This window comes from Lacerta agilis, chromosome 6, assembly GCF_009819535.1.
Source record: "Lacerta agilis isolate rLacAgi1 chromosome 6, rLacAgi1.pri, whole genome shotgun sequence".
Lineage (NCBI taxonomy): Eukaryota > Metazoa > Chordata > Lepidosauria > Squamata > Lacertidae > Lacerta > Lacerta agilis.
Genome location: NC_046317.1, coordinates 78,358 through 221,744, shown reverse-complemented (window position 1 = coordinate 221,744; position 143,387 = coordinate 78,358). Strand labels below are relative to the sequence as shown.

At 45.0% G+C, this 143,387-nt stretch overlaps 4 protein-coding genes, 3 non-coding genes and 1 pseudogene across 8 annotated transcripts; 4 read left to right on the top strand and 4 right to left on the bottom strand.

Annotated features, from left to right (window-relative positions):
* Positions 1-2,793: 2,793 nt before the first annotated feature.
* PDIA4 (protein disulfide isomerase family A member 4) lies at positions 2,794-22,921 on the bottom strand. Its single transcript, XM_033151133.1, has 10 exons — positions 22,800-22,921; positions 18,414-18,591; positions 16,838-17,043; positions 13,970-14,108; positions 13,167-13,372; positions 11,302-11,460; positions 8,861-9,012; positions 8,004-8,160; positions 6,490-6,723; positions 2,794-3,396 (listed from the first exon to the last, which is right to left on the bottom strand). The coding sequence occupies exons 1-10, from the start codon at positions 22,903-22,905 to the stop codon at positions 2,981-2,983; spliced, it is 1,953 nt and encodes a 650-aa protein (XP_033007024.1). The 5' UTR covers positions 22,906-22,921; the 3' UTR covers positions 2,794-2,980.
* Positions 22,922-24,179: 1,258 nt separating this feature from the next.
* Positions 24,180-24,251, top strand: TRNAA-CGC. Its single transcript has one exon. It is a non-coding gene; the product is annotated as a tRNA-Ala (tRNA).
* Positions 24,252-24,512: 261 nt separating this feature from the next.
* TRNAG-GCC lies at positions 24,513-24,583 on the bottom strand. Its single transcript has one exon. It is a non-coding gene; the product is annotated as a tRNA-Gly (tRNA).
* Positions 24,584-35,082: 10,499 nt separating this feature from the next.
* LOC117049328 lies at positions 35,083-35,356 on the bottom strand. The gene has a single exon (XR_004426956.1).
* A 2,955-nt stretch (positions 35,357-38,311) lies between these two features.
* Positions 38,312-43,714, top strand: GLRX5 (glutaredoxin 5). Its single transcript, XM_033151132.1, has 2 exons — positions 38,312-38,676; positions 43,500-43,714. The coding sequence occupies exons 1-2, from the start codon at positions 38,364-38,366 to the stop codon at positions 43,676-43,678; spliced, it is 492 nt and encodes a 163-aa protein (XP_033007023.1). The 5' UTR covers positions 38,312-38,363; the 3' UTR covers positions 43,679-43,714.
* Positions 43,715-48,855: 5,141 nt separating this feature from the next.
* LOC117047747 lies at positions 48,856-49,963 on the bottom strand (annotated as a pseudogene).
* Positions 49,964-54,222: 4,259 nt separating this feature from the next.
* On the top strand, positions 54,223-61,743 carry PIGA (phosphatidylinositol glycan anchor biosynthesis class A). Of its 2 annotated transcripts, XM_033151130.1 has the most exons (6): positions 54,225-55,020; positions 56,333-56,465; positions 58,455-58,587; positions 59,492-59,698; positions 60,762-61,021; positions 61,634-61,743. In XM_033151130.1, the coding sequence occupies exons 1-5, from the start codon at positions 54,300-54,302 to the stop codon at positions 61,017-61,019; spliced, it is 1,452 nt and encodes a 483-aa protein (XP_033007021.1). In that variant the 5' UTR covers positions 54,225-54,299; the 3' UTR covers positions 61,020-61,021; positions 61,634-61,743. The 2 variants fall into 2 exon arrangements, with proteins under 2 accessions (XP_033007022.1, XP_033007021.1); XM_033151131.1 differs by lacking the exon at positions 60,762-61,021 and having other exon boundaries at positions 54,223-55,020.
* A 22,827-nt stretch (positions 61,744-84,570) lies between these two features.
* On the top strand, positions 84,571-141,604 carry RAMP3 (receptor activity modifying protein 3). Its single transcript, XM_033151128.1, has 4 exons — positions 84,571-85,089; positions 97,359-97,388; positions 102,857-102,986; positions 141,261-141,604. Exons 1-4 carry the CDS (start codon positions 85,038-85,040, stop codon positions 141,514-141,516), a joined length of 468 nt encoding a protein of 155 aa, XP_033007019.1. The 5' UTR covers positions 84,571-85,037; the 3' UTR covers positions 141,517-141,604.
* The last annotated feature ends 1,783 nt before the right edge of the window (positions 141,605-143,387 follow it).

Below are 143,387 nucleotides of genomic sequence, written 5' to 3'. Positions count from 1 at the left end.
AGGAAATACTGTACAGCCATACCTCGTGTTGCGTCCGCTTCATGTTGCATCTTTTCGCATTACGTCCCGTGGCAACCCAGAAGTACTGGAACGGGTTACTTGTGGGTTTCGGCGCTCATGCATATGCAGAAGCACTGAATCGCGCCACGAGCATGGGCAAACACGGCACTTCTGGATGTGAATGCTTTGAGTTGCGGATGTGCCTCCTGGACGGATTACGTCCACAAATCAAGGTTCCACTGTATGCTCCTTCCCTCTCAGGAGGGATGGGGAAATGATATTGAACAGAACCTTCTCTACCAATCGGCTATAAAGCTCTATGGTCTTAACACTTTCATGTGCTAACAAGCAAGAATATGCGTTGTTAGTTTGACTGCAAAATCTGCCACATATAGTGCATAGGATGGGTGGTCACTTAAGGGGGTGCCAAAACAAAGTTGCAGAATGGAGCATGAGAGGTGAGCGGTGCTGAATTTTAGCACTGCACATGGCACCACTGAAATTTGAGAACCCAAAGTCTGCCACTGGGCAAATGCAAGGCAGAACCAACAGCTCCATGGTCATGCACACACAGGTTTTAGCAAAGGCTTTTGCTCCCTGCTCGCTCCTCCATCCGCATGCAACAGTCCTGGAAAAAATGGTCCAAAGGAACAGCAATATGTGGGAGATCGCCTGCTCTTGATGGGGTTACACTTCCCCTGAAGGAGCAGGTTCGTAGCTTGGGGGTACTCCTGGAGCCTTTGCCTCAGTGGCCCAGAGTGCCTTCCATCAGCTTCGGTTGGTAGCCCAGCTACGACACTTTCTGGACAGGAATAACCTAACTACTGTTGTCTCTGCTCTGGTAACCCCTGACCATTAGCTCCAGTTGCGAACGACTCTGGGGTTGCATTGCTCATCTCACTTTACTGGCCAAGGGAGCCGGTGTGCAGCTTCCAGGTCATGTGGCCAGCATGACTAAGCCGCTTCTGGCGAAGCAGAGCAGCGCACGGAAACACCATTTACCTTCCCGCTGGAGCGGTACCTATTTATCTACTTGCACTTTGACGTGCTTTTGAACTGCTAGGGTTGGCAGGAGCAGGGACCGAGCAATGGGAGCTCACCCCGTCACAGGGATTTGAACTGCCGACCTTCTGATTGACAAGCCCTAGGATCTGTGGTTTAACCTTATTTAATGCCTTATTTTCTATTGGATCCCCCCACCCCCAACGTTGAATTTCAAGGGAAATATTCATTGTTCCCTTTGTATTAATACAAACATGGGGGTGGGCATGAGAGTCTACAAGGATTCCACTTAAAACTGCTGATTGTGACTTTTAACATGTTCAAACAATAGGAATCTGTAGCCCTCCAGATGTGGTGAGTCTACAACTTCCATCCCCCCTGACCATTGGGCTGGAAGGTCAGATTGTTCCCCTTGGCCTGGCCTAAATGGTTTGAACAAGGTCAATAGCATCACAGACTCCTGTCTGCCTGTTGGGGGAAATAAGGAGGGTTTTTTTTGGTTTAAAAATGTTTTAAAGATTTTCTTGGGTAACAAGAGTACATGCAGCACCTCTTTCTGTTTGCAGAGTCCTTTCTACAAGGGGGACCTTCTAGTTCTCGTGCGCTGGCTTTGGACCTTATCACATGCTTTCCCCTAACATTTAAGTAGCTTCTTAGTAAGGCACAGCTTAACATCCTCCTAACTAAGGTGAAGGACAAGATTTAATTTTATTAATTAAATTTATATACTGCCCTTCATCTAAAGACCACGGGGCAGTTTACAATATAATGGTGCAGTTCCTAAGTTGTATTACCATTCAAAGTACAAAAGCCGGTTGGATGGGCAGCTGAATCTTACTTCCAACCAGGATGGACAACAAGCATTCTGCCCTGAACTTGGGTGCAGTGGCCTCTCTTAGGAAGTGCAGGACAGACTGGCACAATACCTCCCTGGCACTCTCCAGCAGCATCATTAGGTCAGGGTGGGCACTTGCTTGGTCTCCATCCTCCCTGTGAGGCCAACTGGGCCAGCCCTCCTGCCTGTGGCTTCTAACCTCACCCGTGAGCTGTGGGGCTGCCTTTCACAGGGGCACCAGCAACCTTGCAGCATGCTATTCTGGGGGGCTTGTAGCAGCAGCATCCAGGGTTGTAGGCAGGGGACAGCTGATCCCCTAAAACAAGTAAATAAATAAAAAAAACTTAAAAGGTAGAAATAATCAGAATATTTGGAATTGAAATGCTCGCTGAGGTCAAAAGCAATTTGAAACATTTTATTCCCAATCTGCTAGACTGAGCCAGACAGAGGATGACGACAGGTAGATGTCCTGTCCCCGCACCATAAATCCTGGTGACGCTCATGGCAGCCTCCCTCCCCACTTGCTTCGCACTCACTGTGGCCGCTCCTCTGCCAAGCTTTGGAACCTTTTGTTCTTTTGGAAGTTTCCTTTTATTATTTTGGACACTGCATAATTTGAGCACAAAGGAAAAGCAGTATGTCTTGCGGGGAAAGGCAAGAGCAGCCACATGACCAGGACTAGGAGGCAGCTGGAGGCAAGATTCAAGCTCCCAACTTCAGAACCCAGTTGGTGTTCTGGGGCGGCCAGAGCAGCAGCACTGAGTCCCAGGCCTGGTGCGTGTGCTTCTCTTGTTGAGGGGGAAGAAGGAGAAAGGCAATCTTGAAGGGACAACAGCTCTAGAAGTGATTTTATTACAAGGATCTGGAAAAAAGTATTATAGCTTTGCTTTCATTTGGGGGGGGGGAGGAAGCTCAAGTTAGTGACAAAAAATAATGTATTTTTCTTAGATCAAAACTGTTGAAACTAATAAAAACCATTTACATCAAAAAGTTCAGTGTTCAGATTTCTTTTGTAATACAAAAATCTCATACAGCATTGTTTAGCCACCCCCAAATCCTCTTTGCTCCAGGTGCTAAGTTGTTTTCCACAATCAATATTTCAGTAAGTTTGCATTAACTCTTCACAAATGATTGTTGTTCCATCTAAAGTTCTTCTTTTGTCCTACTTAGTTTGGTGGCATATTCTTCTACAAATTTGCTCAAGCTTTCCAGATCTCTTTCTCCACTTTCAAATTTAATTGGATCCCTTTTCTTATTGCTAGGAGCAAAATAGATGGTTGGGAATCCTTCTACTTTGTAATTTTCACTGGTGACATCATTGGCAGTAGCATCCATTTTGGCAATGACCAGGTTTTTCTGAGTTTTGTATTTTTTACCCAGCTCAGTATAAATGGGCTCAAGCTTCTTGCAGTGTCCACACCAGGGAGCATAGAACTCTATGAGAACATCAGTCTTTGGATCCATCACTATAGATTCAAATGTTTTGCCAACTACAATCTTCACAGGACCCTTGTTATTTTTTGGTATTGGTTGGGACTTCACAATGGGTTTCAGTTTACCTAGGAAAGAAAACAGGAAAACTGTCATAAAATACCATGTCCCTTGCAGAGTTAGTTCACAGAAGTTGGCAACAACACTGCTAACATAGATGAGTTACTGCCAACCCCCCCCCCCCAAATCCACAGCTCCATTTTTTCTGTAAATAGCTCCTTGAATGATCACTTGTGAAAAGTCTAGATCACAAAATACAGTTTGACGAAAATTGCCTTTCACAGCATTTGGCACACACAGCATATTGGTCAATAGGGAAGAACAAAACTAAAATATTTCCTTTTTGGTTATTTAAGATACAGAATTCAGCAGCCAGGTTGCTCACTGAGGCAAGATTGGCCTGACTGCAAATCAGTTTCAGGGCCCAATTTAAAGTGCTGGGTTTTTACCTATAAAGCCTTAAATGGCTCAGGACCAAAATACCTCTCTGCATATGAACTGACCCTCTCTGCAGTCATCATCTTAGGCCCTTTGTGTGCTCCCTCCAAAGAAGGTCCAGAGGGCGGCAATAATAATAATAATAATAATAATAATTTATTATTTATACCCCGCCCATCTGGCCGGGTCTCCCCAGCCACTCTGGGCGGCCTCCAACAAATATCAAAATACAATACAGAGTCACAAATTAAAAACTTCCCTAAACAGGGCTGCCTTTAGGTGTTTTCTGAATGTCAGGTAGTTGTTTATTCCCTTGACTTCTGACGGGAGGGCGTTCCACAGGGCGGGCGCCACTACCGAGAAGGCCCTCTGCCTGGTTCCCTGTAGTTTTGCTTCTCGCAGTGAGGGAACCGCCAGAAGGCCCTCGGCGCTGGATCTCAGTGTCCGGGCTGAATGATGGGGGTGGAGACGCTCCTTCAGGTATACAGGACCGAGGCCGTTTAGGGCTTTAAAGGTCAACACCAACACTTTGAATTGTGCTCGGAAACGTACTGGGAGCCAATGCAGATCTCTCAGGACCGGTGTTATGTGGTCCCGGCGGCCACTCCCAGTCACCAGTCTAGCTGCCGCATTCTGGATTAATTGCAGTTTCCGGGTCACCTTCAAAGGTAGCCCCACGTAGAGCGCATTGCAGTAGTCCAAGCGGGAGATAACCAGAGCATGCACCACTCTGACAAGACAGTCTGCGGGCAGGTAGGGTCTCAGCCTGCGTACCAGATGGAGCTGGTAGACAGCCGCCCTGGACACAGAATTAACCTGCGCTTCCATGGACAGCTGTGAGTCCAAAATGACTCCCAGGCTGCGCACCTGGTCCTTCAGGGGCACAGTTACCCCATTCAGGACCAGGGAGTCCCCCACACCCGCCCGCCTCCTGTCCCCCAAAAACAGTACTTCTGTCTTGTCAGGATTCAACCTCAATCTGTTAGCCGCCATCCATCCTCCAACAGCCTCCAGGCACTCACATAGGACCTTCACCGCCTTCACTGGTTCTGATTTAAAAGAGAGGTAGAGCTGGGTGTCATCTGCATATTGATGAACACCCAACCCAAACCCCCTGATGATCTCTCCCAGCGGCTTCATATAGATATTAAAAAGCATGGGGGAGAGGACAGAACCCTGAGGCACCCCACAAGTGAGAGCCCAGGGGTCTGAACACTCATCCCCCACCACCACTTTCTGAACACGGCCCAGGAGGAAAGAGCGGAACCACTGTATAACAGTGCCCCCAGCTCCCAACCCCTCTAGCCGGTCCAGAAGGATGTTATGGTCGATGGTGTCAAAGGCCGCTGAGAGATCCAGCAGAACCAGGAAACAGCTCTCACCTTTGTCCCTAGCCCGCCGGAGATCATCAACCAGCGCGACCAAGGCAGTTTCAGTCCCATGAACATGAGAACGGGCCTTTTTGAAGTGGCTGTCCATCAGGAAGGCTTGCCTGGCACCTTTGTTACATATCTTTAGAGGCAAGGCAAGCAGTACTTTCCTCTATAACCAGGTCTTTGGCTAATTAAACAGTCTGTGGCCTTTTAGAAGTGCGTGGGATGATTTTAATGTATTGCCCCCCCCTTTCTGGTTTTAATATATCTATGTGGGGTTTTTGTTCCCTTGTGTTGCCCTGCGCAAGCTAAAGCCACTAACCAATTTAATAAATAACAACAACAACCTGGTGAAGAGCTGAAAAGCTGGCTCACTATTTGTGACATTTTGGGTGTGGGATGTAAGCACAGAGCAGCCAAACACAACACTCCTAGAGAGGACATGAAGGTAACTCAGTCCTCCAGGCTTAACTTCCTGTTTACCTGGACTGAGTTACAGGAACCAGAAGTAGGTGTGGTCTTACCTGGGAACAACATCCCAAAGATCACTCTCCATTTTGCCTCATCCTTTGAAGAAGCAGCATGCTCTCTCTCAGCCTGCAGCTGAGAGAAGCAGAGGTGAAGCCTGTTCCCTCATGGAAGCAGCTTCACTGCATGTAAATACATTTATCTAAGTTTGTCTGCCTCCTTGAAGCATGTACTGTAACTCATGGATGTCTGTAAGTAAACTCCTTTTATATCTTATAATCAGTATTGTGTCTTTCTACTTTTAAGAGGGAACAAGGGGAATATACCAGGAATATAGCTGGCTTAAGCAAGCCTATGCAAACGTTTTTCTGCTGTGTTTTAAAAGGGAATGTAAACTCTGCTAAGTTTGGAGCTTGCTCACACAAGCTGGGATTGAGATATATAAATAATATATACTCATCCACACTCCTAAACATTCCCACATTGGGTGGTTCATCTTAAGACAATTTTCCTATGATAAAATAGTAATATCAAGTATGCAGAGGGTAGGACTAGATATTTCAAACTATTTTTGCTGGCATTTGAAGGGGAAAAGGCTCAGTATTCTCTTTAAATGGTGCTACATCCAGGTTTATACAGCTTCTGGGAAAGTGAGAGAGAACTACGCTCATGAATTACACAGGGGGCTGGTGAAGCTACACACAAATTTAAGGAAGCATAATAAAAATAATAATGTGCCGCCCATCTGGCTGGGTTTCCCCAGCCACTCTGGGCGGCTCCCAACAGAATATTAAACAGAATAAAACTTCAAACATTAAAAACTTCCCTAGACAGGGCTGCCTTCAGGAAGCATGGATTGTCCACAATCCTACTACAGTTTACCTTTTTTGAATGAGACAACAAATTCCCTCAGCACAGCAGAATCAAACTCTTCTGGTTCCATGGCATACTTTTTACCACCTTCATCAAAGATAGCAGCATTGACATCCTCTCCACTGTCAACAAGTCCCAGGTCCTTTATCTCAGAAGAATAGTCTTCTTCATCCGCAATTGCGAAAGTATATTCTGGGAAGTCCTTAGCCACTTCCAAGACTTTGTTTCGCCAGTACTGAGTAGCTGAAGACAACAAACACACAATGAAGTTAGAGACATCTGGTTTATTCTGGAGCAGGTATATTCAACCCACTTATACTTAGCTGGTTGCAGATTCTTGGAGCTCATGACCAGGACTTGGAAATAGGGGTGTTTGTGAGAGATTGGTGGAGGAGACAAAGAGGGTGAGCTTGTCTCTTTTGGATTAATGCTGGTTGCTTGTCTGAACTGTTTGATCAGAAAACTAGGCCCAAATTAACAAAATGAAGTTCAATAGGGACAAATATAAGGTTCTGCACTTAGGCAGGAATGAGCTGCACCAATATAAGATGAGGGACACCTGGCTTGCTAGTAGCACATGTGAAAAGGACCTTGGGGTCTTGGTGGACTACAAGCTTAACATGAGTCAACACTGTGATGCAGCAGCAAGAAAGATAATGCTCTTCTAGGCTGCATCCACAGAAGTCAAGTGTCCAGATTAAGGGAAGTAATATTCCCACTCTATTCTGCCTTGGTCAGACCACAACTGGAATACTCCACAATTTAAGAAGGATATTGACAAGCTGGGACATGTGCAGAGAAGGGCAACCAAGATAATCAAGGGTCTGGAAACCAAGCCGTATGAGGAACAGTTAAGAGAGTTGAGTATGTTTACCCTGGAGAACAGCCTGAGAGGAAATATTTCAAAGGGTGTCACATGGAAGATGGAGCAAGCTTGTTTTCTCCTGCAATAAACCAATGGATTAAGAATAATAGAATTGTAGAGTTGGAATGGACCACGAGGGCCATCTAGTCCAATCCCCTTGCAATGCAAGGATGCTTTGCCCAACATGGAGCTCGAACCCACAACCCCAAAATTAGGAATCTCATGCTCTACTGACTGAGCTCTCTTCCAGTTAACTTTGACAGTAAGAGCTGTTACAGTGGAACCATCTCCCTTGGGAGGCTGCAGGCTTTCCTTCCTTGGAGGCTTTTAAGCAGACGTTGGATGGCTCTCTCGCACGGATGCTTTAGCTGAGATTACTGCATTGCTGGCAGTTGGATGGGATGACCCTTGGGGTCCCTTCCAACTCTACAATTCTATGATTGTAGGACGAGATGATTGGACAGTGTTCTCGAAGCTACCAACATGAGTCTGACCAAACTGTGGGAGGCAGTGGAAGACAGGAGTGCCTGGCGTGCTCTGGTCCATGGGGTCACAAAGAATCGGACACGACTAAGCGATTAAACAACAACATCATGACTTCATTGGGGCCACTCCAAGTATGATACTGGGTAAAACACTAACTAAAAGTAATACTTACCAACACGATAATCAAAGCTGAAGTCCACTGTATAATAAACTACTACTAGAGGCTTCTTGGTGTATCTCTTAGCATCATTGGCAGATTTGCGATGACCCACAAGAGGCAAGGCATGCTTCACCACGTGGTCTTTCACTTCAGTGGCATCAGTGGAATCCTGTTTACAAAAAATCAGTGGGATGTGACCGTTGGAGGAGTTTACATCACAGAAGGCACTGATCCTAACCTTTTCTTAAAAAAACAACCACCACCACCCAGAAGAAACAACAGTTTAGGTCGAGGAGGTATGTTGAAAATATTTCAGTTTTCAGACTCAGGAAATAGGATTAGCTACAGAATTCAGGATTTCCTGCTATCTCACAAAAAGCCTGGCTACCATGATTACAAGACAGGTTGGGTGACAAGCTCTGGCGATGTGCAGCTTACTTCCAAGTGTCTGCTAAGTGAAACAGCTTATTCCATGACATGTTGCCTGGCTAGATTTCTTTCTCTCCACCCCTGCCACCACTATACACCCCCCCCCCAAAGTCTAGATTTCTGTGCTCTACTCTCCACCAAGATTTTTCATTTCTGAAGCCTCCCTAAGAGCCCATTTCCATTTTCTCTTAGCTTAGTCTCTCCTGCAAGTGACAGTTCAGATTTTGCACATCTATCACTTTGGAACTTGCCGGGGTTTGCTTCAACTGGGCACACTCAGAATTCTCATATGCTCATTTCAGTAGTCACAGCTCTAGCTATATTGGGTCTGCAGCACTAGATTTAAGATGTAAGCTGGAGCCCCCAAAAATAAGAGATACAAATGAATGAAAGAAAACCAACTTGTTTGTACCCAGTATAGTCTTGATAGAAGTACTCACTTTAATGTCTAAAACATGTATTTTAGGCTCATATTTTGAGTGAAATTTTTCAGGTTGCATCACCACCAGTTTTCCTGGGTCCACTTTCAAAAAGCTTGAAATTTCATTGCTGAAGGTATGATGGAACTTGAATTCTTCTCTTAGGTTATTAGCTGAAAAAAATATATAGGGTTTGGAGGAATACCAAAGAGGAGAAAAGAAATTGCTGGGTCAGAAATGCACAAGTATTGACACTTGCAGTGAGGGTTTGTAAATTGCTGAGTTCCCAGATCTCCTCTTGGAAGGATTTACTGCCCAGACAACTCTGGTCTTAAGTTCTGTTGCTATTAGAGATCTTATGTAATGAAATGATTTCTTACAGAGACTGAATGGATATACATCTGGTTGTTGTTTTTCTTTTTTTCCCTTCTGTATTTATTTTATGCATTTTATGTTGAGCTTGAAAACTCAAATAAATGCAGAACAATCTGAATATTTTGCATAGCATTACTATCCTTTAGTTCTGGAACAATTTACGTGACAAAGCTTCAAACAGTCACACAAATACAATAATGAACCACTACCAACCTCCACATGGATCTGGAAGCTCACAAAGGGCATGAAGGCAATGCTCATCTCTAGTTTGTCCCCGGCAATGAGAATTAAGAGGCACACTCTCTCTTGATCAAGTGCTTCCATGTAGCTATGAAGGCTAATATGACTGTTGTCAGACCTCTTCCATGAACGTGTCTAATCCTTTTTTTTTTTTAAAAAAAGGCCTGTTCGCTAGTGGCCTCACCCCCATCTTGTGGTTTTGCATTCTGTAAATTAATTACACATTGGCATGGTTTGGACATCAGTATTTGCCATCATGAGGCCTATTGTATTTTTTGCTTCATAAGACGCACTTTTCCCCTTCTAAAAAGGGAAAATGTTGGTGCGTCTTATGGAGCGAAGGCTTTGCTCCCCGCTGCCTCCCCCCACCCTCGCCGTGTTCAGCGGGGGGCGGCAGCGGAGATGTTGCTGGATACTCCCTGCACCTCCATTTGCAGAAACAGGCTTGTTTCTGCGAACGGAGGCTGCGGGGAGGATCCGTAAGTTCCTCCTCCGTGCTGCCTATGGGGTGGTGGAGGAAGCGGCAGAATCCCAGCTGCTTCCTCCACCACTCCGCGCCCCGCACGCCGATCCCAAAAGATGGTGGAGAAAGAAGTGTTCACCCCTCATCCCCAGCTCCCTTTAAAGCAAGCGGGGATGAGCTGCTCTGAAGGGGGCTCATCTCTGCTTGCTTTAAAGGGAGCTGGGGACAAGGGGTGAACCGGAGCGTTCACCCCTTCTCCCCAGCTGTCTTTAAATCTTTAAACCTCCCCCGACACCAGCCAAAGTGGGGGGGGGAGGACCTCCGCCCCACTTTCGCCAGTGTTGGCAGGGCGGGGGAGGCCCGTAGCATGTTCCTTTCCCAGTCCCTCCACTGCTGCTGCCTCCTCCGCTCCCCTCCCAGCCTTTTAGAGGAAAACCAGAAAAAAAAATCTGGTTTCCCCCCTTTAAAACATAGGTGCGCCCTATGGTCCTTGCGTCTTATGGACTGAAAAATACGGTAGTTGGGGGAAATATGAGGCTCATGGGCTCCCTTGCTCTTCCAAGGGAAGGTGAACTGCAACTAATTCAAAACTGGATGTGGGAGTTTTCAAAACTCCTGTCTTGCATGAAGGAATCTTGCTGGGCTTGTTCTTGTAACATTACATCTGAACCAAACCAATGTGTACAGTAGAAACTAGTATTTTCTGTCCTGAAGCTACTACAAATCTATTTCAGTGGATGACCAAGAAAGTTACACTTGCCAATTTCTCAATATTATTCTGAATTTTAAGAACCTTTCATGTATCCCCCATAGCCATCCCCAACTCAAAGAGTCTCAATTGCATTTGCCTCTCTTTATAGGGAAAGAGTGCTAACCACCTAACACATTTAGTAGTTCTCGCTAGTACTCTGTTTGGAGAATGCCCTTTCTGAGCTGGGATGACTAGAACAGGACTGAAGTCTTCAAGTTCAAGCCCCAGATAATAAAATAATTTTTTCCTGCTTTAGCTCTTTTCTGTTGCTCTGCACATGCTCAATTACATCAAGAAACACAGATGCTGCTTCCACTTGCTTAAATTTCATTTTCAAGGGTTCATGTGTTTTTATACCTACTTTTCATGTTCCCTATAAATTCCAAATTTTATTTTTTGCCTCCATTCTTGAGACAGTCACCCCAGAAAACATCAAGGGGGAAAGCCAGAAAATGGATGTGGGCAACATTTTGAGAACTGACAAGCCACTGAAGCTACAAGAAAATAGACTAATATTTCTAAGATGCAAGTTTGTCTCCTAGTCTGCACTATCAGAAATGTCTGCAAAGGACTTTCCAAGTGTAGGAATTGAGCAAATGTTGACACACTATGGACAAGAGAGGAAGGGCTTACCAGCATCTTGATACAGCTGGTAGGCTGGGTCCTGGTCTCCTTTGAAAACCCCAATAATAATGACATCGTCTCCATCTTTCACAAATTCTTGTACCTGTTTGACAGCCTGTATCTGTTTGGATGGAGGGCCAGCCTGTTCTATCATGTAATCAACAATGCCTGGTTAACAAAAAGAAAAACACAAACTTGTGTTATTGCTTGACAAAAAGCATTTTATTTTTTAAAGTGAAAACTGGTTATATTTTGCAAGTACCGGTACTCTCTTCTCTGAAAGAGGCACTAGGTGAAATTACAAAATGTTCCGAAGACTTGTTTTCCCCAAGGCTTTTTAAAAATAAAATCTGTTGATAAGTTTTATTATTGCTAGTAATTTTATTCTATTATGTTGCTGCTACCTATTGCCTTATTAGTGTTAAAGTACAGTAGCAAATAAAACATCAGATGAACCATGTTGCAAGTTTTCAAACTGAAAGCAGTAATACATATTAAAAAATAAAGAAAGTTTATACAGTGGTACATCAGGTTACATACACTTCAGGTTACAGACTCCACTAACCCAGAAATAACGCTTCAGGTTAAGACAAAATAAAATAAAAAATTTATTCCAGTAGCACCTTAGAGACCAACTAAGTTTGTTCTTGGTATGAGCTTTCTTCAAGTGTGCATGCACACGAAATCTCATGCCAAGAACAAACTTAGTTGGTCTCTATGGTGCTACTGGAAGGAATTTTTTATTTTATTTTGTTTTGACTATGGCAGACCAACACGGCTACCTACCTGTAACTGCTTCACGTTAAGAACTTTGCTTCAGGATAAGAACAGAAATTGTGCTCTGGTGGCGCAGCGGCAGGCCCCTTTAGCTAAAGTGGTGTTTCAGGTTAAGAACAGTTTCAGGTTAAGAACAGACCTCCAGAACGAATTAAGTTCTTAACCCGAGGTACCACTGTATATGACCAAACACAATAAGCAGTGCCAAGATTCAAAACAACTTTAAAAGTGCTGTCATCATACACAACGGAGTTTATCCTGGTTCAAAATGATATCCTTGTGCTACAGTTACTGCTTGTCTGATTATGGTTCCCTGGTACTTTATCAATGAGAAAATAGTGAAGCTCAAAAATCCTAGCAATCTTCAGAATACATTGAGGTTCTGTGTCACATCTTCAGGAGTTCCTCAGTTGGTGTGGAACGAGCTCTCAGGCTGGAAGCTTAAACCCACAGAAGAAACAAGATTCCACTCTCTCCCTCCATTGATAAGTTTATGCCTTAGCCATGAAAAATGTTGGGGCACATCCCATCCTAATGCCCACGGAGTGTGCCAAAGCAACAGAGAAACCCCAAGCAGTTCTAGGAAGAGTCAGTTGCTTTACTGAAAGCATAATGCACTTTCAGTTACATACAGTTGGAGCTCCATATTACCCAGCAGCACAGACAGACTAGGCTCTGGCCAAGTGCAAACTTGCCTTAAACACAGTATTTATACTATAGATTGTGCTGAGTTATTCCCACTTGCTTGAGTAGCTGCAGGTGCAGGACAAAACACACCCAAACAAAACACTGAAATTAACCATTTTGTCCTTTTTCTCTGCATGCGAAAAACCCTTATACATTAACAAAAACTTTCTATAACATTTCAAAAGAAGGTGCAGGCAATTACCAATCACAGACCAACTGTACAAATAGCATTGATAGAAACAAGCAATGCTGCACCAAAATAAATGCAGCTCCAATACCTAAGTCCAGGGCAGTTTCAACATCATCTTACATACATATAAAATGTAATTCTTAGCTCAGTGTCTATGAAACACAAACAAGACCAAACTCACATATTTACTGTGAAGAAAAAGAAAGTGCTTTACCCATACCGTATTTTTCTCTTGGACCATTGTATTCAAAAGCTTTGCCTTTGCGGAAGATCTTGAGTAATGGATATCCGGAAATGTCAAATCTCTTAGCAAGATCGGTTTCAGCAGTAGCATCAACTTTAGCAAGGGGAATTGGAGGCATTCGCTTGCTCAACTCCTTAGCTGCTTTCTCATATTCTGGAGCCAACCGCTTGCAGTGTCCACACCTCAATAGGGAACAAGAATGGGTAACTTGGTAGCCAACAACTCTCAAAGATGACAGAAATCTATTTTCACTGCTTGAAAAGAGAGTTCTGCCCCCCCCCCCCGTACTTAAACTTCCTGTCTTTTCTGAAGTGCCAATACTTTGATTGGGTAAGATCTTGCCAATCCTCATCTCAAGACAAGTTTCATTTCATCCGAATGCATGCCACAAAACTAATAAGACTACAGGTCTACTCCAAGTATTACCTAGAAGCAACCTATATCAAAAACTGAATATACTATACATACAGCTATCATTTTTGTTGCCCAGCCTTTTAAACAAATCAAGCTCTTTGAAAAGATATACCATGATGTAATGTTTTTGCACATACCAGATAAAAGTGTGCACTGGAGATTACGGAAATACAGCCAGTCCCCTCCCACTAGCTCCAAAGGTCTAAATGCAGCAGGAATATTGACTCCATAAAGCCAAACTGAACATGCCCTATAATTTTGTACCTGGGGCAGGGCACACAAAGTCTGCTTGCGGTTCTGTATCAAATGAAGGAATATATAAACACTGTGGAAGCTAAAAGGCAAAAAACTCTCTTTTCCTTTACCATGGAGCATAGAATTCAACCAGGATTATGTCAGCCTCGTTCACGACTAAATCAAAGTTTTCGCTGGTCAACACTAATGTGACTTCAGGTGGTGCGACCCAATCAGGCTGCGAAACTTCTTTCACTTTAGCCAAAATTTCTACAAAAAGAATATGAAGAGAAAAATGAGCAATGACAGGTGGAAGGGGCAGCTTGTCTACTGCAAAGACCTTGCATGTGCACAGGGAAGCAGGTCACCTTCGTCTTAGCCATGACAATGTTCTCGAACGACAACTATCCCTTTATGTGGAAAGAACCTTGGCAGAATACTGTCTGCCAACTAATTCTCTTCCCTGCCTATTCCTATCTACATATGCTCACCTTGAATTCTAAGTCTTAGGCTCTTCCGGCTGAGCTATCCAAAAAGCTCAAGACCCTTAAATCTCAGGATTGTGGCTTTGAGCCCCACATTTGGCAAAAGATTCCTGCATTGCAGGGGGTTGGACTAGATTACCCTCATGGTCCCTTCCAGCTCTATGATTCTACTTCACATCCCACAGGAATTAAAATGCACGAAAACAAGCCCTTCTTAACTGACTTTGCTCTGAAATTCTATGTTTCAGTTCTACAATTGCACAGAAAAAGGAATTTGCTACTACAGTACTGCTGATTACAAAAACCACCTACAGATTTGCTGCTAGCTCACGTAGCTTGGAGCTGGGGGCAGGAGGCATGGTTCCTAGAAAATCCTTCAGTTAACACAGCTAATTTTTCTGGTGATACTGCAATATGTTTAAGCCATTTTAAAAGCTTTTAATGCAAAATACTCTGCACTAGGATTATTTTCATATTACAGTGCTGTGATAAGAATCCCATGCATCCCTTTTCTGGAGCTTCTGCCCCAAGTAGAGATGAAGAGGCCCCTGGTGTGGGGACAGCTAGCACAACTCCCTGTGGAGGGAATTACACAATTCCTTTGCATGATATCCAGAAACATGGATGTCAATTGTACACGAGTATTATTGTGGGAAGTCAACTGTACATCCTCTATCAATGCAAGCTTGTAACAGGCCCTACGAACCACAGATAGGACCCTCAGACCTCACTGACTCTACTTCACAACTTGGGTGGCGTCCCTAAACTCTGAAAATACCTCTGCCTTGCCTGGATGGAAGACAGAGGGGTGTCTAGGTGTGGGTGTAGAAGCTAGTTTACTGCATAAAGGCATAGGTCTTGTTCTGCTCACTTTTGCCTCTGGCCCTTCTGCCACCACGGGCATGTGGTTTTTGGAAAAAGGATCTTCACTCGCTTTAAGCCTCGGAAACGTACTGGGAGCCAATGTAGATCTCTCAGGACTGGTGTTATGTAGTCCCGGCGGCCACTCCCAGTCCCCAGTCTAGCTGCTGCATTCTGGATTAGTTGTAGTCTCTGGGTCACCTTCAAAGGTAGCCCCACATAGAGTGCATTGCAGTAGTCCAAACGGGAGATAACCAGAGCATGCACCACTCTGGCGAGACAGTCTGCGGGCAGGTAGGGTCTCAGCCTGCGTACCAGATGGAGCTGGTAGAGAGCTGCCCTGGACACAGAATTAACCTGCGCCTCTATGGACAGAAATGACGGAACCCTGAGGCACCCCACAAGTGAGAGCCCAGGGCTCTGAACACTCATCCCCCACCACCACTTTCTGAACACGGCCCCGGAGGAAGGAACGGAACCACTGTATAACAGTGCCCCCAGCTCCCAACCCCTCTAGCCGGTCCAGAGTGATGTTATGATCAATGGTTTCAAAGGCCGCTAAGAGATCCAGCAGAACTAGGCTGTCCCTGAATAAATTTGGCCCACCAGGGAACCAGCTGAAAGGCCATCAACATGGGATAAAGCATACCCTACCACCCTCTGGAAACCATTTGGATCCATTAAGTGGTGGGGGCAGACCATCCGAATTGGTCCCACCTCCCTGCAGAGGGGAAGGGTCGCGGAGAAGTCCACTTGCACCAGGAAGTGATCTGACCATGGTACTTCTTTTGTTTCAATTTTACTTAGTGTCAGATCCCCCACATCACTAGAGGTGAACACCAGGTCTAAGGCATGTCCGTGACTATGAGGTGGGCCAAACCTATTCAGGGACAGCCCCATGGAGGCCATGCTTTCCACGAAGTCCCAAGCAGCCCCTTGTAAGGTTGTGTCGGCATGGATATCAAAATCCCCTAGGAGAACCAAACTAGGTGTCTTCAGGAGAACATCCGCCACGAGCTGAAGCAGCTCGGGCAGGGAATCCTTGGTGCAGTGGGGAGGTCAGTACACCAAGAGGAATCCTGTACTGCCCCTATTGCCCAACTTCCAGAACATGCACTCAGAGAACTGGGTCTTCCCAATAGGACGCCTGGTGCAAACTAATGACTTCCCAAAAATCACTGCAACCTGGTGGACAAGCAGCGGCAAGGACAGGCCCATCTGCTTCATCCAACCAAGTCTCTGTTACACATGCCAGGTCAAGTCCTCCATCCAAAATCAGGTTGTGGATGGCAGTGGTCTTATTCATCATTGACCTGGCATTGCACAGCAGCACCTTCAGGTCATGTGGGTATCACCTGCTGATTCCAGTATCCGTCCGGTCAGGACAAGACCCGGAGGCAGCGACAGTCCTCAAACAATGACTAAACCTGCCTCCTTGGCAATGAAATGGTCTGGTCTTAGCATAGCCCCTCCTCCTGGCCATGATCACTGAGATTGGTTGTCCCATTTAATGCTGTATTGTTTTTAATACTCAATTGGAAGCTGCCCAGAGTGGCTGGGGAAACTCAGCCAGATGGGTGGGGTATAAATAAATTATTATTGTTATTAGAACCTAAGAAAAGCTTGCAGGATGAGAAGTGCGCTGCTACTCACCTGCTTCTGTTCTTGAGCCCTCATAATCCACAGGCTGCCCCTTCTTCAGAATTTTGATGGTTGGGTAGCCACTCACGTCAAACCGCCCTGACACCGTGGAGGCTGCTGTAGCATCTATTTTGGCAACTGGGATGGGAGGGTCGTTTTCTTTCAATGCTTGGGCTATTTTTTCATATTCTGGTGCAAACTGCTTACAATGCCCACACCTGAAGAAAAACGAATTAATTCTGCAAGTGTTTAACTTTAGCACTCAATTTCTACAGCACAACTCTAGAGAAATGATAGGACTGATTTTACAACACAGCACTCAGGTACGTCACATGTCTGGGTAGCTTGAACAGGCTGGCTCACATTCTGGGAAGAAACAAAGTCACTGCCCAGAAGGGCAAAGCCCAACAGGAAATAAATTCCAGGGTCACTCCAACACTGGGGCTATGCTGGCTGCAAGCATTACTGAAGCTGTGTCCACCCAAGTGCTTCTGGTCTGCTCACACTGCTCCATTCCTCTATTCAGCCATGTATGCAGCCGCACAGTCGTGCTAAGAAAGGAGTTTGACTAGCAGATTTTAGGTGTTCTTCAAAATGACTATGGACTACACTGTGCAAGAGCAGAGCTATAAGCCATCCCCGTAGCTGCGGGAAACAGCACAGCGGATTCATGGAAACTCTCCAGTACTTTTTTTAAAAGCAGTACCAAGTAAGTCAAACCTGAGCAGAGAAGATTTAGAATTGACCCACACATTCTGAAAAGTCATAGGGAGCAGAATTCCCAAGACTGTGCGACTTCCGGCAACAGATGTGAAAGCTCCTTGCTTGTGAGATGTTCATGTGAGGGCTCAGTGGAAGGGAGCAGCTGCCAGGATCATAGCACAGTGGTCTTAAAGGATCTACATTGGCTCCCAGGATGTTTCCGCGCACAATTCAGTGATGGTGCTGTCATTTAAAGCCCTAAATGGCCTCAGCCCAATATACCTGAAGTAGTGTCTCCACCCCCATCATCCAGCCCAGACAGTGAGGTCCTCCTCGGTAGTTGAGCCCCCACTGTGGAACACCCTCCCATCAGATGTTGAGGAAATAAACAATTATATGACTTTTGGAAGACATCTGAGGGCAGCCATGCTCAATGAAGTTTTTAATGCTTGATGTGCTATTGTTTTAATTTGTTGGGAGCTGCCCAGAGTGACTGGGAGAACCCAGTCAGATGGGCGGCATATAAATTATTATTATCATTATCAGTGCAGACATCACACACACTTTTTGCAATTGGATGCAAGTGCACCATGAGATTGTGCACTCCCACTCCAGCATGCACATTTCAACAGCACCAACCATGTTTTTTCTTCTGAACACTTTAATTCCCTCCCATCAACAATTGTGGTAAAGTACAGAAAAGGGAATTTAATATATAGCACACTGATTTAAAATAAATACAAAGAGCACTAAGTAGCTTTCATCCTGTTTTATGGGAACTCACAGCGGGAAGAAGACACCTCCTACTGCAAGTGCAGCATGGCAGACATGAAATATAAATTAACTTCAAGGAGGAGGATGGAAACACTGGAACCATCAGACTTACCATGGGGCATAGAACTCCAAAAGCACAGTGTCCTTGCCTTCAACAAAAGTATCAAAGTTTGCATCATTCAATACGACAACACCATTTTCCTCTTTTATTTCTGAACTATCATCTTCATCATAATCATCAATGTCCTCGTCATCATCATCAACACTGGTCTCCCCTGGGGCAACAAAGTCTAATTAAGGGGGAGGGGAAAATATAATATTGTTGTCACTTTTTTCATAATGTAAAAACCCCCAGAACATTAAAATCAGCTATAAGAATAATAAAATAAGAACCTAAAATGCTCATACATAAATATATATTAAATGACAGATCTAAACCACCCCAAAAAAGATGAGCACAGCAAGAGGCCACAAATGTACCCAAGTACCCTCTAAATTCATGACCCAAAATCTGGTATCTAAAAACAGAGGTGGTGTCAGTTGCCCCTCCCTGGGCAAATGGGGAGCCACCGAGAAGACCTTTAAATGAAGAGCACAGGGTTTGGGTTGGTTCACATGGGAAGAGGCAGCCCTCGAAATATTGGGGTGCTGAACTGCGTAGGTAAAAAAGGTAAAGGATCCCTGGATGGCTAAGTGCAGTCAATGGTGACTATGGGGTGCGGCACTCATCTGCTTTCAGGCCGAGGGAGCGGGCGTTTGTCCACAGACAACTTTCTGGGTCATGTGGCCATCAGGACTAAACCGCTTCTGGTGCAATGGAACACCGTGATGGAAACCAGAGCGCACGGAAACACCGTTACCTTCCCGTCACAGCGGTTCCTATTTATGTACTTGCACCGGCATGCTTTTGAAATGCTAGGTAAGCAGGAGCTGGGACAGAGCAACAGGAGCTCACTCCATTGTGCAGAGTCGAACCGCCAGCCTTCTGACTGGCAAGCCCAAGAGGCATAGTGGTAAGGCTTTATAAGTCCAAAGCACCACTCTGAACTAAGCCCCAAACCTAGTTTGTAGCCAATGCAGTCATGCCAAGGTTTATACTCAGACCATCTTGCTCCAGCCAGCAATACTGGCCACTGAATTCTGCATCTGCCACAGTTCCCAAGCTGTTCAAAAGGCAGCCTGATGCATAGCACATTGCACTTGGTTTGTCTTTGCAAGCCACTTTAAATCTATCAATGCATGTCTTTTTTTGAAGCGCTACCCCACAGCACCGTGGCAGCAAACGATGCACCTTTTTCTGCTGCCACGTGAATCAGGTGTTTGGCAGGGTAGAGCGGTAGCAAAAGAAATAAATAAAAGAAACCAGAATATGGTAGATAACTCAGCTGCCCTGCCTCTTGGTTCTTGGGCCTTTGTGGTCCAGTGTCTTTTACCCAGAATCAGGAGAGTCGCTCTCTCTTCCATTTATTGTGCTTATTACAGGCCCACCCTAATCCAACCAACCTCCCAAAGAATACAGTGGTACCTCAGGTTACATAAGTTTCAGGTTACAGACTCCGCTAACTCAGAAATAACACTTCAGGTTAAGAACTTTGCTTCGGGATAATAACAGAAATTGTGTTCTGGCAGCGCAGCAGCAGCGGGAGGTCCCATTAGCTAAAGTAGTGCTTCAGGTTAAGAACAGTTTCAGGTTAAGAACGAACCTCCAGAATGAATTAAGCACATAACCAGAGGTACCACTGTAGTGGGTTTCATTTGGCTTGGTAGGCTAGCTTCAGAAAGAAACAAAAGGAATAATTGTTAATGAACAGGCCTTACAGTTCATCAAACAACAAACATCAATGTGGAAAAGATAAGTCATTCTCTGAGCAAGAAACATGCTGCTATTATATTTGATCATAGAAAAATGGGCATAACATTCACTAGTATTATCAGGCCACCTGTACAGCTTCTCCAACGTCATAGAATCATAGAGTTGGAAGAGCCCACAAGGGCCATCCAGTCCAACCCCCTGCCAAGCAGGAAACACCATCAAAGCATTCTTGACAGATGGCTGTCAAGCCTCCGCTTAAAGACCTCCAAAGAAGGAGACTCCACCACACTCCTTGGTAGCAAATTCCACTACCGAACAGCTCTCACTGTCAGGAAGTTCTTCCTAATGTTTAGGTGGAATCTTCTTTCTTGTAGTTTGAATCCATTGCCCCGTGTCTGCTTCTCCGGAGCAGCAGAAAACAACCTTTCACCCTCCTCTATATGACATCCTTTGATATATTTGAACATGGCTATCATATCACCCCTTAACCTTCTCTTCTCCAGGCTAAACATACCCAGCTCCCTAAGCCGTTCCTCATAAGGCATCGTTTCCAGGCCTTTGACCATTTTGGTTGCCCTCTTCTGGACACGTTCCAACTTGTCAGTATCCTTCTTGAACTGTGGTGCCCAGAACTGGACACAGTATTCCAGGCGAGGTCTGACCAGAGCAGAATATAGTGGTACTATTACCTCCCTTGATCTAGACGCTATACTCCTATTGATGCAGCTCAGAATTGCATTGGCTTTTTAGCTGCTGCATCACACTGTTGACTCATGTCAAGTTTGTGGTCTACCAAGACTCCTAGATCCTTTTCACACGTACTGCTCTCAAGCCAGGTGTCACCCATCCTGTATTTGTGCCTTTCATTTTTTTTTTGCCCGAGTGTAGTACTTTACATTTCTCCTTGTTAAAATTCATCTTGTTTGCTTTGGCCCAGTTGTCTAATCTGTTAAGGTCATTTTGAAGTGTGATCCTGTCCTCTGGGGTATAGCCACCCATCCCAATTTGGTGTCATCTGCAAACTTGATCAGGATGCCCTCAAGCCCATCATCTAAGTCATTGATGAAGATGTTGAATAAGACTGGGCCCAAGACAGAACCCTGTGGCACCCCACTAGTCACTTCTCTCCAGGATGAAGAGGAGCCATTGATGAGCACCCTTTGGGTTCGGTCAGTCAGCCAGTTACAAATCCACTGAATGGTAGCATTCCCACATTTTACCAGCTTCTTTACAAGAATATCATGGGGCACCTTGTCAAAGGCCTTGCTGAAATCAAGATAGGCTATATCCACAGCATTCCCTTCATCTACCAGGCTTGTAATTCTGTCAAAAAATGAGATCAGGTTACTCTGACATGACTTATTTTTCAGAAACCCATGCTGACTTTTATTTATCACAGCGTTCCTTTCTAGGTGCTCACAGACCGTTTGCTTAATGATCTGCTCTAGAATCAACAAACCTAAATTCAAAACAAAATAAAAAATTCTTTCCAGTAGCACCTTAGAGACCAACTAAGTTTGTTCTTGGTATGAGCTTTCGTGTGCATGCACACTTCTTCAGATACCAACTTATTTCTTCCAACAAGATGAAATGAAAAAGAATGCTGGGATAACAGCAAATTGTGTGAGGGAAAAATGATAGTTTCATGCCCAGTATATAAATGAAGAGCTTTTATCCTGAATGTTGCCATTAGCCCCAATTTACACATGCAAGCTGAACTGACAATAAGGTTTAGGCAGATTTAATTACATGTTTTTAAATCAGTATGGTTAAAATTGCAAACAGAGTGTGTCCAGAGAACTCATTTGTATAACATTTTCTGTGGAAGAGGATGTAAGTAAAAAAAAAACCAAAGTTGTGCAAACAGGAAGCTGCCTCACAATGTCAGAACATACTTTTTGCTTTGTCTTCAATACTGAATAGCAGCTGCAGCTTTCCAGGGTTTCTGGAAGGCGTCTTCCCAGTCCTACCAGGAGATGCCATGGAGTGAACCTGGGACCATTTGCATTTGAAGCATGTGCTCTGCCATTGTGTTACACAACTCCCTCCCCAAAGCTCACTCAAGTCAGAAACAGATCTGGCAATTAATAGAAACAGAACTTGTGTTCCATTATTTCATTTCCTGCCTTTTAGTGCTCCTTGTGCCTAGATGTACGTTCATAAGGAGGCAAGAATCATCTTTCCAGATCAGACAAAGGGGTTCATCACTCTTTTCTACATCTTCCTGAGGAGCATCCAGGTTAGTTGCTGCAGGAAGGACCACCACCCCAGACAGAGTATTTGTGGCACCTTAAAGGACTAACCAATTTACCACGGCATGAGCTTCCCTAGACTGCAGACCCCCTTCCTCCGATGCCGGATATTCCCAGCAGTGGAAGTTGCAGCTCTGTCCCGTTGCTGCAGCTGCCCTGAAACCTGAGGCAGAGAAAGAGGCAACCACTGAAGGGAACAAACCGGCAAACAGACATTTGGGCCGTTCTTAATTTTGGAAGCAACGGAAGGCTTCCAGTCTCGAAACAAATGTCAGCCCCGCCGGGAACTCGCATTCTGAAAGTCGCTGCTTGTTTCCGCAAGCCTTTTAACAGGCAGCCTTGCCCCGGCTCCCGTCGGGCGAGAGGGGAGCCTGACTGGAAAAGAGGCCCAGAAGCCTTTCCCTTCCTTCCGCGACCCCCGCTCCGCGCTCACCGTCTGCTGGGCCCTCGTGCTCCGCCTGGGCGCTGGCGGGCGGGGCGAGGCGGGCCACGGCCAGCAGCAGCGCCAGCACGAGCACCTTCGCCGCGCTCATCTCCATCTCTTCCCGGCTCCGGCTCTCCGCCAGGCGGCCTCTGACCAAGCGCTCCGCGGACTCGGCCCCTTCCCGCCTCCCTTATAGCCGCGAGGCGCGCTCGCCTTCACGCGCAGCCGCCGCTCCGCCGAGAGGGGGCGGGGCAGGTGCGCGCGCAGCGGGCGAGTCTTTCCCCTTCCACAGGCGCACACACACGCACTCACACACGTACAAGCTCTGCGAGCATGCCCTGAGGTGCCTTTCTCGGATTGGGTAAGCCTGGAAGACCACCAATCGCGGCCTGCCACTCGTGTGGAAGCGCCGGCAAATCCTGATGGGCGGGGCGTGGAAACGAGAGCCACTTCTCGCGCCGGGATTGGCTCGAGGGTGGCGACGTCACAAGGGAGGCCCTCGCGCTGGGACGGGTCGTGAGGAAGGCGGGAGCCGCTGAGGCGCCTCCACGTCAGCCGGCAGGCAGGCAGGCAGGGAGGGCGGGATCGGCGGGCGCCTGGGCCGCTGCGAGAGCTTCGTCGAGGGGCGTGAGACTGAGGGTCCCCCCCCCGGGACGGAGGATTGCTGCGGGAGAGGGGGGGCTCCCTCGGACCTGGATCCGGCCCCGGGGGCTCCACCAGGCGCCCCCTGGGAAGCCCGCAAGTGCGACGACGTTGGCGCAGCCGCCGCTCTGCCAGCTTGCGAATCCCTCCGCGGGCCTCTTGCCTCCCAAAGAGGCAGCAGAGCACAGTTAGGAGCCCTTTATCTCCAATAAAGACAATGAGTCAGGTGGGTGTGAGGAACTGGGGAGCTGCCAAGGTCTGCTGCTCATTTATGGCTTTCACATTGGTTTGAAAGGTAAACTCGGTATTCTTAAATATGTCTACTGATAAAATAGTAAAGGAAAGCAACAATTGCAAATGAGACGAGGAAGTAAGGGATAATCTCCTGGGTCCCCCCTCCACCTAAGCATCTTGGGCAGCTTTTTCCTTTTGTGTGTTTTTCAGACAAGATAGGCAGCGGTCAAGGTCTCTGGCTTCATTTCAGCACAATGAGATGATCCTCCTCTCAGAGCCTGCCAGCTTGTCAGAGGAGGAGTTTTGCAAAATGCAATTTGACACTTGAGGGAACTTTCAGTGAGCGATCTTTTGTATCTTTTTGTGTAGCATTGTGGTGGTTGTGGCTTGGCTCTGCTCTTTTGATTGTCCTTTCATGCTGAGACAGGTACACAACCATTATTAAAGGGTTAATATTTTTCTGAAGGTTAAGTGTAGAATGCTTATACTTCACTGAGCAGACATAGGGAGCTGGGGGATGTAGCTCAGTGGTAGAGCGCGCGCTTCGCATGTGTGAGGTCCCGGGTTCAATCCCCGGCATCTCCAGTGTTTTTTATTCTCTTGTGCATATTTTCCAATTTCAATCCCCTCTGTCTGCCAGTACATATAAAACATGTATACTTTTATTTATTGGTTTTATGTGTTTCTAAGACTGCTTGAAATTCATTACTTAGAACACTGAAAATACAGGCTTATACGTGAGTTTTCTTCCTCATTTTAAGTAACACAGTTCTTGTGGATTTTCTAGATTGTAAAAAAAACACTTGTTACAATATTTTATGACTATGTAATGTAAAACAAGTAAGTTGCATTGGCCGGGAATCGAACCCGGGCCTCCCGCGTGGCAGGCGAGAATTCTACCACTGAACCACCAATGCACATGCTTGAATCTATTCCTCAGATGCTCCTTCTGGGAAAAGTTTTTCTGCCTTACTGACCTAATTCACTGACTAGAACAGTGTTTTTCAACCTTTTTTGGGCAAAGGCACACTTGTTTCATGAAAAAAATCACGAGGCACACCACCATTAGAAAATGTTAAAAAATTTAACTCTGTGCCTATATTGACTATATATAAAGTAATTCTCTTGAATAGGAATCAAATAAACAAATTTTTCCCACAGCACACCAGGCAACATCTCGCGGCACACTAGTGTGCCGCGGAACAGTGGTTGAAAAACACTGAACTAGAAGCTATTTCATCAGTTCCATGAAGTGTTATATTCAATTGGTAGGTGTCTGTATACATGTTTGTGGGGGGGGGGAATGTAAACAATGAAGTCAAATGGAGTAATAATAATAGTAATAAAAATAAAAATAAAATATTTATTTATAGCCTACCCAACTGGCTGGGTTTCCATAGCCACTCTGGGCGGCTTACAGCATATAAAAAACATAATAAAACACCAAACATAAAAAAACTTCCTGATACAGGGTTAGAAATGAAATGGGGGGAAAATACAGTTGGACAAATTTGTTCAAATTTACATGATTGCCAAATAAACACAGTAATTTGCAACACTAGCATTTGATAACTCAAACACCCCCAAATTACTGTTCAATCCAGAAATTATAGATGAGATTCTGTGGCTTCATGCTGGTGTCACCCTTAAAAAAAAAGGTTTCTTTGTTAAAGACTGGCCACTTACAAGTCCACATGAGAGTGTCAAGAGACGCTGCAATTTCTTTTCTGGTTTATGAATATTTCCCTTTGTCATAACAGTGTCATAGAGGACGTTGAGCACAATGAATTAGAAGTCTTTAGGCAGATCTCTAATTTAGCAAAAGAATGGAAACCATCAGTACAACCTTTCCCATCCTTTCTGCAAGATTTTATATCCAGGAAAAAGCCTTCTCCCATTTACTGCCAGCATTAGCACCCCAATCCTTTCCCAAATGGTGGCAGCTGCTGTCAGGAGGGGCTTCTGGCCTTCTCTCGGCTGGCTTGGTCTCACAGTGGCTCAGACGTCCTGGCTAGGTTTACTGGCAGGGAATGACCCCCATCCTCTTTTCTCCTTTTGTTTCTTATAAGGTCCTGGAACACCTCTTGCACCCGTCATGGGGTGCTGCAGAAGCTGTGTGGCCTCTCCCTCCTTTACTCTGGTTGAATGAAAAGGAATATTCCATTAAAGTGGGTATTAAAAAGAAAGTAGCTGTAGTGTAGGGAAAAGGATGATGAGATTAGCAGTGCCAGCTGAAATGGTCCCTGCCTTGTGCATTTACACAGGTAGATGGACCTGTGTTTTAGAACTCAGAATGAGCTCCTGGATGATGATAGCATAGGATCAACTCCTCAACAGGTAGGAGACCCTATTGGTAGCAATGCTTGACAAACTGCAGACCTCTACAAGACCCAGCCATCAGAATGGCTATGGCTGGACTTCCGGCGAGGGCGCCATTGCCGGCGGTCGAGGGTTGTCTGGCCCCATTGCGCCGACCCTTTCTCCGGTTCCCCTTGTAAAAGGGGCGCAGGAGTGAAAGGGCAACGGCGCGGGGCTGTGGAGGTTTTGCCCCAGCCGGGGAAGCTAAGTGGCGGCTGCCGCCGGCGATGAGCGTATCGTTCTTACCTAATTGAAGCAAAAAGCAAAAAAAGAAGAACCCCGTAAGCTGTAAGTACGGAGTTTAATTGGCCTTAAAATTTCTTTAATTGGCTTTTAGGGAGGAATGTCAAAAGGAAGTCCGTTCCTCTCCCTGCCGAATTGGAAGAAGTAACAATGTATCTGGCTGTTGCTGCATTTGGCTGATACAATGTTTCTATTGGAGTTTCTCTGACAAGTATGATCTGTCAAAACCCCTGCTAGGGGAGGATTGAGACTTTTAAAGCATTTCTTCTCAAAGTTGGTGGAATATAATTTTCGCACCCTGATTAGGGGGAAATGGCGGCTGAAACTTGAGACTTAAAGATGGAAAAGTACTGAACTTTGTTATTTCCTGCCTGCTTCTGCCATTTTTGGTTTCGCTTTTAAAATGACTTTAGATCCGGGAATGACCCAAGGACAAAGGATAATTCTTTTGAAACTAGAACTTTTGAACCAGAAATTAGAACTGCTGAATCAGAATGTCGACGAAAAGTTTTTTGGAATTGGTAAGGTTTCTGAGAACTTTGCTAATGAACTTGAGGAGAACCTTGCTAAGGAACTTGAGGAAATATCTGGAGAACAAGACACAGTGACTACGCAACTCCAAGAAGAAGAAAAACCCTGTTGGTGTGAGAGGCCCAGGGTTGAATTTAGACATATATCCGATTTCTGGGGTGGGAGCCCAGAAATGAAGGAACAACGATCTTGGGAATTACAATTAAAAGTTGATTGGAAGTTTGAAATGGAGATGCCGGATGGTGACGTATTATATTTCCTGAAGAGCTTTGCAAGGATGCTTCTGGACAAGGCTTTGGCCTTTAGATACAAGGAAAAAGAGGACATTCTGGACAATGGCTTTGGAAAGGGGTGGAGGGAAGTCTGGTGGGTGATTCCGAGGTGGGGAGAAAAAATGGTAAGAAGAGGGGTAGGGTGAAAATTTTAGATGTGTAATCAGGAAGGCATATCATGGTACCCCGAAGTCAGAGTGTTAAAATTTTTGATTTGGAATAGAGAAGAGATACTTGGACTGTTTTTAAAGAAGGATAGTTTAATATTATATAAGGTTTGAATTAGAAATACCAGCAGCAGTTTTAGTGGAATAAGAGATAGATAAGGTAATAAGAAGTTAAGATTTGTATTAAGAAGTTGTATTTTGATATCTTGATGTTAAATGACTTAAATTTTAGAGATGAAGATTATGAATTTAGGTGAATGAACTGTTGAAATAGATAGAAAGTTACTAAAGTAAATTAGAATTGGAAGCAGAGGAGAGAACGGGGGAAGTCCCCTTAATTAGATTTGAAATAAGATTTTAATTAAATGTATGGAGTGTTGGTGTTCCGGTGTAGGTATGTATTTTCTTTTATTTCTGTTTTTCTTGTTGTATTTGTTGTTGTTGTTGTTTTCTATTGTATTTGTATTTGTTTTGATGTGGAAAACCAATAAATTCTTGTTAAAAAACAAAACAAAAACAGAATGGCTATGGCTAAGGGTCAAACATCATGACCCTGGAGGGCTAGGGCATAAAGTAACCCTCAGGACAGCTCTTAGGAAGAAGGGAGATAAGATAGAGCACTCGTGCTGCATATGTGGTTGGTGCCAGCAGACAGGAACACAACAATATGCATGGACCATCCAGCATCACAGGTAAGGGAGTCTAACTGGTCAAATGGGTCCATGGTTATGTCCATGCTTTGCCTCTTCAGAAGACTCAGATGTACAACAACATAGCAAGGTGGTTCTTGGCACAGGTACTTTCCTCCAGAGGGGACTGTGTGGGAGCCAATGAGCTCTTAGAATAATTGGTCGTTAGGTTCAGGTTATTTATGGGAGACTGCACCTCATGAGAAGAGAAGACTCCCTAGAAAAGACCCTGATGTTGGGAAAGATGGAGGGCACAAGGAGAAGGGGACAACAGGATGAGATGGTTGGACAGTGTTCTCAAAGCGACTAGCCTGAGTTTGGCCAAACTGCGGGAGGCAGTGAAAGATAGGCGTGCCTGGTGTGCTCTGGTCCATGGGGTCACAAGGAGTTGGACACAACTGAACGACAGAACAACAAAAGCCCCCCCCTTACTCCACTCACCAACACTTTGCCATTTCCCCCACGTTAACCCCCTAGGGCTTCCCCATAATAATAATTTATTATTTATACCCTGCCCATCAGTCTGGGTTTCCCCAGCCACTCTGGGCGGCTTCCAGCCGAATATGAAAAACAGTATAGCATCAAACATTAAAAACTTCCCTAAAGAGGGAAGTTGTCTTTTAAAAGTAAAATGGTTGCTTATTGCCTTGACATCTGACGGGAGGGCGTTCCACAGGGCGGGCGCCACTACCGAGAAGGCCCTCTGCCTGGTTCCCGGTAACTTTGCTTTTTACAGTGAGGGAACTGCCAGAAGGCCCTCGGTGCTGCATCTCAGTATCTGGGCAGAACGATGGGGGTGGAGACATTCCTTTAGGTATACTGGACCAAAGCCGTTTAGGGCTTTAAAAGTCAGCACCAACACTTTGAATTGTGCTCAAAAACGTATTGGGAGCAAATGTAGGTCTTTCAAGACCGGTGTTATGTTGTCTTGGTGGTGGCTCCCAGTCACCAGTCTAGCTGCCGCATTCTGGATTAGTTGTAGTCTCTGGGTCACCTTCAAAGGTAGCCCCACATAGAGTGCATTGCAGTAGTCCAAGCAGGAGATAACTAGAGCATGCACCACTCTGGTGAGACAGTCTGCGGGCAGATAGGGTCACAGCCTGCGTACCAGATGGTAGACAGCTGAATTGACCTGCGCCTCCATGGACAGCTGTGAGTCCAAAATGACTCCCAGGCTGTGCACCTGGTCCTTCAGAGGCAGTTATCCCATTCAGGACCAGGGAGTCCTCCACACCTGCCTGCCTCCTGTCCCCACAAAACAGTACTTCTGTCTTGTAAGGATTCAACATGTTAGCCACCACCCATCCTCCAACCACCTCGACACTCAACCATTACACTTTACAACTACTTTACACTTTCATCTTCCTAACCCCACTTCTGAAGATGCTTCTGTCTTCTGTTCTGCATACCTGCTTTACACCCTTTTTAACGTTCCTCCGCATGTCCATGCCACCTCCCCTTCCTTTTGTGCACCCCAATGTCAGGGCCTGGCTGGATGAGTGGTGCGTGTCACCCACCCAAGAATGCGCCCCCCCCCCGATGACACAGAAGAGGAAGACTTGGATCCAGGGCAGTGATGGTGGGACACAGACCAGTCAGAGGAGGGGACAAGCTAGGAGGTGGTAGAAGCAGGAGGCAAGAGAGAACATGGGGTCAGAACAAGAAAACCCTTTAAGGATAGGACTGGGCACTGAGCGTCTCAGTTTGAGCGCAGACGCTGAAAGAGAAAATGGAGGAGCCAGACAATGCTGCAGTTTCACAGCAGCTGGCTGGTCCCTCTATAGTGAGTGAGCTCTCCTTCACTGACACCAATGTCATGAAAAGCCTTGTGTGTAGCTGAGCAATGGGCTGGACAGGCCAGAGGGGTTCCTCCTCCTCGTAGTTTATGGCTGCTTATTAGTCCAGAGGAAGAGGACTAGAAAGGGAAGGAGGGGCCAGACAACAGTCTCAGCAATGTATTCACCCAGGGCAGTTTAGCTTAAAACTGCTGTTTTGACTTTTCTGAATAAAAAAGCTGATTGCACTTCCACTTCTGACCTGTGGATGAACCTGCCTTCCTGATAGCCCTTGCACACAAAACTACCCCATGGTAACCTGCAGCTTCTTCCTCCCGCATCCTTTTCTCCTAATTATGAAGCCACCATGCCCTTCTACTCTGTGGACCCTTTTATGCCACCCCTATTTTGATGCCTCTTACACAGATGTATGGGGTATACGGAGAGGGGTAGCACCTCTGCTGGTGGACATGCCATGTCCCTCCAGGGGTAGTTTGCCAACCTTCAGTCTCCATCATGCACTCAGCTCTCACCTTTGGCTCCTAGAAGCTGTCAGTATGCGACAGCAGCCAACCCCCAGGAATGGATTTGTCTGGCCAGCTAAACCAGGTGAGGGGAGCTGATGGACCCTTGGTGAGTTAGGGACTTCTGCATGGAAAGGCAGGCTCCAGCAGATTGAGTGGATGAGAGCAAGAGTGGGTCCAACGATCAAGAAGGCAGTTTCTGCACTTGTTGCTGAGGTATGTGAGGGGCAGATGGGGCTCATCCACCTGGGAAGGTAGCCCATCTAGAAGGAAAACTGATGCTAAACCTCTGCTGCCTTGTGGGATATCTTCAGGAGAAGAGAAGACTCAGAAGTAAACCCTACACGAATCCGAAGTGGAGTCCCTAAAATGGTTAGATGATGCCTTGTACGTATCCGATAGCACCTGCAGCTGAGCTAGTGCCAAATGTATTGCTCTGCATTCCTTTGGACCATATCAGCAAGGCCAAGGGGTGGTGTCTTGTCTGGACAGCACAGGACCTCCATACACAGTCCAGGTTTGTGTCACAGGGAGCTTCGATGCTGCTAACACAACTTCGATGCTGCTAACACAGTGGTTTGACTTCACCCCCAGAGGTGCAATCCATTATTTCTTGAGAGAAGTTGGATGCCAACAATACTTGCACAGATCACCCCCATATCCATGCCTTAGCTTTTCTCCTATTCTGCATCCCCCTTTGCATGCACCCATGATATGTTACTCAATCTTTAAGATGAATGGAATCTTAAGAGCAAGCCTCCCAGTTAGCTTCTTCAGTTAAGATCAGTTGCACACATATGGGTGGTTTGCCTGCTGACAAAATATCTCTTATAAATTACTACATTGAATCTTGCACTTCATGTTGAGCACAACACATTGTACTCGAAGTGAAATACATTGTAGGAAGGTATTATGGAATATTTGCGGGCTCTGCATCCTTTATCTCACACAAGACAACTGAGCAATGGCAGAGAGAGATGTTTGAGTACAGCAAGAAGGGTAGTATGCTGAAAGGGGGGAGGTGGTTGTTTTAAACAATGGTAGAAGTTTGAATAAAGCAGTAATGGCTATACATACAGAATTTTCTTTGTATTCCACCTTTTCCTAGTTCAAATCATGTTTAAGGCGGCTTACAACATGAAAAAATATAAATTGCAAACATAACATAAGTGGTCATAAATAAAACATCAAAAAGTACGCAACCAAATCAAACCATTTCCACAAAATCATGTAGTAACACTGAAAGGAGAAATGGCAGTTTTAAACAGCAGTAAAGTGGAACACTGAGGGATTTTAAAAAAAGGTTTTAACAAGAAATTAAAGAGATGGGTTCAACACAGGCTCTAACGCCAAAAAGCTAACAATCCTAACTTGCTTCTTGTATTCAAACCTTACTTTAAACTGTCCCTTCCTCTCCTCAGTGTCACGCTTGCTTGCTCTACTTAGACTTCTGCCACTGTTTAAAATGTTCCCTTTTTATGTCTCAGTGCTCCCACCCTCCCCTGCCATGACTTTATGCAAATCCAGGATTGCAATGTGGCAAAGCAAATCCTCCAATGCAATGATTCTTACATTTCTATTATATACAATGTTTGCATATAAAAAGATAACAAATGTATCAAATGTGCTTTTGTTTTCCAAATATAAAATGCATGTAAACAAATTTTAAGTACAATTTACACTGTCTTCTGCCTTTTAAATAACTTGTGACTGCATATTCATATTTCACTCTCTCATTCAGATAGTAGTAGTAATAACTTATTGGCATCCTCAAGTGTCTTGCATTATCCGATTCTAAGCATCATAATATAAATTACAAAAACAAACCATAGTTTGCTTTCCAATGGCTCCCAAAGAGGATGGTATTTTGGAGATCAAAGTCCAATCCCCAGAAATTCTGCTCTGGAAACAACATTTGAGCAGCAGCAGCAGGAACATATTATCCTTTATACTGTCTTGCTAAATATGTACTTCCAATGCTTTTATACAGTACTAGCTGACCCGGCCACGCGTTGCTGTGGCTCATTTTGTGAAATGGAAAAGGAAGATAGAAAAAAGAAAGTGCACGTTTGTAATAGGATTAATTTCACTATGCTTTTGGGTATATAATATTTTTGGTTGTTCCCTACTGGTAGGAGACCCTGTTTTCGCCTGGCTCCCCACAGCTTCTCCCGTTGAACTCCCGCCTGCCTCCACTCCCAACGTAGAGGCTCCTTCCCCTTCTTTCCCACCTTCCCCTCCGTGTTCCACCCTCAGAAATGGTGTTCCTGTAAAAGTGCTGCCCCCCCCCCGCGCACACGACTCTGCTTTTGTCTGCCTCCCCACAGCTTCTCCCGTTGAATTTCCACCTGCCTCCTCTTCCAGCAGAGGCTACATGGTCTTCCTATCTCAGTAACGGCCAATAGCCCGTTGGCGGGGGTGGGGCGCGACGTGGCATGAATTGCTCCCTGCTCACCGCACTTTGTGGCTCACTGTTGTTAAATGAGAAATGGCCCTGTCTGTGGCATGGAGTTGTCGTGGAGGAGGTTGATGCTTGATGCGTCCCCTTGCCCACCAACAGCCTATTGGCGGAGCTGACCTCAAGTCTGATGTTCTATAGCATGTGTTGCTTTGACGTCCTGCAGATGGTGCTGTTTTTACCTGTCTCAGGTGTCAAAACAAAATAAAAAATTCCTTCCAGTAGGATAAAACAGCTGGTACCAGAATCTGAAATGTAGAAACTGATTTGGAACTTTCATACCATTTACATTCATCAGGTTCCTTTGCTATAACTGTTTTCAACACCAGTTAAATACATGTGTTTAGATGAACCTATCCAATTATGTAAAATTAGTGTGTATTTTAATGTGAAATTTTATGATGTACAGTGGTACCTCGCAAGACGAAATTAATTCGTTCCACGAGTAGTTTCGTTTTGCGATAATTTCGTCTTGCGAAGCGCTGTTTCCCATAGGAATGCATTGAAATTTAATTAATGCGTTCCTATGGGCAAAAAAAGTCGGGGCCTGTTGCTGGCAGCAGCAGCAGCAGCAGCGACTGCCCGGCACTGTCAACGGCGTCTTTGCCCTGCTTCTCCCGCCTCAGCCACCGCCGCATCCCCCTCAGGCAGCGGGGCGGGAAAGGGGCTGCCGCGTCCTGGCCGGGCTCAGGCTCCGTCTCCAGCCTGGGAAGGGGGAGCCTCCAGCGCTTGCTCGCGCTTTGTGCTGCTGCAACCATGGTGAGGAGATGGAAAGAGGGAGCAGCGCCCGGCCACAACGGCAGCGGCAAAGATGAGGAGCCGCTCCGTTTCAGGTTCCCACCCCTGGAGCCCTGCTGGTCTCCTCAGCCACAATGCAATGCAAAGCTCCGCCGCTGCCACTCTCCTCGCAGCAGGGTTCAGGCCGCGCAGCCACAAAAGACTCCGGAATGCCTCACTCCCTCCGAGAGCTGCGCTTCTTCTTATCCCTCTTCCTCGCCTTTTTGTGGTGTTTGGTTTTCATTGCGCCATGCCTAGTTTTCGTGTTGCGAGTCATGGCCATAGAAAAAATTCGTCTTGCGGGCCCCTTAAAAAAATCGAAAAACGCTTTTGTCTAGCGAGTTTTTCGTTGTGCGAGGCATTCGTCTTGCAAGGTACCACTGTATATTTTAAACTGCTTATTTTATTTATATTTTGACTTTACGGTAAACTTACTTTAAACTGTATCTGAAGAAGTGTGCATGCACACGAAAGCTCATACCAAGAACAAACTTAGTTGGTCTCTAAGGTGCTACTGGAAGGAATTTTTTATTTTTTATTTTGTTTTTACTTTAAACTTGACTTTTATTGTTGATTTTTGTGTACATTTTAGATTCTACATAAACCCAACTTAGCAGTTTTTACAATTAAGGAGCAAACAAATTATGTTCAAATAAAATTCAATTTTCAATTTGATATTACTGCTCACAGTCATCAGGTTACTGGCCAACTTATAATTGGAACAATGCATAAACCAGTAGCTAAAGCAAGAGTAGGCAAACTTTTTGCATCCAATGGCTATATCCAGTCCAGTGGGGGGGCAGTTGGGGTCTAAGTGCCAATGGTGTAGTTCAGGTATGTGCAAGTGTACACACAGGAGAGCATAGTCTTTTCAGCCTGCTAAACAAGGCTTTGGTCTGCTAAGAGGCATGTGGGTTTCATGAGGAGAAAGGCACAGGATGGCGACTTTCAACATGTGTCACCACCACCACCTAAATAGACTGTATACCATCCTTCATGTGAAGATCTCAGGGTGGTTCACAGCATAAAAACACATAAAACAAGAACAAAAAAATAAAACCTATTGCCTTTCAGCAAACTTTGCAGTGATAGAGACCGGCGGGGGGGGGGGGGAGATAAATTTGGCAGGTAGGAGGACAGCTTGGGCACCCACAGCCTAAACAGAAAAGCTGCTGTTTAGTATATTTGACCATGTGGTCTCCTGTCATAGTCATTTATAAATCTGCTTGGTAGTTTATGCAGCATCTATGAGTAGTTGAGTTTGTAAAGCTACCACAAAGATGTACAGGTAGATTCTGAACACACCACCTCACCAGCAAGAGACATCAAGACTGCCATCCTCTACACACATTAGAATAAGTCCCACTGAACACTTCGTCCCCCGTAGTGCTGGATTTTGAAGGCAGGAAACGGCAACGAGCTGTAGTACATGTAAGAATTTTAACACTGTTCCTGACCAGTTGCATTTGTGGCATACAATTTTCAGGTCTGGATTGGAAGTGAAAGATTTGAGTCACTTAACCTAAAAAGCAAAACATACAAAGGGCAATTGTTAGTGATTTTGGTATTTTCAGAACATGAAACATATAGATGCTCCAATTGGTTTTAGGGAACCTACTCAAATATGTAGCAGTTTTTAGTGTTCAGCAGAAATGCTCCATTTGCTGAACAATATCATACAGCAAATTTACTCTTACTGTTGATAGATGGATAATGACACTAGGACAATCATTATCTCCGTGGCAACAGTACTGAGTATGTCAGAGGAACATTGCACATGGAGCTGATGCTACTTTTTACAGTCCTGCCTCGGCTTCCTCAGTCAGATACTCTTTCTGCAAAGCCAATATACCCAGAGTACAAGAGCAACTAAGGGCAATTCCAAGGCTGCAGATTTACTGCAATGAATGGATAAGCTTGGCATGCCATGCAAATGAGTCTTGTGATACCTTCAAGACCAACTAATTGATTGTGATGTGTTTTGGTAGGAGCCCCTACAAATGCTAATGAAGGAGGCCTGTGCCTACAAGTTTAAACTACACATGTGCTAGTCTTTAAAGAAGCACAATAGTGTTGCTTTCTCTGTGGTCAACCAACATGGGTACCTTTCTAGAATTTATTCAAAACACTTAGTAAATGTTCAGTGCTGATGGTTTTCAACAGCAGACAGCCATATGCTTTTGCACAGCTCATAGGCGAATATGAACCAGCTGTTCTCCCTACTTCTAGCAATTAGTATGCCAAATAATACCACCTCTGGTCCTGGAGGCTCCATTTAGCAATTGGAATAATCAGCAATACTGATCTTCCCAGACTAGTTTCACATTCTGTCCCAGTTCTATTAAATTCAACTGAACACATTTCCATTAATATTAACTCCTTCCCTTAGGTGGGAAGTACTTGCCTTTTTGAGAATTTGGCCATTCTTTACTACGTAACTTCCATTCCAATGAGTCAGCTCATTGACAGCTTATTGCAGTTGCATAAACGTTTCAGGCAGGAATTCTAAGTCAGTGTCAAATGTAGCCATTGATACGCTCAGTGAAGAGGTTCTTTTCTTCAATCACAAAAGCAACACCTGAAATAAAAGGCAGAACCTATAAATAAGGGCTCTTTGCAGAAGACCTAATGGTCACAGCACCAGACCCCCTAAACCAGGGGTCAGCAAACTTTTTCAGCAGGGAGCCGGTCCACTGTCCTTCAGATCTTGTGGGGGGGCCGGACTATATTTTAAAGGGGGGGAAATGAACAAATTCCTATGCCCCACATATAACCCAGAGATGCAGTTTGATTAAAGGACACATTCTACTCATGTAAAAACACGCTGATTCCCGGACTGTCTGCTGGTCGGATTTAGAAGGCGATTGGGCTGGACTCGGCCCCAGTTTGCCTACCCATGCCCTAAATGAAGAACATCCCTAATCAACATTTTCAACAGTGTTGAGCCTGATGCGAAAATGTGCCAACCAGGACCAGTTGGACACAGCAGAGTACATGCAGACCTTCAGGAAGCTTCTGGCGCAGGATGTCGATAAAACAGGATGATGCAGGCAGGGCCGGCACGTCCATTTAGGCAAACTAGGCAATTGCCTAGGGCGCCAAAATGGAGGGGGCGCTGGCCAGGCTTGAGCGGGATGGGCTAGCCAGCCCCGTCTCGTCCATTGGGGCTGGTGGCACGGCGCGCCAGGGCGCCAGCCCCCCAGGGGCACCCCCGCGAGCCTGCTGGCATACCGGGCACCCCCATGCTGCTCCCGGGCGGGCTGTGAGCCGGCTACCCAGCCCCGTCTTCAAGCGCAGCGAGCGGGGGGAGCAGCGCGGCCCTGCTGGCGGCCTCCCCAGCACCCACGGGTGGCCGGGTGCTTGCGCCGCCCGCGCTCTCCCCCGGACGCCCTGGACGTATAGGGGCGCCGGAAGGATCGCCGTGCCACGGCAGCAGTTGTGCCTGAGACGGCCCTGGGGCTAGCAGCAGCTTCTCCGCTGTAGCGGAGAGGTGCTGCTTGCCCCCTACACCACCCCCGGCTCCCGCTAAGGCAGGCTTTGGTGGGGGATGGGACGGACGAGCAGCAGCTTCTCCACTGCTGCTTGCCTCTCCACCACCCCCACCTCCCGCTAAAGCAGGCTTTGGCGGGGGGGGGGGGGCGCCAGAAGGTGGTTCGCCCAGGCCGCAAGAAGCCTTAGCGCCGGTCCTGGACGCAGGAACTCACCGCCACTGGTAACTGAATAACTATGTACAGCTTTATTGAGATAGCACAGCTCACTCAGATTACTATATAAAGACTTGGATCTTAGGAAAACAACAAACAAATACAGGAGCAAATCCTTTCCTTTCACTATCTCTCTCTTCTTACAACCTATCTCCACCATAACACTTTCGCTATCTCAACCAACACTGATATTTTTACACATTTACTACCCTTTGATTCCTAACAGTTTTTGCAGACTGAGGAAGGTGAAGGGACCAAAGGTCTGAGTCGGTAGCAGGCAGCTCATGATGTCCCGACGAACCTTGTGGGCTGCCGTAGAGGATTACGGGGCTGGGTGTCGGGCGTGAAGCGCCCTAAACAGAAAGCGCTGCACAAATACAACACTTGTACAAATATCGCCCACCTTCTTGCTGTTTCCTTAGACCAACAGGCCCCATCTCGGCCGACCTCGGGCTGCTCGGACTTCCAAATGGGTGGGGCGGAGGGATTCGGACGGGCCCTTCGGCGCAGGGCTAAGCGAAGCGGCTCGCACTCCGGCACCAACGGCGCCGGATCCCACAGAGGATGCGACGCACGCGGGCCGGGCTGCTCTACCTCCACTGCCACAGGCCGCGCGCTTCGCTGTGCCCTTCCCGAGAACCGCCATGGGGCCGGACCGCGCGGGCGATCTGTCTTGAGACAGATAGATGCTTAGCCTTGACGCCCTTTAGCTACGGAGGCCGAAAACAGAAAACAGGAAACACACAACCACTACGCCGGAAGCGGAAGTGCCGCCGCTGCTCCCGCCCTGTCGTCTCTTCAAGACTCCAACTTTCCCCGCCTCCCATGGGAAAGTGACAGAAAGCCCCATCAATCACAGCACAGCGCGCCGCGGTACTTCCTTTCCGCCGTCATAGGAGGCAGCAACAGCTCCGCTCGCAGGAGAGATTTTATTCAAAGGACCCCGTGTGGTACGATTGGCCACTGGGGACGAATAGGAAGTCGCCGGCCTGCCTAGCCTCAATAGTCATTGGTAGCTTGAGTTCGACTGACAGGAATGCCAGCCTTTCCGTCACCGCGCGTACGGGGCAGGGCTAAGGAAGCGCAGGCAGCCACGGTTAAACATTATTGGTAGCCCGAGCGTGAGTGACAGAAGCAGAACCGCGGCCTGCGTCCCTTTGGCGAGGTCGCCTGAGGGAGCCTCCGGCGAGCCCGCAGCCATGAGCGGTTCCTTCTGTCGGCTGCCCGCAGCCCTGCGGCAGTGGCGCGGCGCGCGGCCCACGATACTCTTGGCGCGGCCGCTGAGCCAGGCCGGCGGCGGAGCGGAGGGCGGTGAGGGCGTCGCTTCGGTCGCCGGGTCAAAGGAGGCGGTGGGGCGCCTGGTGCGCGCTCACCCGGTGGTGGTGTTCATGAAGGGCAGCCCCGCGCAGCCCCAGTGCGGCTTCAGCAACGCTGTGGTGCAGATCCTGCGCCTGCACGGCGTCAGCGACTACCGCGCCTACGACGTCCTGCAGGACCCCGGCCTGCGCCAAGGTAGGCGGGCCCGACGACTCCGCGGAAGAACTGGGCGGAGGGGCCTCTGCGCCGGCGACGGCCCCGCGAGGGGAAGGCTGGCTGAGGCGGGCTTGGCTTTGGCTTAGGGGGCGCCAGGGAAACCTCGTTGGCTTCCTTCTCCCTCAGGAAAGGGGGGCGGGGTGCTGCTGCTGCCCCCTGCATTTGCTAAGGCCTGAGCAGTGGTTCCTTAGAAAGGCCTGGCTTGGTTCCACGTAGTCTTCCTCGTTAAATTTCTATGCCGTGGCTTGGCGGGTGGGAAGCGTCGCTGCGGGTTGCGACGGTGTGGCCGGGCGTGGGGCGTCTTCTCTGCCGTGGTGCCCAGTTCTCGCTCCCCGCCACCCCTCGCCCAGTCTTTCCCAAGGAGAAGACCGGGGAAACGGGAAAAGTGGGTGCTGTTAGGTGCCACTGCCTGCAGGTGCCCTGAGCCTCTTTCGGCAGAAGAGCACAACCCTCCTCTCCCCTTCAGTCTGATGTTTCCCGAAAGGCTGTATGTGAAGTGTTGCGTGTACCCATGGCCGCATCCAGGCTGCCGTAGCCTCCAGCACTTCTCTACACCGGCCTTTCCTGTTCTGGAGTAATGTGAGGGGAAGCGTCCTGCCTTCCCCCCCAACTTGGGAGCTGGATGGAGATGTCCATGGAGATGTCCATGCAACTGATCGGATGATCCTTGTAGGATCGCCAGTCTCTTCTTGCAGGAGGGCCCTGGGACCAAATTCAGATTTCCAGTTGCGGGGTTTGTATAAGTTCTTAATAATATTTTATTATTTATTAAATTTACATACTGCCATTCATCCGAATATTTCAGGGTAGTTCAGAAGATAAAAATACAGGATAAAAGCACAAAATAAATACTTAAAAACAAAGCAAAACGATAACACCCACCTCCCACAAACACATTTAAAAGGCTGTAGTATATAAATCACCCAAAGGCCTGGCTGAAGAGGAACCTTTTGGCCTGGCGTCTAAAGAGTTATGAGATTCTATCATTTGTCAGAGAACTTCTAGAATATACACAAGAGCTTGCACCACTCCCTCAACTCCAAATGTCTGTCAGGAAGAGATAAAGAATTTAGACAGAGATAAAGAATTTGTATTTGCAAAACAGAGCAAATAGGTGTTGAAAAGCAGTAAAATACACTAACAAAATTTGTAATATACAAAGATATTTAAGGTTAGGTCCAAGAAGTGCTATACTGTTGTTGTTCAGTCATTCAGTTGTGGCTGACTCTTCGTGACCCCATGGACCAGGGCACGCCAGGCACGCCTATCTTTCACTGCCTCCCACAGTTTGGCCAAACTCATGCTAGTCGCTTCGAGAACACTGTCCAACCATCTCATCCTCTGTCGTCCCCTTCTCCTTGTGCCCTCCTTCTTTCCCAACATCAGGGTCTTTTTTTGGGAGTCTTCTCTTCTCATGATGTGGCCAAAGTACTAGAGCCTCAACTTCAGGATCTGTCCTTCCAGTGAGCACTCAGGGCTGATTTCTTTAAGGATGGATAAGTTTGATCTTTTTGCAGTCCATGGGACTCTCAAGAGTCTCCTCCAGCACCATAATTCAAAAGCATCAATTCTTCAGTTAACAGTCTTCTTTATGGTCCAGCTCTCACTTCCATACATTACTACTGGGAAAACCATAGCTTTAACTATACGGACCTTTGTTGGCAAGGTGTCTTTTAATTTCGTGATTGCTGTCACCATCTGCAGTGATCATGGAGCCCAAGAAAGTGAAATCTCTCACTGCCTCCATTTCTTCCCCTTCTATTTGCGAGGAGGTGATGGGACCAGTGGCCATGATCTTAGTTTTTTTGATGTTGAGCTTCAGACCATATTTTGCGCTCTCCTCTTTCACCCTCATTAAAAGGTTCTTTAATTCCTCCTCACTTTCTGCCATCAAGGTTGTGTCATCAGCATATCTGAGGTTGTTGATATTTCTTCCGGCAATCTTAATCCAGTTTGGGATTCATCCAGTCCAGCCTTTCGCATGATGAATTCTGCATATAAGTTGAATAAGCAGGGAGACAATATACAACCTTGTTGTACTCCTTTCCCAATTTTGAACCAATCAGTTGTTCCATATCCAGTTCTAACTGTAGCTTCTTGTCCCACATAGAGATTTCTCAAGAGACAAATGAGGTGATCCGGCACTCCCATTTCTTTAAGAACTTGCCATAGTTTGCTGTGGTCGACACAGTCAAATGCTTTTGCGTAGTCAATGAAGCAGAAGTAGATGTTTTTCTGGAACTCTCTAGCTTTCTCCATAATCCAGCGCATGTTTGCAATTTGGTCTCTGGTTCCTCTGCCCCTTCGAAATCCAGCTTGCCCTTCTGGGAGTTCTCGGTCCACATACTGCTTAAGCCTGCCTTGTAGAATTTTAAGCATAACCTTGCTAGCATGTGAAATGAGCGCAATTGTGCAGTAGTTGGAGCATTCTTTGGCACTGCCCTTCTTTGGGATTGGGATGTAGACTGATCTTCTCCAATCCTCTGGCCACTGCTGAGTTTTCCAAACTTGCTGGCATATTGAGTGTATCACCTTAACAGGAGCATCCTTTAAAATTTTAAATAATTCAGCTGGAATATCATCACTTCCACTGGCCTTGTTATTAGCAGTGCTTTCTAAGGACCATTTGACTTCACTCTCCAGGATGTCTGGCCAGCAACCACACTACCTGGGTTGTACAAGATATCCATATATTTCTGGTATAATTCCTCTGTGTATTCTTGCCACCTCTTCTTGATGTCTTCTGCTTCTGTTAGGTCCTTTCCACTTTTGTCCTTTATTATGGTAATCTTTCTACGAAATGTTCCTTTCATATCTCCAATTTTCTTGAACAGATCTCTGGTTTTTCCCATTCTGTTGTTTTTCTCTATTTCTTTGCATTGCTCGTTTAAGAAGGCCTTGTCTCTCCTTGTTATTTTTTGGAAATCTGCATTCAGTTTCCTGTATCTTTCATGATCTCCCTTGCATTTTGCTTGCCTTCTCTCCCCTGCTAAGGCCTCATTGGACAGCCACTTTGCTTTCTTGCATTTCCTTTTCATTGGGATGGTTTTCGTTGCTGCCTCCTGTATAATGTTATAAGCCTCCATCCATAGTTCTCTATTCACCAAATCTAAATCCTTAAACCTGTTCCTCACTTCCACTGTGTATTCATAAGGTATTTGATTTATATTGTATCTTACTGGCCCAGTGGTTTTTCCCCACTTTCTTCAGTTTAAGCTGGAATTTTGCTATAAGAAGCTGATGATCTGAGCCACAGTCAGCTCCAGGTCTTGTTTTTGCTGACTATATAGAGCTTCTCCATCTTTGTGCTATACTGTATCTTTGCTCAAAAACTTCTTTTTAATGCATTAGGAAAAAGTTCATGTAGTTTCTGTGAATCTGTTGGCCAGGGATCAGTGCTAGAATTTGAATCTTGAAGGAGTTGCAAGAAGAAAAGTTTTAACAGGAGGAAACAAGAGCCAATGCAGTGTTTTGAGTGTTAGCCTAGGACCTGGGAGACCAGGTTTCACATTTCTACTCAATCATGAAGGTGACCTTGTGTGAATCAGGCTTGGTGGAACCTTCCTCACAAGTTGGTTGTGAAAATAAATGTGGAGGTGGAGAATGATGTGCTTTACTTTGAGCTCCTTGAAGGAAATGTGGGAAATAAATGTAATAGCAAAAATAAGAATGCAGTGCTATTTGAACATACTAAGTAGCCATGGAATGTAGAGTGACAGTTGAAAGGGAAAACGGGGCAGTGAGAGCATAATCTTTTGCTTTGGGGTGAAATGGCTGGATAGAATCTGGAACCAGGAACTCTACTTTTTGGAAGAAGGATATACTGCAACATTTGTTTTGCAGGCCTCCCTTGTATACAGGCAATGATTGATTTATACACACCTAATTAATATTCACGAGAAAAGGGGGTGGACTGGGGGGGGCAGAGTGGGCTGATGCACACTCCACTGATGTGTGCAGGGGTCAGGAACGTAACTCATACACAAAATGGTTGTTGCCTGTATTGTAATTGTTTTTAAATCTAGATAGTAAAAAATTTTAATTGTGGGAATTTATCAAACTGAAGTGATGGTTCCTCATGCCAGTGTTTCTCAAATGTTATGTGATTATCCTGGATCCTCCATACCCTAATCCCAATCTTGGAAACTTGCTGTGTGTACAGGGGGTTGTGTGTGTAGGGGGTTGGACTACATGACCCTTAGGATCCCTTCCAACTCTATGACTGTATCTGTTTCTAGCACCACACTAGTTTTCTGTAAGTAGCTAAAGTAGTACTGGATTTGATTGTGGGGAAACCCCATTTCAAATTGACATGGACAAGCTTACCGTAATCTATGGGGTTGTTGGAATGAAATGCTGCTCTGCTCCCCATACAGCTTTATCAACATAATATTACTTTCCACTTGCCTGGCTCCAAAATGCCCTTGTATAGTTTTGTGTTTCCCCTTGGTACTTCTGTCTCTAATCTGAAATAATTGGCTCTGCCTCATTTTTAAAATTTGAATGCACTGATTCTATTCCATAATTCCAATGCTTGGAAACCTCAGTTCTTTAATTAGGCAGTTCTGTCATCTTAAATTGTGTTTTACACAGTAGCAAAAGGACAGGTCCCCTGCCCCAAGAGATGGAGGAGAAGAGAGAAGGTGATACAGACTTACAGCCAATAAGATTTGCAAAAAGGCTATGGGTTGTGTGCATCCTTTCTTATCTCCAGTATAGTCTTAACTGCCTTGCCTGTTCAAAAACACTGTTATAAGTTGTCTAATGTATTTGGTTTAACTTGTCTTTCTGTTTTGATTCAGGAATCAAAAACTATTCCAACTGGCCTACTATTCCCCAGGTCTTCCTGAATGGTGAATTTGTAGGGGGCTGTGATATACTTCTTCAGATGCATCAAAGTGGGGACCTAGTGGAGGAGCTTAAGAAATTAGGAATTCGCTCTGCACTTCTGGATTCGGAGAACAACCACGGAAAAAAATAAGCAAGTGACTGCTATGACTTTGACAAAGACAACTTTTGATAATTTGGTACCAGAAAAGCCTTATGGGATTTAGCTCAGAAAGGCAACTTTTTGAACTAACAATGAGGTTTATATTATATGTTACCCACTCTATTGTACAATAGACTGATATGTGGCTATTCTGTTTTGATTTTTTTTTTAAGCATAGCTCTGTTAATCAAATGTTTTACAATCAAAGTAAATAAGTAGTTCACTTCTATTTTTAACGATTTTGTGTGCATTTTGCTTGAGTCACCAAAAAGTGGAACTTCTTTTTCTGGGGTGCTTCCATACTAGCTGTTTATACTCCAGAATTTTTACTCTTACTTACTCACTTTACAGTATCATTAGGTATTTGCTGTGCTTTCACTGTGGTTTCCCCATGCTGCATAAAGTCTGACTTTAAAAGAAGAAGAAAGAGCAATGCTAGTTCCACAGGTGCAGATGGCCTAGCACTTCGCTTCCATTTTGAGATCTGTAGTGGCTATTTTTAAATTGGTGCTAATGCACTGTGGTGAAATTGCACAGATTAAAAATAAACAATAAGGAAAGGAAAAGACAAGCATTTAAGGATGGTGTGTGGGAATAAGTAACTATTTCCTGAAGCACCTGATGAGAGAATGAAACAATTTGAAGAAGTAATCAAATAAATTTAAAGTGGCTGCCTTGGGATTTACATCAGGCATAGGTTGAATTAGGCAAGTTCAAGGTCATTTGTTACCTGCCTACTGTTCTTTCACCAGCAGAAACTTACAAAGATTTCTCCCAACACATATGCCCCTGAATCCCAACAATGCTAACAACAGGAATAAACTCCATTTAAACTCAGTGGGATTTACTTCAGAGTAAATATTTGAAAGAAGGTCATTCCTGCTACTGTTTGTTTCTTCTCCCATTGCTAGGGTTGTTGAACAAAAAGCAGGGTTGTTTTTAAAAGTTCTGTAAAGGGCATCTAAGTAATCAGACAGTTGCTCTTTAAAAAGCACTATAATGCAATGAAACTGCTTTTAAAAATCCCACTGAGGGATTAATGAACAGTTGCCTGGATGTGAATTGTACTCTTCTGCACTGGTGCAGCTATGTGACACCCGAGTGTGAACATGCTTAGTGGAGCGTATATGTGGAAAAGGCACAAGAATCCCTGCATTGTGGAAAATCTCTTGCAAGTCTGCTCATAACTAACACTATGTAAAGCAGTGATTGGGTAGGTCTAGGAGCTGTGCATCTGGAAGCATCCTTGGATCATCTTCATATCTTGCAAATTGTGTTCTAGGCATGGTGCGAGTTTGCTTTGCTTCTCAGTGAAAAATGAAGGAAGTTGATGCCTTCGTTTTATTTGTGTAGGATTTAGGAACCTACTCAGCCTATATTTAGGGATACATGTTAAGAGCAAATACTTTAAAATGTTATTTCTTAGCTTGAAAACAAATACCACAGTAGTCATGATTACTGTTTCCAAAGTCAATAAGTGGGTTTGGGGGGAAAGCCAGAAGTTTGGATTAAAAGCCAGGAAGTAACTTCTGCCTCTGCCCAAAAGACTGCTTCAATTAATATAAAGTCTATAATCAGTGCTTTAATATATATAAACTTAATTTTGTGGCTCCAAATGGAAAATGTGCAGTTTTGATATCACAGACATAGTTTATTGCTAGTGTCCATTTTTATATAAGTGCACAAACCCCTTGGGATATAGTCTTGGAAGCAATAATTGGGTGTTTAACATTCTGAAATATTTTGTCAAAGTTATGTTTTCAAAACCTGCAGTGATTTGTGCTTCACTGAAATATATTTTCTATCCAGTTGAATGAGGAAATAAATCTGTTTCATGTTAGACTGAAAAATGTAGACAGCATAATATTTGTTGGAATGTGTTTTTTTAAAAAACAACAACAACAACAACAACAACAACATATACCAAGCTCCTTTAATGTTTCTGTTTCTAGGCACAAAAATATGTTCATTGAAAGCTTAAACATTGTTTTGTGCAGCTACAGTAGTAGTAAAATAAGGGCCTCACCTTTTTTAAAATAGGCGAGCAGTTTGTACCGTTGGATACAAGTAAATAATCTGAGAGATTTTTCTATTATTGATCTGTGATTATTTCAAGTTTCCTTTTGAGGTAAAGGGCCTAGAACATGAATTTTAAAATTCTGTCCCTTCACTGATTTCTTGTTATTTTTTAAGCCAGCAGTATGATGGAAAGCTCTGAAAACATGTAAGAAACAGTTTTAACAGCACAATCCTAACCATGTCTACTCAGAATTGAATAGGACTTATCAACAATATTAAGGGGCATGAAGGCTGGAGGGGATTGAGAAGGTGACATGTTGGGAGTCATGTCACTTCCACTTCTCTGTACTTTTGACTCTCTCCCCACCCATTGCAGGCATGTGACTCCCAGAAGGTTGTCCGTGATGAAGTGTTCCCTCATTCCTGATATGTAGGAACACATACTCCAGCGCTGACAGAGATGTAGATGATAATAAAGTGAATGGAAATATGTTAGACAAAGTTGGCTTTGCTAACCCAAGGCACCCAAGACTAAAAATGATGCTGTCTAGTCTGCACTTGTGCAACATCACCCATAAGTCCGGTTTCAAGTCCAATATGATGGGAGAGCTTATGCTGGTGTGCTGGAAGCATGGCTTGTGCTGCTGCTTTAGTGCAATTCCTTTTCTGGCCAGTGAAAAGCAAAGTCATCCACTGGCAGAGGAAGGGGGGTTTGGTGGGTGCGGTCCGCCCTGGGTGTCATCCCTGAAGGGGGGTGACATCACCCCCCCCCCCGGGACGCCCCACCCCTGGGTGCACAGCATGTGCGCCACTCCAGGTGCTGGAGCAGCTAGCTCTGCCTCTGAAGTCATTCAGTGTATAAATTATACTTAATTGAACAAGCTACAATTTTAGTTAGCATGCTGTAACTGAAGGCAGCTGTGTGAAGGGAAGCAGAAGATAAAAGAATCAGTTCACTTGTATTGGGGTAAAAAAAAAAGCTGCCTGCTTTTAAAAAAAATTACAAATGCTAGGTATTGCCCTGTTCTCATCTCCAAACCACATTGTAAAGAAAAAACATAATATCCAAGAAAAGTGTTATATACAAACTATTAAGATGGGCACAGAATAAACCTTCATGAGCCATCTAGTCCAGTCATTTTCACGATTAATAACCATAATGCTTAAATAGAAAGTTCTGTGGATGCATGTAGAAAATAAGAACTTAACTTGAACAAATATCCTGGAGAAATTAGGTGTTCCAGCTTCCAACAACACTGTAATATGTGAGAGATAATCTTTGAGATAATATTAGGAAAATAGTTTTAACAGCTTAACAAATAAAGCATGAAGAAAACAAAGAAAACCTAATAGCAACTGACCGAAACTACTGCACTAAGGAAAATACAAATCCTATTATCTGAACCATATGAAGAGCCAAATTATTTGAGTGTATTTTACACACTTACTGTTATCAATAGGCTTTCCCATATTTTGCACTTTGAAGGCTCCAATCCCTAAAGGTCATATAAGCTCCAGTTAGCTCAGGTAAAGAGACCCCTGACAGTTAAGTCCAATTGCGAACGATTCTGGGGTTGCAGCACTCATTTCACTTTACTGGCCGAGGGAGCCGGCGTTTGTCCGCAGACAGCTTCCAGGTCATGTGGCCAGCATGACTAAGCCGCTTCTGGCGAAACCAGAGCAGCACACAGAAACGCCGTTTACCTTCCCACCGGAGTGGTACCTATTTATCTACTTGCACTGGCATGCTTTCGAGCTGCTAGGTTGGCAGGAGCTGGGAATGAGCAACAGGAGCTCACCTTGTCGTGGGGATTCCAACCGCCGACCTTCCGATTGACAAGCCCAAGAGGCTCAGTGGTTTGGACCACAGCGCCATCCGCATCCCAATAGCTCAGTTACTTCTGAGTAAATGTGCATAGGCTTACTCTGCAAATGCTGTCTTCTACAACTTGCTGAACCAGCCAAATAGGCCACACATTATTGTCTGCATTGTTATATATTACATGTAGAAAGAAATGTAAGACGAGGCTGCTACATTTATATTACAGAAAACAATCAAGTAATATTTGACATAGCCTAATTCTATGCATGGGACCCAGGTGGCGCTGTGGGTTAAACCACAGTCTAGGGCTTGCCGATCAGAAGGTCGGCGGTTCGAATCCCTGCCACGGAGTGAGCTCCCGTTGCTCGGTCCCAGCTCCTGCCCACCTAGCAGTTCGAAAGCACGTCAAAGTGCAAGTAGATAAATAGGTACCGCTCCGGCGGGAAGGTAAACGGCGTTTCCGTGCGCTGCTCTGGTTCGCCAGAAGTGGCTTTGTTATGCTGGCCACATGACCCGGAAGCTGTCTGCGGACAAACGCCGGCTCCCTTGGCCTATAGAGCGAGATGAGCGCCGCAACCCCAGAGTCGGACACGACTGGACCTAATGGACAGGGGTCCCTTTACCTTTAATTCTATGCATGGCTCACTATTCCAGTTTCTTTTTAAAATGTGACTGTCTTGCAGCTGATAATCAGGTACAGTAATTCTTACAAAAATGCTTTGCTCCTACAATATACAAAAACACACACAATTTGAATAAAAATACTGTGCTTAAGTCAGGAGCCCATAAACATTTTGTATACAGTGGTGCCCCGCTAGACGAAAATAATTCGTTCTGCGAGTATTTTCATCTAGCAAAGCACCAATGCAAACCGCGGTTTTCGCTAGACGAAAAAAAAAATTCGTCTTGCGAGGCAGCCCCATTGACAAATTCGTCTTGCGGGGCAGCCTTCCGCTAGAAGAATGCCTTCATCTAGCGAGTTTTTCGTCTAGCGAGGTATTCATCTAGTGGGGCACCACTGTTAAAGGTAAAGCTGGTAACCTGATTCAAAAACACCCAGCCACCCCACTCTCACACAAAAACAAAAGTTCACCACAGCCAATCACAAACAAGCAACCACACCCTAGGCCAACTCCAACTTCTCTCACCACCAAAGACACACAAGCAAATAGCAAAGAGAACCTGCACAAACGATGCTGACAAAAAACCCCACACATACATTAAGTAAAATAGAAACATCACCACATGACCCCATCCCCACCCTCCAAGGCCCCCTCTACCTCTTCCTTTTCTTCCTAATGTTTTTTTTAAAACATAAAGACATTCTATAGAGCAAATCAGCAAGGCATTTGATGTGAAAAGGGGATAAAATTGGGAAATTGCATAGGACACCTATTCATAGTGGAAAACGTTCATTGTCTGCAAAATTCACTGCCAACATTTGGAAGTGGGTAAGCAAATAAAGAGTAATCCAAAATATACTTTAGTAATAACGCTTTGATAAGCCCCCTTGGAGTGTTAAAAGGTAAAGGGACCCCTGACCATTAGGTCCAGTTGCGGACGACTCTGGGGTTGCGGCGCTCATCTCGCTTTACTGGCCGAGGGAGCTGTTACACAGATAATAATTCAAAGTTTCAGGTGTCACAGGCTTATACCATGATTGCTGTTCTGGGAACTGCACAAAAGAGGACACTCAAACCCTTCCCAGCACGTAATTGGCATCCTCACTTAGTCTTTTGTAGGAGCCAATAAAATTGTCAAGGCTGGCACAGGTTGTAAATGGGCACCAAGTGCTCATTAATGCGTTCTACTTCTTCATCTAAGAGGTACTGGATGAATTCAAAGGTGATGTCATCTCTGGCGCTTCACCCAGTACCTTTTTACTATTTCCACACCATACTTAAACTGATAATTCTTTGATCTCTCTGAATTTATTCCTGTAAGCAGACAGCAGTCTCTCCATCAGGTCCCAGACAAACATGAACTTGGAAGTAGTGCTTAAGGCGATAGCGGGTGTCTCTCCAGTGGTCCATCTTCAGCTTTGTGTTCACGTTCCCCAGGGTGCCACTCAGCACCTTGAGGATGCTCTTCCAGTTGGAGCAGGCCACCTTGCGCATGTAGCAGTACAGGAAGCGGTGCTTGTCATTCACCAGGAGATGCTTGAGTGCCGTCCGTTGCTGCGCTGCTGAGAGCGCCCACATGCTGCAAGGTGTGTCTGCTTGGCCACACGCAGCACAGATGGTCCGGTTGCACATGTCATGCAGAACCTGCACAGCCATGTCCTCCACCCTGGCGTTGCCACCATGCCTAGCCCTGAACTCACTGCGGAAAGGGTGCAGCAGTGGGGGTTTCACCTCTGCCAGAATGCCCTTCTCGATCATCCGGAGCAAGCTGCTTGACGCCAGGATCACACTGAACATCAGCATGGAAGGCATGAGCAGGCGGGTGCCGCTGCTGCCACCCTGCAAGCGGGCCTGGGAGACACCCCCATGGGGGTGGAAGAACATGGAGACACAGCCTGCTGGGCAGCCTCAGGCTGGAGGGGCACGTGAGTGCCAGTGCCACTTGATGGTGAGCCTACCAACCTCAGCCCTGCTTGGCTCTGGCCACCGCTGCCTGCCTGAGCCTGCAGAGGGCGCTTGGGTAGCGGCCGGGGCGGCTGGGCAGGACCCGCCCCCTGCTGCTCTTAGCGCGTGGGGCAGGCGTCAGGGCTGATGGGAGTTGTAGTCCAACAACCGAGGCCCCGAGCTTGGGGGAAATGAGGCCCTCCAGGAGGGGCGGGAGGCAGTGAAAGATAGGCGTGCCTGGCGTGCTGTGGTCCATGGGGTGGGAGGTTGGGAAGCGGCCACGTGAACGCAGGCGGACAGGCGGGGCCATCGGGAGCGGGAGGGAGGCGCCGGGGGAGACGTCAACGCGCAGTCCAGCGTCGCTTCCCCCTTCCGAGGCGGCTTTCCCGAGAATTCGCCGCGAGCGCCCGCATTGGCTTTCGTTGCACCACGTGCCTCGGGCGCTGCCCTTCCATTGGACGCTTTCTCTCGCGCTCCGAAGGCGGCGTGTGGGCAAAGCGGTGCGCGGGTCTCGGCGCCTGCTGTTGCTTGGAGAAGGGGAAGAGCCGCGTCCCGCCTCGAGGGTCCCCGAAGAGCGGCGGCCGAGGGAGCAGCCGGGCGGCCGGAGAAGCGCCGCTCCAGTCCCTCGCTCGCGCGGTCGCCAGGTGAGCCTCAGGCCCCGCTGGGCCTCCGCCGCCCGCCCGCTCCCCCGCGGAGAGGCCTCGTTCTCCGCAGCGGCCCTGGCTCCCTCCCCCTGGCGCCCTTCTTCTCCCACGAGGGATGTCGAGGCGCCGCTCTCGCCCTTCAGCCTCTCAGGAGTGGGCCGCCTCCCTCGCCCGCATCCGTGAGGGGGAAGCAGATGTCATAAGGAATAATCATCCCATGGCGCCACGTTTCTCTTAAATACTCCCGTTCCAGTGCCTGCGGGGATCCGAAGAGCCTCGTGCCCTTGGAGCATCCCTGTGCTGAGTTTGGCTTTCGAGCAGCCGCCTCTTCGCCCTTCTCGAAGGGCCACAGCAGAGTTGGCTTTTATTTGTAATTGCTTTCCTAGTACTGTAGTCCAAAGTCTTGCAGAAAGGCATCTACCAGTGGCAGCACCAGTGTTAGTGAGGTTACAGGGAACCAGGCAGAGGGCCATCTCAGTAGTGGCCCCCCTCCCTGTGGAGCACCCTCCCATCAGATGTCAAGGAAATAAACAACTACCTGACTTTTAGAAGACATCTGAAGGCAGCCCTGTTTAGGGAAGTTGTTAATGGTTGATGTATTTATCGTGTTTTTAATATTTTATTGAGAGCTGCCCAGAGTGGCTGGAGAAACCCAGCAAGATGGGCGGGATATAATTATTTTATTTTATTTTATTTTATTTATTTATTTATTTATTATCATTATTAATAATAGCAATAACTCAGAAAAGCTAGGAGAAATAGCACTCTCAACCTAGGTTTCAGTCACCACAACAATACATACAGGCACATTTTTTTTAGACAATTACAAAAGCAAATGAGGACAAGATGGGGGATTTAGCTAAAGATGGAATAAATGCTGTGTACAAAAGACAAGTTCTTTTGAAACAAAGAATCAATCAAGCCTCCCTCACTGGAGGTTTTAAAGCAGAGGTCGAATGGTCGTTTGTTATGGATGCTTTAGTTCAGTGTTTTTCAACCACTGTTCCGCGGCACACTAGTGTGCCGCGAGATGTTGCCTGGTGTGCCGTGGGAAAAATTGTGTTTATTTGATTCCTATTCAAGAGAATTACTTTATATATAGTCAATATAGGCACAGAGTTAAATTTTTTAACATTTTCTAATGGTGGTGTGCCTCGTGATTTTTTTCATAAAACAAGTGTGCCCTTGCCCAAAAAAGGTTGAAAAACACTGCTTTAGTTGAGATTCCTGCATTGCAGGGGGTTGGTGTAGATCAGGGGTTGTCAACCTGGTCCCTACAGCCCGCTAATGGGTGTTTCAGGATTCTAGGTGGGCAGTAAGGGGTTCTACAGCACTAGCTGAATCCTCCTTCCATTGAGCACTGGTGGGCAGTAAGGAAATGTTACCATCAAGAAAGATGCATTAGTGGGTGGGTAGGTATAAAAAAGTTGACTACACATGGCCTAGATGACTTTCGGGGTCATTTCCAACTCTACAATTTTATGATTCTAAGTGGCAAAGCAGTCTAGAAGAGATGTGAATGCAGTTTCATTCCAGCAAAATAAAAACCAAACCTCTTTTACGCAATTAGAGCAGGTAGCTTACCAAAACCTTTATCTTCATAAATTTGTAGGGGAAAAAAAACACCTTTGCATAGAGAATTTATGTGGTCCTTTTTGTGGTACTTGGAGGGTACAGGTTGTACAGAGAGCAAGCACAGTGGGACTTAAGTTTAGGCATGTATGCGACAGTAACACCCATCCCTCACAAGATAAAGCAACCTATTTAACTGTGAAAGAGCTTTGTACAACAATGAAAGGGTTTTCTCTTCCTTAGCACATCAAAAGGAGTAAGTGGAAAGGGAACACTTTAGTTAGTGTCACTGCTCTCTGCTCTTCCACCCAGCCAGAGGAGATTTCGGTTGCAAACCACATGACTGGAAATCTCAACTTGGTCGCAAGGGGGGCACTCACTCCTGAATTGCATAAAGCAACTGACGACTGGTTAATTTTGAACGCTGCGCGGGACGCAGATAAATTGCATGATAATGGCTTCCCCCAAAGCCTTTATACTTTTTTTTTCAAATCATATTTATTAAGGTTTCCAATAAAACAAAATCATATGAAAGATTCCAAATTACATTCCAAATTATTTCTCCAATTATCCATAAAACAAGAAAGGTTCCAAATTAACCAAATTATTATTTTAAATTTTACTTAAGGCTTCCCGTGCTTCAAATTCCAGAGGCTCTATTATCATAACTATTGTCCTTTGCTTTCACATTCCAGTATTTTCACAGCCTCTGATATGTCCAACAGGCAAGATAAATCAAAGCAGACAGTGTCGCTGTGTGGTTTTAGGTCTGTACTTCCGAATCATTCATTCCTTCGCCCTTGCTGGTTGAATCCAAGAGTCACATATGAGCAATCGCCATCTTCTTTTTTTATATTTCATATATTTTTCCACTTTTGTTATGCCCCGTCTGCACCAACTTGCACACCTTCGGAGAATTAGCCGTCGTACTTGTAAAATCATATCGTAGAAAAAAAAGAAATGTGGCCATTTTCTCCCTCGTTATCTCACTTTGCAGTCCGGGCGAAATTCCAACTGCGTCATTTCTGGGCAGTCAACCAAATTCTTCCAATTAAAGTCAGTCAGTGTCCAAGGGGTTCATCTTTGCCAAAAAAAAAAAAAAAAACGCTCTTTCCCCCTTCCAAATGTTAACAAAACATTCATCCACTCAAAGGGACAGCGTATCTACTTTTCATAATTCACACAGTTGTAAATTTATACTTCATATATTCTCCTCCAAATTCAAATTTTCAGTCTTTCGAATCTCACTTGTTATATATAAACATTGGGTCTTCGGGGGGGGGGGTATTTGCCCACTATAGAATCATATAATCACATAGTCCAGGGCTCCTCCCCCCCTTCCGTCCCGCTTCACATACCGATACAGTAGTAAAATCTTCTCTTCTTATCAGTCAGTGGCTGAGTTCTTAAGCAAAATACTTTCTCCTCTTTCGTTTGAAGCATGCCCAAGGCTTCTCACTAATTTATATTTCATAGTGTTGGGAATCTTGGACGATCGGGCCAGCCGCAGGAGTGCCGAACCCCCGGGGGGGCTCTCTGCCCAGGCTCCCCTGCTCATTTTCCCGAAGGGTCAGAGCAGGTTTTGGAGCATCTGCGGGCAAGACAGTCCTTCCCACGCTCCTGGGAAGGTAGGGAGGCTGCATACTCCCAAAACAGCCTCGAAATTCCCCATGGGGGTCGGGAGATGATGGAATCACGACCATACCCGTCCGTGCCGGAACCGGAAGCCCCCCCAAAGCCTTTATTCTAACACTGCAATCCTGAACACACTTACTAGGGACAGGAATAAACGCTATTGAACAGAATGTGGTTTGTTTCTGACAGAAGCATGCATAGTATTGTGCTGTACAATGAAGACCTCTAAGAAGTGAGGGTTTTTTTTAGCCTTTTATGTGTAATGTGTATTTTCTTCTTTGCTCTTTTAGGTAATGGATGGAGCATTTTCTTCATGTTGAATGTCTACTTTTCGGACTGATTGCTAAACTACTATGGCCTGTCGAAGAGGAGGAAATCACATGCAGTTCCTCTCCTCCATGTGTTCTTCCATGGTGAACTGTCATAAATCTCCATCACGTTCAAGTAAAATTCATAGCATTTGCATGGTGTCGGACTTTTTTTATCCAAACATGGGAGGAGTGGAAAGCCACATCTATCAATTGTCACAGTGCCTAATTGAAAGAGGACACAAAGTTATCATTGTCACTCATGCGTATGAAGACCGTAAAGGCATTCGTTACCTCACCAATGGACTGAAAGTCTATTATTTGCCATTAAGAGTCATGTACAACCAGTCTACTGCAACAACTCTCTTCCATAGCCTGCCTCTGCTCAGGTATATATTTGTACGTGAAAGAGTCACCATTGTCCATGCCCATAGTTCGTTTTCTGCGATGGCTCATGATGCCCTGTTCCATGCCAAGACAATGCAACTTCGGACAGTTTTTACAGACCATTCCCTTTTTGGATTTGCTGATGTTAGTTCGGTGCTTACAAACAAACTCTTGACTGTATCACTATGTGATACAAACCACATCATATGTGTTTCTTACACTAGCAAGGAAAATACTGTGTTGAGAGCAGCACTGAATCCTGAAATAGTTTCTGTCATTCCTAATGCCGTTGATCCTACTGACTTCACTCCAGATGTATCTAGAAGAGATAAAAGCACAATAACTGTTGTTGTTGTGAGCAGGCTCGTATATAGAAAAGGTAATGAGATCCAAAATATACGTTGCACTTCATGTTGCTTCTTTCTAATGCTATAGAGTTGATCAGAAATTGCCTTTATGTTTGTATCTACCTTTTAAATGCACTTAAGTTTTGCTGCATGATATTATGGCTGGTTTTATTATTATTTTATTATTTACTAAATTTGTCAGTTGTTTTATCTTGCCCAGGGAAGCCCAAAGTGACTTACAGCCAAACAAAAAGGCAACAAACCCCACACACAGATGCAATAAAGCAGAGAGAAAAGAGAAATACCTGTACATTAAAAGCATCTCACCCACTTCTAAAAGGTCACATATAGTTGAACACCAAAGACCTGGTTATAGAAGAAAGTTTCTACCTGGCGCCTAAATATTTTAAGACCTGGCAAGTATAAAATCCAGTTTAGATCTGTGGCGGACCGCATGCAGTTGCATGTGGATTCACATGCTGCTTGGCAGGAACTGTGTGGGGCTGCCACTTTTAACAAGTGAAATACAGGTGAGGCTGCTGTGAATTCATGGATCATGATGACCTGAGCAAGAGCTATTGTTGCAGGTAGAGGGCCTAGAAGAAGAGTCATAATGCATACAGTTGGCTTTGTTCAAACATGCAAACACATAAAATAAAAAGGAATGTTGTGAGATATAGGGGTGCCTAAACCAAAAACCTAGGATAGGCAACAAATTCAGAGCAAAGCGTAATAAAAAGACATTTGCCCATTAACTCTTTTTAGCAGACATACCATATTTATTTATCTTCAGCACTGGCACCATGCCACCTCACGGCTTCCAGTCTTGTGTTACATGGGAGTAAGTTCTCCTGAACACAGAAGGGCTTACTTTTGAGTAAACAGGTTTTCTAGTGCAACTGCTAGAAGAAAGTAATTGTTCAAGACACTTTATCTTCTCTTGCTCTTAAGTTTTGGGTAGGCCAAAGTTTTGGGTAGGTTGTCTACTTCCCAAAAAGCAGCTTTTGCACAAAGGCTTGTAGTGTAGCAGATACTTAAAAATCAGGTAACACTGAGGTCTAACAGCAGTAATGAAATTTTTATGGAGTAAGATAGAGTTGAAGTAAATTTATAAACTTCAGAAATAAACTGTAAATCTGGTCGTAGTAAAAAAAATCATGGAACCCAATACTGTACACTATTGTTTTTTATTTGCAGTTTTGCAATTTTAAATGTAAGGAAAATATATTAACACAGGTTTTTTGTCATTTTCTTTTGATGCTGACGTATGATGGAATGCTTTGTCAGGTAGATAACTAACAAATCTACTGAAATACCAACTGCCTCTAAATATTATGTCTTCAGGTATAGATTTGCTTAGTGGTATAATTCCTGAACTTTGTCAGAAGTATCCAGATTTACATTTCTTAGTTGGAGGAGAAGGACCAAAAAGAATTGTATTAGAAGAGGTACGAGAAAGATTCCAGCTGCATGACAGGTACTTGCCTTGCTCTTGTTTTATTACTGTTTTGTTGATGAAGGGTCAAAGGAAGAATTGGGTGTGGATTGGGAGGAAGGTTGCAAGGGGGAGGTGCATATGGCTAATGAAATTTGCATATAATTTCCACCATTCTGCCACATACTGAACAGCACTTGGTAGCATGCTGTGATTTTTCTAGAACATTCTTGTTTTGGAAGAGCGCTCTTAATTCTGGCATATTATAAACTTACAAAATTTGTTCAGGTGAGTCACTCTTTTCCATGTATGCAGCTCATTGTAGATGGGGGTGGGGGTTGGCACACCAGTCTGATAATCCGCTGTGGATAATCCCCCAAATATGTAAATTTGTAATCTGGAAGGTGTTTGATGCCCAGTTATTTTCTTAAGTTACTTGTATTTCTTTATTCCTTATTGGTCCACATTGAGTTTCTTCAGTGAACTATCCACTATAGCCCCAAAGTCTTGTTCCTAGTCATTCACCACCAGTCCAGATTACATTATCATATACAGTCAAACCTCTGCTCCCAAACACCCCCATTTTGGAACACCCAGAAGTAAAAGTTTGGGTTTTTGAATGTTTTTTGGAAGCCGAATGCCCAACACGGCTTCTGCTTGAGTGCAGGAGGGTCTTGCAGCCAATCAGAAGCCGTGCCTCAGTTGTCGAACATTTTGGAAGCCAAGTGGGCTTCCAGAATGGATTACGTTTGACAACCGAGGTTTGACTGTATGTGAAGTTTGGGTTTATTTATTTTTTGCCATTTTACTATCCATTCACGCAGTTTGGAGAAATCCTTCTGGAGCTCTTCACAGTCGCTTTTTGTTTTGTCCAGCTTGAACAACTTGGTATCATTAGCAAATTTGGCTACCTCCCTGCTCATTCTTAGCCCTTGATCATTTAATGAGCAAGTTCAAAAGCAAATGTCATAACACTGATCCTTGGTGGACTCCCATTTTCTACATCACTCTTTTGAAAAAACTGTCCTTTTATTTCTACAGTCTGCTTCCTGTTTCTTAACAAAATACTGATCTGCAAGAGGACCTCTCCTCTTACCCCATTAGTCTTTGGTGAGGGACTTTATCAAAAGTCAGCTCTTAACTTGGCACAAGAGTCTTAATGTTGGCATTCATTCTCCGGGGAAGGGTGTTCCATAAGCATAATTGCTCCTTTAGGAGGAAAGGCAGGGTGCAATTTTAATTTTTTAAAAAATTAAATGAATAAAATGGCAGCTAGTTGCCCATCTCTTTAGGCAAGTGAAACTGGAAAAGGAAAAAAAGTATATACAGTCAAACCTCGGCTCCCGAATGGTTTTCGAGCGTTTTTCGGAAGCTGAACATTCATCGCGGCTTCCACTGAGTGCCGGAAACTATTGCAACCAATCAGAAGCTGCGCCTTGGTTGTTGAACATTTTGGAAGCCGAACGAGCTTCTGGAACAGATTACATTCGACAACCAAGGTTTGACTGTATTGGCAAAGAGCAATCCTCTAAGTACCTAACCTGGCGCCAATATGTTTAGGGCTTTAAAAATTACTGCCAGGACTTAAAATCAGGCCCAGAAATGACATGGAAACTAGTGCAGATAACTGCATTGCTCTGTTTTGGGCCTGCTAAGCTGTCTGCACCATTTTAAAAGTCAGCCTCACAGTAATCCATTTTGGAGACTATCATAATGGATACCCATCACAAAGCTTTCTCTATGTGGTGTCATTAAATGTTGGCTGAATTATGCCCATTATGGATTGTATCTGAAAGTGTGAACCAATGCCATTTAAAAGCATCGTGGAGCTTGTTTTGATATGCAGTCCAGCCTAAGTGAGGCACTTTTAAGACCCATCAATGTCAGTAGTGTAAATAGCTGAGAAAGTCCATAAGCCACAAAATTAGTGACAGTGACAAGTGCTTACATTTGGCTGTGATCATACACATAGTTATGAAGACTTTTGTGAAGATTACCTTTAAAAAACTTGTTTTCTCTAATTGCATGCAGAGTCCGTCTCCTGGGAGCTTTAGAACATCAGGATGTTAGAAATGTCTTGGTTCAGGGACACATTTTTCTCAACACTTCTCTCACCGAAGCATTTTGCATGGCAATTGTGGAAGCTGCCAGTTGTGGTTTACAGGTAAAAACAGTTTCCTTGTTTAGAGAGACTAGTTGGACCATTTTCTTAATAACATAATATAAAACTCTGCATTAACAAGCAGACTTTTGAATAACATATCTGACAGAAGTGTCTACACTTATAACTACAAGTTCTTTGGAAATGAAATCAGTTTGCATGGGACTTACAACTTGATTGTTGGTTCTCTGTATTCATTATGTAGAATTTTAACATAACTGGCTTGCATATTTCAGGAACTGCAAGGTGTGTTTGAACCTTGATTATTTGTCTTGTTCGCATCTTTGATTCAGAAAGCAGGATTTGGACAACTGAAGACTCAATTGTTATCCTTAAAAAAAATCATTGACAGCCTTAAACATTAGGTTGCCACATTGTGTATCTAGTGAAGGAGAGATCATTCTACAGTTTAGCAGTATAGGAGAAAGAGAAACAATATAAAATGAAAATGTTGAGGTAAAAGATTGAATTAAATCAAATTTTATTTTGGTTCATTTGGAAGAGGATCACTCACTGTTTGGATTCAATTAAAAAAATCATTTTGAGTCGCTGAATGTTTGCAAGTAAATTACAGACTTCCATGTTTTCTGAGGTGGCTGCTAGATTAAGCTATGCTATGCATATCTGTTGTGCTGCTCAGTTTTGAGGATTCTGCTGTGCTGGCCTTTTCTACTCTATTTAATATTTCCACGTATGTTCATAAAAAATTGGCTTAAGAGGTCATAGAAGCTGAGAAGGCCATTTATGCCACCTAGATGGAAGGGCAAGACAACTTGTTTATACATAAATACATTTAAAGCTGATCATTTGTAGGTGAAACATTCATTACTGTGTTGTATTATTGATATAGTATTTTTGAAACCTAAATATCCTGGTAAGTATAATATAAATTTTCCTGCTATTTTAGGTGGTGAGTACAAGGGTTGGTGGGATTCCCGAGGTGCTGCCAGATAATTTTATAATCTTATGTGAACCTTCTGTGAAATCTCTCTGTAATGGTTTGGAAAAGGCGATTCGTCAACTGAAGTCGGGATCGCTTCTACCTTCAGAAATAATACACAACAATGTTAAAACTTTCTATACTTGGAAGGATGTTGCAAAGAGAACTGAAAAAGTAGGTGCACTTCCATATTCTGAGACTCATTATCCTTTCCTGATCTTGGTTTTAGTATAGGTTAGGGAATCTGTGGCCCTCCAGGCTGCCCATCAGCCCCAAAAAGCATGCTCAGTGGTCAGGGATGATGGCAGTGGCAGCCCAGCAGCATCTGAAGGGTCAAAGGTTCAGCAGGGAGGCCGAGTATTTTTCAGAGTGGAGAGTGAGCAGCTCTACAAATACAGTCATACCTTGGGTTACGATAGCTGCGGGTTGCGTTTTTTCATGTTACGAATGCGGCAAACCCGGGAGTGTTTACTTCCGGGTTTCGCCGTGTGCGCACACGCAGAAGCGGTCTGTGCATGCGCAGAAGCATTTTGCGCAGTTTGCACATGCACAGAAGCGCAATATCGTGCATTCACGCATGTGCGATATCACCGCTCGGGTTGCAGACTTTTCGGGGTGCGAACGGCACCCCGGAACAGATTGTGTCCGCAACCCGAGGTACCACTATGTTGCTTTTATGTCATACTTTGTTGTGATATTATGTAACATAAATAAGTTCTCAAATTCATTGTGCTGGTAGCGTAATTTGCAAGCATCATTAAAATTGCTTTCACTTGGGCCCTTGCATAACATCTCCTAGCTGTTTCACTATTTATCTTGTTAGTGTGGAAATCCTTCTAACTAACAGTCTTTACTAGATACTGCTAACTTATTTCCACCAGAAACCTTCACATACTTTGTACCCTGTACTGGAGCAACCCTAGTCAGATGGGTAAATTCTCCTCCTCCTCCTCCTCCTCCGCCTCCTCCTCCTTCCCCCCTAGACGCAAAGTTATTGAGAATCAAGAGCCTCCCCTTGCAAAACAGTCTGTGGACCTGCTGCTGAGAGAGAGCTGCTACCTATGGACCGCTTTCTGAGATCTCTCCTAAGCCCCACAAGTGCTTGTGCCTATGCAGAAGTACGCCTTGTATTGGACTTAGAATATAATCAGCCTAATAAGCAGATGTCTTGCCTATTAGATGATGCAATCTAAACATTGCAAACAACTCTCACGTATTTCCCCCCTTTCTTTCTTAGGTGTATGACAGAGTGGCAGGCGAAACTGTATTACCAATGGGCAAACGACTTGACAGACTAATCTCTCACTGTGGCCCAGTGACCGGCTGCATTTTTGCTCTCTTTGCTGTGCTCAGCTTTCTTTTCCTGATCCTCTTGAGGTGGCTGACACCAGATTACCTTATTGATGTTGCAATAAATGCTACAGGAGAAAACGGGGCATGGACTCGACAATATTTCCCCAATAAAAACAAAAAAGAGAAGACTTCGTTCTGTTAAAGGTGCTAACAAACAGGACTGCATTCTCCTATGGTCTAGCATTGGCTGTTAGATTTACATTTGCCAAGCAATTTTTTATAATAAATTACTGGACAATTTTTCTTGATCTTTGGAAAGAAGATGTTCTACCTCAGATTAGGATAGTCTAAAATGGCTTAGGATAGATATGCTTGCCAAGACCTGCCACAATAGCTGATCACATTTCTTTCAACCTGAATGATTTTGTCTAAATATGGAGAATCACATTGTGGCAATTACTGAAAGACAGACTTGGGTGAATAGGTGGATTTTTACTGCTTTCCCCATTTTTAATATCCTTGCCTTCCCCCAAGCCTTAAAGATGGACCTTCTGTTCCAGCGGAAACCAAAAGGAGATCAAAATTGTAACTCTAGATGTCAGGTGTGCTTTTTAAGGGTCAGACACCAATGTGAGACACAGGTCCCATAGAGGGGATTGGACTGAATCTTTCTTTAGGTTACTTGGGCTACTAATGAACAGTATGAAAATAAGCACATTTGATATTTTTGCATGCTTTCCTGAATATACATTTTCAAATGTATTCTTTGGAAGAAGCTGCTTCTTGCTGGTGTTTACTTTTTATGGTTTTGTTCAGACACATCTGGAAACTGCTTTCATGCTGCACGGATAAGGCCAAGAGAGCCTCCCTATCTCCAGGGTGCAACAAGGAGAAGGTTGGAAGCTTCTGCTTTTATTTTAAAAAAATCCCCCAAAACCTATGGTTCCCCTTTATGGATAAACCTGGGGAACTCTTATTATGAGTTATTCAAACCATAGTTTGTTTAAATAAACCAGGATCAACCATGGTTTCAGATCCTGGTTTGTTAACTAGTGCAATTCTATCCAGTTCTGAGAAGTAAATCCAAATGGTTTACTCCCAGATCCATTTGCTAGGATTATAAAATATGGCAGAAATAAACCATTGTTTCCTAAATTCATTAATTACAGGGAACTGTGGTTTGCTTTAAAGTAGAATTGGAACCTTCCAATTTCTTCATCATGCACCTGGCTTCCCAGTTTATCTCAACTGTCCCTATATTTTGGCTATTTTGTTATTTTTAACATTCCATTACAATACTGATATGACAATTGACACTGTTCTCTGTGCTTTGGGGTCTTGGTGTTTAATTTGTCTCACTGTGGCTCCTAGCTGCCTCCTACTTTAAGGATAGCAGGCAGACACCACTGGAAGAGGTTCCCACAGGCACCGAATATGAATAAAATGCAAAGGGTTTATTACAAAGGGTTAGAACCTAGTTGCTTAGTATTTTTAATGGTGGCTCTTTTTCTTGGCTGTGAAAGTATGAATGCAAAATTAAGAGATCCTATATGAATAATGATTACTGCATGTGCTGGATATGTGCTTCTGGAGGGGGGGGGAACTGTATGGATGTTGTAAGCTACAAGTGCTGAGGTTATTAATTAATTAATTATAAGATCCTGTTTATTGTCCATGTATCTTTTCTGCCACCATCTTCAGCTTAAAGCTACATTACTGTGCATCCTTATTGGGGAATGAAAGGTAAAGGATCCCTGGATGGTTACGTCCAGTCAATGGCGACTACGGGGTACGGCACTCATCTTGCTTTCAGGCTGAGGGAGGCGGTGTTTGTCTACAGACAGCTTTCCGGGTCATGTGGCCAGCAGGACTAAACCGCTTCTGGTGCAGTGGAACACCATGACGGAAACCAGAGCGCATGGAAACGCTGCAGCGGTACCTATTTATTTACTTGCACTGATATGCTTTCAAACTGCTTGGTTGGCAGGAGCTGGCACTGAGCAACGGGAGCTCACTCCATCACAGGGATTCGAACCACCAACCTTCCAATCAGCACGCCCAAGAGGCTCAGTGGTTTAGACCACAGCGCCACCCAGGGCTCTGGTTTCCGTCATGGTGTTCCACTGTACCAGAAGCAGTTTAGTCCTGCTGCCAACCTAGCAGTTCAAAAGCATGCCAATGCAAGTAGATAAATAGGTACTGCTTCGGCGGGAAGGTAAACAGCGTTTCTGTGCACTCTGGTTTCCATCACGGTGTTCTGTTGCACCAGAAGCGGTTTAGTTCATGCTGGCCACATGTCCTGGAAAGCTGTCTGTTGACAAATGCCAGCTCCCTCAGCCTGAAAGTGAGGTGAGTGCCACACCCCAGTCGTCTGCGACTGGACTTAACTGTCCAGGGGTCCTTTACCTTTACCTATTAGGGAATAAGTTCAGTGGGACCTAGTGGCTGTGTTCACATTTAATGCTAAGCCAGAAAATATGAGTTCCTGCTTTGCTTCTCGCAGGACTCTGGTGGCGCTGTGGTCTAACCCACAGAACCTAGGACTTGCCGATCAGTAGGTCGGTGGTTCGAATCTCCACGACGGGGTGAGCTCCTGTTGCTCGATCCCTGCTCCTGCCCACCTAGCAGTTTGAAAGCACGTCAAAGTGCAAGTACCGCTGTGGCAGGAAGGTAAACAGCGTTCCTGTGCACTGCTCTGGTTCGCCAGAAGCAGCTTAGTTATGCTGGCCACATGACCCGGAAGCTGTCTGCGGACAAATGGCAGCTCCCTCGGCCTATAGAGTGAGATGAATGCCGCAACCCCAGAGTCGTCCGCAACTGGAGCTAATGGTCAGGGGTACCTTTACCTTTTGACTTTGCTTTTGCCTTCTGCAAGTGGGAAACCAAACCACAAAGTGGCTGGCTTAGTATGTCATCCAAACCTGGAATCATAGTTGTTTCCCACAAACAAACCACAGTTGCCATGACTTCAAGTTGGCTAGTGGTCATGATTTGTTTGAGTTCAAATGTCACATGAAACCAGACCCTTATTTTCCTGGAGCAGGAATGCATGGGCTGCCTGTATCAGCGCCTAGCTTGAGGTTTAATCCATAGTGGTTTAATAAACTTTATTTTCTGGCTTTGCATTACATGCAAACACATCCTATGGAACCTGATTCCAAGTAAACATGCAGAGAAGTGAGCAGCAAGTTGACAGGTTTGTAAAGACCATTGGAAATCATTAAGGAATTGAAACATACCTTCAGTTCACACAAATAGGCAAATATTTTAAGCAAAGTATTTCCCTCTATTTCAGAGTATTAGTACAAAGTTTTTGCATCCCTCAGATGCATGCATTTACTTTGTTTATGGGGTGAGGTGAAGGGGTTGGTGCTACTAGCTATAGTTCACTTGCTTAAGGTAGGATTTGGTGGCTTACAAAAAGAACTTGCACAAGTTAGACCAACTGTCAAACAAAATTGGAAGCTGAAAATTTGCATCTCTTACTGGCAATACACATTGGTGAATGCAGTGTTAATGAGACCGACCAGCTTTTATCTTGATCACCATGACTTGGCTTGATCAAATGGCGTTCCTATGTTCCTTATGTCATAGAATCACTTTAATAGCTGAAAATTCTAATTTATAATTTTCACTATTGTAAGGCACTCCACTTTCCCTGTAGTGTGAGATACTGAGTGAACAAGGTTAGATCATTTTGTAATTTTATACATTTTTTCTGTTTGGGAAACAATTTTTTTTCAATCTAGTCAATAGGCTATCAAAGGGGTGTAGAGGCTTTTTGGAAGTGATCTTGGTCCATGCTATTTTCCTTATGGCAAGTGTTCTATCATCAGTCAGGATTTTTTTAAAAAAACATTTTATTAAAGTTTGTAAAAGAATACAAAGATTAATATCAGGGTAAAATAACTAATCTAAATAAAAACAGACCAAAAAGGGGGGGGGGGAGAAGAGAACTCCTAACTTCTTAGGAGTTAGGTATCAATTTTACATCATTTTGTAATAATTCTCTTTTAAATCACAACACAGTGTGTATTTTAACCATTTAGTTCACATTTGTTCCTAACTGTTTCATCTGTATATTATAACCATTTATTTTGCCCATTTAATCATGCATTATTTAACTTGTTCTTCTTGCATTTCAAATTTCAACAAAGTTTATATATTTCTGCAATAACATGTGTTTCATCCGTCAGGAAACGGCCTACTCACAAGTAGGACCCTGGCAGAGATACATCCCTGACTCGCATGTTCCCTGTTTCCTGGGCGATCGTTCGGGAGCTTCTCAGCCTTCCTCAGCCCCCGGACATCTCAGTGATTGATGTGGGAGGACATCAACACACTCTTAGGCATCCGCAGAGGTTTGCGCAGTTGCGTAACAGACCACAGCAACCAGCATGTTGGCTAACCTACTTTATTACATATAAACACACAGACAGCTTCAACATGGCTCCCTCTCTCTCTAGCATCACACAGCAAAAAGAAAGAACAAAGGTTAGTCCTACTCAAGGAAACACAGTAAGACAAACATCCTGTCTACATCACTTCCCACTCTGTGGAATGAAAAAACATGTGATAAACAACAAACCCATGACTGCACATGGGAAATACACAATTGTATTTCAATATCTGTTTTTTTGTTCTATAACAAAAGTCTTATTTTCTGTTAATTGCAAATATTTCTGTTAATTGTAAATGGGAAAACAATTGGAGACCATAACCTTTCACTGTTTAGTGTCCCCTTGTTTTAATTGTACAGTCTCCTTGATTCCACATTTTTCTCTCAACTTCTGTCCTGTATTGGGGAGACCACTTCATTCCAGTCTCCCATAAGGCACAAATTTTCATATGAAAAGTCCATCAACCTGTCCATAAGCTCTTTATAAAATATAGATTTCTCTTCATTTGGGGCATAAATGCCTACAACCAAAGTTTTAATCCCTTAGATATTAATTTCCACCCCTTGTTCATCGGAAAATACCAATCGGAAAATACCAGGTGAAATTGGGAATGTATATATAGAACAACTCCATTTTTTCTTCAGTCCTGCAGGGATAGATTCCTCACCTAATTTCTCTTTATCAAATATTTTATATCCCTTTTCCTGATATGTGTCTCTTGTGAATAAATTAGATCCAGTTTCATTTGTTTTCAAATTAATAACTTTTTTCTCTTTTGAGGAGCATTTGCTCCATTTTTATTTCACATTAAATATTTGAAATCCACATCTGTGCAGATTATTTTGTCAAGTCTGCATTTACAGTGGTGCCTCGCAAGACGAAATTAATTCGTTCCGCAAGACTTTTCGTCTTGCGGTAATTTCGTCTTGCGAGGCACTGTTTCCCATGGGAACGCATTAAAATTTAATTAATGCGTTCCTATGGGGAAAAAAGTCTGGGGGCGCCGGCCGATCGCGCCCGCCATCTTGGGTGGACTGCGCATGTCTGTACATGCACATGTCCACCCAAGATGGCGGGCGCGATCGGCCAGTGCCCCCTCCGACCGGCACCGGACCGCATCGCATTTTAAGGCTGCAGCGGGCGAACAGCAGCGCTGCTGTTCGCTCGCTGCAGCTTTAAAACACGGCGCGGTCCGGTGCCGGCTTACAGTGGTACTGCGCAAGACGAATTCGTCTGGCGAAGCACAGCCATAGACAAATTCGTCTCGCGAGTCAACTAAAAAATCGCAAAGCCCTTTCATTTTGCGAGTTTTTTGTTGTGCGAGGCATTCGTCTTGCGGGGTACCACTGTACAGCTCCCAGTTCTGTTCCTTCAGTCTCATCCATTTGCATAACTGCCATATCTAGTTTAAATTTCTCTTGCTTTCTGTACGGAATCCAGTCAATATCTGTGTTTAAAGGTGAAAGTCACTCTCTCTGGTGTGTTCCATCTAAATTGGATTATTTTCTGCTTAAGTTTACTTGACTTGTCATTTCTTTTATGCAGTGTCTGCTGTGGGATTTCTTTCAGTACAATCACATCTATATTGTCAATTTTCAACCTAGTCTCAAATGTTGCTGCAGAACTTAGTCTCTAATTTTCATTCTAACAAATTGGACCAGAACATCTCTTGGCACCTTTCTTAGCTTTGCAAAACATGAATTAATTCTTTCTTCCTCCAAATCGTCCAGTCTTTTCCAAAAAGCATGCCAGGGAATTAATGACTTTATCCCTAATATCTTCACAGGAATTGTTCTAAATCGTAGGTAGAACTCTTTGTCTCTCAATTCTAATAATGCCAAATTATCCAAATATCTTTCCATCTCTCTGTCTGACTTTTATATCCCAGAATTTCCACTTTTATCATTTAATTGCTTCATTTCTCCAGACAGTTGCATATAAAAAGCTTCTATTTTATTAACAGCCCCTTCCTAACCATGTCAAATGTTCACCTATTTTTATAATTCAAAATGTCCGTGTCTTTTGAAATTGCCTTTATGATTTCATTTTAATTTCATTCATCTCTACTTTAAGAGATTTTGCCTGTTCCAGCACCATCTGCTGTATAATGTCTGGATGTAGAAGAGTCTGTTCCATGTCTTATCAGATGATAGTGAAATAGTGATAAATAGTGTGTATGTTGAAAATGTCGAAGAAGCGGCAACATTATTTGTTTCCAGTAGAGGTGACTCCTCACTTACATGGAGGTTGCATTCCGGGGCCCCGCACACATAAGTGAGGTGCTTGTTTTCTGTTTCCCCCACTTTCGCTTGGAGGGGAACAAGGGGCAGCCAGCGGAGACCCTCTTCCTCCCTTCTCGCCCTCAGGGCAGCTGTGCAACTCAGCCGGCTGCAAGAAACAACTTCCCTCACATCAGCAGTTGAGTGGACGAGCAGAGCGTGCTCCCGCCTGCCATTGTGGAACCAAGGACAGTGCGTGGTTGGCTCACATGGAAATCAATGGCTCAAGGACAACACACTAAGGGGGAAAGCTGCCATGAAATGAATCTGGAAAAATCCCAGAATGAAAGGACAGAAATTGTGGCATCAAGGAAACCATTTTATTTGTACAGTATGCCACTTTCCAGAGTTGAACCATGCTCAAGGTGGCTTACAACATACAGTATGCCCACAACTTACGTGCATTTAACTTGTGCGCATTCAGCTTTACATGTGGGGCCAAAAAAGGGGTGTGGTGGGGTTTGGGGAGAAATAACTTTGACATTGCAGCCCACCATTGAACCCAATGTGTTTTTGGTATACACTATTTATCCCTAATAACTTTGGCTTTAGGCGCAAGACCCTGGAATGTAACTCCCGCATAAGTTGTGGGTTTACTGTATTAAAAAAATACAGACATACCAAAAGTAGTCATAAACAATAAACAAAACAAAAATTACACAACCAAATTGAACAATTTCCACATAAATGATAAAGATACAAAATAAAGATACAAAAAATTTTAACAGAAACAAGAGAAGCATACCACCCCCAGCACCACACAGCCCACTAAGCAATACCCCAGCCCAAAAGTCTGTTCAAGGCCAGGCCAGGTGAGAAAACACCTGCAAGGCAGGAAGCAGGTCTTCCAGGGCTCTCAGCCAAGTTCCATAACCACAGGTTGGGTGAATGCACTGCATGATTCACGAGTCAGCAAGAACCAGGGCTGGAAAATGACACTAATGTTGATGCTAACCTTTCTGCCTAGCAGGGCTTTTTTGGAATCAGAACTCTCTGGAACACTGTTCTGGCATGAACTTGCACCCTGCGCCTCTGGTTCATGAGAAGACCCTCCCTGGAGTGCAAAGGGGACATCCTCTATGGACTCCAGAGAGGGTGTTCTTGTGAGCCAGAGGTGCAGTGGAGCTTTGATGAGGCTCTTCAACCCCTCTGCACATCTGCTCTGCCAAACAACCTGTCCCTCCTGCTTGTGTGTGCAAGTCAGAGAGGCAGGGCTGCTCTGTGTACTGGCAGAGCTGATGCATGTACAGGTATGGTAAATGGACAGTGCCCTGGACTCCTAGTACAAAGGTCTGTTTGCGATGAGAAAAAAGCCCTGCTGTCTAGTATGTCTGTTTCATACTAGTAGGTGGGACTTTCTCCTTGAGGAAATAGGTGTTACCCTTAGAAAGATCAGGTCCAAGGGTCGTGGCATGTATGTGGAAAATGCCCAAAGATTCCTCTGCTGCTAAGAAAGCACAAAACGAATTGGCTCCCATAGTGAACTAAACGGATGCTATAATGTGGCGACAAATAAACAAAGACCTAGAGATGGAACAACACGAATTATACTCTCTTAGACACAATAGCCATGATCAAAATGACCACCCTCCCCAAACCTATTCCAAACGCTCCCAATATGGATTCCCCAAACCAACTTTACAGATGGCAAAGAAAACCACTCCTTTATCTTCTCACACAAAAAACCAAGAATAAGCCCCAAATACCTACACCTCCCCATAATCCTGTGTATACCAGAAGATGAGACAAAACAATGGACACGCCTAGAGAGGGACACAATTGAAAATAACTGCACCACAACATACCCTCTCCTCCCAAACAAATTAAGGAAAATTCCCACAACACTTAATAGGTACACACAGACCATGCTCAAAGCATGGAAAACAGAAATAGGCAGACAATCCCCAACCCAACCCCCACTAATCCCCTTGGCGCAACACCCATTATTCCACCACGCAGCAAAAACCTCCAGATTAAAACCTGGCAAACCAGAGGTTTATATCGCCTAATAGACTTCTACAAAAATAACAAACCTTTGTCAACACAAGAAATACAAGACAAACTAGAAGACACCCAAATACCCTGGTTAACACATGCCTTCCTAAATAATCCAGGAGTAAAATCAGCAGCAATCAGGCCCCTGACAACCTTCGAAAACCTCATCCTAATGACAAAGGGACACGGCAAAGGGATGGTATCCGCAATATACAAAATACTACTCCACAATCCCACGAACCCCCTAGACGCAATAAAAAAACAGTGGGAGGATGACATAGGATATGAGATTGTTGTTGTTCAGTCGTTCAGTCGTGTCCAACTCTTCGTGACCCCATGGACCAGAGTACGCCAGGCACGCCTATCCTTCACTGCCTCTCGCAGTTTGGCCAAACTCATGTTAGTAGCTTCAAGAACACTGTCCAACCATCTCATCCTCTGTCGTCCCCTTCTCCTTGTGCCCTCCATCTTTCCCAACATCAGGGTCTGTTCTAGGGATTCTTCTCTTCTCATGAGGTGGCCAAAGTACTGGAGCCTCAACTTCAGGATCTGTCCTTCTAGTGAGTACTCAGGGCTGATTTCTTTGAGAATGGATAGGTTTGATCTTGCAGTCCACGGGACTCTCAAGAGTCTCCTCCAGCACCATAATTCAAAAACCATCAATTCTACGGCGACCAGCCTTCTTTATGGTCCAGCTCTCACTTCCGTACATTACTACTGGGAAAACCATAGCTTTAACTATACGGACTTTTGTCGGCAAGGTGATGTCTTTGCTTTTTAAGATGCTGTCTAGGTTTGTCATTGCTTTTCTCCCAAGAAGCAGGCGTCTTCTGATTTCGTGACTGCTGTCACCATCTGCAGTGATCATGGAACCCAAGAAAGTGAAATCTCTCACTGCCTCCATTTCTTCCCCTTCTATTTGCCAGGAGGTGATGGGACCAGTGGCCATGATCTTAGTTTTTTTTGATGTTGAGCTTCAGACCATATTTTGCGCTCTCCTCTTTCACCCTCATTAAAAGGTTCTTTAATTCTTCCTCACTTTCTGCCATCAAGGTAGTATCATCAGCATATCTGAGGTTGTTGATATTTTTTCCGGCAATCTTAATTCCAGTTGGGGATTCATCCAGTCCAGCCTTTCGCATGATGTATTCTGCATATAAGTTAAATAAGCAGGGAGACAATATACAGCCTTGTCGTACTCCTTTCCCAATTTTGAACCAATCAGTTGTTCCATATCCAGTTCTAACTGTAGCTTCTTGTCCCACATAGAGATTTCTCAGGAGGCAAATGAGGTGATCCGGCACTCCCATTTCTTTAAGAACTTGCCATAGTTTGCTGTGGTCGACACAGTCAAATGCTTTTGCATAATCAATGAAGCAGAAGTAGATGTTTTTCTGGAACTCTCTGGCTTTCTCCATAATCCAGCGCATGTTTGCAATTTGGTCTCTGGTTCCTCTGCCCCTTCGAAATCCAGCTTGCACTTCTGGGAGTTCTCGGTCCACATACTGCTTAAGCCTGCCTTGTAGAATTTTAAGCATAACCTTGCTAGCGTGTGAAATGAGTGCAATTGTGCGGTAGTTGGAGCATTCTTTGGCACTGCCCATCTTTGGGATTGGGATGTAGACTGATCTTCTCCAATCCTCTGGCCACTGCTGAGTTTTCCAAACTTGCTGGCATATTGAGTGCAGCACCTTAACAGCATCCTCTTTTAAAATTTTAAATAGTTCAGCTGGAATATCATCACTTCCACTGGCCTTGTTGTTAGCAAGGCTTTCTAAGGCCCATTGACTTCACTCTCCAGGATGTCTGGCTCAAGGTCAGCAACCACATTTCCTGGGGTGTATGAGACCTCCATATCTTTCTGGTATAATTCCTCTGTGTATTCTTGCCACCTCTTCTTGATGTCTTCTGCTTCTGTTAGGTCCTTTCCACTTTTGTCCTTAATTGTGGTAATCTTTGTACGAAATTTTCCTTTCATATCTCCAATTTTCTTGAATAAATCTCTGGTTTTTCCCATTCTGTTATTTTCCTCTATTTCTTTGCATTGCTCGTTTAGAAAGGCCCTCTTGTCTCTCCTTGCTATTCTTTGGAAATCTGCATTCAATTTCCTGTATCTTTCACGATCTCCTTCGCATTTTGCTTGTCTTCTCTCCCCCGCTATTTGTAAGGCCTCATTGGTCAGCCACTTTGCTTTCTTGCATTTCTTTTTCATTGGGATAGTTTTCGTTGCTGTCTCCTGTATAATGTTACGAGCCTCCATCCACAGTTCTTCAGGTACTCTATCCACCAAATCGAAATCCTTGAACCTGTTCTTCACTTCAACTGTGTATTCATAAGGAATTTGATTTAGATTGAATCTTACTGGCCCAGTGGTTTTTCCTACTTTCTTCAGTTTAAGCTGGAATTTTGCTATAAGAAGCTGATGATCTGAGCCACAGTCAGCTCCAGGTCTTGTTTTTGCTGAGTGTATAGAGCTTCTCCATCTTTGGCTGCAGAGAATATAATCAATCTGATTTCGATGTTGCCCATCTGGTGATGTCCATGTGTAGAGTCGTCTCTTGTGTTGTTGGAAAAGAGTGTTTGTGATGACCAGCTTGTTCTCTTGACAGAACTCTATTAGCCTTTGCCCTGCTTCATTTTGATCTCCAAGGCCAAACTTGCCAGTTGTTCCTTTTATCTCTTGACTTCCTACTTTAGCATTCCAATCCCCTATAATGCGAAGAACATCCTTCTTTGGTGTCATTTCTATAAGGTGTTGTAAGTCTTCATAGAATTGATCAATTTCGGTTTCTTCAGCACTGGTAGTTGGTGCATAAACTTGGATTACTGTGATGTTAAAAGGACTGCCTTGGATTCGTATCGAGATCATTCTATCATTTTTGAAGTTGCATCCCAGTACAGCTTTCGCCACTCTTTTGTTGACTATGAGGGCCACTCCATTTCTTTTACGGGATTCCTGCCCACAGTAGTAGATATGATAGTCATCCGAACTGAATTCGCCCATTCCTGTCCATTTTAGTTCACTGATGCCTAGGATGTCAATGTTTATTCTTGCCATCTCATTTTTTACCACATCCAGCTTACCAAGGTTCATGGTTCTTACATTCCAGGTTCCTATGCAATACTTTTCTTTACAGCATTGGACTTTCCTTTCGCTTCCAGGCATATCCGCAACTGAGCGTCCTTTCGGCTTTGGCCCAGCCGCTTCATCAGCTCTGGATCTACTTGTACTTGTCCTCCGCTCTTCCCCAGTAGCAAGTTGGACGCCTTCCGACCTGAGGGGCTCATCTTCCAGCGTCATATCTTTTATATGCCTGTTGTCTTTGTCCATGGAGTTTTCTTGGCAGGGATACTGGAGCGGCTTGCCAGTTCCTTCTCCAGGTGGATCACGTTTGGTCCAAACTCTCCGCTATGACCTGTCCATCTTGACCTGTCCATAGCTTGCCTGAGTAATTCAAGCCCCTTCGCCACGACAAGGCAGTGATCCATGAAGGGGGGATATGAGATTAACCGCACTCAATGGACCAGAATGTGGTCTAAACCCCCCTTTAAATCCATATCAATGAAAAGAAAAGAACTCACTCTGAAACTCACCTACAGGTGGTATCTAATGCCAAGAAAACTAGCACTAATACACCCAGGAACCTCACCAAAATGCTGGAGAGGGTGCACCTCCACAGGCACATACCTCCACATGTGGTGGGAGTGCCCCCAAATCCAACTATTCTGGACAGCAACCAAATGAGAAATATGTAAAATAACCAAGCAAGTATTAGAAACCACCCCAGAATTGGCCTTACTAAACATCTTCCAAGACAATAATGCCCACTTACACCACAAAGAACTCATAACCCACCTACTTTCAGCAACCAAAAACATCATCACTAGACACTGGAGAGACCTGTGAGGAGTAGGCATGGACCAATGGTACCAAACAGTATGGGAAACAGCCCTACTAGAAAAACTAACCAGTAAGCTGAAACTGACACGGGAATAAACAGAAGAAGACACCTTCACCCCAGTATGACTCTCCTTCATCACACACACAGCCCAACAAGACAATGACAAAAATCTACCAACAGCATACAAATCAATATGGCTAACCTGATCCAAAACACCCACCCACCCCACTCACACATGAAAACAAAGACCATCACAGCCAATCACAAATGAACAACCACACCTCTCTCATCACCAGAGGAACACAAGCGAACAAAAGAGAACCTACACAAGCAACGCTGACATCAAACTCTAAATATATTAAGTAAAATAGAAGCATCGTCACCTGACCCCACACCCACCCACCCCTTCCACCTCTCTCCCCCTCTTCTTCCCAATGTCTCAACAAATGAAACTGATTTATTAAAATGATAAATGGAAAAAATACGAGAGAGAGACATTGCACATACTTTTGTAAATCAAGTAATCTTTAATAAAAATACTTTTTTAAAAAAAAGAATAGTAGCATCTTAAATGTTGTGCTCCATGTTGGACTGAAAAATAGTTGGGTTACTATGCCCCCAATTGTTTTGGCTTCTGGGGGCTACATCTAATGGAGGGCTATTTCTTCTGCAATACTTGTATGCACAAGATGGCTAGGAACCAGAGTAGGCTCCCTTTTCCTTCCCATCCCTCAGATGTTAATCCAGGTCATGTAAACAATTGCCCTCCTATATTTAAAGGTAGAGGGACCCCTGACTATTAGGTCCAGTCGCAGACAACTCTGGGGTTGCGGCGCTCATCTCGCTTTATTGGCCGAGGCGTACAGCTTCTGGGTCATGTGGCCAGCATGAGTAAGCCGCTTCTGGCGAATCAGAGCAGCACACAGAAATGCTGTTTACCTTCCCACTGGAGCAGTACCTATTTATCTACTTGCACTTTGACGTGCTTTTGAACTGCTAGGTTGGCAGGAGCTGGGACCAAGCAACAGGAGCTCACCCCATCATGGGGATTCAAACCGTCAGCCTTCCGATTGGCAGCCCTAGGCTCTGTGGTTTAGACCACAGCACCACCCGCAACCCACAAGACATTAAAGTTTCATCAAAAGCCACAGCAGTTGGCAGTAGCAGCAGCAGCAGGAGCCACTGCCCACCGTCTGCTCGCAATGCCATTTCCTCACTGCTTTCTCCCCCACCCCTCTTTATGAGCAAGAACACAACCTGCACAGACTTGGCAGGGTGCCAGGCCTAATGAGCACAGCACCTCATCCCTGGTAGGTTTTGTCCCGTGGATCAGTTACCAAGACTGAAATCCTGGCCTCCTCACAGCCATCTAAGTTCCCTCCACTCCATGGCTTTTTGCAAGCATTCAGAGACTTTAAGAAAGCCGACTTCAGAAAACTTAGGGAAATGCTGGGTGAAATCCCATGGACAGAAATACTAAAAGGGAAGGGAGTTCATGATGGTTGGGAGCTTGTTAAAAGGGAAATATTAAAAGCACAACTTCAGGCAATACCAGTGAGACGGAAACATGGAAGGTGCCTAAAGAAGCCAGGGTGGCTATCTAAAGAACTTTTAACTGAGTTAAGATTTAAAAGGGATATGTACAAAAAATGGAAAAAGGGGGGAAACCACCAGAGAGGAATTCAAACAAATAGCCAGCACGTGTAGAGACAAAGTCAGAAAAGCTAAAGCACAGAATGAACTCAGGCTTTTTTTCTTTTTCTTTTTTGAATTTTTTATTGAGTTTTTCATAATAATAATTTATACAATACCATATAATATTTATATCTTATATAAGTATATACAAATGTATCTAGAGAAAGAAATATGTTCTTAAGCTTGTCTCATATGCATATCTTATACCCTTCCTGTATATCACATATCTACTAGTACTTATTATCTTACATTTACATAACTTGGACGTATCTTATACAAATTACAAATCACTGTAAATAAGAAATAGAAATAATAATAATAATAATAATAATAATAAACCCTCAAAAACATTTCCCCCCTTCTGCTTCCCCCCCATACTTCTACTGTTTTGTTTTGTCAACTGCTTCCACGGTTTACACTTCTTTATTGTATTTGTCATCTGCCATCTATTTATACTCTAGTGCCATAAAGTAGGTTCTTCCATTATTGGCAATTTTCCTTTATAGATAACCAAATTGAGTATTGTGATCTTGTTCTATTTGTGCCGTTAAACTTTAAAATTATTGTATGTTTTTCTTGAAATTCCAATAAAGAGTTGTATTTTCTAAACTATGATTATTGCGTTTCCTTTGTTTTCTCATATTTTGTACAACTTATTCAAATATATCCTAAATTTATCCCATTCTTTTCCAAAGTTTCCACCTCCTTGTTGCCGAATCTTTGATGTTAATTTTGCTATTTCCATGTATTCAACCATCTTTTGACACCACTCTTCTATAGTAGGGATCCTTTGCTGTCTCCAAACTTGAGCCAGCAGGATCCTTGCTCCCATCGTCACATAAAGAAATAACCTTACATCGTTTTTCTCAATATCTTCCCCTACCATTCCTAATAGGAAGGCTTCAGGTACTTTTTTAAAGTTATATTTGAAAAAAAAAATAGTTCATTATAGACATTGTCCCAATATTGTTTTACTTTCTCACAATGCCACCACATATGTATAAATTTTCCTTCTTTAACTCCACACTTCCAACACTTTTTGTCACCTGATTTATACATTTTGAACAGTTTCATTGGTGTGAGGTACCACCTGTACATCATCTTGTATATATTTTCTTTAAGTTGGACACATGCCGTAAATTTAGTTGTCACATTCCATAGTTTGTACCACTTAATATAGTCGATGTTATAGCCTAGGTCCATTGCCCACTTAATCATAGAGCTCTTAATTTCCTCGTCCTTAGTAGTCCATTCTAGTAGAAAATCATAAACTTTGGCTAGGTTTTTAGTATTGTCACTTATAACTGTTTTCTCTAATATTGACTTTGTTTGTTCGAAACCTTTCTCTTTTTTATCTTTCAAAAATAAGCTATAGATTTGACGGTATTCCAGCCACCCTTGCATTCTCTCTTTGATCTCTTCATAGGGTTTCATGACCAATTCATTATTTTTTTCTACTAGAATGTCTCTATATGAGAGCCACTGTTCTACTGAATTTGATTTATTGACCGAGAGCGCTTCTTGCGGAGATATCCAGCCAGGTGTTCTTTTTTCAAGCCAATCTTTATATTTAGTCCATACTAAATATAGTGGTTTCCTTATTACATGATTTAAGAAGGCCCTGTGTACCTTGACCTTCTCGTACCATAAGTACGCATGCCAACCATATCTGTTCGTATAACCCTCCAAATCCAACAATTCTGCATTTTCGATTTTAAACCACTCTCTTAACCACACTAGACAGGCCGACTCATAATATATCTTGAGGTCTGGTACACTGAAGCCTCCTCTTTCTTTTTTATCTGTTAGAATCTTAAATTTAATTCTAGGCTTCTTTTTTGCCATAGAAATCTGGATATTGCCCTCTGCCATTCTTTAAATTAGCTTTGTCCCATCACAATTGGGATTGTCTGGAAAAGAAAGAGCATCTTGGGTAACACCATCATTTTTATTGTGGCCATTCTCCCCCACCATGACAACTTTAGTTTATCCCAAACATCCAGGTTTTGTTTAACCTCTTTCCACGTTGGTATGTAATTGTTTTTATATAAATCAGAATTTTTAGGTGTGAGCCAAATACCCAAGTATTTAACTCTGTTTGCTAATTCTATCCCTGTGTCCTGCTCAAGCTGAACCTTCTGATCCATGCTTAGGTTTTTTACCATCATTTTGGTCTTGTTCCTGTTTAGTTTCAAGCCTGCCAGTTCTCTAAATTGCTCGATCACCTTTAAGGCTTCTGCTATTGATGTATGCGGATCTTGCAGTGTTAAAACCACGTCATCCGCAAAGGCCTTAACCTTGTGTTCACTGGACCCCTGTTTTACCCCTGTAATATTAGCTGTTCTTCTTATCACTTGCAATAACACTTCTAATGTTACTATAAATAACAGGGGTGACAGTGGGCAGCCCTGTCTGGTTCCCTTTGATATTCTGACACTCTGTGTGAGCTCATTATTTACGATAATTTTTGCCTTTTGCTCTTTATAAATTGCCTCCACACATTTCATGAAGTTTTTCCCCATTCCCATCATTTCAAGATTTTTCCTCATAAAATGCCATGAAACGTTGTCGAACGCTTTTTCAGCGTCAATGAAAATTAGGGCTGCGTTCTTATTTATTTTGATTTCCAGGTATTCTATTATATTCAGGATGTTTCGCATATTCTCCCTTAATTGTCTTCCTGGTAAGAAACCTTTCTGATCAGGATGGATTTGTGAAGTTAATACCAATTTAAGCCTGTGTGCCAATATAGAATGAACTCAGGCTTGCTAGAGAGGTTAAAAGCAACAAAAAGGGCTTTTATGGGTATGTCCGTAGCAAAAGGAAGAACAAGGAAACAGTGGGGTCACTTAGAGGAGAAGATGGTGAAATGCGAACAGGGGACAGAGAAAGGGCAGAACTCCTCAATGCCTTCTTTGCTTCAGTTTTCTCCAAGAAAGAAAACAATGCCCGACCTGAAGAATATGGAGCAGATGATTCAGCAGGGGAAACACAGCCCAGAATAAGTAAGGAGGTAGTACAGGAATACTTGGCTAATTTAGATGTATTCAAGTCTCCAGGGCCAGATGAACTACATCCAAGAGTATTAAAAGAACTGGCAGAGGTGATTTCAGAACCACAGGCAGTAATCTTTGAGAATTCCTGGAGAACAGGCGAAGTGCCAGCAGACTGGAGGAGGGCAAATGTTGTCCCTATTTTCAAAAAGGGGAAAGGAGAGGACCCAAACAATTACTGCCTGCCAGTCAGCCTGACATCAATACCAGGAAAGATTCTAGAGCAGATCATTAAGCAAACGGTCTGTGAGCACCTAGAAAGGAACGCTGTGATAACTAAAAGTCAGCATGGGTTTCTGAAAAATAAGTCATGTCAGACTAACCTGATCTCATTTTTTGACAGAATTACAAGCCTGGTAGATGAAGGGAATGCTGTGGATATAGCCTATCTTGATTTCAGCAAGGCCTTTGACAAGGTGCCCCATGATATTCTTGTAAAGAAGCTGGTAAAATGTGGGCTAGACAATGCTACCATTCAGTGGATTTGTAACTGGCTGACTGACCGAACCCAAAGGGTGCTCATCAATGGCTCCTCTTCATCCTGGAGAGAAGTGACTAGTGGGGTGCCACAGGGTTCTGTCTTGGGCCCAGTCTTGTTCAACATCTTCATCAATGACTTGGATGATGGGCTTGAGGGCATCCTGATCAAGTTTGCAGATGACACCAAATTGGGAGGGGTGGCTAATACCCCAGAGGACAGGATCACACTTCAAAATGACCTTAACAGATTAGACAACTGGGCCAAAGCAAACAAGATGAATTTTAACAAGGAGAAATGTAAAGTACTACACTCGGGCAAAAAAAAAAATGAAAGGCACAAATACAGGATGGGTGACACCTGGCTTGAGAGCAGTACATGTGAAAAGGATATAGGAGACCACAAACTTGACATGAGTCAACAGTGTGATGCAGCAGCTAAAAAAGCCAATGCAATTCTGGGCTGCATCAATAGGAGTATAGCGTCTAGATCAAGGGAAGTAATAGTACCACTATATTCTGCTCTGGTCAGACCTCACCTGGAATACTGTGTCCAGTTCTGGGCACCACAGTTCAAGAAGGATACTGACAAGCTGGAACGTGTCCAGAAGTGGGCAACCAAAATGGTCAAAGGCCTGGAAACAATGCATTATGAGGAACGGCTTAGGGAGCTGGGTACGTTTAGCCTGGAGAAGGTTAAGGGGTGATATGATAGCCATGTTCAAATATATAAAAGGATGTCATATAGAGGAGGGAGAAAGGTTGTTTTCTGCTGCTCCAGAGAAGCGGACACGGAGCAATGGATTCAAACTACAAGAAAGAAGATTCCACCTAAACATTAGGAAGAACTTCCTGACAGTGAGAGCTGTTCGGCAGTGGAATTTGCTACCAAGGAGTGTGGTGGAGTCTCCTTCTTTGGAGGTCTTTAAGCGGAGGCTTGACAGCCATCTGTCAGGAATGCTTTGATGGTGTTTGCTGCTTGGCAGGGGGTTGGACTGGATGGCCCTTGGGGTCTCTTCCAACTCGATGATTCTATGATTCTATGACTGTGCAACACTAAAGACCCGACTCCTTCTCTGTAAAGTGCAGTGATCAACTGAATATATATGAAGTGAAACAACATTTTGGTATCCCGGTTCCAAACTGTATATACCAGAGATAAAGGTAAAGGTAAAGGACCTCTGGATGATTAAGTCCCATTGAATTCAACTATGGGGTGCAGTGCTCATCTTGCTTTTCAGGCCGAGGGAGCAGGCATTTGTCCTCAGACAGCTTTTCCAGATTATGCAGCCAGCATGACTAAACCGCTTGTGGTGCAACGGAACACCGTGACAAAAGTCAGGGCGCACAGAAACGCTGTTTACCTTTGCAGAACCAGCACCCTGATCCTGCTAAGCCTGACCCAGGACTGCATCCAGGAGTGCCAACTTGAATAAAATATTGGGGGATCCAGGTAAGCCCTGCCCTGCTTAATTGTCTTGTGAGCAGTGCAGGGGAAGTGCCACCAAATGCATGAAAGAGAGGATAGCCATTACCTATGGCAGAATACCTGGAGAAGCCTAAGGCAGCGTTGGAGCATTGATGACAGGCAACTGTCTTCGTGGTGGTGATATGATCCTCCTGCTGCTTATTTTCAGGAGAAGGGAAAACTGCAAATTGTGCTTTTCAGAGCTCAGATACACATCTTGGCGGGGGGGGGGGGGCCGGGATGGATTATCTTGAAAATAATTATTATTCTGGAAGAGGGGAGGCGGGCTTAGCGTGGCTTTCCCGATCGGGGAAAGGGGCGGCTGCTGGAGACAGAGGGAGGCTCAAGGAGGAGCCGCGTGGGAAGAAGGAGGGATCAGGATCAGCTGCGCGGCTCCCTTTGACGCGGGGGCGGGGGAGAGGGCGGCAGACACCGTGGGGAGGCGAAGTTGAGGCGCGCGGGCTATACAAGGGGGGCGTGAGATAGACAATGATGCTTCTCCCCCCTCCCGCCGGTTCCCGTGGAAAGAAAATGCCCTCTCCCTCCTAGTTCTTTCCCCAATTTTCCAGCTCTAGTCTAGCTGTGTTTACTGGAAAGTAAGCCACTGCCCCACCCCCTCCCGCCCACGGAGCTCTTCGCCTGGTAAAGGGGGAATTGGACATTTCTGGGCGTGCAGACTTCCCGCGTGCGCCAAGGGCCCGGGGGGGGGGGGCTGATGTGGGGGTAATGATTTATTATTATTATTATTATTATTATTATTATTATTATTATTATTATTATTATCATATTGTAATGTTTATACCCCGCCCATCTGATATGTTTAAGTTGAAGAATGACAATGGAAGTGTGTGGTAGATCACTGCCAGTTTTTGATACTCGATAGTAGATCCCAGATTGCTGGCAATTGGACATGCCTGCTTTAGAGCTTCTCTTGGAAGAGATTTTGACAGAGCTACAGATTATGGTGAAAAACCATCACTAAGGGTCAAAACATTGTGTAAGAGCCACATGGTTGCATCACATATAAATATTTATGTTTTAAATATTAGTTATTAACAGGGGTCCCAAGTTGAATAAAATATTGGGGGGGGGAGGTAATCCCTGCCCTGCATAATCAATCACAAAACATGGCACATACACACCACTTGAATGGCAATGCCCATCAATGGGGGGCAGCCCCCTCAAATATTTTATGTGGGGCCCGAAGGGGCTTTGGCCCCTAGGAGTTGGCTCTTATGGTAATAATAAAAACAAGCTTTCTTCCATTGATTTTTTGGGACTGAAGAAACAGTCCCTGTTCACATGTACACTGGGATTTTTTATATTTCATTTTAATTAGACAAAAGGGGGGAAGGAGCAAACACATTTTAATCCTTTAGCACTGGAAAGGGTGATACACCTGAATCCTGAATCCTGTCCTGAATCCTGGTGTACCCGGAGGCGAGTCCTGATAGTGCACATGGTCCCAAGAGCAACACTAGAGCATTGTCATACAGTCCAGGCCCAATACAAACCAAGTCAGAGAAGTCAATCTGTAAGGAGGAGATCCAGTGCTGTCAAGTATCCCGTTTTCCCTGGGATTCTCCCTTATTTTAAGCAGTTTCCCGCTGCTCTCCCTTATTTTTTATTTCCCTTAAATTTCCCGTTTTTAATGGAAGCAGCTCCTCCCCTGCTGGCCAGGGACTGGGTGGGAAGACCTCGCCTACTTGCAGAGAAAAGCCTCAGCCCTCAAAGCAAGTGGGAGCCGTTTCCTGTGCTTACAGGGGGGTGTATTCCTCCCCCTGCATCAGCCCCTATCCGTTGCCGCCGAGCCCCTCAGCTGGCCAATAGGGTTAGCTGGCGGGCGGAGCCTGGCTGCCTTTGAGCAGCTGCTGCTTCCTGTCCTGTTTTGATGGGATCAGACAAGGCTCCATTGCGTGGAGCACATGGCCGCCCTCCTCTTTGCTGGCTGCCCTCCTATTTGCTCCGCTCCAAGCCTGAGGCCGCTTGGAGTTTACATTGATGCTCCGCCCACTTTTGATTCTGGCTCCGCCCCCACTGACATGTGACTGTCCCTGGGATAGGTGAGACTGCTGATCCCTTATTTTCAAATCCGAAACTTGACAGCTATGTCAGGATCACACCTCTGCAAAAGGTCCAGGGTTGGAACACCTGCGGTCAGTCCCAAAGTCACCATCCAGTGGAGTTCCCCAAAGCAGCCAAGTCATCGTCCGTCAAGGAGAAATCTGAGTAGACCCTGAGAGTCTTCTGTCTCTGTGGGGACAGGGGCACCTCTGGTTCTAATATGTTCCTCCTCCCCCTGGCCCCACTAAACTGTCAGCTGTCCCTTCAATGTCATCTGATGTCCCATGAGTACCCCTTAAGTCCCTAGCCTCCCCTTTCCTATCTTCAGCTTGTCCTGAAGTGTATACCAGTTACGGTTATGACCGTTGCCAGGATCCTCCTATTCTGCCAGAGGAGAAGATCTCTCAGTAGAGCCACAGAGTTGGTGGCTATTTAAATTTAATAAACAGATAAATAGGCAATTTGGTGTGAATGGTGGACAACTGATGTTGCATCCAGCACCCTGTTCATTGTCTGGAGGCTCAGAATGGGAAATGTATCACCTGCTTTCCTAATATAACCCTTTCATAACAATGGCAAAAGTCCCTTTCTGCCCATTGCCTGTTTCCTCTGAAACAACCGGCGTAAACTCTGCACTCACCACCAGAGTATAAACCACCAAGAACTTTCAGTCAGGGATGACCTTGCCAGTGAGGGCTCCCTTCTCAAGGAAATTCTCTCTCCAGCAATTCTACCTCTTACTTGCGATCTACAGTAGACTGCCCAGAAGCAAATAATTATCCTTTGTTCTTCTTTCAGGAGCAATGCAATACTGTAGTGTCATATATTTCAAAACTCTCCTAGGGCCAGCCCCCTTGGCAGCTGCTACTCGCCACAGACACCTCAGAGAAGCTGCCCCAAGTCCCATGAGGCCTTGCCAAAGTTTCACAAGATGTCACCAAGCCTGTGGCAAAGTCCCACAGTCTCAGCAACAATTCATGCTGCATGATTGGGTAAGACTTTGGGCAGGAGCAGGTAAGGTATCTCTCCACATGTTCGGCCTCAGTCTTACGCAGGCCCTGCATGCTCTGATGCTCCCAACTGCTAGGTGCTGGCAGCCATGGCTGGGTAGCTGCTGCCATTACTTTTTCTTTTGTTTGAAGTGTGGCAGCTGCTCCATTTCAGAAAAAATAAAATAAAGGGAAAGTGGCACACCAGTGGTTCTCTGCAGCTGCAGCAGGGTGCTGGCCTGGCTACGGGGTGCTCAGCCAAGTGCAGCTGCTTGTGTTGCAGCTCACAGCTGGTGGTGACATGGGGCTCAGGGTGGTGCTCATTCAACCACCCCTGAGACAAGTGTGGTTAGTAGTGTGGCCAGTCAGGGAGTCCAGTTATTAAAATCACAGTTGGAATCCCTTGCCTTTGTTCTCTCCAAATGTCCACTGCAAGGCAGATTCAGTTAAGGAGGACTCTGGCTGACCAGCTTACTGTGTGGTTAATGTTGGGAAATTTGCTGATGTGGGAGCAGTGGACATGGGCACTGCCACCTATGCACAGCCTGTATATTTGTAAATAAGCTCAAACACTGCAAAACAGCACACGCCTCCAGCAATTTATTTGCAGACGAAACTAAATCTGAGTAAGCACTGCCCCCTCTGAAGTGTTCATAGCACAAAAATAGTGGGGAATGTGCATCAATGAAAACATATACAAACCTCACCCAAACTGCAAACATGTACATTTTAAAAAAAGATAAACAACAGCCCTTGTAATGGAAAACCACAGGGAGAGAACAGGGAAATTTGAAGTGCAGTTTTCTGGCAAGATCTCAGCTATCCAAAGAAATCCAAAAATTCTACTAGGGTAGTGCAAGCCCCTTGCAGAAGTCTCTGTATCATGTTCACTGCAGATCTTAAATCCACAGGAAATTGCTTTCCTTGGCACCTCTGATACCTGCCTAAATATTAATCAGTGGACTGAAACTATTTTTTAAAAGGACAGTCCTTTACTCAATATGTGTTGTTCATCAATGTGCTGACAAGCCTTTTTTTAAACAACAACAACAACAACAACAACAACAACAACAACAACCCCTCTATAGTATTTTAAATGCTCCTTGAAGTTGGTTCTTTATTGCCCCTAACAGGTTTGTTGCAAACAGGTGTTAGCATACCAGCTCATCCCACGGTGATGAATCACGATGTTGTCAGAAGACCTCCGCCCTCGTCCTCTGGCAAGCTACATTGAGATAAGTTCATCTCACGCCTGAGATGACAAAGTGGTCGGAGAGCTATCTTGCCCTCCACTTTGCCAGAGAGAGAGAGAGAGAGAGCACCCCTTCACAGGGAAGAGCCACCACCCAGCTCTCTTCTCCTGCTCTCCTTTTCTGGCTGCATGTAGATAGATAGATGGATAGATGGACGGATAGATAGACAGACAGACAGATCTCCGCATCCCGTGAGTGGACATCTCTCCTGGTTGTGCCTGGGAGGTCCGCTTCCAGCTGCACTTTCCTTTCCCCGGAGGATCCTAGAATAGCTGCGACATCCTCATCCTTCCTTCTCCCGCTGAAGCAGCTTGGGGGCTGGGGGAGGAGAAAGCAGCGAGGAAATGGCATTGCGAGCAGACGGTGGGCAGTGGCTCCTGCTGCTGCTGCTGCCATCTCGGTGATGGGAGGAGCAGAAGGGTGGGATTTTGTGCAAGGAAGATCCCCCTTTCCTCGCCCAGCTGCCGCCAACACCAAGTTGCTGCTCGGGACTTGATGTTGTGGAAGGAAGAACAGACTCGCTGTGGGAAAAGGGGCTTGGTAAAAGGAATTTAGGGCTGCTCCAGAACTGCCTCTTGCATCCCCAATGTGTGCTGCTTCTCCCCAAAATTGCGGGCTGCGCTTATTGCTCTTGAAAGATTCAGGATGGAGATTCATGCTTTTTGGCTGGTGCAACATCTCCTCTTTGCGCTGTGGGGTAAGTACATGCCGCTGCTGTTCATTTCAGCCACCATGTCAATGAAAGGAATGCTAGTTCTCTTTTGTAGCCGATTTCATGGTTAATATCCCTCCCCTTCTCCCCGGAATTGCACCGCTTATCCAGGAGTCCTGCTAACAAAGAAAAACAAAGAGTTCGCTAAAGTCTTCCTGTGGCTACTTTAAAATTCCTCTCTGGGAGTGTTCAGATCTTGTTTGAAGAAACAAGGCAATTCCATGGGTGGGGGGGGGGGCATAAGAGCCAACTCCTAGGGATTGAGGTCTCTTCGCTCCCCCATAAAATATTTGAGGGGGCCAGCCCCCCCCCCCGTTGTTGGGCATTGCCATTCAAAGGGTGTGTCTTGTGATCAGTCATGTGGGGCGGGGCTTACCTGCCTCCCCTGTTTTATTTAAGTTGGCACCTCAGCATGGAGGTGAAAAGGAAATGGTTTTCTTACATGCTTGTTGTTGTTTAGTCGTTCAGTCGTGTCCGACTCTTCATGACCCCATGGACCAGAGCACGCCAGGCACGCCTATCCTTCACTGCCTCTCGCAGTTTGGCCAAACTCATGTTAGTAGCTTCGAGAACGCTGTCCAACCATCTCATCCTCTGTCGTCCCCTTCTCCTTGTGCCCTCCATCTTTCCCAACACCAGGGTCTTTTCTAGGGAGTCTTCTCTTCTCATGAGGTGGCCAAAGTACTGGAGCCTCAACTTCAGGATCTGTCCTTCTAGTGAGCACTCAGGGCTAATTTCTTTAAGAATGGATAGGTTTGATCTTCTTGCAGTCATTTTGAGAAATACAATGCACCCCCACTCTTCTCCAGCTTCTTTCTTGAATTGCTTCTGTTGGCAATCTTTCTAGCAGCCTGCATTCTCCAACAGCGGGATGCTTGTAGGCGGACTCACTGCAAAAGCAGAAAGCTGGGATTGGGAAAGGACTCAGGTCTCTAGAACTTTTGCATGTCCTGCCAGGGCTACAGTAGATCAAAGGGCCGTAACTTTAATTGCGCTCCAGTGGAAATTTGGTGCAGTCAATCATATCAACATTCTCACACAGTCCCGTCTCAAAAAAACCCCACCATAAATATTATCTTATTTTTGTTACTTTCCTCTTGCTTTTATCAATCCATTAACACTCAGGGAGGGTCTCTGAATCACTGAAGCTGCAAACATATTGTACCATATATACTTGAGTATAGGTCGACCCGAATATAAGCCAAGGCACCTAATTTTACCACAAAAACAGGAAAAACTTATTGAGTATAAGCCAACAGCGGCAAAGGCGGCAGAGGAGGAGGAATGGGCTGCTCCTTCCTCCTCCTCCTTGGCCAACAACAGCCTCTGCCAGGGACCCTCACTCGAGTATAAGCCAAGGGGGGCTTTTTCAGCATTTAAAAATGTGCTGAAAAAGTCAGCTTATACTCAAGTATATACAGTATATATAAAGAAAAAGTGAAGGCCCACCCCCAGTCAAAACTCACATGCTCCAAAGAAAGTTTTTTCTCCAAATCGAATTATTATCACTCCGTGGCTGATTTATTTAGCAGTTTGTCTTATCTTCTTGGTCCAGAACACACCTGTAGATTAAATCCAAATCAGTCAAAATCTTAAACTACAGAAGAACGTCTACTCATAATGGCTGAGTCGGAAGGTTACCAATAGGCAAAGCGCTTGAACTCAGCACCTCCTGCCTCCTGGATTCCGTTCGGAACTGAGATCCAGGTATCAGGTGAACTGTGAGTGTAGCTCACCCCCCCCAACCCTGGGGGAGCCTTGCAAGGACAATTACCCTCAATCATCCTTGTTTATACTCTGTGAAGTGATCCCCGCAAACGCGGACGTGCCTCCATTATGGCAACACCGGAAGTCACACACTGCAGACATCTTAAGCCTCCCCCCAAAGGACTTTACAATGTGTATCTCATTTAATCTTGTGCCAGGCTTGGGAATTGGTAAAGGGTGTGTGTGTGTGCAAGGCTGCCTAGTTTGGGCCATTTTAAACATTGCAGAAAGACAAACTTAGGTTGGCCCCGTTGTGAACCCTAAGCAGGATGGTGGCACTTATTGCCGCTCCATGACATGGTTTCTGTAATATTTACACATTACATTTAGCTGTGTGTTTTAATATGTCTTGCTTTAAATGCCTCCCCCCCCCCAAACTGTAATGTGGAATGGCTCCTTTGGGTGGAAGCTGAGTCCAAGTTCTGGTTGTTTTATTACATCATCTGGGTTAGCTGAAACATAATTATTCTTATGAATGCTAGCTACTTTTAGATTAAAAACTTGTCCAACTGCCTTCATAATTATTTCTGCATCTATTTTCGTAGGTAAGCTGGTGATTGGTGGTTGTTTTTTACTTGGCTCTCCTAATGAAAGCCAGTAGAAGTGCTTTCTTTGTCTTAATGGCGGGTCATCTCCCTAAGGGTAGGGATTTGCTTACAACTCTTTCCCCTTCCTGCCCCCCCCACTTCCTTTGAAAGCAAACATCTGCTCCACAAGTAAGATAAGTATCTCTTGGGAACCGAGACTGTCCAATCCTGTTTCTTTTTTAAAAAATAAAACCTTCTCTTCTCTTCTCTTCTCTTCTCTTCTCTTCTCTTCTCTTCTCTTCTCTTCTCTTCTCTTCTCTTCTCTCTCCTCCATTATCAATTAGTGAGAGATCTTTGTTTCACCTAAATGCTTCCCATGGGTTGCTCTCTTGCACAACTGATGACTAGAGATGCAGACCTCAACAAAATTAAAAATTAAAAACCACATTTTTCATTATAAATGCTGCAAACACATTTGTGCTGGTTTGGACATATATACAATAATGCTAATATTTCATTGCCATTTCTTTTTAAAACACACACCCAAGAATCATATGCAAATGTGTCCATCCATTGGGGGGGGGGGAATCCAACGTTGACTAGGACTAGTTTAAAAATAATAATTGCAAAGCAGTTGTGCTTGGCCAATTTCTTCCTCACCCTGGGCCATTTAATACACTAAAAATAAATACAAATCTTAGTCGGAAACCTACAACATATGAATGAGACAAATGTGTTTGAAGTATGTGCATCATGCAGGTCTACTCACCAGAGAGACACGATTAGGTGCAGCTCACAGGAAAGTGTGGGATGTGGGTGGCGCTGTGGGTTAAACCACAGAGCCTAGGGCTTGCCAATCAGAAGGTCAGCGGTTTGAAACCCCGCGACAGGGTGAGCTCCTGTTGCTCGGTCCCTGCTCCTGCCAATCTAGCAGTTTGAAAGCACATCAAAGTGCAAGTAGATAAATAGGTACCGCTCCAGTGGGAAGATAAACGGCGTTTCCATGCTCTGCTCTGGTTCACCAGAAGCAGCTTGGTCATGCTGGCCACATGACCCGGAAGCTGGACGCTGGCTCCCTCGGCCAATAAAGCGAGATGAGCGCCGCAACCCCAGAGTCGGACACGACTGGACCTAACAGTCAGGGGTCCCTTTATCTTTACACAGGAAAGTGAACACACAGGAAATCCAAGTTTGTTCCTATGTATTGTGTAGAGTGACACCCCCCACCCCACAAAATTAACCAAGCCACACAACAAACATGTAGGACTGTATTGTTGACAGAGTTTCGTAGAGTTCTCAATCTCCAGCCTCAAAGCAGCATCACACATGTAGGACTGTATTGTTGACAGAGTTTCGTAGAGTTCTCAATCTCCAGCCTCAAAGCAGCATCACACACCTCTCACCTGCGTTCTGATCACCTGTCATTTTGCTTGCCAACGAGTTTAGTGAAAGTGCTGCCTTGAGCAATGAGTGTGTCTGTGGTTGACCCACATCACCTGTGCCAGCCTTTCCCTCCAAATTATTTGGCCATGCTGGCTGGGTCTTATGAGAATTGTAGTCTATTACATCTGGAGGGCACCAGTTTGGGGAAGGTTGCCCTCCCAAAAATAGAAAGTGAGCAAGCCCCCATGCCAAAGCCACTGCACCCTCTATCCACCACTTGGCAGCTGGGGGCCAGTGGGTACTTCTTAGGAGCTGGATTTGGCCCTGGGGTAACAGCTACTGACCCAAACCTTTATAAAGTCCAGATGGATCAAAGTGTGCTCTGAGTACAATTAACAGCACCCAAATACCTGCATGGTAGAGGGAGCTAAAGCCTACAAGGCATTTCTCTCTCTAAAGGACACAAGAGCAGCCTCTCGCTCCCAGAAGGCCATTGATAAATTTCAACAGGCCAAAGTCTCCTTGACCCAAGAGTGGTGTTCTATGAAAACCTGAACTCATTATAAGATTTCCTAAAAGTACATTATGAAGAAGCACTGCTATTGATGCTGAATTAGCTCTCTTCATTTTAGTGTTCTTACTGGAACAGTGAATTCAGTGTCCAATTTGTCAGGGATTTTATGTTTTGAATTGCTTTTAGTGTAGCTTAAACTACACTGCAGCTCAGCAGGCTCAGTGCCAACGACTCCTTTTACTAGACTAAAGTATCCCTGAGCAGATGCAGAGTGCATTTTTCTCACCACTATCCCTCCCAGTTTGATGTCATCTGCAAATGTGATAAGCATCTCCTCAATTCCTTCATCCAAGCCATTTATAAAGACATTGAACAACAATGGGCCCAGGGACCCCACTTGTCACTTTTCCCCAGGATGATAAGGAACCATTAATGAGTACTCTGGGTTTGAACAAAATAAAAAATAAAAAAAATCCTTCCAGTAGCACCTTAGAGACCAACTAAGTTTGTTCTTGGTATGAGCTTTACCTCGTTTAGCCCACATTTTACCAGCTTCCTCACAAAAATATCATGGGAGAGTTTGTCAGAAGCCTTACTGAAATCAAGATACACTGAGTCCACAGCATTCCGCTGATCCACCTAGCTTGTAACTGCCTTGAAAAGAAAAGTGAGATTCGCCTGGCTTGACTTGTTTTCAAGAAACCCATGCTGGGTCTTAGTAATCACAGCATCCTTTCTAAGTGCTCACAGACTTTATTTATCTGTTCTAGGAACTTTCCTGGAATTGATGTAGGGGCCGCAAACTCAGAAGTGAGTGTTCCTGTTTGTGAACGTTTTTTGGAAGCCGAACTTCTGGCGTGGCTTCTGCGGCTTCCGACTGAGTTCAGGAAGCTACCACAGCCAATTGGAAGCTGCGCCTTTCCCCCTGCCTTCACCCAAAAGCAAAGGTCTTCTGTTTCCCCCTTTTGAAGATGGGGACAACATTTGCCCTGGAGATTTGAATACATTTAAACTAGCCTGGTGTTCCTAGGCCACCCCTTTTCCTATCTTGAGCTGCAGCTCTCTCCTTGCTTCATTTATGTTGTTATACCAGGTTGAGCACTGCTTTGCTTTTGGGTGAAGGCAGGGGGAAAGTAGGTGGTGAGCAGCTCTGCTTTCTCTCTGTCACCCAATAGCATTTCTCCATCTTCTCCATTCAAAGGAACCTACTACAGTTTACCTTGGGTTTTGTACAGAATCCATTCCGGAAGTCCGTTCGACTTCTGAAAACATTCAAAAACCAAGGCGCAGCTTCCAATTGGCTGTGGTAGCTTCCTGAACTCAGTCGGAAGCCGCGGAAGCCACGCCAGAAGTTCGGCTTCCAAAAAACGTTCACAAACAGGAACACTCACTTCTGAGTTTGCAGCGTTCAGGAGCCAAAACGTCTGAGTACTAAGGTGTTCAACAACCAAGGTATGGCTGTGCTTGCTTGTTCTTCCTCTTGCTTCAAACATAGCTGAAGAAACCTTTTTTTATGATTGGTTTCAACCTCTTTTGCAAGCCTGAGCTCAATCTGTGCTTTAGCCTGCCTGACCTTTACCCTGCAACTGTTGGCTTCTTGTGCATATTCCTCCTTTGTGATTTCCCCTTCCATTTCTTATATAAAGGTAAAGGGAATCCTGACCATTAGGTCCAGTCACGGACGAATCTGGGGTTGCGGCGCTCATCTTGCTTGGTTTAACCTGTAGTCTTCAAACCCACAGCGCCACCCGCATCCTTTATATATTCTTATATATGCCCTTTTTTAAAATTTCAGCTCATCTGTAAGCTGCTTATACAATTTCCAAGGGTGCCCCTCACTTTTCTTATTTATTGGAATTGTCTACATTTATGCTTTCAATATTATACATTTAAGGAACTCCTATCTATCTTGGGGTACCTTCTCTTTGAATATTTCTGACCATAGGATATCACCCAGTAGCTCTTTAAGATTTTTGAAATCGGCCTCCTTAAAGTCGAGAGTGCATGCTCCCCCCCCAAGTCAGCTTGGAAAGCTTGATGCCCAATGGGAATGCTGTTGGCACCTTCACTTAGGAAAAATAGGTCCAGATATTGGAAGTTCTCCAGGCAAACCAATGTGGGTAAGCTGCAGTGCTTTTTTTACAGTCAGGCAGGGCTCTATTTCTGAGAGAATGGACAAGGAAGTACATCCTAGGCTTGCTTCCCAGCACCAATTTGTCCTGTTAATCCATCTTTTTGTTTCCCCACATTAGCTACTCTTATTTGTGCCAGTCATTTTTTTCACTCCCATAGATTTGTGAGGTCTTCCGTTTACAACATGCATCCTTGCTTTGTGCAGTGCTTTTGTTTCCCCTGTTAACTTCACTTACCTCATTTCCTCTGGTCTTTTCACATCATGTTATGATTGTTCTCCCTATTTTCCCACTTCAGGCTGCTTTGCTCCTAAAGTGGGCAATGAGTAATGGAACAAAAAAGAACCTTCCAAACCAGACAGAAATCTTTTTTATTGTGTTTCTTTTGTTGACATAATTATTTTAGTTTGTGTGCCTCTTAAAAAAGTGATTATTTTTATTTTTAGTGCTTCCATTTCCAGGACTAACCAGGTCTGCAGCACGCATGTATCCAATCGTTAGTGACAAAAATTCAGGGCAACCCATACCACCTATCTTCACTGACCACTTCCTTGCCTGCCCTCCCTCCCTCCTCTTACCTTTGCTGTCTTCATCCTCCTGAAGTGGCCTCCATGAGACACTGCACAAACTAGTGTGGCCTCCAGCAGATCACACCAGGCCATGCGGCTTCAGTAGAGGCTGCATGGCCTAGAGCATCCTCCAGGAAGCTTGTGCCAGGCTGAATTGCATCAGGAGATGCGGTGTGGCCTGGAGTGGCCTCTGGGAAAATTGGGGCATCATGGATTGGTATCAGAAGCCAGGGCAGCTTCTGTAAATTCGGGATGTCCCAATTAAATTGGGACACTTGAGTGCACATGTGGCAAATATTACCTGAAGTATTGTGGCAGCAGTGAATTTATTCACAGACTGACTTTTCAAATATAAGGCATGCGTGTCTGTACAAGTCATCTGTGACACTCCCATTTGTTAACACACAAAAAGAATGGCACTTGGCAATGTGGCTCACTAGCTGCCTTTCTTTTTAAATTTCCTCAAAGACCTATGCCAGGTCATACAGTGGTTGAAATTGTGAATGGAAAAGTTGACCCACTCCTACCAAGATCTCCTTAGGTAGGGTTGCCATATTTCAAATAGTAAAATTCCTGACACCTGCAAAGTTGAGTTTTGTTTTGTTTTTTAAAGGAAACCACCAAAATTGTTTCCACTGCCTTTTCTGTCAGGGTTTCCCCTGACATTTTGGCAATTCAACAAAATTCCCCCAACACTATTTTTACACCAGAAAACCAGGACATGTCAGGAATTTTCCTGACGTATGGCAAACCTTGGGGGACTTAGGCAAGCCATTGTTCTCTCTGCCCCATCCCTCACCTGCTCTACACACAGTGAAGGATAATATGAAGCATCCAGCTCACTGGGTTCTTGTAAAAATTACCCAGGTAATGGATGAATTGTGCTGAATAAAGTGCTATGTTATGCTGGAACTGCCTGCTATCAAGACAAATCACACATGGACAGACAATTCATTTTTTCTTTCCCCTGACTTTGAATTGGAAAAATTGTGTATTTGGTTTCAGTCTGCAAAGTTTCTGAGTAACAAGTTGTTCTGGCTTTCTTTTTCACCTCCCTGATGGTGGGAAAGGGGGCAGTAGGGGAGGAAGGGCTGTGGAGATCTCATGAGTACATCAGATGCATGAGGGGGAAGGGCCATCAGCTCTGTCTCCAACCAGATGTGTCCTGTCCCCAAACTTTTATTTACTTGATTTATTTGTTGGTTTACACATACATGTTCCCAGGTTCCGCCCCTGAGAATATCTTCTCATTGTTTCCAACCCTCAGCTTGCTTTCTCCTTTCCACCTCCCATTCAATGACCCTGCTCCATTCATCAGCCTCTCTCTGGCTGTCCAATCTCCACATCTTATTGCAGGGGATGATAAGAAGTGTAAGGGGACGTGGGTGGCACTGTGGTCTAAACCACTGAGCCTCTTGGTTTGCTGATCAGCAGGTCGGTGGTTCAAATCTGCTTGACAGGGTGAGCTTCCATTGTTTCCCCTCAGCTCCTGCCAACCTAGCAGTTCGAAAGCACATCAGTGTAAGTAGATAAATAAGTACTGTAGCAGTGGGAAGGTAAATGGTGTTTCTGTGCGCTCTGGCTTCTGTCACAGTCCTCTGTGCTCCAGTAGCGGTTTAGACCTGCTGACCACAGCAGAGATGAGCACCACACCCCGTAATTGCCATTGACCAGACATGACCGTACGGGGTCCTTTACCTTTTACTTTTTACCTTAGCTTAGTTTTCCACATCAAGCCAAGGTTAAAAGGCTGTGGTGGTCCCCAATGAAGAAACAATTCTGGGTGCACTGAAAGGGTGACCTTGTTCCAGAAAGGGCAGGGCTGTAGCCCCTTTGGCAACTCTAAGTTGGGCCACAGTTTGTGTGCATAGGACCCCCTGCTCCTGACTGCCAAGATTTAGAGGTGGTGTGGTTAACCTGTGTGGCCCTCCTCATATTGTTGGACTACAACTCCTATCATCCCTGGGTCATGTCTAGGGCTCTGACTCCTTGTTCTCAGGTCATGGATTCAGAAGACATGTCAGACTTGGAGGAGAATGTGCCCTCTCAGCCAGTTTGACATGCCTGCCTCCTCAGGAATCCCAGCACTAGAGGAGCCCATGATGGCAGCCCTTGTGCAGTCAGAAGTAGTTCATGGACTTCTGCTTCCTCTGCTCCACAGGGGTCAGTGGCTCTGAAACAGGCTGGATCACCTTAAGAAAAGAAGCTTGACTCATCAGAATTGGGGCTAGCTGCTCAAAGGAAGCTGTCAACCTATTTAAGAGGCTCATCCACACTTCGGATGTGTCTGCCTGTGTTGCCTGTCAGCACAATTTTACTTGCTTAAAATTGTTCTACAGTGGTACCTCGGGTTAAGAACTTAATTCGTTCTGGAGGTCCGTTCTTAACCTGAAACTGTTCTTAGCCTGAGGTACCACTTTAGCTAATGGGGCCTCCCGCTGCCTCATCAACGTGATTTCTGTTCTCATCCTGAAGCAAAGTTCTTAACCTGAGGTACTATTTCTGGGTTAGCAGAGTCTGTAACCTGAAGCGTCTGTAACCCGAGGTACCACTGTACTCCTTTGGCTTCAGCTTTCTGTAAGGAGCATCTGCTTCAGTTTCCATACCTATCTAGGGGGGAATGTTAAATGCTCTCGTGGAGCAGTGTCAATTAAAGAGACATCTGACAGGTTAATTCAGATGGCTATTGTTAAAATTAGCAGTTTAATTAAGAAGCTTGAACTTTATTATGATCATTTAGCAAGTAGATTGCTACTGAAATTTCCAGCACTTGTTACTACATTTTAATCTTTAGCGATACTTAATTCAGTTGATTTTAATGGAATCAATTTACATTGGAATATTTGGACAGAACTGCTTTGGGAAATCATACCTAAGGCTGAGGAAATAACGTTGCTTCCCCCTTTTTAACATTCTGGTCAACTCTGGGACTCATTATGGTGTCACAAGCTCCAAGTGGAATATTTCTAACAGATCTGAAGGTCTTGGTGCTGATTATTACCTGATTTTATTAAGCAGGTAAGAAAAGTGTTTCCCTTCAGGCTCTTCCTGTACTACCTTGCTGCCACCCAACCAGGGGAAAGTGTTTCCTAGCGACCTGGACGCATCATGCCAAATCAAATTACAAGATCTGTGGCTTTTGTCATACAGTTACAGCTAAATATTTCTGGCAGGTAGAAGTGCCCTTTCCTTATGGGAAGCTGGAAGGGCTGTAGCTCCTCTGCTTCGCATGCTTAGAAACCTTTGGATCCACGCAGACATCTCCAAGCAGTGCTGGGGGAAATGGTCACCTGCAGTGCTGGAGAGATGCTGCCCCTCAGCGCAGACCATACTGAGCTAGGCAGACAACAGCTTCCTAAATTTATATTTATCATATCTTATTTGAAGGCGGAGAGGGTGAGGGCAAGATGTTTTTAAAAAACAAAGTTTCAGATAATATATTGGACCCATTCACACACAACAGTAAATATTTGGCTTTATCTCTTATGGTTGGGATCTCATAATTTATTTCACTCAAGCAAACTGCAGTTGGGAAGCCAAGAACAAACATTGGCTTACCTTGTGGCTTGTTAGGAGCAAAACAAATCACTGAATTGGGTTTGGATATAATGTTAAGCCAGGAATCATTGTTTATTGCTCCCACCTGCACTTCAGCAAGAGCAAAGAGGGAGCCACGTGTGTGTTAGTGGCACACCATTAAGCATAGAAACAGTTGGGAATCCTTCAGGCAAGCAGATTCTGAGTCACGCTTGAGATTCTGAGAGGGACGGGGTGGATGGCGCAGAGTGTATGGGCACAAGCAGGTCCAGTTGTGGAGGAAAATGCTGACTGGATACAGGACTGTCAGGTCCCTGGAGGGAGACTATTTATTGCAAAAGAGTCTCAGTACCAGCTAAGGTCTTAAATCCCTCCTCATCTGACTTCCCCTCTGTTATGTACTGAGCCTGAATCCTAGAACAATAGGCAGGTAGGATCCTAGAATGCAACAACCTGATTGGCCGGCAGGAGCACCCAAAAGTAGTATATTTCACCCTCCCAGGACCCACCACCTTGCTGCAGAGGGAAGTCTTAAAAGGGGCATACTCAGGCCTGGGTAGGTATAGCCAAGGCAGGGCGGGGGAAGAGCTCCCCCCCCATCAAGTAAGTAAATAAAAATACTTAACTAAAATTAACTAAAAGTAGAAATTGTAGAAAGATTTTGACAGATTTTTCTGAGCACTTGGATGTGGGGAGCGCCAAGCTGGCAGTGCTCTTGGCTCTCGATGGTGGGTGATGGCACCATTGCTGGGATTTGGCTGGCCCTCTGCCCCAAGGCTGCTGCACATGTGGTACCCAATGCCTGAAGGGGGCCTAATGATTTGGAGGCAGGCCAAGTTGTGAGAGTCACATGAGCAGAACTCCCTGACCTGGACCTTGTTCAGAGTAGGAATCAAGGAGATCTCTACACCAAGAAAGAGTTCCAAAGTAAACTGTCTTTAGACTTGTTAGCAAAAACAGTTGTAAATTCAAACCAACACATTACTGTTAAACAACTAGGAATGCAGTTCAGCTTTTTTTAGGTTCTTGCTTGTTAATTCATGCAAGTCCTTCTATCTGCTTGCTCACTATGTGAAAATTCACTAATCCAAAGATAAAGAATCATGCCCAGACTTCACTATACACTTTGCACAATCAGATATCCAAACAGCTAAAGTTTGCCCCCTTCCTTCCTTCCTTGAGCTTTGCTGGTTCGCAGCAGCCATTTTAGGGCAGAAACCATTTTAGGGCTAGGAGAGAGATCCGACAAACCAGCTTTTCCTTTATCTCTCTTTTGCTGGTTGGCTGCAGCTATTTCAGGAAGAAACCATGGAGGGAGGCAGGGGAGAGATTGGACAAATCATGGATTAGAAATGTTCCCATAGGAATCATAGAAATAGTTGGCTCTTTGTGTGAATGCTCGACTAATAAACAATTTCCAAGGAACGCATTGTGTTAGCGTAGTGGGACCATGTGCAGAGTCCAAGTACTATTCTCCCTCTGGTCCCAGAGAGCCATTTGAATAGGCAAGTTTGTTAGGTAAACATTTTGCAGCTTTAGCTACAGTTCTCTGAAAAAAGCAGACACTCTGCAAATGCAAACCACCACATAACATTTTATGCACATTGAACATATATCCTTTTCATAAGTTATTTGCACTGAAATGAAGGAGACAAAACTAATAATGAGTTTCTATTGAAATCAATAGCGTGTAATGCCACAAGCTTCATTTCTATTCAATTGTTTATGATTAATTTTGTTTATATATTACATTTACTAATAATATAGTGTACTTCTGATAATTTTGGAATAATGGATCTCTAATAGCTACTCTTTTTCTTTCTAGTTAATGGTCTACTGACAATTGGATTAGCAGGTAAGAGGTCTAATCTGCATTTCTCTGTTTGCTCTTGTTGCTGATGTCTCTTTTAAAAAGAAAACTTTTAAAGTATTGATTTCTGGTGCCTTCACTTGGCTTTTTTTGATTATGTGCTGAATTATCAGCTGGTAAAGAAAGGTGGCAGGACATGGGTGGCGCTATGGTCTAAACCACAGAGCCTAGGGCTTGCCGTGAGAAGGTCAGCTGTTCGAATCCCCGTGATGGGTTGAGCTCCTGTTGCTCGGCCCCTCCTCCTGCCAACCTAGCAGTTCGAAAGCACGTCCAAATGCAAGTAGATAAATAGGTACCACTCCGGCGGGAAGGTAAACGGTGTTTCTGTGCACTGCTCTGGTTCGCTAGAAGCCACTCAGTCATGCTGGCCACATGACCCGGAAGCTGTACGCTGGCTCCCTCGGCCAATAAAGCGAGATGAGCACCGCAACCCCAGAGTCGTCCGTGACTGGACCTAACGGTCAGGGGTCCCTTTACATATAAACTCAAAATGTTTGTAAGAGCTGTTTTAGAAACACAATTCCCCCCCCCACCTGGAGAGGTAGCATGTGTGAAGTCTGCTATGATGTGCTCTTTATTTTTTATATGAGTACTGTGGCTGGGAATTTGACGTGTATCTCTGTATGCAAAGGAAAAAGGAAAAAGCCAACCATACTTCACAAATTAGGGTTTACACATTTCATCCTATACAGATTTAATATGAAGCGGCCACATTGATGGGATGGATTGGTGCCATTCGCATAAGCAGGTCTTCTTGCATAGAGCTGGAATGGCAAGGTTGACCTTTGCTTGAATGTCCTCTCTTGCACATAGACATATTCACAAAGAATGATCTGGATTGTTGCATATGCTGAAGCAAATGTCACTCAACAGTGACAAAAATATAGCGTCATACTATAAAATAAGGGGCCTGATCCTGTTGCTTTTAATGCCTGAATAGGGCAAAACAGCAACTTGAATCCCAGGCAGGGGTGCCAAATTGCCCCCAACATTGAGGGGGCCCAGCCATGTGATGCCACCTGGTGTGCGCTGGGCAGGGGCTATCTTTGCTTCACTCGTCCCAGCTGCAGTTCGGCTCCTGGGCTCCCAGGCTGCAGCTGGAAGGAGCAAGTGCAGAGATTGCCCTCTGCACTTGTCCCAGTCACCTCCTAGCTCCTGGGCTGCTGGCAGGAGGCTGGGGTGTGCAGAGGGCACCTGGCGGTGGCAGGAAGTAATAACCCCCTCAATATTGGGGGTGCTGCTGCCCCCTGCCCAAAAATATTGGAGGAGCTGACTTATTTCAGACTTATTTATAGTGGGGGGGGGTTTCCTGTGTGTAGATCCACCCCCAATATAAGATAAGAAATCCCACCCTACTATAGTCTCCAGCTTCTATTAAGGCAAAAATAGACATCATTATGCATTACTTACAGATTTTGGTCAGAAACAGAGCTCTAAACCAGGAGCAGAGCAGAGCACTCTACTGCCTGAGCCTTAAGGAACCAAAATACCCACACTGGAACAATGAAATAGTAACTATGTAGTTCATGGTACATGGTACATCCTGAATGTCTGTATGCACAAGCTGGTGGTGCATTCACATGCTGCGGCTTTGAGTTCCCGAGAAGGGTGTGTGCTGTTTGGAATAATATGTGTATGGATGTGTTTGCACAATGTGGTGTGAGGAGCAGACTTCACCTACTAAGGGTCATATTGCGAGGGTTTGCCGCTCATCTATGCCAGCAGATATGCTACCGGCACCGGGAAGCAAAAAATCGTTGGCAAGGTATGCTAACGAGGACTGCCACGCCGTCACCAACTGCCGCTGTTTGGCTGAGCAGACAGTTGGTCGGACTGACAGGTCTGATCACTGGAAAATTTATGTCACCGTGACTATTGAGGGCAAACCATGCAACATGGAAGTCAACACGGGCTCTGCCCTGTCTATCGTCTCTTGGAGTACCCTCAAAAGACTGATTCCCAAAGTATCCAAGAAACAACTGGATTCCCACCATCTACACTTGAGAGACTATCAGGGAAATAACATTCTGGTTGTAGGAGTGGGCAAGTTCAGAGTGACCTTCAGGGACTTTTCGGGGCCACTGAAGCTGGTTGTGGTTGATGGGAATCGGCCCAGCCTGCTGGGACTGGACTGGTTTGTGTCCCTAGGGTTGGAAATCACAGGTATCCACAGCGTTTCACAATCAGAAATAGATGCCATTGTCACTGAGTTTTCGGAGGTGTTCGATGGAACCTTGGGACAGTATGTGGGGTCGCCCATATTCTTTAACCTCGGCCTGCTAGTTACACCCACCTGAGTGAAGCCTCGAGGCGTACCGTTTGCCCTCAAGCCTAAGGTGGACAGACAATTAGACAAGCTAATTAGACAAGCACAGGGGGTCTTGGAGCTAAGTTGGAGACTCCCATCATGACGCCCATCAAGCCTGACAGGTCAGTATGCATCTGTGCTGACTATAAGTGTACGATAAACAAGGCACTCCAACAGCATGTGTACACCGTCCCTGTCATTCAACACACTGCACTCGCTGGGAGAGGGCAAGGTCTTTGCGAAACTCAACCTTGCTCATACCAGCAGCCGCCGGTGGACGACGCCACTGCTGAGGCACAGATGATGGTCACCCACCGTGGGGCCTTCTGTTGTTGTTGGCTGCAGTTTGGAGTCAGCATGGCACCAGGAATTTTCCAGCGCTTGATGGAGCGGCTCCTACAGGATCTGCCTGGCGTCATGCCCTATTTCGACGACGTGCTCGCCTCAGCTGAGACAACACAACAGCTTTTTGATCGGCTTCTGGCTGTCCTGACCAGGTTCCAAGAAGCAGGTCTCAAGGTAAAGAGAGAAAAATGCCAGATCACTGTACCACAGGTCGAGTTCCTCGGATACCTGGTTGACAGCTCTGGCATCCACCCCATGGCAGAAAATGTCAAATCTATCCAGCAGGCTCCTGAACCAAAAAACAAGAAGGACCTGCAGGCTTTCTTAGGTCTATTGAACCTAACCTATAACATGTTCCTGCCGCACAAAGCAACTGTCGCTGAGCCTCTTCATCGGCTTCTGGACAAAAAGGCATCGTGGACATGGGGCCGCCAGGAAGTCGCCGCGTTTCCTGCTGTAAAGACGTTACAGTCAATTGACCGTGACTGATCCAATCAAAATGTTGCAACTTTGAGATACAATGTTTCCGTTTTGTTTCTGCACGTTTATTCTTGACTTTTTCGCTTGTAAAATGAAGCCCTGTTGAAATCTAGTGACAGGGCTGACCTGGGACTTCATCCTCCATAATCCCCGAGGCGTGGCAGCACGTACACAGCAGACACAGGAAACCCGACTTTCCCGCCTCAGCATCGCCAGACGGAAAATATCTGGTTAACAAAAGACCACCGCTCAGGAGTGGATTCCACTCAATAGGGGCAATGCCACCTTTTGTTCCCTTGGACAGCTCATCCGGGAGGGGTATGGCAAGGAGCAACTCAGGTGTGAAACTGCTCAGGTTTCTGCTCCTAGCCCCTCCCGTCTTGTAAATATTCTGATGTAATGTTGGGGGTGTATCTTGGTGTGGCGGGGAGGTAATAAAAGTTGGGGACACTTCTTTCTCGGGGCTTCCATCTTCCCTTCGCTGTGAGGAGTGGGAGCCCTGTCGCGACAGTCTTTTGCTTCTAAATAAAGACCAAGCCTACTGGCTGCTATTTGCTCTAAACTTTGGTGGTGGTCTCCAGTTTGTCCAAGAAAGCCCTCGGATTCATCCGTTATCACTACCAACTTTTTGAGAGATACAAAGCTGATAGTAAAATAGGATTTGAGAAAGAATCTACTAAATTCCAATCGGAAGTGGTAAATTCCAAAACAAAAACCCTCTCAAAAGCGTATAGGATATTGTTGGACTGGACGGTTATGGAAAAACAAATTAAATCTACAATGACACACTGGGCACAGGACATAGGACATAACATCATGTTAACTAGATGGGAAAATCTATGGAGAGTGAATTGGAGTTTCACCACTTGCAACTCGATTAGAGAAAATATGATAAAAATGTTTTATAGGTGGCACATCACCCCTCACAAACCTTCGAAAATGTATAGGAATGTAAGCAATACCTGCTGGAGATGCGAAGAAGTGGGGAGTTGGTACCACATCAGGTGGGAATGTAGTATGATAGAGTCTTTCTGGAACGAGATCCACTCAGAAATAGAAATAATACGTGACACCAAATTCCCCAAAACACCAGAAGCCTACCTTATAGGTATAACAACACCAGAAATACCAAAAAGGATGAGAAATTTTTTCTTATACGTCTCAGCAGCGGCGAAAATTTTAATAGGATCAAAGTGGAAAAGTAAACCCAGTAAAAAGGACTGGATTAACAAAATGCTAGAATTTATAGAGCTGGCATATCTTCCAGAGAAAATAAAAGACAATCCGAAGGAAAAATTCATAAAGGAATGGAATGATTTTATGCAATATCTAAAAAAAGGTGCAACACCAATACAGTTATAATCTTGGAATAGCTCCTGTCTTACCAAGAATTGGAATAGCAATAATAAAAATAAAAAATGATAAAAAGAATACTAAAAAAAAAAAATTAAAAGAAAAAGGAAATAGAAAAAGAGCTACATCAGGGCCAAGTCATGAAAACATACATATTGAAAACATGTTTAATGTCTAATTTAATGAAGAGATAAAGTGGGAAGCCCAAGGATGAGATTATGTATAAATTCAGCCTTACTGAAGTGAATAGAAGGCTAGAATGAACCTATATTTTTAAAGAGTTTTTGTAATAAAAATATATGGATGAAAATGTATTTGGAATTAGATCTATATGTGTAGGTGTGTTTAATGTGTACTTGTTCTATGTGTATGTATATGTATATGTAAATGTGTACTTTGATTAATAAAATAAAATAAACAAAAGCAAAAAACAAACAAACAGTTTCTATCCATGGGCTGTTAGGCTGCTGAATGGAAAATAATATGGTGCAACTGACTTTCGGGGTTGGTGTGTTGTGCGACAAGCACACAGAGTGCAATGAGGTTGAGTGTTGGGGGGGGAGGCTTGGTTAATTTCATTGTACACAGGTTGTACTTTGACAATAAATGTATTATTATTATTATTATTATTATTATTATTATTATTATTATTATATGTAATAGAAGCGTCTTTACCTCCATCGTCCAGCCCAGACACTGAGGTCCACCTCTGAGGGCCTTCTGCTGGTTCCCTCATTGCAAGATGTGAGGTTACAAAGAACCAGGCAGAGGGCCTTTTTGGTAGTCTCGACTGCCCTGTGGAACGCCGTCCCAGCTGATGTCAAACAGAAAAACAGCTATGTGATTATTATTATTATTATTATTATTATTATTATTATTATTATTAGACATTCAGGGATATTTTTTGGTGGAGCCGCCCAGAATGGCTTCCTTGTTGGTTTTAAAAGATCCTTTCTTTTTGTTCTAGGTGCACAACAAGGGGTTCTCTGCAATGAATCCCTCATGTTACAAAACCTGCCTTTGTGTGGGAAATCTTTTCAAGAGATGATGCACAAAGTGGACTCTGCAAAATGGTGCAATCTAACAGAATTTATCCTGTAAGTTTCATCTCCATCTCTCTCTTTCTTTCTTTCTCTCTCTCTCTCTCTCTCTCTCTCTCTCTCTCTCTCTCTCTCTCTCTCTCTCGTGGGTGGGTGTGTAGAGACTTTTAGTCTTTTTAAAGCACGTGTGGCCAACCAGTAGCATGGATGCCCCAAGTGGAACAGGCAGTGAGAATATGTGGCACTTCTGGACAAGAGCAGGAGGAGCCAAAGGCATGACCATGGCATCAGTGCTGTCAAGCATGCCGTTTCCCCCGGGAATCTCCCTTATTTCAAGCAGTTTCCCGCTGCCATCCCTTATTTTTTATATCCCTTTAATTTCCCATTTTTTCAAAGGAAGCAGCTCCTCTCCCTCCCCCTGCTGGCCAGGGACTGGGAAGACCTCGCCTCCTTGCAGCCTCAAAGCAAGCGGGAGCCATTTCCCGCGCTTACAGGCGTCGTAGCCCACGGGCAGCGTTTCCAAAATACAGTAAGCCTACTGCGCGCGTTCACACCAGTGCCGCCCACTTTTGCTTCTGGCTCCACCCACCACTGCCATGTGACTGTCCCCGGGATAGGGGAGGCTGCTGATCCCTTATTTTCAAATCCGAAACTTGACAGCTATGCATGGCATAGTGAGACTGACTCCTTTGTCTTGCTTTTCTGGTTTCCTCATCTGGAAGAATAAAGCAAAAGCACCCAAAGGCATAGCAGATGGAATATGCACTTCATTGTGCCTTAGAGTGGTTCTCTATAATATTTTGAACTTGTGACAGAACTGCCAAAAGGGGTTGCCAGTGCCACCAGTACTTTAAAGAATACTACTACTAAATGCTCAGATCCCCAAACTAAGCAGAGCCTATTTTCCTAAACAGTTAACATAAGCATATGTTCCATAAGATAATTTATTCCTGTGTAAAGTGTCAGCCCTATGCTCACCTACCTAAGAGTAAGCCCCATTGAACTAGGTGGTACTTACTTCTGAGTAGACATGACTAGACTTGCACTCTTAGTCTTCTTATTAGAGCCTCAGTACAAGCAAAAGTTCAATAGCCATTAAGCCCTCTTTTAATGTGCGACTGAACTGGTTTTTTTTTTTTAACCTTCTCTTATGATCTGCCCCCTATGAGGCACAATATTAATCCATCCTAGCCCTTGCATTTCTTCAAGCAAATCTCTCAGAATGTAATGCCTACTTCCAACATTCATTGGCACATAAGAAATGGCTGATGCTTACTGAATTCAAGACAATGATCTGCCACTCAAACCTAATAATTTTCTATGTGTAAAGAAATAAGTACTCAAATTGTGTGTGGTATTTTTCTCTTGAGCCATGCTTCTTTAAGTGAGAGCAACTGGTCCTTTTTGTTGCTCAGCTGTTAGTATAGCACCTCCAAGATTCTGAAAGATGGCCTCAGACTAAATCCACCACATTGGAACGATTTCAGCTTGTTTTATTATCTGCCAGATGATAGCCTTAAAAGCTTAGAACCACCTGTTTCTCCCCCCCCCCCCGCTCCTTCCACAAACAAGGGATTAGGAAGTTATGACAAGTTATCATTCTATTACCTATTATTCAAGCTGTCAGTTTCTTATCTCTTTCACAAGAGACAGATGAAAAACATATTTAATGCTGTACTGAAAATTTTGGTCTATAGGAAACTGAGAGCTAGGCGAAACCAAGCTTGATTTAAAAATAAAAATCTAAGGCTCTTTTATACCAGGCTGCCTAAAATACCAGTACAGTGGTACCTCAGGTTCCAGACACTTCAGGTTACAGACTCCGCTAACCCAGAAATAGTACCTCGGGTTAAGAACTTTGCTTCGCGATGAGAACAGAAATCGTGCTCTGGCGGTGCAGTGGCAGCAGGAGGCCCCATTAGCTAAAGTGGTGCTTCAGGTTAAGAACAGTTTCAGGTTAAGAATGGACCTCCAGAACAAATTAAGTTCTTAACCCAAGGTATCACTGTATTTATTCTGGCATTTACAATGTTGTTGTTCAGTCGTTCAGTCATGTCCGACTCTTCGTGACCCCATGGACCAGAGCATGCCAGGCACGCCTGTCTTTCGCTACCTCCCGCAGTTTGGTCAGACTCATGTTGGTAGCGTCAAGAACACCATCCAACCATCTCGTCTTCTGTCGTCTCTTTGTGCCCTCAATCTTTCCCAGCATCAGGGTCTTTTCTAGGAGGTCTTCTCTTCTCATGAGGTGGCCAAAGTATTGGAGCCTCAGCTTCAGGATCAGTCCTGCCAATGAGCACTCAGGGCTGATTTCCTTAAGAATGGATCTCAAGAGTCTCCTCCAGCACCATTTACAATAGTTTAGTATTTATAGTGTTTATGCCCAAAGAAACTTGTTTTAAATGAGAAAGCCTTAAAAATGGGTTTAAATTTTCCATTCCGTAATTTCCTTCTGATATTGTGGCAGATCTTTGCATCTTAGAGAGAATTGTTTTCTAGCTACCATGTCCTATATGTCTAGTGTGAACTTATTTTACCCACATCACAACACAGTAAACTGGTTCATAAAGCACCCTGTGAGCAAGCCACCATAAACTCATAAGCTTCCTGGCACCTGTAGCAGCTGTGAATTCAGGCACCTGAAGAAATCCCGCTCCCCTGCTCCTTCCATTCAGCACTGGCTGATGCTCATTGCACACCCTCATCTTTCTCTGCAACTTCTCTTTGCTGCAACTTCCTTGGTTCTCCTGATGCCAGAAGAAGCAAGGTGCTCTGGAAAAATTAGCTAAGGGGGTTGGGAAGGATCTCTTGGTCTCTCTTGTGTTGTTTGTTGAAATATACTCAGAGTCAAGTGTGGATTTCATGCTCTTTATTCAGCTCATAGTAGCGAGGAATGGAAGTTTCCCCAAAATGTCTGCTTTATATACATTATTTACAAAATGGGCCCCACATGATTGGCTAATTCTGGGATACTGCTGTATGCCAATCAGGTTGCGGATTCACTTCCACCTGGAGCTGGATTAGGTGGCTCCTGCGGACCAATCAGACTGCTGCATTCTGAATCCTATTGTTTTAGGACCAATCAGACTGCTGCATTTTGGATCCTATTCAACTCAGTACATAACACCTGTGAAAGCAATTTTTAAAATCTACCAGGGCTCTTCTCATCTTTTAAAGTGGTCTGATCAAGGTCTCCCAAGTGAACTTCATGCTGAGCCCTATGATTACGAGTCAAATTCAAGCACTCTTATCTACTAGAACACAGCGGTTTTTGTTCAGTGAATTACGGGTGCTGTTCGTTTCTTCTGACAGTACTTCACTTGCGTTTGCAGCATGACTTGCGCTGGCAGCCTCTGTTTTTCAAGGAGAGCTTGGCTGATGAACATTCTGGATTAATTTATAGATGTGGCCACAGGCATCGGTTGTAAATGCTTCTGCAGAGAAGTTTGAATATTTTTGCAGCATTCAGATGATTGCCTCTCCACCTGACCTCAGTTAAACTTTGGTTGTGTGGAGAAAACAGAGCACAATTGTTGCTCATCATGCACCTGCAGGCAGCACATTCATCTCCTGTCAGCAGGGAGAGGAATAGAGTGCTGCAACTCGCCTCTCTGCTTTTTAAGACTTGACACACAGTGAATAGTGGACAAGGATTTCACCACAAGATGTAGTGATGGCCACAGACTTGGACAGCTTTAGAAAAGGATTAGGCAAATTTGCAGAGGATGCGGCTGTCAGTGGCTACTAGTCCTGGTGGCTCTATTTCTCCCAGTGTCAGAGGCTGTATGCCTCTGCATCCCAATTGCTGTGGATCCTGCATGGAGGAGGGCTTGTGTCTGGCTTACAGACTTCCCAGAGGCATCTGGCTGGCCACTGTGAGAGACGGACGTTGGACAAGGTAGGCCCTTGGTCTGATCCAGCAGAGTTATTATGCTTTTACTTCTGTTTCCGTGCTCCAACAGAAGATGTTTAGACAATGCTGTAAAAGCATCTTCTGTTTGCTGAAGACCAAATTGCAAACATGCACTGGATTATGGAGAAAGCTAGAGAGTTCCAGAAAAACATCTACTTCTGCTTCATTGACTACGCAAAAGCATTTGACTGTGTCGACCACAGCAAACTATGGCAAGTTCTAAAAGAAATGGGAGTGCCGGGTCACCTTATCTGTCTCCTGAGAAATCTCTATGTGGGACAAGAAGCTACAGTTAGAACTGGATATGGAACAACTGATTGGTTCAAAATTGGGAAAGGAGTACGACAAGGCTGTATATTGTCTCCCTGCTTATTTAACTTATATGCAGAATTCATGCGAAAGGCTGGACCGGATGAATCCCAAACCGGAATTAAGATTGCCAGAAGAAATATCAACAACCTCAGATATGCTGATGACACAACCTTGATGGCAGAAAGTGAGGAGGAATTAAAGAACCTTTTAATGAGGGTGAAAGAGGAGAGCGCAAAATATGGTCTGAAGCTCAACATAAAAAAAAACTAAGATCATGGCCACTGGACCCATCACCTCCTGGCAAATAGAAGGGGAAGAAATGGAGGCAGTGAGAGATTTTACTTTATTGGGCTCCATGATCACTGCAGATGGTGACAGCAATCACGAAATTAAAAGACGCCTGCTTCTTGGGAGGAAAGCAATGACAAACCTAGACAGCATCTTAAAAAGCAGAGACATCACTTTGCCGACAAAAATCCGTATAGTTAAAGCTATGGTTTTCCCAGTAGTAATGTATGGAAGTGAGAGCTGGACCATAAAGAAGACTATTAACTGAAGAATTGATGCTTTTGAATTATGGTGCTGGAGGAGACTCTTGAGAGTCCCATGGACTGCAAAAACATCAAACTTATCCATTCTTAAAGAAATCAGCCCTGAGTGCTCACTGGAAGGACAGATCCTGAAGTTGAGGCTCCAGTACTTTGGCCACCTCATGAGAAGAGAAGACTCCCTAGAAAAGACCCTGATGCTGGGAAAGATGGAGGGCACAAGGAGAAGGGGACGACAGAGGATGAGATGGTTGGACAGTGTTCTTGAAGCGACTAGCATGAGTTTGGCCAAACTGCAGGAGGCAGTGGAGGATAGGGGTGCCTGGCGTGCTCTGGTCCATGGGGTCACAAAGAGTCGGACATGACTGAATGAATGAACAACAACCACAAATCAGTTGGTATATGTCGTTGAAGCTCACTGGAGAAGAAGCCTTTAAAAGTTGTCAGAGAATGGCACAGTAGGGCAGCTGTGCTGTATTTTCTGATCATTTCATAAATGTGGGGAAGAGGAAGAGAAGAAAAGTATTTTCTGCTGAATCCCTGAGAGTGTTGAAATACATTTAGTCAAGGGAAATAGCAAAGTTGTTGTGAAACAGAAAAAGTAGACCAAGTACTGGTATTACAGGTGCTTCAGAAAGATTCACTTAGGTTGCAAACCTTTGCTCATTTTTCTGGGATTAAGCCGTGCTCTTTCAGAGAAACAGGTACAGGAGTGATCTGCAAAGCTGTTATGTAAAGACACATTTTATCTGATTTGTATTTCAAAGATTTTGCTATCCATCAAAGAGATCTCCATGCAATCTCAGAAGTTTCTGGGGTCAGCTTTAGTCAGGTTAAGTTACTAATAGCCAGTGGTGGCCATAAAAACTCTTGGTCATCTCTTGTTCTTCTGAAGTTAGTTAACAGCCTCCTCCTGCTCCCTGTACCGTAATTGGGATCCTCCTCTCCCCACTCACCCCCCCCAAATGGACACTGAGGATTAGTGTATTAAAAAGTTCTCATGGAGCACCAATGAGAACTTTTGAAAAAATAAACAACGAAGCCTCAACATTGGGCGGGGGGGAGGGGGAGTTGCACAGCTGGTGACAGAAGGCATAAATCTCTTCCCCATATCCCCATATTCGTGCATGCACACGAAAGCTCATACCAAGAACAAACTTAGTTGGTCTCTAAGGTGCTACTGGAAGGAATTTTGTTTTGTTTTGCTTTGACTATGGCAGACCAACACGGCTACCTACCTGTAACTTCCCCATATCCTGTGATCCTGCCAACAACACCCTCCCGCCCGCAAGAAAAACTCCTGTTGTTGTAATTAATTTAAAAAATATGAGAGAGATGTCAGTGTATGCTGTGTATTAACGGCAACCTGCAGTTTGACCTGGAGATTTCAGGACATGTGTAGAATTGCCAGGATGACTTAATATGAGTTCTCTGTGGTTGTGGCTTGTGCATTTTGAACAGCAGTGAGAATATCCCTGGTTTGGATTTTGTTATACAACCAGACCTTGCAAAAAATATCCCAACAGTAAATGAATCTACTCCCCCAATATCTTATGTATTGCTTTTTTCTGACATGCTCCTATTATTGTTTCTAATGTGTGTGAAGTGGGAAATATGTGGGAATTTGAGAGAGAGAGAGAGAGAGAGAGAGAGATTATGGTTTGCCAGAAGCAGCTTAGTCATGCTGGCCACATGACCGGAGGTTGTCAGCAGACAAACGCTGGCTCCCTCGGCCTATAGAGCGAGATGAGCACCGCAACCCCAGAGTCGTCTGCGACTGGACCTAATGGTCAGGGGTCCCTTTACCTAGTATTCAAACTAGGTAGAGAAATAAAAACCCCAACATTAACTTTGCTTGATTAAGTTGGTTTGAGTAAGTGTTGTGGGTTTAAGAGGATGCCCCTTGAGCAACTGGGTAGAATAAGTCAAACCATTTCACAATAGGTGGTGGAAATAGCTATTATTTGTAAATATTGAAGGATGGAATTCAGTGAGAGGCAGGATACACTTTAAAGCCTCCTAAGGAATAATGTTTAGGTGCTGAATGATGCTTTTAGCTAGAAGATGTATTGGCAATTTGTTTTCAAGGTGCTATGCTTTTATTTTTACAGCACTGAAGGGGGCAGGGAATCACTTCAGCTTCAACAGTTTATATGGTGTTGTATAGATCTGCAGAAGGATAGAATCTCATTTCATGGGCAAAAGGAGAAAGCAGCCCAAAGTGATATAATAATTCAATTAATTTTCATTGGATAGACTCTTTAGGTAATAGGGAAGCTATGCTACTTGCTCCTCTTGGGGGTGGTTGGGGGGGGCTGATGTTATGCACCAAGCCTGCACAGCATATGCCCCATAGGCCGCTTGTGGTTGGCCAAAGGATTTTGGACAGCCTGTGAAAAATGTAGAGGATGTAATAGAAAGTAAAGATGTAATGAGTGCTTTGTCTTAACCTGCCTTCCACTAGTCACAATTGTGACCGTCTTGTAACTTGGTGGGTGGGTTACCACTGCTCACTCTCTCCTCTTTGTCATGTGACCAACTGTCAGGCTTCCTCTCCCCTTGGCAGAACAAAGTGAGCAGAGTCTTCTTACCAGTTAGAATATATATATATATGTTCAAGATGGGTGCGCGGACGCGAAGGCCTTGCTCCGTAATTGCTTGACCTGTTGCCTTCAAATTTGGACACAACACTCCATGGCCATATGGGAAGGTTCTTAGGTACCTAGATTGCAAAAAATATCACACCTTTCCCAGGTAAATCTGTGAATTTGTGCAAAAAAGCGCCCTCCAGTGGACGTCAAAGCAACAATGCTTTACAACAACAGACTTCAGAAGAGGGTGGGAGGGGGAGCAGAACTTGAGGTCGCCTTAGCCAATAGGCTGTTGGCAGGGGAGGGGCCAAATCAACCTTTAGCTACCACTGCCATAACAACTTGCCTCAGGCTTGGCCAATTCCCATTTTAAAACAGTGAGCAAGCAGTGTGGAGGTGACAGAACAAATCACAGCACAGGAGTTCAACAGAACAAGCTGTGGAGAGCCAGGCAAAACCTGGGGGGGGGGGGCGGAACCGGAGAGAAGGGAGGTAGGAGATCAACACAGTTTCAGAGTGACCACGGAAAGTGCAGGGGAGGGAAACAAATCATGCCTCATGAGTGGGAGGAAGACGAAAACTGGGTGGGGTGGGGGTGGGGGGGAACTGAGAGAAGGCATGCAGAAGTTCATCAGGATAAGCTGTGGGAAACCAGGCGAAAACAGGAGGGAAAGACTGAGAGGAGGCAGGCTTAAGTTCATTGGGATAACGTGTGGGAAAGCAGGCGAAAACGGGGGGGGGGGAGAGAAGACTGCAATGGGGCACACAGAAGTTCGTGGGCATAAGCCAGAGCCGTCTCATCCATAGAAGCCGGTGGCGCGGTGCGCCAGGGCGCTGGGCGCCCCCGGGGCGCCCCCGCGAGCCCGCCGGCATACCGGGCTCCTCCTCCCCAACCCGCCCCCGCCCCCACGGGCAGGCGGGCACTCGCGCGCCGGCGCGCGGGCTGTAAGCCGCCCGCCCTCGCCTCCCAGAGCCCCAGCTGGAGCGCTGGAGCGGCGCGGGGCTTTGCGCGACCTTCCAGCACTCCAGCTGGGGCTCTGGGAGGCGAGGGCGGCCGGCTCGCGCTCCTGCGCGCAGCCGGCCGCCCGCCCGATGCAGCGCGAGCTGCCCAGCAGCGCCGCGCCTTCCAGCTGCGCGCGGAGCGCGAGCTGCGCGGGAGCGCGAGCCGGCCGCCCTCGCCTCCCATCCCGGAAGCGCTGGAAGGGCGCGCAGAGCCCCGCGCCGCTCCAGCGCCACGCCCCTCACCCCCCCGCTCGCCCACCCCCCTCCCAAGGGGCGGCAAGCGCGGGAGGGAGGCGGCGGAGAGGCGGCATGGCGGGGGCGCCGGAGGGATAGCCGCGCCATGGCGGCAGATCCCCTTAAGACGGCTCTGGCATAAGCTGTGGAAAACCAGGCAAGAACGGGGGGGGGGGGGGAGGTGGAGCCACAGCAAGGCGTGAGGGGTAAGAAAGTCTCCCTCTAACAATGGTGGTGCTTCCAATTACACACACACCCTGGTCCCTCTCAGTTCACCCCTACATCTGGTAACCTGAGCTTGTAGTCTCTGTGCTTTCTGTTCTCAGCTCTCCTAGAATGTGTGTGTGTGTGGGGGGATGCTATTCAACAAATGTGAATCTGTTAACCCTCTCTCTTCCAGTTTTTCTCCTCCTAGCTGCTCTTCATCCAGTATTTCCCAGCTTTTCCCTTCTGAACTATGGCCTTCTGCAAACCACTGTTCTAAATCTATACTGTCCTCCTGCTGCTGGCGAGATGCCTCCTCATTGTAGCCCTTCTCAGCACAGTCCCTGACATCATCAGTCTGAGAGGAGCGAGAGTCGCATCTTTTTGCTGTGTGTTCAGTTGTTACTGCTGCTGTTGAACCAGGACAAAGTGGGTGCAGCCAAGCACCAATGCAGCTCATGCCTGCTATGCGATGAGCGGTCACAACGCGAGGATTTCTCCCCCTCCCTCATTCTGCAGCTGCCCTTCAAGTTACATGAGTGTCTGGTGCTCTCTCCAAGGTCAGACACTCAGTTCAGTATTCCTTTGTATGTGAGCAGTTGCTGTGGAAATTTTTGGGTTCCAACATTAAAATTTTGGGGGTAACTTTGTAAAACAGGTGATAAAAAGAAACGGAAGATCAAATCAGAACATAGTGTTTAATACAGTCCTCATCGTCATTGTGAATCAAAACATCCTGACTTAAGTAAATTGGACACCAGTGAAAACAAAAAGTGTCCAATTTGTTGAAAAATGTCAGTGGGAAACAACGTTTTTTCAAGAAAGTAAACTCAGAAAATGAGGCAGCTGCTAAGGTTAGTTTTCAGATTTCTAAAGAAGTTGCTGTTGCTGGGAAGTAACTTCATAAAGAAGTGCTTGCTGGATGAAGTTTCTGGATTATATCCCAATTTAAAAAGTGTTTTTGAGACTATCAGTTTGTCCCGTATGACCGTGCAGTGAAGAGTAGCTGATATATCCAATAACCTTGACGATCAGTTAAATCAGAAGGCAAATGAATCCAGCTATTTGCAAAATAGTTTAATTATTAATTATACAGTTACTTGGAAACCTATCTGTGGACTGAAGAAGTTTCGCCTATTTAAATTTTGGTCCCTGCCTACTGCCAAGTTCTGCAGGTCTGTTATATGCTAAGCTTATGGGGGGTTGAGTTTCAATGTACGGTAATGCTCTTAAGAGGTGCAGTCTTGAAAAATCCATCTGAGCCTAATTCTGTTCCCTTCTATCATGTGATAAATTTATTTTAAGCACCACCATGACCCCATCGCCAGGTCTACATGTGCAGCTAGCTCTTTGCTCTTCCTCAGTGTAGTTTGCATATACTTTATCTAGGCCCAATATAAACTTGCCCCTTTCAGCTGTTGCCATGATCCCTTGTCTGCTTTGAAATGCTGGAGGACTGATTTGGTGTCCTTGGTCATCCTTAAGTTCCCTTTGTTTGAATCTCCTTACTTTTCTGTGACATGTAGATATTGGGTAGGTGGTTCTCAGATTCAGCAAACTGTGTGGTCTGGGCCACATGCCCTCCGAAAGAGTAGTTGTACAGGGTATTGGTTCTTGAGCCAGTGCGATTGTTTGAGGCTCAGATGGACACTGGGACAACAGTACCTTTTACCAGCTGAGGCTGGTTAAGCAACTCTGGCCATTTTGGGACAGGGCAAGCTTAGTGGTGGTGACCTCCTAGTTGAGCTGCCCTTTGATGATGATGTGAAAGTTCAGGACTTTTTTCCTCTGGAATGGCATTCTGGCACCTCTCAGCTGCCCCTGGAGGTGCAGGGAGAGAATTGGGCAGCTTCAGCAAAGCCCAGCTGTGCCTCCAACTCACGAGGAGACCCTCCTGGGGGCCCAAAGGGGACACCCTCTCCAGGCTCCGGAGAGGGCTCCCTCGCGAGCAAGAGGTGCAGTGGGGCTTTGCTGAAGCTTTTCAGTTAACCACAGAGGCAGGAAGGCAGGTGAAGCCTGAGATGGTGCTCAGCTGTCTGCCTCCCTGACTGCAAATTTGCCTGCCTGAGCAAGCAGGGCGGGCTGCCTCTTTTGTGTGTTCAGACCCAGAAACCTCCCCCCTAAATAAATTCACACTTGACTCAAATTTTAGTTTTGGTTTTCGGCAGAATTTAGGCTACAACTTTATTTATTACAGAAAGTGAATGGTTGCATAGGCTCAAGTTCGACTAGCTGCCTGCCATGCAGATAGCGCTGACCCAGGGTTCCAGCATAGGTCAGCCAAGAGTGAACACCTGGATAAGCGGAAAGCCAGGAACAGACTATGTCCGCCACCCAAATGTCCCCCTGGACTCAGGCACGGGCACAACACCCTCTCAGGGGTTGACCAAACCATTGATTCCCTGGATTCTTTTAACGGAAGACCCTTCACATAGGGATGGCGAGAGCGTTCTCCCATCCCTTTCACCTGAACCAGAGCCTATCTGCAACCTTACAAGTTGTGACGATTTGCTACGCGGCAGGCGAAACCCAAATGGCAACAGACAATCAGCCAAATGGGGAAAATTCCTGTCCCAATGACAGACGACACACAACGGCACAGCAAGGTCAAGCACAAAAGGCCCTAAAAATAGGGAGAGGTGGGCGGGTGTTCCGAATGCACACGTCGAAAGAGGAAGCTCTGGGTCACGTGCGTGGGTATAAATAGGTCCCTTGATCCATTTGGACTAAGCCCCATTGCTCTGATTGAACCCAGCATCAAGGGACCTCCAATCGGGTGTTGTGGCTGACCAATCAAACCCATCCACAACACAGGGTGTCTCACTGCAATACGTGCCCTCTTTAAGGGAGGACCCGATTTCTCCTGGGTGGTCTCAGGAGGAGCGACCAATCTACCCAGGGCTAGATCGTGCTGGGGGAGGGGGTTCTTCTCTCAAATGCCTGATCTCCACCACTCTCATGATCCCTTCATGGCATGGAGAGATCACTTGTGGGCGGTGGAGATTGTGGGCAAAGGAGCAGCTACGGAGAGATCATGCAGGTTGGGGGCAGGGCTGGATTTAGGTTTGATGAGGCCCTAAGCTATTGAAGGTAATGGGGCCCTTTATATGTCCAGCTGTCCTTTGTCAACAACAAATTGTCACTGTTTCTTGTGCTGAATATATGCTATATGTGGGGCCCATTACTTACATCATAGGAGCCTACACAACATACACACACACAAAATTCCTTCCAGTAGCACCTTAGAGACCAACTAAGTTTGTTCTTGGTATGAGCTTTCGTGTGCATGCACACTTCTTCAGATACACCGAAACAGAAGTCACCAGACCCTTATATATAGTGAGAGAGTGGGGAGGGGTATTACTCAGAAGGGTGGTGGGAATGGGTGATTGGCTGATAGGTGTGGAAAACCTGTTGACGACTGTTAACAACTGCAATTGGTCTTACAGGAAAAAGCAAGGGGTGAGATGGCTAAAGATAGCTTTGTCATGTATAATGAGATAAGAATCCAATGTCTTTGTTCAGACCAGGTCTCTCCATGGTTTTAAGCTTGGTAATTAGTTGCAATTCAGCAACTTCTCTTTCCAGTCTATTTCTGAAATTCCTTTGTATTAAGACAGCTACTTTGAGATCTTATATAGAATGTCCTGGGAGATTGAAGTGTTCTCCTACTGGTTTCTCTGTCTTGTGATTCCTGATATCAGATTTATGTCCATTTATCCTTTGGCGTAGGGTTTGTCCTGTTTGTGCACTGTTGGCATTTGATGGCATACACAATGTTAGAAGATGAGCAATTAAATAGTCCTGAGATGGTATGTTTGATGTTGTTTGGGGCCAGTAATGGTGTTATCCGGGTGTATGTGGCAGCAAAGTTGGCATCTGGGTTTATTTCAGGCCCTGGTACCAGTGTCCATGTTAAGTCCTGTTGTTGTATTATTGTGGGTGAGGAATTGTTTAAGATTGGGTGGCTGTCTGCAGGCGATGAAGGGTCTTCCTCCAAGAGCTTGAGAAAGAAAACTGTCATTGTCTAGGAGAGGTTGTAGATCTCTGATGATGCATTGTACTGTTTTAATTTGGGAGTTGTATGTGATTACTAGTGGTGTTCTGTTATTTTCTTTTTTGGGTCTGTCTTGCAGCAAGTTCTTTCTGGGTATCAGTCTGGCTCTGTTGATCTGTTGTTTAACTTCATCAGGCGGATATTTTAGTTCTAAAAAGGTTTGCTGTAGATCTCTTAGGTGAGAGTCTCTGTCTGTAGAGTTGGAACAGATGCGGCTGTAACGTAGGGCCTGGCTATATACAATGGATTGTTTGGTATGTTTGGGGTGGTAGCTAGAAGCATGTAGATATGTTTGTCAGTCAGTTGGTTTACGGTATAAGGTGGTGTCTATGTGTCCATCCTGTATTTTTATAGTAGTATCCAAAAAAATGTATTTCTTGCATAAATTGGTTCATTGTTAGGTTGGTGGTGGTGTGAAAGTCCAACACAAAACACTGTTGCTGTGTGTTGGTTTTATTTTATTTTATTTGTTTTTTATCTTATATTTTGGAAATGTACATCTAGTTTTCCCCTTTTATTTTTGGGGGGCTCCCAAGAGAGTGGGGCCCTAAGCTATAGCTTGTTTAGCTTATACAGTGGTACCTCAGGTTACACATGTTTCAGGTTACAGACTCCACTAATGCAGAAATAACGCTTCAGGTTAAGAACTTTGCTTCCGGATAAGAACAGAAATTGTGCTCTGGTGGTGCACTGGCAGCGGGACGTCCCATTAGCTAAAGTGGTGCTTCAGGTTAAGAACAGTTTCAGGTTAAGAACGGACCTCCGGAACAAATTAAGTACTTACCGGTAACCAGAGGTACCACTGTACATAAATCTGGCACTGGTTGGGGAGTGAACTTCTTCAAACTCCATGGGTGGGAGAAGGGGGAGATCCAGTGTATGGGCAAAGCAGCAACTTTCACCCGCATGCCCAACCGCCATGCCCCCCCATGCGATTTCTCCATGCCATGAGAGCCAGAGTATGCTGGGAGATGATTTTGCTTCTTTGTGTTCTGCTTAAGTCGATCATTTCCTTCAGTCTTAGACCTTTTTTCTTGGCTGCTTCACCTGCATTGTGGCTCTCATGAAAGCATCTGGGGAGTTTGCAGAGGCCTTTAATGGGTTCACAAGTGGGCAGTGCTCCAGAGGCAGTGGCATTTGGGAGAGGATTTGAAGAGGTGCTGTAATTTGAGCAATTACGGCAACCTCTCATGATTGCACACTTTATTGTGTCCAAAGTGCTTCTGTATCCTTACTGTTAAGGAAAATTCCGGGTGCAAGGATGCTGTGCAGCTCAGCTTGCCAGGGTGCAAGCCCCCACGGGTCTATAAAGTCAGCAAAGAAGGAAGTTCCAGCCAAGTAATGGAGCAAAACAGCGGTCAGTAGACCACAATCTTTATTGTTGTGCAACAGGTCCCCACACAAAGTAAGAACCCCAAGCATTTGGCTACATGCCCTTTTAAGACCTTTCCTCCCTTCCCTAATGCCTTTCCAGAAGCATCATTGATACATCACCAGCATGTCACAAGGAGGGAGGGGATATCGTGAGGTTACAAGAGTTCACCAACCTGCTCCTTATCAGTTTCAGTTTCTACACCTTTAAGTACCTGTCACCCAAAGAACAATAAAACTATCTGTACAAATCTTTGCCTTTCAGACTTACTGAGGATGGGCTTTGTGAACACATGGCCTCAGTAAACCCCATCAGCCAAGCAAGGCTAACCATCCCCCTCTCTGTAGATAACAGCACAAAGCAAAAGCAGTCTTCTGCAGCAACAGAGAGGTTTATTGAACACAGCACAAACATTCAGCGTCCATTGGTGCTCCCAATTGAGTTCCTTCCACTTCCCTCTAGTTCCTTCTGCCTTCCTGTCTCCTCACCATGTGATCCCTCCACCACTGAGCCTTCTGAGAGGCTACCCTATCCAAATGCCTGGCTCTAGGGCTCATGGGCTGCACACTTTCTAGTGAGGGAGATTCAACCAGCGCTCTCTCTTCCCGTTCCTCTCCCCTTGGTTGCTCTTCTCCCAGCTCAGCCCAACCGTCAGTTCCCGAACTATGTCCTTCCGTGAACCATTGCTTTAGTCTAGGTCAATACTATCCTCCTGCTCCAGAGGAGCTTCAGGATCAGGCCCTTGTGCAGATGGAGAGGAGGGCTCCCACCATTCTTCCTCACAGCATACAAAGCCCTTCCTATAATTTTGAAGGAAAATGTCACCAATCCACTTGAAATTATTTAATTGCAATGCTTCAGCAGCTAGATATTCTTTAGAGAACACCAGGAGTGTTTATTCCTTTATTGTAAATGCAGCCTTACACTGTATTCAGTGGAGCTTTCTCCCAGGTAACTGGGTAAAGACCAGACAGCCTTACACTGCAATCTAAAGCATTTTTACTCAGAACTAAGTCCAAATGAGTTCAATAGGATTTACTCTGTGGTATGTTCCTGATCACCCTCATTTTCCATTGTTGTTGTTGTTGTTGCTGTTGTTGTTGTTATATCCCGCCTTTTTCTCTAGCAGCTGCTCACACATTTTTCTTTACAACAATCCTGTGAGGTAGGTTAGACCGAGAAGTTGTAATTTGCTCAAGGTGACAGATTTATATGTGTATATGACATACATGTGTGTGGCAAGATCAGACTCTGGAGAAGCTTCCTTAAGTAGAAGAGAATGTCTCCATTTCCATCGGATAAATCTTGGACGGTATGATATATTTGTGATTAATCCAAACAGGGAATACTGGCAACTTACTTCTGACTTTTTGGCCCCAATCCTGATAGAGGCGACCCCCGAGGGTGGCAAGGCTAGGCATTTCCAAGCCTCCCGGATCATCTGAGGCCACGCTACCTAAACTGACATATCCCCTTTGGAGAATGTGTCCAAGAAGATCAAATTCAGCCTAGGGGAATGCTCAGTCTGCATGTTCCCCTCTGTGAGTGGGTTTCCGGGGGCTCCTGTAGGGTGCCAGGTCTAAGTGCCTTCAGTATCCTGACTAAGGCTGTGATCTCATGCACACCTGCTAGGGAATCAATATTAGTGGGACAATACTATTTTTGAATATTGTTTTTTATATTGTATTGTATTGTATATTGTTTGTACATTGGGCAGGCGCTGGACGTTGAGGGCTGGGTGAGGATGTTCTTCACCCTCCACATTGACCCAGCCTTTGCTGCCAGAGCCAGGTAGGGCATGACAGGGATCTCTGCGAGGGGTACCTGGTTTGTGCCCCTCCATGTTCTGTGTCCAGGGCCACGGCCCCCCTATGCCACTGTTACAACTCTTGGTGAGCGATTCCACAGGTGCAAAATAGTCAGAACATGGCAAAATAGTCAGAACAAGGGCTGTCAATAGTCAGAACATGGCATGAGGCCCAGTGCTTTTTTTCTGGGGATGCTCAAGGGTATGCAGTACCAGCACCTCCCCCCCCCCATGTTAAAAGTGTAGCACTTACTGTAACAATGTCGTGGGGATGCCCCAAAACTTCAGTACGTTTCATCCTGAACTCCTCTTCCCCTTCTTTTTTGCATTCTCCCACTCATTCCCTCCCTACTAACAATTGAAGCCTGACAGAAATGACAAAAACAAAATAAAATGCATACCCCCAATCCCTTCCATTTTAAACTTTGTCTTTGAAAACCACTTCATGATATAATGAAGAAATGCATTTAGTTTAAGCACAACAGGGGATAAAAAGTCAGTTTTTCATTGTAGACTCATTGCATTCATGTTGCCAGTAGCTCTCTATTTTTAATGCTTCTGGGATTTTTTTATAATAGTTCTTGTAATATGCCATTTTAAAATGTGAAAAAAATCATAAATTTTCAGTTCATAACTGCAGTTCAAGTTTTTTAGTATTACTTTAAAACAACCCCATGTTCTATCTGTGAACGTACAAAGTTTATCCTCATTAAGTTCCAATGTAACCAGTGAAAGAAGTTAAATACAAAGCACAACTGACTTTCTCTGGAATAGGTTCATTGTATGGAATAAGCCATACTATGAAGCAAATGCTGCGGCATCGGTACGGGTTTGTCACCCTCATCAGGGATGGCACCCGGGGCGACCACCACCCCCGCCCCCTTCGCCACTTACTTGTGGTTCACCAAGACCCAAAGATCCTTTTCTTTTTCTTTTTTTAATAAGAATTTATTAAATTTTAACAATAAAAAAGACACAAAATACAACACACACTACAAAAAACTACAAAAACTACAAAAAACCTTACACACAAACACTTATTTAACTATTCTTATCCTCTTTATAAGCATTATTTTGGGACCTCCTCACATCCTCTCTTCTGCATTCATTTCTAATCTTCTTTAGTAACTTTATGACATTGTAAAATCTTCTTTCTCACAACTAATCTTAATCTTTACAAATCATAATCATCATATACCTATAATCTTGTTCCTAATAAAATAAACCTTACACAACTCTAACTTCTTATATCCTATCTTAACTTAACTTCACATTACTGTAGCCTTAAATATCCTCTGATTCCAATTTCAAATGTTTATCTATTCACATCATTTCAAATAATTTTTAAATTTCTTCCATTTCTCTTACACCGCTTTCCCCCCTCTGGTTTCGGAGTTTCATGGTCAGCTATTTTTATTTCCCCTTTAAATAATCTTTCTTCACCCCATACCTTTCCTAACCATTCTAACCATTCCCTTTTTTCTTCCCATCCCCCACAGATCTCCCCCCAAAAGTCCTCTCTTTCCAGCTCCTGCGTCTTCTTTTGTTGTTTTCATCGTGCCCAATTCTGGAGTTAACATTCTTATTTGTAAGTTCTTCTTTTCCAGGTTGTATCTCTTTTCTTCTTTGTGGTCTACTGCTCTGTAATAGCCATAAGGTTTTTTCTCTTTGTACTCTGTTACTTGTTGCATTTTTCCTTGTTGTTGTCCTTGAACTCTTGGTCTCTCACTCCAAGAGCTCTCTAATATTTCCACTTTCTGGGCTCCAAGCCTCTCATACTAAAAGAGCCCTTCTTGTTTTGCTAACTGTTCATCCTTGTAGTCCACCTCTTCTTCAGTAATTTTAGACAGTTTTACAACCTTTTCATCCGATAAATTCATAGTCTTTTGCATATTATTTGCAAGAACAGTTCCAATCTGGGCAAACGTTTCTGTAACCCTCTGCTCAAGAGCTTCACATTTCTGCTGCAGAGCTTCAAACTCTGCTAACACCCTCTGCTGGAAAGTTGTCATTGTTATGTCTCTCATCCTCTCAGCTTCAAGGACACCGTGGGGTTTGAAAAACAGGAAATGGAGGGGTCTTCAGTAACTTTCCTAATGCACATTTCAGTCCAGCCAAATGGCCGCCATCCACTATCCAACCCGAACTCCTTAACCCAGAGGGTTAGCGGTATCTTCTCCTTTTAAATTTGTAATCCACAAGAAGAAATAAATCATATTACTTAGTCTTTCCCCCAAACAGGGTTTTCTCCAGTCTACAAAATCAGCGATCCACTTAAAAGCAAGTTTATCACGGCTGCAGCTCTTAGATGCTACTTTGTTACTTGTTGCTGTCAGAGAGAGACGGACTTCCTCTTTTAATCTTTCTCCATAAGCCAAATTTCCATTAATTTTAAAAGCCAATTTTGCTCAGTACTTACAGAGTCCTTCTTTCAAATCCAGATCGAGGAAAATCAAAGCGCTCATAAACCGCCAGCAGCCGCTGCTTCGTGTAGTCGGGAAAGTGGTAGATCCTCAGTACTGCACCGGAGCCCCGCTCGCTTGAACAGACCTTACTAGGTCTACTCAAGAGCAAGGACGGCGCTTCTTGTACCCGCTGGATCCCAGGTCTTCAGGACGCTCCTCCTGAAGTTTAAACGGAGCCTGCAGCGTGGTTGCGGTGACTCCTAGCCCGAAAACACCGGAGCCCCCTCGGAGCTGAGAGAGCTCCCGACTGAACGGAATGGCGCTTCACCGGAAGTCCTCCTGAAGATCCTTTTCACATGTACTACTGGCAAGCCAGGTGTCCCCCATCTTATATTTATGCTGCTAGTTCTTCCTGCCTAAGTGTAGAACCTGACATTTGTCCCTATTTTGTTAGTTTGGGCCCAGTTTTCCAGTCTGAATCCTCATTCTGTCTTCTGCGACATTAGCTATCCCTCCCAGTTTGGTGTCATGTGCAAATTTGATAAGCATTTCCTCAATGTTAGCCCATATTTTACCAGCTTCCTCACAAAAATATCATGGGAGTGTTTGTCAAATGCCTTACTGAAATCAAGATACACTGAGTCCACAGCATTCTGCTGATCCACCATGCTTGTAACAGCATCAGGAAGAAAAATGAGATTTGCCTGGCTTGACTTGTTTTCAAGAAACTCATGCATGGTCTAAATAATCACAGCATCCTTTTCTAAGTGCACACAAACTGAGTTTTATAAGATGGGGGACAATAGTATATGTGAAAAGGATCTAGGGGTCTTGGTGGACCACAAGCTTAACATGTGTTAAATGTGTGATGCAGCAGCAAAAAAAAGAGCCAATGCTATTTTAGGCTGCATCATAGAATCATACAGTTGGAAGAGACCACAAGGGCCATCCAGTTCAACCCCCTGCCAAGCAGGAAACACCGTCAAAGCATTCCTGACAGATGGCTGTCAAGCCTCTGCTTAAAGACCTCCAAAGAAGGAGACTCCACCACTCCTTGGTAGCAAATTCCACTGCCGAACAGCTCTCACTGTCAGGAAGTTCTTCCTAATGTTTAGGTGGAATCTTCTTTCTTGTAGTTTGAATCCATTGCCCCTGGAGCAGCAGAAAGCAACCTTTCACCCTTTCACTATATGACATCCTTTTATATATTTGAACATGGCTATCATATCACCCCTTAACCTTCTCTTCTCCAGGCTAAACATACCCAGCTCCCTAAGCCGTTCCTCATAAGGCATTGTTTCCAGGCCTTTGACCATTTTGGTTGCCCACTTCTGGACACGTTCCAGCTTGTCAGTATCCTTCTTGAACTGTGGTGCCCAGAACTGGACACAGTATTCCAGGTGAGGTCTGACCAGAGCAGAATATAGTGGTACTATTACTTCCCTTGATCTAGACGCTATACTCCTATTGATGCAGCCCAGAATTGCATTGGCTTTTTTAGCTGCTGCATCAATAGGAGTATAGCGTCTAGATCAAGGGAAGTAATAGTACCACTCGATTCTGCCTTGGTCAGGCCACACCTGGAATACTGTGTCCAATTCTGGGCACCACAATTTAAGAAGGATGTTGACAAGCTGGAACATGTGCAGAGGAGGGCAACCAAGATGATCAAGGGTCTGGAAACCAAGGCTTATGAGGAACGATGGAGGGAGTTGGGCATGTTTAGCCTGGAAAAGAGGAGACTGACAGGAGTTATGAGAGCCAGCTTCAAATATCTCAAGGGCTGTCACATGGAAGAGGGAATGAGCTTGTTTTCTCCTGCTCTGGCGGGTAGGACTCAAACCAATGGCTTAAGTTATAAGAAAGGAGGAACCTCAGGAAAAGCATTTTGACAGTGAGAGTTGTTTGAGAGTGGAATGGTCTCCCTCGAGAGTCCACAATATGTGATCCTATGATTCTATGACATATTTCAATGAACAGCTTACAGCCATTAGGGAATGAAGGAGTTGAGCATTCAATGAACTCAGTTTGTTGGCCAAACTGCAAAAATCAAGTTTAACCATTGAGCATGGATATTTTTTCTGTTTGGAAATATAAATTTTCTCTTTATTCCTGGTGTGTGGTCACTGCAAAAGTGAATTTTTCTACCTCTACAAGAGAGAGAGCACTAAGAATCTCCAGTGAGTGAGCAAGCAAAATGGAGGACAGGGGAGGAATGCAGGTAGTTTAAAACCCAATTTCATCTAACTAGCTCTGGCCAGATGTTCAACATGAATTAACCTATCCAATCTGTTAGGGATTTTTCTACAGCTGGAGATCACTTGGGGTTTCTCTCTTATTTCTGCTTATAGCTCTCTACAGCATCATTCCATAAACTGAGTTGTTGGCAGGGGTCATGCCTGATTAGTTCACAGCAAATTGAAACTTAAATGAGTCTCTTGAAAAATGGGCTCCAAATGTTCATTTGTGGTTGGCAGTAACAAATGTCAAGATTTGAGAGCTCTTCTTAGTTAATCATCGACTCTCATTTCCTTGGCTGTTCCTTCTGTGACTTTGAGTTGATGATTCATTCCAGGTGTCTTTCATGTTGCTGCTTTGGTTTCCAGCTGTATTATTCCAGCCGGGATCTGAGCCAAACACAATTTGCTTGACTGCAAAATCTCTGCATATTGTAAAGAGTGAACGCGTTTAGGGCTTTTGTGCTAACACAGAAAGCATCATAACACTGACTCCCAAGTGGCCGTCAAGGGTGGGGGGTCTAATTTCCTTTCCCATTATAGTTTCCCACCATCTGTCCTGAAGCTCTGTTGAAGGCAGATGGACTTGAATTATTTTATTTTGTTGTTAAAGAGAAATACATGTCATATGCATCAGCATAATGGTTGCCATCACTGTGGGGGTTTGCATTTGAATTGCAGGTTTTAAGGGTATTGCATGTGTGAGTATGCTGGATAGGGGGAAAACAATGGAGTGGATCCCACCCACCTCTGGCCCAGCTTGCTCTGCATACTTCCCCCTTTTGCCACATACCGGCATCTTAGATGAATCAACCACTGCCCCATGCGGTATAAGGACCTTGGGTTAAGAACTTAATCTGGAGGTCCGTTCTTAACCTGAAACTGTTCTTAACCTGAAGCACCACTTTAGCTAATGGGACCTCCCGCTGTTGCCGTGCCGCCAGAGCACAATTTCTGCTCTTATCCTGAAGCAAAGTTCTTAACCTGAAGCATTATTTATGGGTTAGCAGAGGATGTAACCTGAAGCGTATGTAAACCAAGGTACAACTGTACTGATACTGAGATCTCCTCTGATAAACTACGTTAAAAGAATTACAAAAAAGCTCCCTGGGCACAGAACTCAATAAGCGAGAAATTCCTGCAGGGCAAATTTAATAGCTGTGGGTGGTGATGCCAGGCCCTAAGAGTAACTGACTACTGGAGATCATAGAATCATAGAATCATAGAGTTGGAAGAGACCACAAGGGCCATCCAGTCCAACCCCCTGCCAAGCAGGAAACACCATCAAAGCATTCCTGACAGATGGCTGTCAAGCCTCTGCTTAAATATCTCCAAAGAAGGAGACTCCACCACACTCCTTGGCAGCAAATTCCACTGTCGAACAGCTCTCACTGTCAGGAAGTTCTTCCTAATGTTTAGGTGGAACCTTCTTTCTTGTAGTTTGAATCCATTGCTCCGTGTCCGCTTCTCTGGAGCAGCAGAAAACAACCTTTCATCCTTTTACATATTTGAACATGGCTATCATATCACCCCTTAACCTTCTCTTCTCCAGGCTAAACATACCCAGTATCCTTCTTGAACTGTGGTGCCCAGAACTAGACACAGTATTCCAGGTGAGGTCTGACCAGAGCAGAATATAGTGGTACTATTACTTCCCTTGATCTAGACGCTATATTCCTATTGATGCAGCCCAGAATTGCATTGGCTTTTTTAGCTGCTGCATCACACTGTTGACTCATGTCAAGTTTGTGGTCTACCAAGACTCCTAGACCCTTTCTCAAGCCAGGTGTCACCCATCCTGTATTTGTGCCTTTCATTTTTTTTTTGCCCAAGTGTAGTACTTTACATTTCTCCTTGTTAAAATTCATCTTGTGTGCTTTGGCCCAGTTGTCTAATCTGTTAAGGTCATTTTGAAGTGTGATCCGGTCCTCTGGGGTATTAGCCACCCTTCCCAATTTGGTGTCATCTGCAAACTTGATCAGGATGCCCTCAAGCCCATCATCCAAGTCATTGATGAAGATGTTGAATAAGACTGGGCCCAAGACAGAACCCTGTGGCACCCCACTAGTCACTTCTCTCCAGGATGAAGAGGAGCCATTGATGAGCACCCTTTGGGTTCGGTCAGTCAGCCAGTTACAAATCCACTGAATGGTAGCATTGTCTAGCCCACATTTTACCAGCTTCTTTACAAGAATATCATGGGGCACCTTGTCAAAGGCCTTGCTGAAATCAAGATAGGCTATATCCACAGCATTCCCTTCATCTACCAGGCTTGTAATTCTGTCAAAAAATGAGATCAATGACTTATTTTTAAGAAACCTGTGCTGACTTTTAGTTATCACAGCGTTCCTTTCTAGGTGCTCACAGACCGTTTGCTTAATGATCTGCTCTAGAATCTTTCCTGGTATTGATGTCAGGCTGACTGGGCGGTAATTGTTTGGGTCCTCTCCTTTCCCCTTTTTGAAAATAGGGACAACATTTGCCCTCCTCCAGTCTGCTGGCACTTCGCCTGTTCTCCAGGAATTCTCAAAGATTACTGCCTGTGGTTCTGAAATCACCTCTGCCAGTTCTTTTAATACTCTTGGATGTAGTTCATCTGGCCCTGGAGACTTGAATACATCTAAATTAGCCAAGTATTCCTGTACTACCTCCTTACTTATTCTGGGCTGTGTTTCCCCTGCTGAATCATCTGCTCCATATTCTTCAGGTCGGGCATTGTTTTCTTTCTTGGAGAAGACTGAGGCAAAGAAGGCATTGAGGAGTTCTGCCCTTTCTCTGTCCCCTGTTCGCATTTCACCATCTTCTCCTCTAAGTGACCCCACTGTTTCCTTGTTCTTCCTTTTGCTACGGACATACCCATAAAAGCCCTTTTTGTTGCTTTTTACCTCTCTAGCAAGCCTGAGTTCATTCTGTGCTTTAGCTTTTCTGACTTTGTCTCTACACGTGCTGGCTATTTGTTTGAATTCCTCTCTGGTGGTTCCCCCCTTTTCCATTTTTTGTACATATCCCTTTTACATCTTAACTCAATTAAAAGTTCTTTAGATAGCCACCCTGGCTTCTTTAGGCACCTTCCATGTTTCCGTCTCACTGGTATTGCCTGAAGTTGTGCTTTTAATATCTCCCTTTTAACAAGCTCCCAACCATCATGAACTCCCTTCCCTTTTACTATTTCTGTCCATGGGATTTCACCCAGCATTTCCCTAGGTTTTCTGAAGTCGGCTTTCTTAAAGTCTAGAATTTCAGTCTTAGTATGCTTGGTTGCTCCTTTCCGCTGTATAATAAACTCCAGTAGAGCATGGTCACTCCCACCTAATGATCCTGCCACTTCTACCCCACTAACCAGGTCATCACTATTGGTTAGGACCAGATCTAAAATGGCTGATCCTCTTGTTGCTTCTCCCACTTTCTGGACAATGAAATTGTCTGCAAGACCAGTGAGGAATCGTTCCAACCCTTGTGAGGTGCAGCCCATCACTTGCCAGAAGTCCATCTTCAAGAAACTGCAGACCGTGATCTAAGAATTCAAACCGTTCCTGTTTGCACCATTTGCGAAGCCAGTTGTTCACTTCCCCTATTTCCACCCCCTCTCCCTGGGCCATGTCGTTCAACTGGAAGGACAGATGAGATGACAATTTGTGCATTTAATTGCTTCAACTTCCTGCCCAGAGCCTCATAATCACTTTTGATCTTCTGGAGGCTATGGCTTGCAGTGTCATTGGTTCCCACATGGACCAAAAGGAAGGGGTATTTGTCAGTGGGTTTTATTATTCCTTGCAGCCGTTCTGTTACATCTTTGATCTTGGCCCCGGGGAGACAGCACACCTCTCGAGACATCTTGTCAGGCCCACAGATCACTGCTTCTGTACCCCTCAGTAGGGAATCCCCTATGTACTGTTGCCCCACTGATCTTGCCCAGGGTGACCTTGAAGTAAAGAATGAAATCAAGAAGGCATCCAGAGAAGGAAGTGCTGCATTTGATTTTGGTTACATGTCCATTCCAGCCATGAGAAAAGGGGGAATTTCTGAGACCCCAAAGGACTGTGCCCTAAAAGATGGGTGAGGAACCTTTGGCAGCCTGTGAGCTGCATGCCTTTCTGAGCAGACTTTCAAGGGCCACATTCCAGTGGTATGTGGGGCATGGGGCAAAAGTGGGTGGAGCAATGAATATAAATTTTACCTTCATACATTCCTAGGGTGGGGGCACATGCAGTGCACATCTGAAGATGAAGTCAAACTGCTGTATTAGCAGCACTGAAGTAACCTCTCTGGGGCACAAGCCCAGGCAGTGTGGATGGAGATCCTGGGCTGCCTAGATGACAAGACCCCCCTCTCGACTTTGCTCCTGTGACCACAGAAAGCAGAGCAAGATGTTTGGCACCATCTTGGTTGCAGGAGTTGCTGGAGATTGCACTCTGGATTTGTGTAGGGTTTACTCCTTAGCCTCTTCTTCTCGTGAATATGTCCCACAAGGCAGTGGAGGTTTAGGATCAGAGTTTACTTCTCCCAGGTGGGCTCCCTTCCCAGGTTGATGAGCCCCATCTACTCCTCACTTCCTTCAACAGCTTGCACAATAACTGCCTTCTTGACTGTTGCACCTACTCTTGGTCTCATCTACTCAATCCACCAGAGCCTGTCTTCACACACAGGGTGAGTTCACTGAGGGTTTAAGACCCATCAGCTACCCTCACCTGGTTTAGTCGGCCCGTTGAAATAAAGCCTTGTTTTGCTCCTGGCTTAAAGCTGTTGGACCCAAGTGATATTGTCAGCTTTGAGCTGCCCTTTTAATCTCCACAATTCCACAAGAACCCTGTTGCTAATATTGCAAGTGTCCTTGGTAAATTGTGACTATTAAATTGTGTTTAATAGTAGAATAAAGAATTGAAACCTAACCAAACAGATTTACAACAGAATGTTTTTCTCTTAAGCAGAATATTTACAATCACTGCAGGTGTGGGCCAGGAAATAAAGCATATGTATTATGACAATAAAATACAATCACTGGGTCTTCAAATACATTGTTCAGGATCCTTAAAACTGAGTTTACCCTCAACTGTTGACAGGATCTTCAGTAGACTATGTCAAATACCTCTTCCTTCTGCTATAAATTTTCTTCAGCTCACAGCTGTGTTTGTCTGCAAGGAGTAATGAATAGAACAGATGTGTTTGTGACAATGAAGACTAACAATAATTATCATTATGTTGAAAAAAAATATTTTGACTTTCAGTGACATTGCTCTAAATGTATTTGGGATGAGGTGAGATCATTTATATTTGGAGTTCCAATATTCTCTCCAGAAAGGACACGTGTGACTTCCCTCCTGCTGAGAAAGAATGGTTCTTTAAAAAAGAAAATAATACAAAAACTTAAAGAGATGGAACAACATGAAATCCACTCTCTCAGACAAAATAGCCATGATCAAAATGATCACCCTCCCAAAACTAACATATCTTTTCCAAACCCTCCCAATCTGGATTCCCCCAACCCAACTCCACAAATGGCAGAGAAAACTACACTCCTTTATCTTCTCACACAAAAAGCCAAGAATAAGCACCAATTACCTACACCTCCCCACCTCAGAAGGGGGATGGGGAATCCCCAACATAGAAGCATATTACAATGCCAACCAACTACGTCACATAATCCCATCCATACTAGACGACGAGACAAAACAATGGATACACCTAGAAAGGGACACAATTGAAAACATCTGCACCACAGCATACCCACTCCTCCCAAACAAACTAAGAAAAATCCCCACAACACTTAATAGGTACACACAAACCATGTTCAAAGCTTGGAAAACAGAAATAGGCAAATTATCCCCAACCCCATCCCCATTAATTCCCCTGGCATACCACCCACTATTCCTCCATGCAGCACAAAACCTCCATACAAAAACATGGCAATCCAAAGGCCTGCATCGCCTAATAGACTTTTATAAAAATAACACACCCCTATCAACACAAGAAATACAGGACAAATTAGAAGACACCCAAATACCCTGGTTAGCACAACACCAATTACGGTACATGCCCTCTTAAACAACCCAGCAGTAAAATCAACAGCAACTAGACCCCTGACAACCTTTGAAAACCTCATCCTAACGACAAAGGGACATGGCAAAGGAATAGTATCCACAATATACAAAATACTACTAAAGAATCCCACAAACCCCCTAGACACAATCAAAAGACAGTGGGAGGGCGACATAAGATACGAAATCAACCCCACCCAATGGACCAGAATGTGGTCCAAACCCCCCGTTAAATCCATATCAACAAAAAGAAGGGAACTCACCCTAAAACTAACCTACAGGTGGTATCTAACACCAAGAAAATTAGCACAAATACGCCCAGGAACCTCACCAAGATGCTGGAGAGGATGCACCTCTACGGGCACGTACTTCCATATGTGGTGGGAGTGCCCCAAAATTCAAGCATTCTGGACAACAACCGTACAAGAAATATGCAAAATAACCAAACAAGTGCTAGAACCCACCCCAGAACTGGCTCTACTAAACATCTTCCAAGACAATTATGCCCACTTACAACACAAGGAACTCATAATCCATCTACTCTCAGCAACCAGGAACATCATAACCAGACACTGGAAAGACCTATCAGGAGTCAATATGGACCAATGGTACCAAGTAGTATGGGAAACAGCCCTACTAGAAAAATTAACCAGCAACCTAAAACTAGCACGGGGACAAACAGAAGAAGACACCTTCACCCCCGTATGGTCCCCCTTCATCGCACACACAGCCCAACAAGACAATGACAAAAATCTACCAACAGCATACAAATCAATATGGCTAACCTGACTCAAAACATCCACCCACCCCACTCTCACAGGAAACCAAAGATCACCACAGCCAACCACAAATGAACAATCCAACCCTATACTGATCACGACCTCTCACTGCCAAAGAAACACAAGCAAACAACAGAGAACCAACACAAGCGACGCTGATACCAACTCCTACATGTATTAAGGAAAATAGAAACATCATCTCCCCATCCCACCCTCCCACCCACTTCCTTCCCCCCCCTCTCCCTAATGTCTCAACGACTAAAATTGATCTGTAAAAATGTTTTATGGAAAAAATACGAGAGACATTTTTTCACTTTGTAAACCAAGAAAATCTTTAATAAAAATAATAATAATAATAATCTTGGTAAATTTTGCTAAATTAAACTTTATTGAGTAGTTGCAGTGCGGGATAAGGATGTGCAGACCAGTCCTGTTCTGTTGGTCTACTGAATTTCAACATGCTTATTGTTGTTTCACAAACAGAAGATCATGTTTTTGTGACAGCTAAATTAGATCATTCTAAAGAATTGGAACATTCTACAGAATTCTTGAAGTTCTGTGACATGCCTTTCCCTCTCTGCTAACATCTGTCTCTCACACATTTTATTGTTGCTCAGATGCCTTGCTGGCATTTTGGAGAACCTCTGGCATTTAGGGGTTGTGAGGGGAGCAGAGGAAGTGAGGAAACTCCATTGTGAAGCGAAAAGTCATTGTTCTAGCAGAACTTTTAGTTGGTTAGCACCTGCGAATAACAAAGCTCCTTGTTGGAACTTAGTTTTTCTTCAGGACTTTTGTCAGGATTGCAGCAGGGGAAGAAAATGATAAACCTCCCCACCCCACAAACTATGGTTCTGATGAAAATTCATCCCCATGCCTGCTATTACTTAAGAAAAAAATGATGTGGGTAATACATTTCAGTAAATCTCTTTTTGATACTGCCTTCTATGCATAGCAAGTTCATGCCCAGAGAAGATGAGCTGGTTTTTCTATACTGAATAATTGCCTTGCAATTACTCTCTTCTTTAAGCCTCATGTGTGAAAACTTTTCCAATCTGGATACAGTTGCCTGCCATTATCTTGGAAGTTGGGATTGTGTTAGCTGCTGTTCATCCACAGTGAGAGAACTTTTATTGAGATGCATGATACTTGGCTAATGCAGGCTAGCGATAATGATTTAACTGCACTTAAAACCAAGATGTTTCCAGAAAGGCTTTTATTTCTCCTCTGGGAGTGTCTCTTAAAAATCCAGCACACATTACTTAGCACTGTGAACTTGTTGTTGCTGTTCAGTCATTCAGTCGTATCCGACTCTTCGTGACCCCATGGACCAGAGCACGCCAGGCACGCCTATCTCTCACTGCCTCCGGCTGTTTGGCCAAACTCATGCTAGTCGCTTCAAGAACACTGTCCAACCATCTCATCCTCTGTCGTCCCCTTCTCCTTGTGCCCTCCATCTTTCCCAGCATCAGGGTCTTTTCTAGGGAGTCTTCTCTTCTCACGAGGTGGCCAAAGTACTGGAGCCTCAACTTCAGGATCTGTCCTTCCAGTGAGCACTTAGGGCTGATTTCTTTAAGGATGGATAAGTTTGATCTTCTTGCAGTCCATGGGACTCTCAAGAGTCTCCTCCAGCACCATAATTACATTGTCTAATATCAGGGGAGGATGTTGTGATATCAGTACAAGCCGAGCTGCAAGAAGCGAGGCACCTGACTAAGAGTCATATTTCACCCTGTGGGAAATCCAACAATCATTCCACACATGTGATGTCATTGTAATTTACAGATGTACTTTACTTTCGTTCCTGCGTCAGGAGATGCAGACGCTTTAATAGACAGCTCTGAAATAACGAGCTGGCTACGTAGATACATTCTGCACTTTATCTACAATAAAGTAGGTGTTAGCCTTCACTGGCTTGTGTGTGTTGTTTTCAAACTGGGAACAATCGCATATTACATTGTGCCCCTGGACTCCAGAAGCCAGAGGGCACGGAAGCTTCGTCCGCCTTGGGGGTCAGTCTCTCAACTTGCCCCTGCGGGAAGTTTTCATAACAATCCGAACAGTGGAAGGGCCTCATTAGGGAAAGTGTGCCTTGGTTTAAGAACAGTTACAGGTGGGTAGCTGTGTTGGTCTGCCATAGTCGAAACAAAATAGGAAATTCTTTCCAGTAGCACCTTAGAGACCAACTGTGTTTGTTCTTGGTATGAGCTTTCGTGTGCATGCACACTTCTTCAGATTTAAGAACGTACTTCTAGAATGGATTAAGTTCATAAACCAAGTTACCACTGTAAATAAGCCAAGAGAAGTTCTGGGATTCTGTTTTGTGGAGCGATGAAACAAAATTGGAACTTTTTGGCCCCATGGATAAGCGCTATGTCAGGAGGAAGAAGAATGAAGCATAAACATACGCTGAAAAGAAAACTGTGCCTACAGTGAAACATGGTGGTGGCTCAGTGATGCTCTGGGGCTGCTTTTGCATCCTCTGGCACTGGAAACTTGAAGCGTGTGAAAGGAAGGATGGATTCACTGAAGTATTAGGAAATCCACCTCGGAGGAAACACCATGCCATCTGTGAGGAAGCTGAAGCTTGGGCATCATTGGACCTTCCAACAGAACAATGATCCCAAGTATCCCTCAAATTCCACCAAGGCTTGGTTGCAGAAGAAGTTCTGGAAGGCTCTACAGTGGCCATCACAGTCACCTGACTTGAACCCCGTTGAAAATCTATGGAGGGGTTTGAAGAAGGTGGTTGCAGCATGCAAAACCAAGAATATTACTGATCTGGAGGCCATCGCTCATGAGGAATGGGCTCAGATTCCTGAGGAACGCTGCTGGAAGCTGGCTATGCATCCTGCTTGCAGCAAGTCATAGCAGCATTTTGTTGTTGTTGTTCAGTCGTTCAGTCGTGTCCGACTCTTCGTGACCCCATGGACCAGAGCACGCCAGGCACGCCTATCCTTCACTGCCTCCCGCAGTTTGGCCAAACTCATGTTAGTAGCTTCAAGAACACTGTCCAACCATCTCATCCTCTGTCGTCCCCTTCTCCTTGTGCCCTCCATCTTTCCCAACATCAGGGTCTTTTCCAGGGAGTCTTCTCTTCTCATGAGGTGGCCAAAGTACTGGAGCCTCAACTTCAGGATCTGTCCTTCTAGTGAGCACTCGGGGCTGATTTCTTTAAGAATGGATAGGTTTGATCTTCTTGCAGTCCATGAGTCTCCTCCAGCACCACAATTCAAAAGCATCAATTCTTCGGCGATCAGCCTTCTTGATAGTCCAGCTCTCACTTCCGTACATTACTACTGGGAAAACCATAGCTTTAACTATACGGACCTTTGTCGGCAAGGTGATGTCTTTGCTTTTTAAGATGCTGTCTAGGTTTGTCTAGCAGCATATGGGTCCTCTACTTAGTACTAAAGATGCTTGCCATGAAGGGTGTTATGTACTGAGTTGAATAGGATCCAAAATGCAGCAGTCTGATTGGTCCTAGAACAATAGGATTGAGATTGCAGCAATCTGACTGGTCCCAGAACAATAGGATTGAGATTGCAGCAGTCTAATTGGTCCCAGAACAATAGGATTGAGATTGCAGCAGTCTGATTGGTCCGCAGGAGCCACCCAATCCAGCTCCAGGTGGAAGTGAATCCGCACTGCGATTGGCATACAGGAGTATCCCGGAATTAGCCAATCACGTGGGGCCCATTGTGTAAATAGTGTATATAAAGCAAACGTTTTGGGGAAACTGCATTCCTCACTACTATGAGCTGAATAAAGATTATGAAATTCACACTTGACTCCGAGTATATTTCACTGGCGACGAGGATGGGATCTCGCTGAGCTGACTGCCACACACAGCACCACAGCAACGCCACCTGCTGCACAGCTGCCTCGCACCGTGTATCCAGGCTTCAGCTCCGGGTCCCAAGGAACTCAAGATGGCAACTGACAGCAGCTTCTCACCGTTCAACCCAGCATCAGGAGACTGGGAAGGGTACGCCATCCATTTCACCTTCCTTCTAGAAGCTAAAGGGGTCACCAACGATGCCAAGAAGAGGGCGATATTCTTCAGCGTCTGCGGAGAGGAGACATTCGAAATCGCCCGAGCTCTCCTTGCGCCTGATGATGTCGCTACCGTTCCTTACAAAACAATAGTGGAATGGCTGAAGGGGCACTTCTCGCCACAGCCCTCGGTGGTGGCTCGTCGAAATGCCTTCTATGCAAAGCGGCAAGCCCCTATGCATAACGGGGTTTGTGACCTCCCTCCACCAAGCCGCTCGGTTCTGCAACTTCTCAGAGTTGGAGAACATGCTGCGTGACTGCCTCGTCGGTGGCCTGAGGGACGAGAAGCTGCAATGACGCCTCTATGCCAAGAAGGACCTAACGTTTCAGGTTGCTCTGGAGGAGGCCCTGGCAACAGAAGCCATCGAGAGGTCGATGCAAGAGGCACGGCCGAGTGTGCCATCCCAACTAAGGGTCCACCACGAGGACCTCATCTACGACTCAGGATCAGACAGGTAGGAGGTGCACAGAGTACAGCGGTGCACTCAAGCAGTGCACACACCACAGCTGCCTCGACCAGAAGGAGGGAACTGCGCAAGCTGCGGGGAGAATCACGAGAGGAGGACCTGCCGACAGTGCAGACAGTGCAGAAAATCAGGCCACATTGCCCGGGTGTGTCGGGCTCGGCCCATCCGATGCCAGGCATCAGATGACCGCCCCAAGAGCCCCAGGTCCCGGGGCCTAACACACCAAGGCAACTCGACGGAGACCACGGACTACCAGGTATACCAGTTGCCCCACCCCAACATAGAGAAAATTTATGTAGAGGTACAGATAGAGGGGCCCCCGTGCCGCATGGAGCTGGACACGGGTTCAACCCTATCCATAATCTCGGCATGGACCTTAAGGAAACTGTGCCCTAGTGGGGGTCCCAAACTCAGGCCGGCCCCATTCACCCTCCAGGACTTCCAGAAATGTAAGGTCCCCACAATGGGGGTGGGGACCTTCAGGGTGCAATATCGAGGGCGGACGCGGCAACTGGACTTGCTCGTGGTCAAGGGCTCCTACGTTAGCTTATTGGGATTGGCATGGTTTGGGCCACTGGGGCTAGCCGTCACCAGGGTGAACCGCACTAGCTTACAAGTGGATGTGGACGTCATATGCAAGGAGTTTCTGGGGGGTTTCGATGGGAAATTGGGACAGTATATACCCCCCATTGCCCTACAGCTGGACCCTGCAGTACGACCTGTCAGGCTCAAGGCCTGCCGGGTCCCGTTCGCCCTGAAACCCCGTATAGACGAGGAATTGGACCGGCTCGTGGAGCAAGGAGTGCTGGAGCCTGTGCCTAATGCCACCTGGGAAACCCCGATCGTCACACCCGTCAAGCCTAATGGTTCGGTCCGCATCTGCGCAGACTACAAATGTACCACAAACAAGGCCCTCATGGCCCACACATACCCAGTGCCAGTGGTCAGCCATGTCCTCGCCACCCTGGCTGGGTCAAATTTTTTTGGCAAGCTGGACTTGGCCCAAGCCTATCAACAGCTGCCAGTAGATGAAGCCACAGCAGAGGCACAGACGATTGTGACGCACAGGGGAGCGTTCAAGGTAAAGCGGCTGCAATTCGGTGTCAGCATGGCACCAGGCATATTCCAGAATCTAATGGACTCGCTGCTTAAAGGGATTCCTGGCGTCACCCCCTTCTTCGATGATGTGTTGATTGCCGGGCCCACGGCAGAGGAGTTTGAGGACCGCCTTCGCACCGTTCTGCTCCGTTTCCAGACAGCGGGTCTCAAGGTGAAGCGGGAAAAGTGTCTACTAGGAGTGCCTCAGGTAGACTTTCTGGGATTTATGGTGGATGCAGAAGGGGTCCACCCGACTGGGGACAAGGTACGGGCCATTTGTGATGCCCCAGCGCCCAAGGGCAAGACTGAACTTCAGGCCTTCTTGGGGCTATTGAACTTTTACCATGCCTTCCTTCCCCATAAGGCAGCAGTAGCAGAGCCCCTACACAGACTCCTGGACAAGCGGGCCCCTTGGGTGTGGGGCCAGCGCCAGGAGGCCGTATTCCAGGCAGTCAAGGACTTGCTCGTCTCAAACTCGGTCTTGGCACACTTCGACGAGAGGCTGCCAGTGGTGCTAGCATGTGACGCCTCACCCTACGGCATCGGTGCTGTCCTTGGACACCAACTCCCAGATGGAAGAGAGGTGCCAGTGGCATACTTTTCCCAGACACTCACCACAGCTGAGCGGAACTACTCGCAAATCGACAAGGAAGGTCTGGCAATCGTGAAGGGAGTAAAAAAATTCCATGATTTCTTGTACGGGCGGCCCTTTACCGTGGTGACTGATCACAAGCCGTTGCTTGGTTTGTTTGCCCCCGAAAATTAGACCCCCCAAGTGCTGTCTCCTCGCGTCCTCAGGTGGTCAATTTTCCTTGCCAGTATGCACTGATTCACTGCCCCGGGAAAGCGATGGGCCACGCAGATGCCCTCAGCAGGCTACCACTACCAGAAACAGGCCCCGACCCAGCACCCGCACAAGAGGTTATGAGCCTGGAGCTGCTTCCCGACCGCCCTATTCAGGCACAAGAAGTTGCACACCATTCCAAGAAAGATAGGGTCATCTCCCGGGTCCTGGACTGGGTGTGGAGGGGATGGCCCAGCAGCAGCCCCGGGCCAGAATTCGCTGGCTACACAACCCGTAAACATGAACTGTCGGCCCACAAGGGGTGCCTGTTATGGGGAAGCAGGGTTGTCGTTCCTGAGCCCCTTCGCAAAAGGGTCCTTGCAGCCCTACACGAGACATAGAGACCTGGGTCAAACACTGCCAGGCCTGCCAAGAATCCCGCCCAGATCCCCCAAGGTCCCCAGTGCAGTCCTGGGAGTCCGCCCGAGCACCATGGTCACGCCTGCACATGGATTTTGCGGGCCCCTTCCTGGGGAAAACATTCTTCATAGTGGTGGACTCCTACACTAAATGGCTGGAAGTCACACTGGTACCATCCACTTCTACGTCCGCAGCCATCCGGGTACTACGCAGGCTGTTTGCAACCCATGGACTCCCTGACACTCTCGTCTCAGACAACGGAACCGCATTTACGTCAGAAGAATTCCAGACCTTCACAGCGCAGAATGCCATCCGCCACATCCGCTCAGCACCATTCCACCCTGCCACCAATGGCCAAGCAGAGCGCATGGTGCGGACCACCAAGGACACCCTACGCCGCATGACGCAAGGGGACTGGGAGTACCGCCTTGCCACATTCCTTCTAGCACAGCACAGCACCCCCAGCTCAACGACTGGCCGGAGCCCCGCTGAACTACTAATGGGCCGGCGCCTCGCAAACAGACTGGACCGCCTCCACCCTGACAGAGCTCAGGATGAGGTAGTGGTGGGGGAAGGCAGGAACCCCCGGACCTTTGTGGCCCAGGATCCAGTGTACGCAAAGAATTTTGGGGCAGGCCCGGCATGGGTACCCGCCACAGTCACCAGGGTGACGGGCCCCGTGTCATACGAGGTGCTAACAGAGGGGGAGCAATGCTGGCGCCGCCACTGCGACCAGCTACGGCGACAATTCCCAGGAGAAAACCAAGAGGAGGACAGGTCAGAGGAGTCCCAAGGGAACAGTGGGGCATTGAGACCCGTAGAGCAGGAGGGGCCGGCAGGGGAGGCAGAATCAGTAAATACTGAGAGGACCCGTGACGCCGAAAGGGCACCGGAACCAGAGCCACGACAGAGCGAGCTAGTTGCGCCAGACCAAACAGCCCCATCACAACCAACAGCCTTGGAACATGAGCCTGAACCAGAACCCCTGACCAGGGAACAGCCCAGGCCGCAACGCACACGTAGGCGGCCAGCGTACCTTGAGGACTATGAATGGGGTAACTGTGCCCCTGAAGGACCAGGTGCGCAGCCTGGGAGTCATTTTGGACTCACAGCTGTCCATGGAAGCGCAGGTTAATTCTGTGTCCAGGGCGGCTGTCTACCAGCTCCATCTGGTACGCAGGCTGAGACCCTACCTGCCCGCAGACTGTCTTGTCAGAGTGGTGCATGCTCTGGTTATCTCCCGCTTGGACTACTGCAATGCGCTCTACGTGGGGCTACCTTTGAAGGTGACCCGGAAACTGCAATTAATCCAGAATGCGGCAGCTAGACTGGTGACTGGGAGTGGCCGCCGGGACCACATAACACCGGTCCTGAGAGATCTGCATTGGCTCCCAGTACGTTTCCGAGCACAATTCAAAGTGTTGGTGTTGACCTTTAAAGCCCTAAACGGCCTCGGTCCTGTATACCTGAAGGAGCGTCTCCACCCCCATCATTCAGCCCGGACACTGAGATCCAGTGCCGAGGGCCTTCTGGCGGTTCCCTCACTGCGAGAAGCAAAACTACAGGGAACCAGGCAGAGGGCCTTCTCGGTAGTGGCGCCCGCCCTGTGGAACGCCCTCCCGTCAGAAGTCAAGGGAATAAACAACTACCTGACATTCAGAAAACACCTAAAGGCAGCCCTGTTTAGGGAAGTTTTTAATTTGTGACTCTGTATTGTATTTTGATATTTGTTGGAGGCCGCCCAGAGTGGCTGGGGAGACCCGGCCAGATGGGCGGGGTATAAATAATAAATTATTATTATTATTATTATTATTATTATTATTATTATTATTATTATTATTATTATTATATATGGATGCAACCTCCCAGGCAGGACTGGAACTTAGAGAGGAGGGGTGTTATGTACTGAGTGAATAGGATCCAAACTGCAGTAGTCTGATTGGTCCTAGAACAATAGGATTGAGATTGCAGCAGTCTGATTGGTCTGCAGGAGTCACCCAATCCAGCTCCAGGTGGAAGTGAATCCGCACTCTGATTGGCATACAGGAGTATCCCGGAATTAGCCAATCACGTGGGGCCCATTGTGTAAATAGTGTATATAAAGCAAACGTTTTGGGGGAACTGCATTCCTCACTACTATGAGCTGAATAAAGAGCATGAAAATCACACTGGACTCCGAGTATATTTCACTTCCAGATCTCTCTTCTGAGCAGCTGCTAGGCAGAAGTGTCCTCTTTTGTGAAAGGATGAAACCTGTGCTGCCTCAGATTTTGAATCCAGTCGGGAAGTTAGACAAGCTGCCCCATTTATGATTCACCATCCTGGTGGGGATACACACATATGAAACCCTTTCCCATGCTTGTATCACCCCAGCTGGCATGGAAGCCACATGTTGAGGATACACATCACAATACCGGTCCAAAATATTTCCCTATAACAACTCAGCCACTCAACCTTCTCAGCCATTTCCTCCACCTGTCTATGTTTAAATATGTTTTAGATTAGATGTGGGTGATAGATAGTTGGGTCCTACTCTGTTCCTCCCATTCCTCTTTCACTACATTCACATATTTTGCCATCTCCTTTGGAATATTCATGACCTCCAGACTCAGCTTTCTTGTCAGCACCACTGACAAATATTTAATCCAAAATACAGGTTCCCCAAGTCATTTGTCCAGAGCAATGCCTATTTGTGTGGCTACTGCCGTTCCCTATGGGAAAGAAGGATTTTTTTGAGGAAATATGCCTCCATCAGTGGTCGTTCTTGCATCCCCCTGGCTTTTCATTCCTCTGCCCATTGCTCCTTTCCTTCTCCACCCATCCCAGCTCTTGGCCAACCTTCCTTCTGCCTTGCAGCTCCTGCTTGGCCCTTGTGGTCTCTTCCAACTCTCTTATTCTATGCACAGCCCTCTAGCTTCTTATTTCCTGCCACACCCCTTTTCTCCCAACAGAAAAAAGTTCTCTTGCCCTTCATACTTGTGTGAGCTTTTTCTACACACACCTTTTGTTTCTGTATTCCCAGCCCAGCTTTTCCTATGGCCTCTTCCTCTTTCCCCCATACTTTCTCAGTTTCCTGTTTTCTTTGTCCATTGCATTTTCTGCAGCATTTTCTCAACTTCCTTGAATCTCTGCCTCACACAGACATGGTCATTAATGAATATTCTATTGCTAATTTCCATTCCTCCCACAGTTAGGATTTTGCAAGGAGTCCATGACATCACAGCTGCTCAGCATCTCACTGCCAGGAGCTTTATCACCACAAAAACTCTTCACACAGTTCAACATAGAATTCTACCATAGCTTGTATTGAAAAGCATTCATCTTTTGTTTTCCTGAATTATTCTGGGTGTATTTCAGCATATTCTACTATATATACAGTTTGGAAGTTTCCAACATATATCTGCATATACTATTTATTTTCTCATTATACTGTGGTGGGGTATCATAGGGCTACCATTATAATTTTTTCAGCAAATGATGCAACACATGTGAATAATCCAAGGCTTGCTCACTTTTGAAAGTATTGAAAAGCATTAAAAATAATTAATTGAGGTTCTGCCCCCCCAGCAGATGCCTGCCCACTGCCCCACAATGTCCTCTTTTTGTGGGAGCATTTCTTTTCGGTATTGTTGTTAGAATGTTTTCAGTTACTGATAGCTTCCATTTGATCATTGCAATGGATTGCTTTGAAGCCATTTCTGCACCAGGTAAAATTTTAGCCCCCCAGTTTTCTCCCACCTGTTCCTTATTTTGCCTGACCAAAGGTGGCAACCCTCATGCACATCCACATGGAAGTGTAACAGAGATTAGCATAATTCAAGGACAAAGCTGGGTATGGAGTCCTCCCAGCATAGATAATAATTGTCCAGCTCCAAATTGTTGCTGCAATTGCTAGAAAGAAACAGATCCCTTGTCAAGAATCCATTAGACTGGAGAGAAAGAAGGGAAAAAGTTGTCAGAAGAGTTTTTCGTATGCATTCGTCCAACTTATTTTCATGTTCTTTTCTCTTCAGGTATTACAACAACTTTACCCTGTGTACAGAACACAAGGCTGCAACAGCAAAGTGCTTTTGGCCTAACCCCATTGCTGAGGGCTTCATCACTGGAATCCACAAGCAATTCTTTTCAAACTGTACTTCAAAAAAAGTGCATTGGGAAGATCCACCAGATAAAATTTTGATCACCCTGATTTTCATTCCAGTTCTCTTGACAATTGCCATGATTGGGCTAGTGGTATGGTGCAGTAAGAGAAATGATATTTTAGTGTAGCTAAACCTTTGTCACCATTCTTTATTATTTTTATTTTAGCTTTGTTTTTAGAATGACTGATGGCAAAAAGTAATAATTTATATATATATATATATATATTTACAGAGTTCTAAGCTGTGTCAAGCAATAAAAGGAATATTTATGCAGCCACACATGCCTACAATTTGCAGCCATTACTGGTACTTCTCCAGCAGTGCAGAAATTGTTTTGACAATGAACGAAATGGCTGACAATCACATTTCTGTAACGGAAGCCATATGGAAAGAACTGAAAATATAATCTGAACCTGCTAGCTATAATGGAACGTTGGGTCTTTGTTCAGTATGTAAATAAATAAATAAATTGTATTTACTACAGGGTTTGTTTTGGAATTAAAAGCAAATATTAAAGGCTTTGAAGCACGAATTTTTACAGGCCTCTGTGACCAAAGAACTGTAACATGGGTGTTGCTGAAGAACATAAATGTGAAAAGGAGCAGCAAATAAAAAGAAGAATTGAGTCCAAAATGATTCCCAGGCTGCACACCTGGTCCTTCGGGGGCACAGTTACCCAATTCAGGACCAGGGAGTCCCCCACACCAACCCACCCCCGTCCCGTCCCCCAAATACTTCTGTCTTAAGGAGCTGGTGTGTACAGAATGAACTTATGGAAAGACACAGGTTTCTTTTTTACATAGCTGGAAGAAGAATGAGAGAAACTTGATTGACTATGAATTTGTTAAAGTGGCTCCTCTCTTTTAATTACCATTTTTGTTGTTAATTTTAGGACCGTTTCTACCTTTGTAGAACTTTGGGTCTTTTGTGCTTGTAATATGCTTTAAATAGACAATTCTAGGAAAAATAAATAAAATACTGCCACTATGTTAATAGTGAACTGGGATTAATTTGTGAACTGGGATATCCTTTATGTGTCAGGCTCTTGGAAATGAACTTTCCAGACAGATTTGCACATACAGGATGGGAAGCGAACTTCCATCTACAAACATACTATGTGGGAAACTGGATGTCAATATGAAATGGCAAATACATAACAACTTTGAGTCTCAGAGTAAACACCAGATTTGCCACATTTTACGTGCCCTCCAAGCTAAATATTCCATTTTGAGAGCTAACATTTTCCAGTCATAAACAGTTTTGTTTTCAATCCTCACACAAATAAAGCCAAAACTTCTTACTATTTGTCTGTTGACTGTTGTCTAAAGTTTCCATCTGTTGCTCATGATATATATGGGATGCATGAGATGCATGTCTGTCTATGTTAACATGAAAATGTTCTTTGTGTTACTGCTGTATTTGTAAAAAATTCACTATGTGTTGCAGCTTGGCCTCTGTTCTGTTCAGAAAGGCTTGCTAATGTAAAATGTAACTCCAGCAATTTTTTGCACTTCTTTTTGTATAAGGGCAGAGAAACTGAGGCAGAAAATCTGATCAAATTGTCTAGCATATATAAGATGAGATTTATTTTAATGTTTCTGTATCCAACCACCAACTCGGAATCAAAGCTTCTGCTTTCACAAAAACAGCAAAAAAATAGGAACACATATAATTTATATCATGGGACACAGGCAATAGTGAATTGCGTATTTCCTAACAAATGACCTCAGGCAGGACTGAGCAAAGACTTGTGGGAGGCAGGCCCTTCCTTGGTTTTTTTTTCTCCTGCCTCTCCTGCTTCTTCAGATGAGATTTCAATTTTGATCTCATTCTATTGTTGCTTTATTTTCCCCAGTCTACCTTAGTTTGAGCAACTTGCCCCTATCTTTGAATCTTGCAATATATATATAACTAGTGGTTTCAGCCCGTTAAAATAACGGGCACTAGAACATATGTGATTTTTTTTTAAAAAAACTCACTTTTAAAAAAATTTCTTCT

Coding starts and splice junctions, on each gene's coding strand:
- PIGA (XM_033151130.1), top strand. CDS start 54,300: ATGGCCTGTCGAAGAGGAGGAAATCACATGCAGTTCCTCTCCTCCATG. Junction 55,021..56,332: donor CAGGCTCGTATATAGAAAAG/GTAATGAGATCC, acceptor TTATGTCTTCAG/GTATAGATTTGCTTAGTGGT. Junction 58,588..59,491: donor CTGCCAGTTGTGGTTTACAG/GTAAAAACAGTT, acceptor CTGCTATTTTAG/GTGGTGAGTACAAGGGTTGG.
- PDIA4 (XM_033151133.1), bottom strand. CDS start 22,905: ATGGAGATGAGCGCGGCGAAGGTGCTCGTGCTGGCGCTGCTGCTGGCC. Junction 11,461..13,166: donor TGGTCCAAGAGAAAAATACG/GTATGGGTAAAG, acceptor TTTGTTAACCAG/GCATTGTTGATTACATGATA. Junction 6,724..8,003: donor CAGCTTTGATTATCGTGTTG/GTAAGTATTACT, acceptor TGTTGTCTTCAG/CTACTCAGTACTGGCGAAAC.
- GLRX5 (XM_033151132.1), top strand. CDS start 38,364: ATGAGCGGTTCCTTCTGTCGGCTGCCCGCAGCCCTGCGGCAGTGGCGC. Junction 38,677..43,499: donor GGACCCCGGCCTGCGCCAAG/GTAGGCGGGCCC, acceptor GTTTTGATTCAG/GAATCAAAAACTATTCCAAC.
- RAMP3 (XM_033151128.1), top strand. CDS start 85,038: ATGGAGATTCATGCTTTTTGGCTGGTGCAACATCTCCTCTTTGCGCTG. Junction 97,389..102,856: donor ACTGACAATTGGATTAGCAG/GTAAGAGGTCTA, acceptor TTTTTGTTCTAG/GTGCACAACAAGGGGTTCTC. Junction 102,987..141,260: donor AATCTAACAGAATTTATCCT/GTAAGTTTCATC, acceptor TTTTCTCTTCAG/GTATTACAACAACTTTACCC.